The sequence below is a fragment of the Jaculus jaculus genome, chromosome 16 (assembly GCF_020740685.1).
Source record: "Jaculus jaculus isolate mJacJac1 chromosome 16, mJacJac1.mat.Y.cur, whole genome shotgun sequence".
NCBI lineage: Eukaryota > Metazoa > Chordata > Mammalia > Rodentia > Dipodidae > Jaculus > Jaculus jaculus.
In genome coordinates, this window is record NC_059117.1 from 39,104,601 (window position 1) to 39,243,494 (window position 138,894).

Below are 138,894 nucleotides of genomic sequence, written 5' to 3' on the forward strand. Positions count from 1 at the left end.
AGCACTTTAACTGCTAAGCCATCTTTCCAGCCTATGGGGCTGCTCTTTTTTTTTTTTTTTTTTTTTTTTTTTTACAAGTGTTCTGAAGATGGAACTCGGGTCCTCACGCTTGCAAGGCAAGCACTTTATGCTGAGCCCCTGCTGTTATTTATTCTTTTTGTCTGATGTACAGTCCGGGGCAAGTTGTTAGATCTCTCTGACCCTGTTTCCTCATCTGCGAAATGAAAGTGCACCGAGATGGCCAATAGAAGGTGGGGCGCACAGTGAGTGCGATGGTGAAGGTGCCTGTCATGCCCCCCACTCCGCACCCTCTTCAGAAGTCTGTACGGTAGAAACGGTTTGATTCCCTAAGTGATGCCGGCGGGCTGGCGTGCAGAGGGGCTGCCGGGCCATTGGCTTTGACATAGACGCACCGGATTTCCTCCCCAGCTCTTCTGGCTGGAGGCCGCGTTGGATGGTCCTTCCACTCTCCATCTAAGCTCATGGCCAAAACTCAGTACCTTAAATGGCACACATTGATTCAAAGAAGGTTGCAGGAAGTCAACATGGACCTCACTGGGCTGAACAAGGGTCAGAGTTGGGTTTCTTCTGGAAGCTCTCCGGAGAATCTGCCTCCTGCTTCCCAGCTTCTCCAGACCATCGCAGCTGGATCTCTGTTTTGATGAGGTTTGAGGGACCACACTACCGTCATTTCCTTAGAACTGTTTTACAGGCTAGGTGTAAGAGAGCAGTATTTGTGTCACTACTTCTTCTGTAATGACATTATGCCTGGGTAGGTGAAGTGGAGGCGACCCATCTCATGGTAGACAGTTGGTTCTCTCCCTCCCTCCCTCTCTCTGTCTCTCTCTCTCTGTCTCTCACATACACACCCTTTTTGTTTTTGTTTTTTGAGGTAGGGATTTACTGACCTGAAATTCACTACGCAGTCTCAGAGTGGACTCGAACCCATGGCAGTCCTCCTACCTCTGCTTCCCAAGTATTAGGATTAAAGGCGTGCCCCACCACATTTGTCTTGGCTCTCTTTTCTTGATGTACTTATGTATCCTTGTTCTCCTCAGTATTCTCCTCCATCTGTAAAATAGAACAGATTCTCCAACCAAAAGTGAGAACAGAGGATGAACAGGTGGCTTAGCAGTTAAGGTGCGTGCTTGCAAAGCCTAACAAAAAGATTCTTTAGAGCTGGGGAGATTGTTCAGTGGTTCAAGGCACTTATTATCAGAACATACCATCCTAGATTTGATTCCCTAGAGCTTACATAAAGTCAGATGCACAAAGTGGTACATGCATATAGAGTTCATTTGTAGCAGCAGTTAAGGTGCTTGCCTGTGAAGTCTAAGGATCCAGGTTCAATTCTCCAGGACCCATGTAAGCCAGTTGCACAAGGTGGCACATGTGTCTGGAGTTTGAAGTAGCTAGAGGCTCTGGCATTTAGCTATGTAGCTATGTAGTCTCTGGCTATCCTGAGACTACATAGTGAATTCTAGATCAGCCTGGGCTAGAGAAAGACCCTGCCTCAAAAAACAAAACAACATTCTCTCCCTGCTTTCTGTCTCTCAAATAAATAAATAAATAAATAAAAATATTAAAAACCTGTAAAACCCATGGAAAAATACCAGGAGCCCAAAACAGCCCCAGATGCAGACAGCCTTGTGACCCCCAGATGCAGACAGGCATGACCATAAACTCCGCCTAATGTACTATAGATAACCCTGTCAGGATGCTTCCGAGAAGAGAAAAAAAAAAAAAAAGAGGATCCCCACCGACTCCAAGTCTATTAATAAGTAACCAGTAACCAGTGCTGGGACTGAAATCATGCTTCTGCTTCTGTAAACCTGCTTCTGCTCTCCCTAACTCTATAAAAAGAGACCCTTCCCCTTGCCCAGCGCACTCAGCCTCTCGAAGGACTGGAGTGCCCGCAGGCGCCTGTGTAAACACTTACAAACCTTTTTTTTTTTCTTCAGTTTTTTGAGGTAGGGTCTTTTTTGTTGTTGTTGTTGTTTTTGTTTTTGTTTTACGAGATAGGGTCTCACTCTGGCTCAAGCTGACCTGGAATTCACTATGTAGTCTCAGAGTGGCCTCGAACTCACGGTGATCCTCCTACCTCTGCCTCCCGAGTGCTGGGATTAAAGGCATGCGCCACCACGCCCGGCTTTGAGGTAGGGTCTTACTCTATCTAGCCCAGGCTGACCAGGAATTCACTAAGCAGTCTCAGAGTGGCCTTGACCTCACGGTGCTGGGATTAAAGGTGTGTGCCAACATGCCTGGCCTGAGTTTTAGATTTTTAAAAAATATTTTTAATTTTAATTCTATTTCATTTACTAGAGAGAGAGAGAGAAAGAATGGGCATGCCAGGGCCTCTAGTCACTGCAAATGATCTCCAGACACATGCGCTACCTTGTGCATCTGGCTTATGTGGCTATTAAGAAATTGAACCTGGGTCCCTGATCTTTGCAGGCAAGCATCTTAACCACTGAGCCATTTCTCCAGCCTGATTTTTAGATATTTTTACTGAGGTAAAATGGTTACATGGTAAACTAAAATGTTTAAGTTTACTATAGAAGGTCTGAATAAATTACACAACATTTTGTAAATCTTAGAGACATAACATAGGCATAAAACATGATAAGAAAAAAAGCATTTAAACAATGACCAGACTTAAAAAATATAATAAATATAGAGCAGCTGTGGTGGTCATCCCAGCACACGGGAGGCAGAGGTAGGAGGATCTTTGTGAGTTTGAGGCCAGCCAGAGACTACATAGTGAATTCCAGGACAGCCTAGGCTAGCATGAGACTCTACCTTGAAAAACCAAAAACAAAAATATAGTAAATATAAATACAATGTAAAGGCCAAAATGGTCAGAATTCAGTTTTGTTCCGGAGAAATATAAAAGAAAGCTGTTTCAGCCCCTTACTCTTCAGTCATCCCTACACCCCAATTGTCTTTTGCAAGAGTAAGCAAGCCCCCTTTACAAAAGCGGAACTTGGGCAGAGGGAACGGCAGATAAGGGTAAAAGCAAACACCAGAGGAAGCTTGCCTCTGGGCAAGACTAGCCTCAGATATCTTTACTGGAATCATGCCCTCAGGCTTGTAGTTACTGCTCTGTTAATCTTTACTCTCTTATGGCTCCTTGAGAATGTCAAGATGGCTGAGCTGCCTAAGATGGCTTCCCTTAGGTCTGTTCACCAGAGGTTGTTTCAATGGCACATGTGTCTGGAGTTTCTTTGCAGTGGCTGGAGGTCCTGGCGTGCCCATTGTCTCTATCTGCCTCTTCCTCTCTCTCTCTCTTTTTCTCTCTCCCTGTAATTCTCTCTCTCAAATAAATACATAAATAATTTCTAAAAAAAAAATTACAAGTGGTCTGGGCATGGTGACACAAGCTTTCATTCCTGAACTTGGGAGGGAGAGAGCCTATCTCTAAACAACAAAAACCTGGCTTTATAATGTTCAACCAAGTTAACTATGCTTCTAAACCTCTCAAACTTAACTACTAGAAAAGCTGAGTTTTAACAAGATCAATATTTATTTGTTACTTACTCTTTTTTTTTTTTAATTTTTAATTTTATTTATTTATTTGAGAGCGACAGACACAGAGAGAAAGGCAGATAGAGGAAGAGAGAGAATGGGCGCGCCAGGGCTTCCAGCCTCTGCAAACGAACTCCAGACGCGTGCACCCCCTTGTGCATCTGGCTAACGTGGGACCTGGGGAACCGAGCCTGGAACCGGGGTCCTTAGGTTCACAGGCAAGTGCTTAACTGCTAAGCCATCTCTCCAGCCCTATTTTTATTTTTTATAAACAACTTCCATGATTGTAAAAAATATCCCACGGTAATGCCCCCCCCCACCAGTTTCCCCTTTGAAACTCCATTCTCCATCATATTCCCTCCCCCTCTCAATCAGTCTCTCTTTTATTTTGATGTCATCATCTTTTCCTCCTATTATGATGGTCTTGTGTAGGTAGTGTCAGGCACTGTGAAGTCATGGATATCCAGGCCACTTTGTATCTGGGGGGAGCATGTTGTAAGGAATCCTACTCTTCCTTTGGCTCTTACATTCTTTCCACCACCTCTTCTGCAATAGACCCTGAGCCTTGGAAGGTATGATAGAGATATTGCAGTGCTGAGCACTCCAGTCACTTCTTTCCATCACCATGATGCCTTCTGAATCATCCCAAGGTCACTGCCATCTGAAAAGAGAAGATTCTCTACCAAAAGGGAGAGTAGCATTAATACCTGGGTATGAACATTAAGAGAAGAGCTTACTGGGTAGCTTGATAAGCATAGTATATACATTTAGCCAGACAGCAGCAAATGGTACACCCCTAGGGCTCATGATTACCCCAGTTTTAAGTTTTCAGTATCAGGCATGTATTCTCTCCCATAGAGTGGGCCTCCAGTCCAATTAGAGAGTGGCTGGTTTGCACCATGACAGATGTGCCACTATTACACTCGTTGGCTCATTTGGCCTGGCTGGCAAAATTTAAGACTTACAGTGTCCACTCTTGAGTATCTTCACTGCTGATTTCTCTCTCTCCCATTGATCTGTATGCAGAATGGCTTCTTCCAGCTTTCTGTCAGCTGGTCTGCATGGAGGAGGTTATCAGCTTAGCTCAGCAGGATTTCTTTTTTTTTCTCTCTCAATTTTTATTAACATTTTCCATGATTATAAAAAGTATCCCATGGTAGTACCCTCCCTCACCCCCCACTTTCCCCTTTGAAATTCCATTCTCCATCATATCCCCTCCCCATCTCAATCAGTCTCTCTTTTATTTTGATGTCATGATCTTTTCCTCCTTTTATGATGGTCTTGTGTAGGTAGTGTCAGGCACTATGAGGTCATGGATATCGAGGCCATTTTATGTCTCGAGGGAGCATGTTGTAAGGAGTCCTACCCTTCCTTTGGCTCTTACATTCTTTCTGCCACCTCTTCCTCATTAGACCCTGAGCCTTGGAAGGTGTGATCGAGATGTTACTCAGTACTCCAGTCACTTCTTTCCAGCACTATGATACCATCTGAGTCATCCCAAAGTCACTGCCATCTAAAAAGAGTAGATTCTGTACCCAAAGTGAGAGTAGCGTTAATATAAGGGTATAAATATTAAGAGAAGTGCTTACTGGGCAGTTTGATAAGCATAGTATATACATTTTTCCAGACATCAGCAGATGTTACACCCCTAGGGCTCATGACTACCCCTGTTTTAAGTTTTCAGTATCAGGGATGTTTCCCCCCATGGAGCGGGCCTCCAGTCCAATTGGAGGGCAGTTGGTTTCCACCATGACAGATGTACCACTATTTCACCCGTTGGCTCATTTGGACTGGCTGGCCAATTATAAGGCTTTCAGTGTCCACTGTTGAGCCAGCAGGATTTCTCAGTGGCCTTGCAGCCCAAGTATGTGGAGTCTTCAGCAATAGGGTCTTACCATCTATTCCTGGTGGGAAACCAAGGGCCTCAGCAATGGCCTATAATATTTGGGGGCATCAGGGGCCTCCCTGCCAACAACTCACTGTAAAGTATCCCATCCCTGGCACTGAAAATTTTCTAGCAACAATCTATGGCTCCCAAGTGTACCATTGTACAAAAAAGTAGGTTTCCATATGATTTATTTATAGCTGCTTGGATTCTGATTTGCCTTCCCTCCACCTTTTCTTTACTCAATCTCTTCCCTTGACCTCAGTTGGGCTTTTTCACCCCCATTAATCTATTCTTCTACTTACATATATATAATACCACCCTATTAAGTACCCCCTCCCTTCCTTTCTCTACCCTTTATATGTCTTTTCTAGCTTACTGGCCTTTGCTCCTGAGTTTTCTTCCTACTCATACAGAAGTCTAATCTAGTCTATAGCTAGGATCCACATATGAGAGAGAACATGAAACATTTGGCTTTCCGGGCCTGAGTTACCTCACTTAGTATAATCCTTTCCAGATCCACCCATTTTCCTGCAAATTTCATAACCTTTTTCTTTACCACTGAGGAGAACTCCATTGTATAAATGTGCCATGTCTTCATTATCCACTCATCAGTTGAGGGACATCTAGGCTGGTTCTATTTCTCAGCTATTGTGAACTGAGCAGCAATAAACATGGTTGAGCAAGTATCTCTAAGGTAATGAGATAAATCCTTAGGATATATGCTTAAGAGTGCTATAGTTGGGTCATATGGTGGGTCTATTTTTAGTTGTCTTGGGAACCTCCACCCTGTTTTCCACAATGGCGGGACCAGATTGCATTCCCACCAACAGTGTAGAAGGGTTCCTCTTTTTCCACATCCCCGCCAACATTTATGGTCATCTGTTTTCATGATGGTGGCCAATCTGACAGAAGTGAGATGGAATCTCAATGTAGTTTTCATCTGCATTTCCTGATGACTAGGGATGTAGAATATTTTTTTTAGATGCATATATACCATCCGTATTTCTTCTTTGAGAATTCTCTATTTGTTTCATAGCCCATTTTTTTATTGGGTTGTTTGATTTCTTTTCTTTTTTTTAAAGTATTTTTTTAATTATTTATTTATTTGAGAGCGACAGACACAGAGAGAAAGACAGATATAGGGAGAGAGAGAGAATGGGCGCGCCAGGGCTTCCAGCCTCTGCAAACGAACTCCAGATGCGTGCGCCCCCTTGTGCATCTGGCTAACGTGGGACCTGGGGAACCGAGCCTCGAACCAGGGTCCTTAAGCTTCACAGGCAAGCGCTTAACCGCTAAGCCATCTCTCCAGCCCAAATGTTTGATTTCTTATTATCTAATTTTTTGAGTTATTTGTGTATCCTAGATATTAATCCTCTATCAGATGTATAGCTGGCAATGATTTTTTCCCCATTCTGTAGGTTGCCTCTTTGCTTTATTAAGTGTCCTTTGCCATACAAAATCTTTGTATTTTCATGAGGTCCTAGATGTCAGCTGGTCTACATGGAGGAGGTTATCAGCTCAGTTCCAGCAGGATTTCTCAGTGGCCTTACAGCCCAAGTATGTGTAGTCTTCAGCAATAGGGTCTTACCATCTATTCCTGGTGGGAAACCAAGGGTAAGAAGGCCCATTTTTATACCCAGGCATGGTGGTGCATCCCTTTAATCTCAGTGCTAGGGAAGGATAGCTATGAGTTCTAGGCCAGCCTGAGACTACATAGTGAATTTCAGGTCATCCTGGGCTAGAACAAGACCCTACCTAAATAAATAAATAAAATATTATCACTTAGTCCTCTGGAGATCTTTAATTATCCTGCTTTAGTGTTTCTTTGTGGCCAGTGCTGAGAGTGTAGAAAATGTTCTTTGCATTTAAATTAACCCAAATTAACTGCAGTCCCACTTGCTGTCTGCCTCCCAGGTTAAGTGCGAACTGGTTCCCAGAAAAAAAATGTCACATCCATGTTAAAGACTCTTTAAGGCTGATTGACTGACTAGAACTCCATGATTGTGGAGTATTGTGGGTCCAGAGCCAAATTATCTCTAACCCCCTTATAGCCATTAATTGCCCATTTCTGTTTCTGACCCAACATCCTTTTGATATCTCTCAAAACCTTTTGGGATGTGTTTTCAGATCACTAGTGTCCACCAACCCAAAAGCCAAGAATGTTGTCAGATTGCATCTGAATCCCTGGAGGAGAGATTTTTCGGCTTTGCTGTAACCTGACTACTTCACCAGTGTATGTGAAAGCTGCCTTGACTTGTGACTTTGTTCTGTAATTCTTCCTGGGCCATGGGCACTCAAATTTGAGTCTAGCATAAACTATTTTTAATGCTCATTGTGGTGAGAGCTTGTATTTATTTATTTATTTTTAGTTAAAAAATATTATTGGGCTGGAGACATCGCTTAGCAGTTAAGACACTTGCCTGCAAAGCCAAGGACCCAGGTTTGATTCCCCAGGGCCCATGTAAGCCAGATGCACAAGGTGGCACATGTGTCTGGAGTTTGCACTGGCTGACCCTGGCACACCCATTCTCTCTCTGCCCACCTCTCTCTCTCTCTCAAATAAATAAATAAGAAAATAATTATTTAAAATTTTTTTTGGTTTATTTTTATTTATTTATTTGGGAGTGATAGAGAGAGAAAGAGGCAGAGAGAGAGAGAGAGGGAGAGGGAGAGAATGGGTGCACCAGGGCCTCCAGCCACTGTAAACAAACTCCAGATGCGAGTGCTCTCTTGTACATCTGGCTAACGTGGGTCCTGGGGAATCGAGCCTTGAACTGGGATCCTTAGGCATTACAGGGAAGCGCTTAACCACTAAACCATCTCTCCAGCCCAAAATAATTATTATTTATTCGATAGGTAGAGGGAGAGGGAGGGAGAAAGAAAATTCATGCCAGGGCCTTCAACAGCTGCAAATAAACTTCAGATGACTGTGCTACTTTGTGCATCTGGCATATGTAAGTACTGGGGACTTGAACCTGGGTCTTTAGGCTTTGCAGGCAAGCACTTTAGCTGCTAAGCCACTTCTCCAGCCCTAATTTTTTTTTAATTGAGGAATTGGATATCATTGTGAAGTATTGCACACCTTTATTTCCAGCACTTGAGAGGCTGAGGTAGGAGGATATCTGCAAGTTTGAGGCCTTCCTGAGACTATATAGTGAATTCCAGGTCAGTCTGAGCTACAGCAAGACCATATATGTATACACACACACACACACACACACACACACACACACACACACACACACATATATTTGCAAGGAGAGAAAGAGAGAGAGAATGAATATGGCTCTTATAGTCTGAATAGATGCCCCCCAATAGATTCAGGAGTTCAGTAAAACTTTTCAGATCTCCAGCTACCTGGCTGGAGGAGGTGTCACTGGGGGTGGGTCTGAATTCCAGTCTAAAATATGCAAAGTGCATGTCTTTGTGCTGCTGGTGGTGGTTTTGATTCTCTCTCTCTGCTTGGTTCTGTAAAAGGGGCCCAGCTTCTTTTGCCATTATGGAACTTCCCCTGGATCTGTAAGCTTCAAATAAATTTCTTTCCTGCCATAACTGTGCCTGGTGTGTAAGTTCATCCCAGCAACCTGAGGCTATCTACTACAATGGGTGCCCCAGGGTCTCTAGCTGCTGCAAACTCCAAATGCATACTGGCATTTTGCACATCTGGCTTTACATGGATATTGGGAAATCAAACATAGGTCATTAGACTCTGCAGGCAAGCGCCTTAACCACTGAGCCATCTCTCTAGCCCCTTTCCATATTTTTTTCTTTTTTAAGTTTTATTTATTAGAGAGAGAGAGAGAGAGAGAGACAGACAGAGAGAGAATGAGAATGGACCCACCAGGGCCTCCAGCTACTGTAAACAAACTCCAGACGCATGAGCCCCCTTGTGCATCTGGCTTACGTGGGTCCTGGAAAATCAAACCAGGGTCCTTTGTCTTAACAACTAAGCCATCTCTCCAGCCCCCTTCCCATATATATATATATATTTAAATTCCAATTTAGGTAATTTGTTCTAGCTTCACACTGTCCCACTTTCTCAGCCTTGCCTGAAAGAACTAGGTTGGGACATTTCATTTTCTGGCCTTTGGACTCTGTGGCCCTGGAGGCCCTTTGGATGGTCAAAGATTCTTCCTCCCCAGCAAGGCAGAAAAGTGGCAGAATCCTCATCCTTAAAGGATTCTGCAAACTGAAACAATAGGTGACTTGGTGATATTTAGGAGAGATTGTTGTCGGGATAAAAGATTTTGGGGCTCAAGGGGTCCTGTGAGCCCTGTGAACTCCAACATTTGGGCCCTTGTCAATTTAACAAAGAATTGAAAAAACAAATTGAGAAGGATAAATTATGAATTATTGAATTTATCTAGAGAGAAATCATGAATGATGCAGTTGATTTAGAGGAAACTGGTATCTAGGAAAAGGCTAGAATTATATACACACATGGAAGACAGGATCTAGAAGCCCATGCAAAAGATATGGAAGAAGCACACCCTCTCGTGGGAGCAAAGCATCAAAGGAGCAGGCCTGAGCCTCCACAGAGGAGAGCATTCAGAGGTCTATAAGTCAGGGACTCAGAGCTCAAGGAGGGATAGCAGAGGGAAAGCACCAAAACAGAGATCAGGAAAATCAGGTGCCAGAAAAATGAGTAGTAAAGAAAGTCAAGAGAGTTATTACACACGTGTAGACCCAGAGTTTAGAGGAATATCGTAACAAAGTGAAAAAGGCATCTGAAAAGAGAATACATGTATGGAATGAACTAAAAGTACCCAGACATGTAATGGGGGCCCTCCCCTGCAGGCTGGGAGAAAGGAGAGCCTAACTCACTATTTAGATGGAAGAAACAGTTTAATCAGGTCACTAAGGTGTAAGAGAAGGAAGAGAGGCCATAATTACCCGTTTCCCCATATGTATATGCATATGCCTTTATCTAGGTACTGGGGAATCAAACCTAGGCCATCAGACTTTGCAAGCAAGTATCTTTAACTACTGAGCAATCTCTCCAGTCATTTTAAAAAACTTTTTTAAAAAATATTTTTTTATATGATGGAGAATGGAATTTCAAAGGAGAAAGTGTGGGGGGGAGGGAATTAACATGGAATTTTTTTTTATAATCATGGAAAATGCTAATAAAAATTTTTTTAATTAAAAAATGAAAAAAAATATTTTTTTGAGGTAGGGTGTCCCTCTAACCCAGGCTGACCTGAAATTCACTATGTAGTCTCAGGCTGGCCTCAAATTCACAGTGATCTTTCTATATCAGCCTCCAGAGTGCTGGGATTAAAGGTGTGCACCATTACACCTTTATTATTAATTTGCAAGCCAAGAGGGAAAGAGAGAGAGGGGGTGGGGGAAAGGGAGATTAGGATAAACAGAGCTTCTTTGACAGTACAAGCAAATTCCAGATGCATGCACCACTTTGTGCACTTGGCTTTGCATGGGCACTGGGGAACTCAGACCATAAGCCTTTAACTGCTGAGTTATCTCTCCAGCTCTTTTTAAAACTTTTTGACAATTTATATACATATAGATGTATCATAATCATAATCCCCTCCTCCTACCATCCCTGTTCTCCCTCCCAAATCCCACTTCACTAAATCTCTTCTTCTTTCCAACTAGTCTTTCTCCTTTTTTTTTTGGTGGGGGGAGGGGTGGTGGGCCTCACCCTAGTCCAGGCTGACTAGAACTCACCCTGTAGTCTTAGGCTGGCTTCAAACTCACAGAGATCCTCCTGACTTGGACTCCCTAGTGCTGGGATTAAATGTAAATTAAATTAAAAATAATTCAAAGATGATTTAAAGAAATAATCAGGAGGATACATACAGGTTGTGTGCAACTATTAAACCTTTTCCTTTCTTTCATTTTGGTTTCTTTTTACTCCAGGTAGGGTCTTACTCTAGCTCAGACTGACCTGAAAGTCACTCTGTATGTAGCCCCAGACTGGCCTCAAACTCATAATCCTCCAACCTCAGCCTCCTGAGTGCTGGGATTAAAGGCATGAACCACCATGCCTGGCTCTTATTACACCTTTTCCTATAAAGACTTGAACATCCTTGAACAGTAGTATCCTTAGGAATCCTGGAACCAACCCCCATGGATACAAAGGAATGACTGGAGACACTTTGGGATGATGGGAGCTTTGGGCACTGAATCTGAGCCTTAACCACTGCACTCTGCTGCCTCCACATGGCTACTGACTGAAGTTCATCATGATCTAAGGAGAGCTGGAGGACCTAAGGCTTCAGTACTGGAGCACAGAAGCTGTTTAGGAGGATTGCTAAGATTTCATTCAAGACCAGCTGGAACACATAGTGAGTTCAAGGTTAACCTTGAGTTACATATTGAGGCCCTGTCATAAAAACAAAACAAAACAAACAAACAAACAAAAACCAGGTTGGAGAGATGGCTCAGCAGTTAATGTTATTTGCTTGCATAGCCTAATGGCATGGGCTGGATTCCCCAGTACCAACATAAAGCCAGACAGATGCCAGATATACAAAGTGGCACATTCATCGGGAGGTTGCAGTGGCAGGAGGCCATGGCATCTGCTCCTCTTCCTCCTCCTCCTTCTTTTGCTCTCCCTCTCTATCAAATACCAAAACAAACAAACAGCTCAAATGTATTGAGCACTTACTATGTACACATATAGTTTTAAGAGATTTATCTGGCTGGCTTTTCTTCCCTCCCTTTCTTTTATTCTTTTTGGTTTTTTTTTTTTTTTTTTTTTTTTTGGAGGCAGGGGTCAGAGTCCAGGCCTTCCCTGTAACTCACTCCTTAGCCCAGGCTTGCATCAAACTCACAGTGATCCTTCTACCTCAGTCTCCTGAATGCTGGCGTGCTAGGATTAAAGGTGTATGCCACCATGCCCAGCTCCATCTGGGTTCTTTCGCCTAACTCCCACAACCATGCTATGGAACTGGACCCTTCCCACATACAAACACACCCTTTTCAGATTGAGAAATAAGGCCTGGACATTTTAAGTTATTTTTCCATGATCCTAAAGCTAGCAACAACAAAATCAGTATTTTAATCCAGTTACTCTGACCCACCCTAAAAGTCACCTTCTAGTCAGGATTTGAGCAGGTAAAAAGCATTGTGAAGGCTTGTCAGTGGTGTAACCACCACAAATAGAACAAGGAAACAAGCAAAGAACTGAAGGGGGGGGGTCTTTCATTAACATAGCTATAAACTTCCACCTGCCCCAGCATAAGGCAATTGTGCCAGAGAGAAAGAAATGGCAATAATGGTTAATGTGCTTTTTATTTTCATTTATTTTTAAATTTTAAAATTTTTTTTATTTATTTGACAAAGAGAAAGAGGGAGGGAGGGACAGAGAGAGAGAGAGAGAGACAGAGACGGAGACAGAGACACAATATGGGCCCACCAGAGCCTCCAGCCATTGCAAACAAACTCCAGATGTAGGAACCACCTTGTGCATCTGGCTTACATGGGTCCTGGGGAATCGAACCTTGGTCCTTTGGCTTTGCAGGCAAGTATCATAACCATTAAGCTATTCCCGACAGCCTTTTAAAACTTTTTATTCATTTATTTTATTTTTCTTAGAGAGGCAGAGAGAGAGAGAGAATTGGCACTCTGGGGCCTAAGTCACTGAAATTGAACTCCAGATGCTTCCACCACCTAGTGGGCATGTGCAACCTTGCTCTTGCCTCACCTTTGTGGATCTGGCTAATGTGGGATCTGGAGAGTCAAACATGGGTCCTTAGGCTTTGCAGGCAAGTGCCTTAACCGCTAAGCCATCTCTCCAGCCCAAATGTGCTTTTTAAAATATCTAAGCTGGGTGTGGTGGTGCGCGCCTTTAATCCCAGCACTCGGGAGGCAGAGGTAGGAGGATCACCATGAGTTCGAGGCCACCCTGAGACTACAGAGTTAATTCCAGGTCAGCCTGGATCAGAGTGAGACCCTACCTCAAAAAACAACAACAACAACAACAACAACAACAATAAAATACCTATTTATTTATTTCAGGCAGAGAGAGAGGAAGAGGCAGAGAGAGAGCATGAGTGAGCATTTCAGGCTTTATGGGAGTGTTGGAGAATCAAACCTGGGCCATCAAGCTTTACAAATAAGTGCCTTTAAATGAGCTATCTCTGTAGCCCCCAAGTTATAATTTTTAAAAATATTTATATTTATTTATTTATTTGAGAGAGAGAAAGAATGGGCACACCAGGGCCTCCAGTTGCTGCAAATGAACTCCAGACATATGTGCCACCTTGTGCATCTGGCTTATATGGGTTCTGGGGAATCAAACCAAGGTCCTTTGGCTTTGCAGGCATAGGCCTCAATCGCTAAGCCATCTCTCCTACAAATCTTTATTTTTTTGTTTTTGAGGTAGGGTCTCACTGTAGCCTAGATTAATCTGGAATTCACTATGTAGTCTCAAGGTGGCTTCAAAATCATGGCAATCCTCCTACCTCTGCCTCCTGAGTGCTGGGTTTAAAGGTGTGTGTCACTATGCTTGGCTTTTTTCAGGTTTTCAAGATAGTGATGAGACCCCACCAGGATGGTCTGGAATTCACTATGTAATTTCAGGCTGGCCTTGAACTCACAGCAATCCTCCTACCTTAGCCTCCTAAGTGCTGGGATTGAAGGTGTGTGCCAACATGCCCAGCTCCAAATTACAAATCTTAAACCAGAAAAACAACCTGATTGCTGTATTGCTGAATTTGGTGGAGACAAAGCATCATTAGTCAAATGTGTTGGGGTACACCTGTAATTACAACATTCAGCAAGGGAGGCAGGAGAGGGATGCATTCTGAGATACTATCTCAAGAAAAAAAAAAAAAGAAAAAAAAGCCTACTGTAGACCAGGAATGGGCATGATGGTGAAAGCCTGAAATCCCAGTCATCATTGGATACATGTTGACTTCCAGGACAGCCTGAATTTTCTTTAAAATAAAAACAAGGGGCTGGAGAGATGGCTTGACAGTTGAGGCACTTACCTATGAAGCCTAAGGACCCATGTTTGCGAGATGCACAAAGGTGAGGCAAGTGCAAATTCACACATGCCCATTAGGTGGTGGAAGCGTCTGGAGTTCGATTTCAGTGGCCGAGGCCCTGGTGCACCATTTTCTCTCCTGTCTTGCTCTCTTTCTTGTTCTCACTAAGATAAATAAATAAATAAAATGATTAAACAAAACAAGGGGCTGGGGAGATTTCTCAGCAGTTAAGGAGCTTGCCTGAGAAGCCTAAGGACCCAGGTTTGATTCCCAAGTTCCCCTGTAAATCAGATGCAGAAAGTGACACATGCATCTGCAGTTCATTTGCAGTGACTAGAGGCCCTGGTACACCCATTCTCTCTATCTCTCTCTTTGCCTCCCTCTGTCAAATAAATAAATAAATAAACAACAACAACAAAAACAGCCCCACCAAAACAAAAACAGTAATCAAGTGTATCTGCCTTATATTCTTCCATTCCCTGAGGGCCATAATCTTAACAGATATGTAGACTCTAGTTCCTCCAAGGGCTGGTAGTGACTCTGCCCATAGCTGTAAGGTCATGCTCTTGATCAGGGTGCCTTGCATACCTGGAATTCCAGCACTGCCCTCTGGAGGCTGAGGCAGGAAGGTTGTCTTGAGTTCTAGGCCATCTTGGTCTATGTCTTGAGTTCCAGAGAGCAAATAAAAGTCAGGTTCTTTTCTTTTGTTCATTTTTATTTATTTGAGAGTGACAGTCAGAGAGAGAAAGGCAGAGAAAGAGAGATAATGGGCGTGCCAGGGCCTCCAGCCACTGCAAATGAACTCCAGATGCGTGCGCCCCCTTGTGCATCTGGCTAACGTGGATCCTGGGGAATACAGCCTCGAACTGGGGTCCTTAGGTTTCACAGGCAAGTGCTTAACCGCTAAGCCATCTCTCCAGCCCCCCCCTTTTTTTGAAGTAGTATCTCTCTGTAGCCCAGGCTGACCTGAATTCACTATGGAGGCTCAGGCTGGCCTTAAACTCACAGAGACACTCCTACCTTAGCCTCCTGAGCACTGGGATTAAAGGCATGTGCCTAAGGATCTTGGACACACACATTTTGCCTTCCAAGTGAAGTGTCTCTTGTCAGAATATGGACACAAGAATTTGGTGTCAAAGTGATAACAGGGCTGGGGAGATGGCTCAGTGGTTAAAAGCATATGCTTGCAAAACTTGTCAGCCTAGGTTCTATTCTCCAGCAAGGCCAGATGCACAAAGTAGCACATGCATCTGGAGTTCATGTGTAGCTGCAGGATGCCATTGTGCGCCCCCTATTCTCTACTCAAAAACAAATAAAAATCAAAAAAGTGGGCTGGAGAGATGGCTTAGCAGTTAAGCACTTGCCTGTGAAGCCTAAGGACCCCAGTTCGAGGCTCGATTCCCCAGGACCCATGTTAGCCAGATGCACAAGGGGGCGCACACATCTGGAGTTCGTTTGCAGTGGCTGGAGCCCTGGTGCGCCCATTCTCTCTCTCTCCCTCTCTCTTTCTGTGTGTCTGTGACTCTCAAATAAATAAATAAAAATAAACCAAAAAAATGTTTAAAAAATAAAAAAAGTGATAATGCGTCCATCATGAGTTGGGTACAATGTTAGGTAATTAGATATTAGTGATTCAGGATTTAGAGATACAAGTTAGAGTTCAAGATAAGACATTGTCTTTTGCAAGTTTTGTTAAGAAAGTCAACGTAGGTGTGTAATGTGTCTACACTTTCAGGTGAACCTAGAATGTTTCCCAGATGAAAATCAGCAAGTACCCAAAGACAGTTTAAACGTTGCTGATTCAAGCTAGAGAGAGAGCTATTAGGCTATGTTTATTCTGGTCAGAAGTCATCTCTTCGCACTTTGAATGATGCTGGCGGGTTTTCCATGCAAATAAGCCGGTGACACCCAGCCCACAGTGGTATTTGGAAACCATGCGGATCTCAAGTGTTTCCCCCCACCAAAAAAAAAATATATATATTTATGCAAATACATATTAGTTCGTTTTTTACAGCACGCATACGCCTCCATCCCCATCAAGATTCCACTATTAACATGGAGTCATTTTTTTTCTAAAATTTTAATTTAGCCATTTATTTGAGGGAGGGAGGGAGAAGGAGACACAGAGAGAAAATATGAACGAGAACCGGCACACCAGGGTCTCCAGCCACTGCCAACTCCAGATGCATGAGCCACCTTGTGTGTCTGGCTCACTTGGGAACGGTCTGGGGAGTTGAACCCGGGTCCTTATGATTTGTATGATTTGTCCAAGCCTCTGGTGGCACCTTTTCCGCGTGCCCACCCACCGCGATCTCAGGGGCGGTAGCATTCCAGACTCGGGGGTGTGCGGAGGGGGGAGGGGAGGGGAAGGGAATGGAGAGGAGGGGAGGGGTAAAAAAGAGAGGGGAAGGGAGGAGAGGGGGAGGGGAGGGGCGGGGCCGCGCCTCTGCCGGGCGCGGGGAGCCGGTGACCGAGGCCCGACGGGCACACAGTCGCGGGCGGCGGGCGCGGGGCCGCTACGTGCGCGGGGCGCGCGGGGCTGTGCTCGCTCGTGTGCGCTCGCCGCCGCCGCCGCCGCGCCTTTGAGTCAGCAAACTCCGCCGGCCGCGGGCCCTGCCCGGCCTTACCCTGCCCAGCCTTGCCTTGCCCGAGGAGCAGCCCGTAAGTGTGAGCCCCGTGGGCACACCGCGGCCGGGGTCGGGGCAGGGGGCTGGGGGCCCCGTCCCCGCCGGAGGGCTCGCGACCCTTCCCCGGCGCGCAGGTGCCGGCTCCCCGCGGGCTGCGGACCCCCGGCCTGAGCGCCGGGCCGGGCGGGGAGGAGGGCGCCCCGGGAGCGAGGGGGACCCACGCGAGCGAGAGCCCCGAGATAGCGAGGGGCGCAGGTGGAGCCGGGCTTACTAGCAGAAGTATTGGGCCCCTTCCTCAAGGCCGGGTTTGCATGGGATTTTTTTTTTTTTTTTAAATGCAAGCAAAGGTAGCTGTGAGTTTAGAAACCGGGTGGGGTAGCTAAGCCCCCCGCCCCCCCGAGATTGCTGGGAAAGGCTGAGCAGAAAATCCACACCGATGATCAGGTAAAGCCAGCAACTTGTTTCTCAGCTCCGGGTGCATCATACTTTTCTAAAATTACACCGATTATGGAGGGGGATGGTCACAGAATGAGAGCAGCGCGTCTTGCGTGAAAGGCAGGGCTTCTGTTGAGGCACATTCTGTGCCGTGTAATGGATTAGAAATTGAAAGCAGGAGGGAGGGTTCACACGCTCTCCTTCCGCCCTTTCATTTTACTGGAAACTAAGGAACGGGAGTCAAGTGCCACAGTCAGCCAGGTGGTATGACAGAGAGAGAGACGGACAGACAGACAGACAGACAAACAGAGGAAGGCGGGTGTGCTTCTGATCACACCCCGGGGCTCTGTCCACCCAGGGGAATGTAGGGCCAGGCTTTGGACTACACTAATGTCATCCCCTTCCTGGGAGTGGGCTCATGGTCTGAGGGGCTGACACGGACCCGAAGGCATTGGGGGAGGAGGGGCTCCAGCCTACCTCTGAAGGAGCTTCTCAGGAGGCTGGAGATGAGGTTGAGGGGTTTGCCTTGATTTCGTGACACGTATTACTGATGCAGAAATACAACTGGCCCATCACTCCAGGCACATGCCCTACTTGTGGGGAATTGAACCTGGGTCCTTTGGCTTTGCCTGCAAGCACCTTAATCGCTAAGCCATCTCTCAGCCCTCCCCCTCCCCATTTATTTTAAGGAAGTGGTAGAGTTGAGATTGACAGGGCTGACTTGAACAATGATACAAAACTAGATTTATTTGGAAATGAATATGTGAACACTGTGATTATCAAGGACTTCTGTTTAACTCATCATGGTGTTTCTTCTATCTGTGGTCCTTCTCATCTTGTGAGCCCAGGAGTCAGCTCAGGCTGGCACCTCAAGGAGGTGTGCCCATGGTGGTGGTTGGGGGGGGTGGGGTTGGTGCTTTTGACCAGCATAAAGTTTCTTTCACCTTTGCTCTCGGTTATGCTACCCACTTCCTCTTATTTTAGCTATGTGAAGGCTGGAGATTGGTATCCTAAAGTAGGAATTAGCAATTTTGCTCCCTTTCAAAGGATGCCTGTTGATTTTTTTTTTTGTTTTGTTTTGTTTTCGGTTCTTTCGAGGATGCGTGTTGATTACACTGTAGCCTTTGTTTTCCACTGCAGTTCTTGACTTTTCAGCAGCTTTCATGTTAAGGCTTCTCTTAGTTAAATTTGGTGGAAATGGTTTCTCGTTCCTCTTTTGGTAGCAGGGCTGTGGTGTAACAACTACTTGTGAAAGGCAAAGGACAGAGTCCAGCCTACTTTCATTTTGAAGGATGGCAAAGAAGGGCTTTGGCAAAGATCATGGTTGACTCCTGGGGAATCTCCCAACTTTTATTTATTTGGGGATAGAGAGAGAGGGGGAGGGGAAGAAAAAAGAGAAAGAGAAAGTAAGAATGAACACTTCAGGTCCTTTTGCCACTGCAAATGATCTCCAGATACACACACCACTCTGCACCTAGCTTTACGTGGGTCTGGGGAATCAAACCCAGGTCATTAAGCTTTACAAGCAAGTACCTTTACCGACTGGCTGAGCCATTTCTCCAGTCTGAATCACCCAACTTTTTTTTTTTCTTCCAAGGTAGTCCAGGCTGACCTGGAATTCACTATGGAGTCTCAGGGTGGCCTTGAACTCATGGCAATCCTCCCACCTCTGCCTCCCAAGTTCTGGGATTAAAGATGTGCAACTCTACTCCTGGCTTGAATTAGCATTTTTGTTCAAGCAAGAGGTTATATAAGATTATATAGAAGTTGTAGTTTCTGGGTTCAGACTCATCTGAGCTGAAATCTTGGCCCAATTTGTAAGTTTCATTTTGATGAAAGTGATAAATACAGCTGGCAATTGACCAATAATTACAATGCATATATTTAAAAAGCTTCAGTTTCCCAATTCCTTTTTAAAAAATGTTTTTATTTATTTAAGAATGAGAGGAAGGGGATGGAGATGTATAGGTACACCAGGGCCTCTGTAACTGAAAATGAACTCCAGATGCATGTGTCTCTCTGTATCTGGCTTGAAGTGGATACTGGGGAATTGATCTGGGGCCATCAGGCTTTGTAAGCAAGTGTCTTTCACTGCTGAGCCATCTCTCCCACCCTTCACCCGATTATTTTTTAAAGTTTTATTTATTTATTTGGGAGAGAGAAAAGGTAGATAGAGAAAATGGTTCATGCTAGGGCCTTCAGCTGCTGCAAACAAACTCCAGACACATGTGCAACTTTGTGCATGTGGCTTACATGGGTTATGGGGAATTGAACCTGGGTCCTTTGTCTATGCACAAATTATAACTGAAAGGAAGCCTATTGCCCTTTTAGATTCAGGTTGGATATATATGTGTGTGTGTGTGTGTGTACATATATATGTATACATACATACATACATATACATATATATATGTATACATATGTATATATATATGTATATATATGTTTTTTGGGGGGGTTCAAGGTAGGGTCTCACTCTAGCCCGGGCTGACCTGGAATTCACTATGTAGTCTCAGGGTGGCCTTGAACTCACAACGATCCTCCTACCTCTGCCTCCTGAGTGCTGGGATTAAAGACATGCGCCACCATGCCCGGCTAGGTTGGATAGTTCTTACAAATTCCCAGTAGTCTACTGGGTATGGAAAGATTCAAAAAAAAAAAAAAAAAAAAAAAAGGGGGTGAGTCCAGGCATGGTGGCTCAAACCTTTAATCCTAGCACTCAGGAAGCTGAGGTAGAAGGATTGCCATAAGTCTGAGGCCAGCCTGGGCTACAGAGTGAGTTGCAGGTCAGCCTAGAATAGCGTGAGACCCTGCCTCAAAAAAGAAAAAAAGGAAGAAAGAAAGGGAGGAAGGAAAGAAATGGGGAAGGTAGGCAGGTAGGTAGGTTTGGGCTGGGGACATGGCTCAGTGTTTAATGACACTTGCTTGTAATGCTTGCTGACCCACATAAAGCCAGATGTACAAAGTGGCAAGAGGTCCTGGCACACCCATTCTTTCTCTCTCCCTGCAAATAAATAACTTAAAAATATTAGAAAGGAAAGTTGGGGGGTTGAGGGGAGTCAAAGAGGACACTAAGAGGTAGAGGCAGACTTTGCTGAGGACCAGAGCTAGTGTGATGGAGTTTTCTGGTCTGCTTCCTGGAACACGGTGTTTGTTTGGTATGACGGCATATTGTAGGGTAGAGATAAGAATACCTATTCAGTGCCCACGTGTCACAGGTGGCTCTGGACACTTTGATTTATGCCATCTCATTCAACCCAGTAAAACAGGAATTGTTATACAGGAATTTTCTGTGGTTCAGAGTGATGTCATGACTTGAACAAGTGTAGGAGATGGGATTTGAATCCCAGCTATTCTCATGCCCATAGTTTTCTTTTCTTCTAGCTGCCTTCCTAAAGATTTCTGCCATTTTAGAGACAAGATGCTGTTCTCGGTGCTAAAACTGTTAAGGGAAAACGTTGAAAGCCATGCTGGCTATACCTCCTCCCCACATCTGTCTTTTAAACACTTTTTATTTTTTTTTAAATATTTTATTTATTTAATTGAGAGAGAGAGAGAGAATGGGTGCACAAACCATGTCTTACACATGAGCCACCATGTGCATTCAGCTTATGTGGGTCCTGGGAAATTGAACCTGGGTCTTTTGGCTTTGCAGGCAAGTGCCTTAACCACTAAGCCATCTCTCCAGCCCTTTTAAACACTTTTTAAAAATATATTTTATTTAGGGCTGGAAAGATGGCTTAGTGGTTAAGCACCTGCCTATGAAGTTTAAGGACCCTGGTTCGAGGCTTGATTCCCCATACACACGTAAGCCAGATGCACAAGGTGGCGCATACATCTGGAGTTCGTTTGCAGTGGCTAGAGGCCCTGGTACACCCATTCTATCTCTCTCTCAAATTAATAAAACTGAACAAAATTAAAATATATACAGATTATTTATTTATTTATTTATTTATTTATTTTTGAGAGAGAAAGAGGTGGGGGGCAGGGAGAGAAAGGGTGCTCCCTGGTCTCCATCCACTGCAAATGAACTCCAGATGTATGTGCCCCCTTATGTATCTGGCTAACGTGGGTCCTGGAGAACTGAACTGGGATCCTTTGTCTTTTTTTTTTTTTTTTTTTCTCGAGGTAGGAACTTACTCTAGCTCAGGCTATCCTGGAATGCACAATGTAGTCTCAGGGTGGCCTTGAACTCATGGCGATCCTCCTACCTCTGCCTCCGGAGAGCTGGGATTAAAGGCGTGTTCCACCATGTCTGGCTTTGGGATCCTTTGGCTTTGCAGGCAAATGCCTTAACTGCTAAGCCATCTCTCCAGCTCTAACATAGTTTAAAAAATATTTTATTTATTTATTTATTTGAGAGAGAGAGAGGAAGAGGCAGAGAGAAGTAGAGAATGGGTGCTCTGCGGCCTCCAGCCACTGCAAATGAACTTCAAACTTAATGCACCTCCTTGTGCAGCTGGCTTATGTGGGTCCTGGGGAATCGAACTGGGGTCCTTAGGTTTCCCAGGCAAATTCTTTAAACGCTAAGCCATTTCCCCAGCCCCCCTTTAAAGCACTTTTATGCATAAGAATCATCTGGGAAATGTTCAAGCAGATTTCTGGGCTTCAGCATACAACTCAGCATGTTCCTGGTAAAACCTGGGAATTTATTTCTCATTCCCTGGTGATTCAGAGGCTGTGCCAGCCATTCCCAAGACTTTGGTGAACCAGGGACTCTCCCTAGAGACCTCCAGGCTTAGACATTTACAGTTCATTTGGTGATAGCTCCTCTCATGTGTCAGACAGCTCAGCTCAGCTCAGCCTGCCCAACACTGTGACCCTCCGCCCCCCAGAGCAGGGACCTCTAGTAAAAAACAGATCTGAGAGTACAAAATGAGGGAGGGAATGTGGAGGGGATGGAGCAAGCTTTGAGGAGTCATGTCTCATGCGTACCCATATCCAAGCCTCTTAAAGTCTTGATTATCTAGCTTGTACCACCTGGTGTCTCCAGTCTCAGACTTCCATCATGTTACCTTCTGATGACTCTCTTGTTCCCTGGGCTCCTTTCCTGTGCAGTTTCTCAAAGACAACCAGTGTCTTTTCCTCCCTTTCTTCCTCCCAAGGCTTTACCGTATGCATCCTAGGCTGGCCTTGAACTTGCAGTCCTCTTGCCTAGTGCTGGAATCACAGGCCTTCACCACCACTCTTGGCTGCCATGTCACATTCTGAGAACATAGATTGGAGCGTGCTGCTCTGCTGATTTTCTCCTGTCCTTGCTGATGGCTGAGCCCGGTGGCAGGGCCAAGGGTGTGTGTAGGTCAGGGAAAGCCAGAGTGGAATTACACTGCCCAAGTTCTGTGGTCCGAGGAACCGGTCAGTCTCAGGTGGGTGGGGGAGGCGTACCACAAGGTACCGGGGATGCCACCACATCCATTCAGGCCCAGCGTATCCCCTTCCCCTGGAGGATCTGGGATGAGGTGACAAAAATGAGGGTGGCTTTTCAGTGCATTTCTGTAGTTTTTAGGTGTTAAATAGTAAAATCAAATCAAGTTTAATTACTTTTGGAGGAAGACATACTCTTTTTTTTTTTCTTTTTTATCAAGGTAGGGTTTTGCTCTAGTCCAGCTGGAATTCACTATGTAGTCTCAGGCAGGCCTTGAACTCACAGCAATCCTACCTCTGCCTTGCAAGTGCTGGGAATAAAGGCGTGTGCCACCACACCTGGCTAAAGAAACTTTCTTTAAAAAGTAAATTTTAATTTATTTATTTGCAAGCAGAGAGATAGCAAGAAGAGAGACAGACAGAATGGGCATGTCAGGGCCTCCTGCCACTGCAAATGAACTCCAGACACATGTGCCACTCTGTGCATCTGGCTTTATGTGGGCACTGGGGTATCAAGTTGTTAGGTTTTGTAGGCAAGCATTTTAACAATTAAGCCATCTCTTCAGCCCCAGGAACCCTTTTAAATTATTTATTTATTTATTTATTTGAGAGTGAGAGAGAATGAATGGGCACACCAGGGCCACCAGCCACTGCAAACAAACTCAGATGCGTGCGCCACCTTGTGTATCTGGCTTACCTGGGTCCTGGAGATTTGAACCTGGGTTACTTGGCTTTTTAGTCAAGGAACCCAGCCCAAGACATATTCTTTTAATTCAGGTATCATATCAGCTGGGCTCCTATTCCTTAGAGGGTTAATCAACCTTGAATCTCAGAGCCAATGGCCCAGTGAGATCCATGGCCTTCCCTGGGCATGTCGCTATGGGTGCAGGATGGGAGGTTTTGTTTTTTGCCATGCTAGGAATGGAACCCAGGGTCTTGAGTATGCTGGGCAAGCAGTACTGAACTACATGCTTGCCCTTACTCATGAGCACGTCTGTGTTCCTTGTCTTGATCGGTAGGAACTCAGCCCTGCTTATGGAGAAATCTACCCCTACCCTCACCATACCTTGGGGCTTATTAACGAGTATACTTTACTAAGTTAGTGGCGAAGCCATTTGTGGCATTTCCTGGGTCCCCCTTCTCCTTCTCTTTCCCCTGAGCTCCAGGTCTTTTCCCTGTGTCGTAGGTCCTTCTCTTATGCCCCATCCTCTCTGATGGTACAAACCCAGTCAGTGAAAGTACAGGGCAGAGCAAAGGGAGCCAGCACTCCTTAAAGCTACCGATGCAGACGCAGCAGGGGTTCTCTGTGCTGCTGTAATTATTCTGATTTCGTACTGACAGCAGATAGTAGGATGGCTTTTGGAAGAGGTAGTTGGAGGCGGATTGTTCTGCTGCATGTGAAGGTTGCGGAGTCTGCCTGGGTTGCGGGGAGCTGTTGTCATAGGTCTGGGTTCTGGGGTCTCAGAAGGAGTGACTTAAGAGTCTCTTCATTTTCTTGCCTAAAGGCGATCAGACCAGGATGCCTAGCTCTTTCTGCCCCAGCACACCGCCAGGATCCTCTGCTGGGAAACCGTCGTCACGACTTGCAGAGAGCCGCTGACTGACACTGACTTTGTGGTCAGCTCATTTCCCTCACGGTTGAGAAACCATAGAAAACTGTGACCTCTTTTGAGAACTTGGCCAAGCTGAATCTGTAGACAGACACATAGAAAATACCCTTGGATTATAGTCAGTACTTCTGGTTAAGAATACTACCTTGGACATTTTACCTTTATTTATTTATTTATTTATTTATTTATTTATTTATTTATTTTATTTTTCAAGGTAAGGTCTCGCTGTAGTCCAGGCGGACCTGGAATTCGCTATGTAGGCTTAGGGTGATCCTTCTTTCTCTGCCTTTCTGCTGCACCACCACATCTGGCCATTGTACCTTTCTCTCGAGGGACTTGCCCTGTGTCTTATCTGGGCCTTAATGATCCAGAGCATATAGACTGAAAACACCCTGTTCACTATGCATTGTAATCCTATCTGACACAGCAGAGACTTGATGAGAATATATATATATTTTCTATTTGGTTTTGTGAGGTAAGGTCTCACTCTATCCCAGGCTTACCTGGAATTCGCTCTGTAGTCTCAGGCTGGCCTTGAACTCACAGCAGATCCTCCTACCTCTGCCTCCCGGGTGCTGGAATTAAAGGCCCAAGGCACCACACCTGGAGAGAATTTTTTGTTAAAGGAACGAGTGCTGGGTTGGGGTAATGGCTCGGCAGGTAAGAGCACTTGCTGTGTAAGCATGAGAACCGGAGTTCAATCTTCAACACCCACATAAAATGAATGAGGGGATACATAGATAATTAAATGCAAAAGGAATAAGCACTTAGTGTTTATGAGGAAGGTATAACAGGGGCATGGAACAGTGTAAGATGATGAACAGTGATGGTAGCCGTCTTAGTGAGTGCCAGACATCTGCCTCTGTCCTTGCTTGTTTGATCTTTATAGCAGATCCATGGACTATGTAGTTGATCCCCCTTTATAGGTAAGGGGACTGAGGCACAGATGTTAGCCTCTTCCTTGGCACAGGGCAGAATGCAAAGGCATGGCTGGGTGGGTTAGTGTTGAACAACTATCTACAACTGTCTCTTGCATTCATTGTGTCCTTACAGCTCAGTGTAGGGCACACCTTGCTTAGTAGGAAATATTCCTTCTTGCTTGTCCCTCCAACCGTTTGCCTATCTATCTTCAGATTTGGATCAGTGGCCCTTGAGTAGATTTGAATTTGAATGGTAGATCAATATAATTCCTCATTAGTCCTGTGCCCCTGATAACTGAAACTTCTTCCTGGCACCAGTTCACAGCAGAGGTGGTTAGTGTGATAGAAAAGTGGTTATTGCTGGACATGGTGGTACACACCTTTGATCCTAGCACTGGGGGACATAGGAGGATCGCCAAGAGTTCTCAGCCACCCTGAGATGACAGAGTGAATTCCAGGTCAGCTTGAGCAAACACTACCTTGAAAAACCAAAAAAAAAAACCTCCCACCCCCCCCCAAAAAAACCCCAAAATGTGGTTATTTCCCACATGGTGCAATACCTTCAGTTGTTTTTTTTTTTTTTCAGTTGTTAGCTCAGGCTGGCTTTAACTCACTGTGTAGCCCAAGCTGGCCTCATCTCGCAGGCTTCCTGAGAGCTGACACTCTAGGTGTGAGCCATCACTTCCAACTCCATGCCTTTCCTTCTTAAAAAATGTTTTCAGCTGTTTTTCTGTAATCTTTGCAGCTCTGCCTTCCTAATCTTAGCCTCACTCAGATTCTCTAGGTGGACTCATTGTCTTCCCTGACCTATGAGGACAGCCTCTTCTTTCCAACTTCCTTGTCCTGCCAGTGACCCCACTCTTTCCAGTCACCCAGTCTGTGAGTCAGCCTGGTTTCTTTTTCTTCGTCTTGCCCTCCATCAGAGTTCTTCCTGTTGCTTAATAGTCTTTCTTTCTTAGAACAATCCCAGGTTCCCAGAAAAACTGAGTAGAAGAGATTATGCATGCACCCTGCTCTCCCAATGTGCATAACCTGCACCAGCAAAAAACAAAACCCCCTGTAAGTTCTATGTTTTTTTTTTTTTTTTTTCTACGTAAGGTCTCACTCTAGCTCAGACTGACCTGGAATTCACCACATAGTCTCAGGGTGGCCTCGAATTCACAGTGATCCTCCTACCTCTGCCTCCCGAGTGCTGGAATTAAAGGTGTGTGCCACCACGCCTGGCTACTATGGGTTTTGATAAATGTACAATTAAAACTATCCACCAGTGATTGTTTCACACTATTAGGAAATCAATATAGGATCTTCTATAAGCACCAACTTGTCAGGCTTATCCATCTGCCATGTTGGGAGCTCTGACCTCAGTCAGGCTTTCAAGGTCACTGCAGACCCCAAATGTGTACTGCCTGGCTGCAACCTTCTTAAATTCCTTGCTCACAGAAACTGTTTATTTCCTAGCCCTCATTATGAATACCCAATGAAGTTTCAGGACTCTTAAGTTCTCATTTAGTAGAATTGGGGAGAAGAAACAAAAAGGGCAGAAGAGATGGCTTGGCAGTTAAGGTGCTTGCTTGTGAAGCCCAAAGACCCAGGTTCAATTCCCTATCACCCACATAAGCCATATGCACGAGGTGGCACATGCATCTGGAGTTTGCTGGCAGTGGCTAGAGGCCCTGGTGTGCCCATTCTCTCTCTCTATATTTATACCTCTCTCTGTGTGTCTTAAAAATAAATAAATACAAATATAAAAATAAAATAATAAAAATAAATAAATATAAAATATTAAAAAAAAACCTATCCACCAGTATAGTATCATACAAAAAACAAAATGTCTCTGCTCTGCTGCTTCTTGCTTTCAGGTGTGCCCTGCCCCTCAAGGCCACGAGCTCCTCCTCTAGCTGGCACATTCCACCAGCTCCAGTGCAGTGCATGGCCTATGATTTCTCCGTCCTCCATACCCCTCTCCATCCTGAGAAGCATCACTACTGCTATTGTGCTAGATTTCCATCTGCCAGATGGTTCTCTATGTACATGGGTCTAGCATCTGGATTCAACTGTGATTTGAAAAAACAAAAAAAATTATTCCAAGAAGTTTGGAAAAGCAAAATTTAAATTTTCCATGCAGTGGGTTGAATTCATGTGAATTTGGGCAATGTGTGGATATTGTATTAAGTATTAGACGTAATCTGGCTGAGAGCTGGAGAGATGGGTTAGCGGTTAAGTTCTTGCCTGTGAAGCCTGAGGACCTCTGTTCAAGGCTCAAGTCCCCAGGACCCACGTACTGCATTCCCACCAACAGTGTAGAAAGGTTCCCTTTATTCTGCATCCTCATCAACATTTATTGTCATTTGTTTTCTTATTTTTTTTTAATTTAATTTATTAGTTTTCTTTTCAGCAAATACAGGCAGTTTGGTACCATTCTTTAGATTCATCCATGATCTACCCCCTCCCAATGGACCCTCCTTGTTGATGTAAATGGGTCATGCATTGTGGAGTTAGTCCACAGTTATTGGTATGATAAATGTCTCTGCATATCATGACCCAACATGTGACTGTGACATTCTTTCCGCCCCCTCTTCCGCAAAATTTCCCTGAGCCATGTTGGGTTCATTTTTGGTCTGCTTCAGTGCTGAGGTGTTGGGGGCCTCTGAGGCTGTGGCTCTCTGATTTGGTAGGAGTTGATTTTTCTCTGTGTTGGTCTCCTTCCCCTTTGTGCTGGTATTTTCTTTAGTTTCAGTCGGGCCCCTTTTGAGGTATGTTGGGGCAGCTCTCTCCTTAGGATCTGCATCTATCTGAAAAAGAGAAGCAGATTCTCCAACGGAGAGTAAGTTAGCACCTGTAAAATTGAGATAACACTTACTTTTTTGATAGAGAGTTTAATAGGTGTAGGCCCTCTTATACCCCATGATTAATGGTAGCTTGATTTGTTTTCTTTTTAAAAATATTTATTTATTTATTTGAGAGAAAGAGAGAAACAGGAAGAGAATAGGTGGACCAGGGCCTCTAGCCACTGCAAACGAACTCCAGATGCATGCACCCCCGTGTGCACCTGGCTAATGTGGGTCCTGGGGAATCGAAGTAGAAGGCAACTTCCTTGTCTCAGAAACAGGAGCCAACTTTGGCTGACTTAGACACCACAAACACTGTTCCCAGCATTCTGGGATCATGTGCAGGTATCCTTCTCAAAACACAGTGTCAGCAGAATTACAGAGTGTTCTGCAAGCAGAATGCAACAGGCTAAAAGACACATCTAGCCACTGAAAACAAACTCAAGATGCATGAGTCATTTTGTGCATCTGGCTTTACAAGGGTATTGGGGAATGAAACCCAACGTGTTAGGCTTTGCAGGCAAACCCCTGCACCATCTTTCCAGCCCCCAGACTTTAAAAAATTATTTATTTTTATTGACAACTTCCATAATTGTAGAAAATATCCCATGGTAATTCCCTCCATCACCCCACTCTCCCCTTTGAGACTCCACTCCATCATATTCCCTCCCCTCTCAGTTTTGCTTTTATTTATTTATTTTTGTTTGCTTTTATTTATTTATTTGAGAGTGACAGAGAAAGAGGCAAAAAGAGAGAGAATGGGTGTACCAGGGTCTCCAGCCACTGCAAACAAACTCCAGATGCATATGCCACCTCATGCATCTGGCTTACATGGGTCCTGGGGAATTGAGCCTCGAACTGGGGTCCTTAGGCTTCACAGGCAAGTGCTTAACCCCAAAGCCATCTCTCCAGTCCAATCTCTCCTTTATTTTGATGTCATGATCTTTTCTTCCTGTTATCATGGTCTTGTATAGGTAGTGTCAGGTACTGTGAGGTCATGGATATCCAGGTCATTTTGTGTCTGGAGGAGCACGTTGTAAGGCGTCCTACCCTTCCGTTGGCTCTTACATTCTTTCTGCCACCTCTTCTGCAATGGACCCTGAGCCTTGGAAAATGTGATAAAGACATTTCAGTGCTTAGCAGTCTTCTGTCACTTTTTCTCAGCACCATGGTGCCTTCTGAGTCATCCCAAGGTCAGTGCCATCAGAAAAGAGAAGCTTCTCTAATTAAAAGTGAGAGGAGCATTAATATATGGGTATGAACATTAAGAGAAGTGCTTACTGGGCAGTTTGGTGAGCATAGTATATACATTTAGCCAGACACCAGCAGACGTTATACCCCTAGGACTCATGACTATCCCTGTTGTAGGTTTTTAGTATCAGGGATGTATTCCTTCCCATGGAGTGGGCCTCCAGTCCAATTAGAGAGTGGTTGACCTCCCCTATAACAGACATTCCACTATTGTACCTGTTGGCTCATTTAGTCTGGCTGGCCCAATTTAAGGCTTGCAGTGTCCACTGTTATCTTCACTGGTGATTTCTCTCTCTCCCATTGAGCTGCATGCAGCATAGCTTTTTCCAGCTGTCAGCTGCTCTACATGAAGGAGGTTTTCAGCTAAGCTCCAGCAGGATTTCTTAGTGACCTTGCAGCCCAAGTATGTGAAGTCTTCAGCAATAGGGTCTTACCATCTACTCCTGGTGGGAAATCAAGAGCCTCAGAAATGGCCTGTTACGTTTTGGGGGCATCAGTGACCTCCCTGACCAAAAACTAAATGGAAGGTATTCCATCTGTGGCACTGAAAACTTTCTAGTAACAATTTATGGTTTCGGGATGTGCCATTGTCCAAAAAAGTAGGTTTCCATATGACTTATTTATATCCTCTTAGATTTTGATTAGCCCTCCCTCCACATTTTCTTTACTCAATCTCTTCCCCTGACATCACTTAGGCCTTTTTACCTCCATTAATCTTCTTCTACTTACATATATACAATATTAAGTCCCCCATCCCTCCCTTTCTATTCTCTTTATATCCCATTTCTAGTTTACTGGCCTCTGCTACTGAGTTTTATTCTTACTCACATAGAAGTCTAATCATTTGTAGCTAGGATCCACATATGAGAAAGAACATGTGACGTTTGGCTTTCTGGGCCTGGGTTACCTCACTAAGTATAATCTTTTCCGGATCCATCCATTTTCCTGCAGAATTTCATTTTTCTTTACGTGTACATCTTCATTATCCACTCATCACTTGAGGGACATCTAGGCTGGTTCCATTTCCTAGCTATTGTGAATAGAGTGGCAGAAAACATGGTTAAGCAAGTATCTGTAAGGTAGTGAGATGAGGCCTTAGGATATATGCCTAGGACTGCTGTCGTTGGGTCATATGGGAAATCTATTTTTAGCTGTCTCAAGATCCTCTGCACTGATTGCAACAATGGCTAGACCAGATTGCATCCCCACCAACAGTTTAGAAGAGTTCCTCTTTTACCACATCCTTGTCAGCATTTATGGTCATTTGTTTTCATGATGGTGGCCATTCTGACAGGAGTGAGATGGAATCTCAACATAGTTTTAATGTGCATTTCCCTGATGACTAGTGATGTAGAACTTTTTTTTAGATGTTTATATGCCATCTGTATTTTTTCTTTTGAGAACTCTCTATTTAGTTCCTTAGCCCATTTTTAAACTGGGTTGTTTGATTTCTTATTATTTAGGTTTTTGAGTTCTTTGTATATCCTAGGTATTAATCTTCTGCCAGATGTATAGCTGGCAGGGATTTTCTCCCATTCTGCAGGTTGCCTCTTTGCTCTATTCACAGTGTCCTTTGCTGTACAAAAGCTTTATATCTCCATGAGGTCCCAGTGATTGATCTGAGGTTTTATTTCTTGAGCAACTGTGGTTATATTCAGAAAGTCTTTGTCAATACCATTTTTCCTTTAGCAATTTCAGAGTTTCAGGTCTGATGTTAAGGTCTTTGATCCATTTGGACTTAAGTCTTCTGCATTGTCAGAGATAAGGATATATTTTCATCCTTCTACAGATACATATCCAGTTTTCCTACAACTATTTGCTGAAGAGGTTGTCTTTTCTCCAGTGAGTATTTTTGTCGAAGATCAGGTGCCTATAGTTACCTGGATTTACATCTGGGTCCTCTATTCTGTTCCATTGGTCTACATGTCTATTTTTGTGCCAGTACCATGCTGTTTTTGTTACTATGGGTCTGTAATATAGGGTAAAATCAGGTATGGTGATAGCACCAGCCTTATTTTTGTTGCTCAAAATTATTTTAGATATTCGGGGTTTTATCTGTGCTTCCAAATGAATTTTCAGATCATTGTTTCTATTTCTGTGAAGAATGCTATTGGAGTTTTGATGGGGATTGCATTAAATATGTAGATTGCTTTTGGTAAGATTGCCATTTTCACAATATTGATTCTTCCAATCCAAGAACAAAGGTTGTCTTCCATTTCCTAGTATGTTTTGCAATTTCTCATTTGAGTGTTTCAAAGTTTTTACAATAGAGATTCTTCACTTCCTTGTTTAGGTTTATTCCAAGATACTTGGTTTTTTAGATGCAGTTGTGAATGGGGATGATTCTCTTGAGTTCATCCTCTGTGTGTTTGTTGTTAGCATATAGGAAGGCTACTGATTTCTGTGTATTTATTTTGTATCCTGCTACATGGCTGTAGGTTTTGATCAACTCTAACAGTTTGCTGGTAGACTCTTTATGGTCTACCATATATTATTATTATCATTATTTGTCATATACAAATAATGATAACTTGATCTCTTCCTTTCCAATTTGCATCCCTTTTATGTGTGTCTCTTGCCTTATTGCTACGGTTACGACTTCCATTACTATATTAAATAAAAGTGGGGAAAGTGGACACCCTTGTCTTGTTCCTGATTTTAGTGGGAAAGCTTCAAGTTTTTCTCTATTTAGTAATATTTTGGCTGTAGGCTTGTCATAAATAGCCTTTATTATGTTGAAATATGTTCCTTCTATTCCTAGTCTGTATATGACCTTTTTTTTTTGGTTTTCCTAAGGTAGGGTCTCACTGTAGCTCAGACTAACCTGGAATTCACTATATAGTCTCATAGTCTCAGGGTGGCCTCGAACTCGTGGCAACACTCCTACCCCTGCCTCCCTAGTGCTGGGATTAAAGGCGTGCACCACAATGCCCAGTTTATATATGACTTATATCATGAATGGGTATTGGATTTTGTCAGAAGCTTTTTCTGCATCTAATGAGATGATCATGTGATTTTTGTCCTTCACTTCATTTATAAAATGTGTTACATTTATTATTTTGTGCATGTTAAACCATCCCTGCATCTCTGGGATAAAGCCTACTTGGTCAGGGTGAATGATCTTTCTGATATGTTCATGTATTCCATTTGCCAATATTTTGTTGAGAATTTTTGCATCTGTGTTCATGAGGGAGACTGGTCTGCAATATTATTTTTATGTTCTATCTTTGCTTCCTTCTTTTTCTATTTTATGGAAAAGTTTCAGAAGCATCGGTGTTAGTTCTTCCATGAAGGTCTGGTAAAATTCACCAGTGAATCCATCTGAGCCTGCACTTTTTTTTTCATATAAGATTCTTTTTATTTTGAATTGAAACAACAGAATGAATTGGTTTGTGGCTGAAACAACCTTCCCAGGGAAGAAACCTGGAGTACTCAATTCATCAAAAAAAACCACAGAGTCTGAGTGAGGCAGCTGCCCACCTTCCCTAGAGGGGAAAACAGATGGCAGGGGAGGAGGACTGGCACAATCGAATGCAGGGTGGTGATGGCTGGCAGAACTCCAGCCAAGTACAATTTCCAAAGTTGTTGCAATTACAGAATAAGGTATTTCACATGTTCTTTTTTTCTTTTAAAATCATAAGTAGCAGTTCTCTGGCCCCTCCCCAATTTGCATTCAGAAAAAGTAACTCCTGATTTGAAGGGATATTTCAGGACTGTACCAACCCACTCTGCCTTAAGAAAACAGGAGCTCTTTTGATTTATTCTAATTTTGGGGACAGAATCAAGGTTGTGAAGGAAAAGGAGATATCAAAGGATGTTTATTTGTTATGGTAATACACAATCTGCTCAAATTCATCCTGAATACCTTTAGTAGCAGTAGCTCACATGAATTTGCACCTAAATGTCACAAATGGTAACTCCCCCCCCCCCCCCCCCCCGCACCAAAAGGAAAAGGTAAGTCAGGACCTAACTATTCCCAAGACATTGTTCCTGGGGGAGGGAGGCTGAAATTACCTGGCTGGGAGGGTTAAGGTGAGAAGCACCCGAGGTCTCACTGGCAAGTCTGGGGTGGGGATGCAGCAAGCCCAGATGGCACACAGGGGCATAACTGTTCATAGCTAGCACATTATCAAGTGAAGAAAATCCCCAAAGAGTAAAACTTATTTATGGGACATGGGGAGAACAGTTTAAGAAATTAAAATCCAGCGGTCACTGGAAAATATCTCCCTCCTTTAATTTTTTTTCTATTAATTTTTTTGGAAATTATTTTTAAGGTAATGTTTATTTTCCTTTGGAAAAAGAAGTCTTCCCCCCAACCTAAGCAAGCGGAGTTGCCACTACCTAATTTATCTATCATTTTGCTAAAAGGTAGATAAAACAAAAGTGAAATGGGGTTTCTATGAGGAGGTACATTAGAGGGCGGGGAGGGGCTGGGTTGCCCAAAGGAGCTTGCCAACTACAAAGATGGCCCGAGTGAGCCTGACCCAGCTCGCTGTCAGATTCTCCAAGGGCAAAGGATACTGCTCCACCTCTTCTCGTAGAGCCAACTGTCTTGGCAGAGAAGGGGTACAGTGGAGTGGAGGATCTCTAAGACTCCCCGTTGAAGAGGCCTTTGCCCTGGCTTCCCAGGGCTTCTGGGCTTGGGAGAACAAACCCAAGTTGAGCCTGCATTTTTTAGCTGGGAGATTTTTGATAACTGCTTGGATCTCCATACTAGTTTTAGGTCTATTTAAGTGGTTGATCTCATCTTGATTTTATTTAGATAGGTCATATAAATCAAGGAAATCATCCATTTCTTTCAGATTTTCAAATTTAGAGGAGTATCTGTTGTGATGCTGTCTTTTTCATCTCTAATTTTATTAATTTGTGTCTCTTCTCTCTTTATTTTGGTCACATTTGCTAAGGGTTTATCAATCTTGTTTATCTCTTCAAAGAACCAACTCTTTGTTTCATTGATTCTTTGGATTTTTTTTTTTTGTTTCTATTTCATTGATTTCTGCCCTAATCTTTATTATTTCTTCCCATCTGCTGATTTTCAGTTTGCCTTGTTCTTCTTTTTCTAAGGCTTTAAGGTGAAGCATTAATTTGTTTACTTGTGACCTTTCTACTTTCTTTCTTTCTTTTTTAATTTTTTTTTTTTTTTAATTTTTGAGGTAGGGTCTCACTCTGGCCCAGGCTGACCTGGAATTCACTATGGAGTCTCAGGTGGACTCGAACTCATGGCAAATCTACCTCTGCCTCCTGAGTGCTGGGATTAAAGGCATGCACCACCACGCCCAGCTTTCTTACTTTCTTAATATAGGCACTTAAAGCTATAAATCTTCCTCTTATTTTCCTTCATTTATTTATTTTTTTAATTTTCCTTCATTGTGTCCCAAATTTTTTTTTCTTTTTGGTTTTTCAAGGTAGGGTCCTACTCTAGCCCAGGCTGACCTGGAACTCACTATGGAGTCTCAGGGTGGCCTTGAACTCACAGCCACCTACCTCTGCCTCCCAAGTGCTGGGATTAAAGGTGTGTACCACCACGCCTGGCTGTGTCCCAAAACTTGGTATGTTGTGTTCTCATTATCATTTGCTTCTATGAATTTTTTGATTTCATTCTTGATTTCTTCACTGACCCATTCATCATTTAGTAGTGTATTGTTCAGTTTCCACTATTTTGTGTTATTTAGCTTTTTTGTTATTGATTTGTAGTTTGATCCCATTGTGATCACATAGAGTGCAAGGAATTATTTCAGTTTTCCTGTATTTGTTAAGATTTGGTTTGTGTCCTAATATAGGATCTATTTTAGAGAATGTTCATTGCTGCTGAAAACGATGTGTATTCTGCAGCACTTGGATGAAATGTCCTGTATATATCTGTTAGGTCAGTTTGTTCTATGACCTCATTTAATTCAGTTGCATCTCTGTTTATTTTTTGCTGGAATGACCTGCAATTGATGAGAGTGGGGTGTTGAAGTCACCCACTAAACTGTGTTTGGTGTTATCTGTGACCTTAGTTCTAATAGCATTTGTTTGATCAAATTGGGAGTCCCCATGGTAGTGCATATATGTTTAAGACTGTAGTGTCCTCCTGTTGGAGTGTGCCTTTAATCAATAAAGTGACCTTCCTTATCTTTCCTAACTAATGTTGGACTGAAGTCTACCTTTTCAGACTATCAGGAAGGAGAGCAAGCACTGCTTGTTTTCTAGGCCTGTTTGCTTGAAACACCATTTTCCAACCTTCTAAGGTAGTGTCCATCCTTTATAGAAAGGTGAGTTTCTTGGAGGAAACAAATTGAAGGATCCTGTTTTTTTTTTTTAATTTTTTGTTCATTTTTATTTATTTATTTGAGAGTGACAAAGAGAGAGGGAGAGAGAGACAGATAGAGAATGGGCATGCCAGGGCTTCCAGCCACTGCAAACAAACTCCAGACACGTGTGTCCCCTTGCATATCTGGCTAACGTGGATCCTGGGGAATCGAGCCTCGAACCGGGGTCCTTAGGTTTCACAGGCAAGCACTTAACCACTAAGCCATCTCTCCAGCCCGGATCCTGCTTTTTAACCCAGTCTGCAAACCTATGTCTTTTGGTTGGGGCATTGAGGCCATTGATATTAAGGGTTATTATTGAAAGATGTGTATTTATTTTTGCCTCTTTTTTTTTTTTTTGTTTTTTTTTGAGGTTAAGTCTCTCTCTAGTCCAGGCTGACCTAGAATTCACTATGTAGTCTCAGGGTGGCCTTGAACTCATGGCTCTCCTCCTACCTCTGCCTCCTGAGCCACCATGGTGCACCACCAGGCCCGGCTTATTTTTGCCATTTTTCTTGTTTAGTAGTTCATCTGGTTTTACCTTTGCTCTCTTGTATTAACTAGTATGTGAGTATGGTTTGTTTTTTCCAGGTTCCTTGTATGTGTGCTTTTCTTTCTCTTCAGCATGGAGGATTATATCCAGTATTTTCTGTCAAACTGGTTTTGTCTTCAGATATTCCTTTAGCCTGTTTTTGTTGTGGAATGTCCTTATTTCTCCATCTATTTGAATGGATAGGTTTGCAGAATAAAGTAACCTTGGACAGTTGTTATCTTTCAGAACTTGGAATACATCATTCTGAGCCCTTCTGGCTTTTAAAGTTTGTGTTGAATAATCTGCTGTGATCCTGATGGACTTGCCTTTGTATGTGACTTGATTTTTCTGTCTAACTGCTTTCAATATATTTTCTTTGGTTTTTATGTTTGGTAGTTATAACATGGTGAGGAGAAGTTCTTTCCAGGTTTTGTCTGGTTGGTGTTCTAAAGGCTTCCTGTATCTGTATTGACATTTCCCAAATTAGGATAATTTGGGAGAAGTTTTCTTCTATGATTGTGTTGAAAACACCTATTATGTCTTTGGAGTAAAATTCTTCTCCTTCTATTATACTATGAATTCTTTCTTTATTTATTTATTTGAGAGAGAGAGAGAGAGAAAGAGAATGGGCATGCCAGGGCCTTCAGCCACTGCAACTGAACTCCAGATGTGTGCACCCCCTTGTGCATCTGGCTAACATGGGTCCTGGGGAATTGAGCCTCGAATGGGGTCCTTAGGCTTTACAGGCAAGTGCTTAGTCACTAAGCCATCTCTCCAGCCCTATACTATGAATTCTTATGTTGGATCTTTTCATCATGTCCCAAATATCTTGAAATTCCCATTCATACCTTCCTGTTAGTTTGTCTTTCTCTTTGTTGGACTGTATTAGATCTGCCACCTGGTCTTTTAGTGTAAATATTCTGTTCTCTCCTTCATCCATTCTACTGGTGAGATTTTTGTACAGAGTTTTTTATTTGAGTGACTGTATTTTAGTTGCTAGTAATTCTGACTGGTTTTCCTTTATTATTTCTAATTCCATATTCATATCTTATATTGACTTCCTTATTTCATTAAATTCATTTCCCATGTCTTCTTTGATTCCTTCTTTGATTTCTTTGAGCATATTTATAATTGTTCCTTTGAAATCTTTCTCAGGCATTTCCTCTAAATCAGTCTCATTGGAGGTCATTTCTGATGAACTAATACTTTTTGGTAGATTTGTATTGTCTTGAGTTTTTGTGTTTCTTTTTTTTAATTTTTATTTTATTTTTTAAATTTTTATTTTATTTTTTTTCTTTTCATATTTTTTTTCTTTTCACAATTTTTATTAACATTTTCCATGATTATAAAAAATATCCCATGGTAATACTCTCCCTCGCCCCCACACTTTCCCCTTTGAATTCCATTTCCATGAGTTTTTGTGTTTCTTGTAATATGATGTAGAGAGTTTTGCATCTTGGATTAAGTTATTGCTTGGGTTTTCTACATATCTGTAGTATTATTAGATGTATCAATCAATCTGCTGTTATATATCTTCATGGTAGGAGCTTAAAATGCTAGGTATGGCTCTTAAGACTCCCATAGTAACTGCAAAAGTGACCCTAGGTGTTGGGTTTGCCTGCTATGAGAGTATTCACGTAGGCTTGGTGGAACAAAATAACAGGCAAATTCTCAAATTTAACTAAACAACATACACATTCAATGAAAAACAGCACAGAGTATTTATGCAAGAGTAGGTATTACGACAACCAGATCCTCTAACAAAGTCACAGTCTCTAAGGGTGTGTGGTGCCCCACACCCTTAATCCTGTCAACTGAGAGGCTAAGATTTCTAGTTTGTGGAGGGTTCCAATTCAGCTTGTGACTGAGTGAGACCCTTGCCCAAGAATGAGAGGAGACAAAGGCACTATAAATCAGGAAGCAACAAATGACAAGCCCAAAACACAGCTTATTTAAGAATGGTAAATCCAACCATCCATCAGATTTAACACATAATTTACCCTGACATGGAATGTGCAATTAGCACTTCTGATGCAAGCCTAAATACCAGGCTTATTTGGTGTGTACTGACTTGGTGTAACCCCAGTTACCTTTTGGGATAGCTTTGGTCGCAGTTATGCTGTGTGCCCACTTGGGACCCTCTTTGTTGCACTTTGGGCGCATGTAGGCTGGCTGGCCAGTGGGCCACTGCTCCGGTCGCCTGTGCTGTTTGCTGTGCAGTGAGCTCCCTTCCCCAGGTCTCCTGTGCTTGCTGGTGGTTGAGCTGGCGGTGGGGTGGGGAGACTGTGGATGGTGGCTGATGTTCTCCCATTGGTCCTCGAGACCCTCTTCCTCATGAGCTGCTCTGCTGCTCCCTGCTGTGCTCCCTTTCATATTTTTTGAGTTTGCGAGGAGGCTGGTGTGAGTGGAGAATCCCTAACCTGGCTCTTTCTGTAGCTCAGACCCGAGCCTGGCTGCTGGGGCCACGTGGACCTGCTTCTGCCTCCTTCTGTGGTCTCTAGATGCTCTGGATCTCTTGTACTTCTCTGCTGTGGTTGACAATTTCTTTTCCTTTTCCTTTTTCTTTTCTTTTCTTTTCTTTTTTTTTTTTTCAAGGTAGGGTCTCACTCTAGCCCAGGCTGACCTGGAATTCACTATGTAGTGTCAGGGTGGCATCGAACTCACGGCGACCCTCCTACCTCTGCCTCCTGAGTGCAGGGATTAAAGGCGTGCACCACGACACCCAGCTTTGATAATTTCTCATACACCTTCACTTTTTAGTAGAAGAGTGTATTTTGCTATGTTTTTTGCTTTTTCTCCCCTAGGCTGCTTTGTCATTGTTCCTATGCCACTGTCTTAACTAGAAGTCCAATTTTTTAAAAAATTTATTTTGTTTATTTTATTTATTTGAGAGCTACAGGCAGAGAGAGAAAGAGGGAAGGAGAAAGAGAGGGAGGGAGGGAGGGAGAGAGAGAGAGAGAGAGAGAGAGAGAGAGAGAGAGAGAGAGGGAGGGAGATAATGGGCACACCAGGGCTTCCAGCCACTACAAACGAACTCCAGATGTGTGCATCCCTTTGTGCATCTGGCTAACCGGGGTCCTTAGGTTTCACAGGTGAGCACTTAACTGCTAAGCCATCTCTCCAGCCCCCCAATTTTTTTTATTATTGACAACTTCCATAATTATAGACAATAAACCAGGATAATTCCCTCCATTTTACTTTCCCTTTCTCCTTTCAATGTCTCTTTTTTTTCTTTTGATATCATCATCGTTTTCTCCTATTATGGTGGTCTTGTGTGTGTTGTGCCATGCACTGCAAGGTCATGCATATCCAGGCCATTTTGTATCTGGAAGAGTGCATTGTAAGGAGTCCTATCCTTCCTTTGGCTCTTACATTTTCCCTAACATCTCTTCTACAATGGACCCTGAGCCTTGGAAAGTGTAATAGAGATGTTTCAGTGCTGAACACTCCTCTGTCACTTCTTCTTAGCACTATAGTGCCTTTTGAGTAATCCTAGAGGTCACCACCATCTGAAAAGAGAAGCTTTTTAACCATAAGTGAAAGTAGCATTAATATATGGATATAAACATTTAAAAAAGTGCTTACCAGGCAGTTTGGTTAGCATAATATATGCATTTAGCCAGGTAACAGCAGACATTAACATCACTAGGGCTTGTAACTTCCCCTTGTCATTGTTTCTTCAGTATTAGGCGTGTATTCCCTCCCATGGAGCTGTCCTCTAGATTAGAACAATTAGAGAGTGATTGGTTTCCCCTGTAACAGACATGCTACAATTGCACCTGTTGGCTCACCTGTGTACCCATTCTTCCCCTCTGTCTCTGTCTCTGTCTCTTCTTATGTTTTTTTTTCTCTCTGCATGCCAATAAATAAATAAAATATTTTTTAAAAATGATACTGCCAGGTATGGTGGTATACAACTTTATTCCCAGCAGTTGGGAGGCAGAATATCACCATGAGTTCAAGGTCATCCTGAGAATATATTGTGAATTCCAGGTCAGCCTGGGCTAGAGTGAGACCCTACCTCAAAAAATTTGAAAAATCAAAAAACAAAACAAGCAAGCAAAAAAACAAAACAAAAAGTTACGAACTACATGAAGTGCAAGGCAGAAATAAGAGAATGGAGCATTCTTAGGGGAGTTCTTTCTCAAGGATGAGAAGGAGCCACCTTGGTAAATGGGGCAGGAGAGGTAGGGTGGCAGAAATGCTGAGGGCACAGGAAGAAGCAAGGGCCTGGGGAAGGAAACGTAGGGATTGATGTTGTTAGTGTGTGTGTGTGTGTGTGTGTGTCTCGAAGAGTTAAGATGCACCCTGCTGGGCATGTGGCTTAGAAGGAGTGGTCTGGAATGAGACTTTTGTAGTTTATTTCAGAATAGATGCCCTTGAGGGGCACAGGTGCATGGGTGGGACTATTGTAGGGTGGCAGTGTTGTGTATGTGGGAATTGGAAAAGAGCCTCTTGTCGTCCTTGGGTGCCCTCACCTTCGACACCGCTCATAGTGCACCCAGTGTCCTTGGGGACCTGGGGACAGTTCCATTGCTTGCTTCCCACTTGAATATTACAGGACTACATAGGCCCAGTATTGGAACATGGAATTCTGTCTCTTGAGAACATTGGCTGGGACACTGAGGATGAGTCATGGTTCAATTGGACACCCATGTGATCCACTTTAGTTCTTTAGAAGTGATCTGGAAGTGACCTCAGAGATATTTGTAGGAGTTTAATGCTTGGGTGCTGGGGAGATGACTAATCAGTTAAAGACTCACCAAGTCTGCCAGCCCCGGGTTCAATTCCCCAGTACCCACAAGCACCTTAACCACTGAGCCACCTCTGCAGTCTCCTGTAAAGCCTTATGTACAAAGTGGCACATTCTCCTGGAGTTTGTTTGCAGTGGCAAGAAGCTTTTGCATTTTCATTTTTTTCTTTGAATGAAATGAAATATTTAAAAAAATGAAATATTAAAAAAAACTAAATTAAAATATTTTAGTGCTTGGGAGAGTTGTCTCTATTAAGAGAGACAACACAGCACTAGGAGAAAACTTCATCAGGCACTCAGGAAGGCAGGCGTTGGCCTATGCTCCACCTCTCTGCTATAGTCAGACAAACTAGGCTTCTGCTGCCTGCCTCACCAACTGTCATAGGATGGTGCTTTAGGAGCTGTGATGTTTTGACACATAAAGGATGTGAGTGATAAATGTAGTTTCCATACATTATGGCACATTATGGCTGGGAAATAATTTCATGGCCATAGAGTAGACCTTTTCACCATTCATGAATTACTTGTCTTTAGAAAAACAAAAAGGAAATATTTTTTATATATTTGGAGTAAGAATTGTCTTTCTATATGTAATGCAAGTCATAGACACTATAAGGAAAAAAGTGATAACATTCATTATTTAAAAACAATTCAAGCTAGGCCTGGTGGCGCACATCTTTAATCCCAGCTCTTGGGAGGCAGAGGTAGGAGGAGCACTGTGAGTTCGAGACTATCCTAGAACCTAGGACTACAGAGTGAGTTCCCAGACAGTCTGGGAGAGAGTGAGATCATCCCTCGACATGAAATGAAACAAAAGAAAACACCACCAGTCCAGCTGGGTGTGGTAGTTTATACCTTTAATTCCAGCACTTGGAAGGCTGAAATAGGTGGACTGCTGTGAGTTTGAGGCCAGCTTGAGCTATAGAGTAAGTTCCAGGGTTAGCCTGGGCTAGAATAAGATTCTGCCTCAAAAACAAAAATAAGGGTTGGAGAGAGGGCTCAGTGGGTAAGATGATTGCTTGCAAAGCCTAAGAACCTGGGTTTGATTCCGCACTTCCTGTGTAAAGCCGGATGCACAAGGTGGCACATGCATCTGGAGTTCATTTGCATTGGCTAGAGGCCCTGGTATGCTCATTCTCTCTCTCTCTCTTTGCCTTTCTCAAATAAATAAGTAAATAAATAAATAAAAACAAGATGTTAAAAACAAAACAAAAATAAAAACAGAAAAATCAGCATAGCAAATTACCAGTACAGAACAAAAACATTGCAAAGTAGAAGAATGTGTCTGAAATTCATGGATTAAGGATAATTTCCCTAGTACAGAAAGCTTGCAAGTCAATGAAGAAAAGAACAAAAACTATAAAAAGATAGTAAGGGGCTGGAGAGATGGCTTAGTAGTTAAGGCACTTGTCTGCAAAACCAAAGGACCCAGGTTCAATTCTCCAGGACCCACATAAACCATGTGCACATGGTGGTGCATGCATCTGGAGTTTGTGTACTCATTCTTTCTTTCTGTCTCTCGGCCTTTTCCTCTCTTTCTCTGTGTCTCAAATAAATAAATAAAAACAAATATTAAAGAAAAGATAAGCCAGGCATAGTGGTGCATGCCTTTAATCACAGCCCTTGGGAGGCAGAGGTAGGAGGATCGCTATGAGTTCGAGGCCACCCTGAGACTATGTAGTGAATTCTAGGTCAGCCTGAGTTAGAGTGAGACCCTACCCTGAAAAACAAAAACAAAAACAAACAAAAAAACCCAACCAACCAACAAACAAAAAGATAGGGGTCTGGAGAGATGGCTTATGGCTTAGTGGTTAAGGCACTTTCCTGTAAAGCCAAAGGACCCAGGTTCAACTCCCCAGGACCCACATAAGCCAGGTGTACATGGTAACACGTGTACTTCTCAGACTTGTACTACACCTGACTTCTGATTATTGTTTCCTAAAAAAATATTTTTATTTATTTATTTGAGAGAGAAAGAGGTAGAGAGTGAGAGCAAGAAAAAGTGTGTGTGTGAGAGAGAGAATGGGCACTCTGGAGCCTCCAGTTTCTGCAAACGAACTCCAGATGCATGTGCCACCTTTTGCATCTGGCTTACATGGGTCCTGAGGAATCGAACCTGGGTCCTATGGCTTTGCAGCAAGCGCCTTAACCACTAAGCCATTTCTCCAGCCCTGATTATTGGTTTTTTAGTTGTGGTAAGAAACTTAACCTGAGCTCTTCCCTTTAAACTTTTCAGGGCATAGCACAGAGTTGTGGCTTGTAGAGAAAATGTTATGGTTGACCTTATTAGAACCTTGCCTCACTTGCCTGCAGCACTTCTGGTTAGGCATTTGCTTACCTGGGAGTGTTTCCTGATTATTTTGCAGGGTGGGAAAACCTGCTATGATCTTCACTGCTCAGAGAATAATATTCAGAGGAGTTGGGTGTCTGTAAAGATTGCATGCATGTAGGGGCTCAGTAGTTAAAGGCTTTCTTGCAAACACTGCCACCCTGGGTTCAGTTCCCCAGCTACACATGTAGAGTGGGATTGACTTTCATTTGCAGCAGCAAGAGGCCCGAGTGTACACACACATGCATGCACACCCCTCCGCACACATACCCACAAGCAGATAAATAATTTAATAAAACAGACTGCATGCTAAGGGTTAAATCATATAGGCCTTAGATAAATGGTGTGTGTGGCCAGTTTTGGTTCTTACGTGATCATCTATGGACCAAGCCAGGCCTCTTGCTTTTTTCTCCCTTCCTTTTCCTCTCACAGCTCACGTGTATTTGTGGCATAATCATAAAAGCACAGAAATCTAGCTCTGAGCCCTGAGCTCTTAAAACTTGATGAGCCACGTGTGGTGGTGCATACCTTTAATCCCAGCACTTGAGAGACAGAGGTGGAGGATTACTATGAGTTCGAGGTCACACTGAGACTACAGAGTAAATTCCAGGTCAGCATGAACTAGAGTGAGACCCTACCTTGAAAAACGCCCCCCCCCAAAAAAAACCAACAAACAAAACAATAAAACAAACAGAAAAACACAAATGATTCCAAGAGGTAGCATATATAATTGTTTCAAAACTGTTCTTCCTTTTTGGTTGAGGGAAACGGATATGTATGCAGGGGTGTTTTCAAAGTTCTTTCTGGTCTACGAATTAGTGTTTGTGCTTGCTCAGTGCTTTTATATGGCGGTCGAGTATCCTAGGTGCTGTTCCTATGTAGCTTGTTTAAAGCATAGAAGCTGCTCAGAAACCCTTGGGCCCTTCCTCGTGACCTTGCCTTGAGAGGAAGTGCAGTTTCCTTTAGTTCCAGTGGCTTTCACTCTCTCCTTGAGTGTCCGAAGCAAAGCCAGAGAATTACATGTGATTCTGCTGGAAATATATTTAGAAAAAAGGTACTAGGGGAAGTACAAGTGGCAAGAAAGAGTCGAATCTTTTTTTTTTTTTTTTTGATGTTTCATACCTGAAAAGTTGGATTTATCTTTCACAGGAGTTCATACTATTGTTCCATTACTGCATACATAGTGAATTTGAAGGGTGTGATTTCTAAGTGGAAAAAGAACAAATGTTACAGATGCTTATACTCAACATGAGCTTCTCAGTCTGGCATCTTAGTCCTGCATGTTCTCCGCAGAAAGCAGTCTTATCAGGCTTTCTAGAGCAGCTTCAATTCCAAGGACTCCTGGCAGGGTTCGGAAGCTCAGAGGAGCAGTTTCTGTGGCTGTGTTCTGGTCTAGCTTCAGGGCTCGCGTGGGACCTTGGTGAGAAGGTCCAGCACTGGTGAAACCTTTCCTTCTTCATCAGTTTGTATCCTCCAAACCACCACCAATTCAAACCCTGGCCTGCTGGTGCTGCGGATCTCCATGCAGTGGGAGTAGGGCCCCTTGGAGAGGTGCACAGTCTCTGGGTACTTTTCCTTAAAATGCTTAAATGTGCGCCAACGATAATCACTCCACTCCACAAAAAAAAAAATGCAGGCTTCGGAAAAACATGAACAAGTCTCTTCTTTCTTCAGCTCTAGATGCAAATTCACTTAATTCTAAACAGCCAGTGGGTTCCAGTATTATGTTGAGGTCAGTAATTACAGAAGATAATTTTTCCTTAGTCTGAATTTCCAGAATTTGAAATTCGAGTTGAACTGTAATCATACTGCAATTTTCTGATAATCTGTGTCTCTGCAGAACTTTCTTTGTAGCCTCGCTGTCATCTCAGTGTTATGTCTTCTATCTTCTTGGAATAATTTCTTATATTGATACCAGTAAGTTTACTTAGAAATGAAAGCTCTGATTTTAAATGTTCAAGCTGACCTCTGAGATCTTTTGAAGATTCCAGACCTTCAGAATCTGATTGATATATTTCTTGAAATGATTTTGGTCTGCGGACGTCTTTTTCGAGGACTCCGGCAGCACCTGTGGTCTCCGCCTCCAAGGCGCGCACTTCGGTCCACCAGGGATCCATCGCCCTGGGTACCCGAAACCCCAGCCCGAGCCGCAGACGCCGACTGTTCTAGAGAATCGAATCTTAAGAAGACACATATGGTAGAAAGATTTAACTAGAATGGATTAAGAAAGTGAGTCAGGGCTGGAGAGGTGGATTAGTGGTTAAGGCACTTGCCTGCAAAGCCTAAGGACCCAGGTTCAACTCTCCAGGTCCCACAAAAGCCAGACGCACATGGTGGCACATGCATTAGGAGTTTGTTTGCAGTGGCCCTGGTGGACACCTTCTCTCACTTGCTCACTCTTTCTCTCTCCCTCTCTAATAAATAAATAATATATATTAAAAAAAAAAAAAGAAAGTAAATCAGGCCTTCACTGGAGGGACAGTTTAATGGTTAAGGCACTTGCCTGCAAAGCCAAAGGACCCAGGTTTGATTTCCCGGGACCCACATAAACCAGATGTACAAGGTGGCCTGTGTGTCTGGAGTTCGTTTGCAGCGGCTGGAGGCCCTGGCGTGCACATTCTCTCTGTCTGCTTCTCTCTCTCAAATAAATAAAAATAAGGTAGGGAAAAAAAGTGAATCATATGAAATTGTGTTAATTTTGTAGTAAGGCATTGTGGCACGTGCCTTTAATTCCAGCACTTGGGAGGCAGAGGTAGGAGGATTGTCATGAGTTTGAGGTCACCTTAGACTACATAGTGAATTCCATCCAGGTCAGCCTGGGCTAGAGTAGGAATCTACCTCGAAAACAAATTATTTATTTACTTATTTATTTGTTTGAGAGACAGAGAGAAAGAGGCAGATATAGGGAAAATGGATATGCCAGTGCCTCTAGCTAACTGAAAACTCCAGAAGCACGTGCCACCTTGTGCATCTGACTTATGTGGGTCCTGGGGAATCGAATCTGGGTCCTTAGGCTTTGTAGGCAAGTGTCTTAACCACTGGGCTATATCTCCAGCCCCAGCATGTTTTCATAAAAATATTTAAAAAGTATTTAATTTTATTTGTTTGACAGAGAAAGAGGGAGAGAGAGAGAGTGAGAGAGAGAATTAATGGGTGTGCCAGGGCCTCCAGCCACACTGCAAATGAACTCTAGATACATGCACCACCTTGTGCGTCTGGCAAACGTGGGTCCTGGGGAATTGAACCTGGGTCCTTTGGCTTTGCAGGCAAACACCTTAACCAATAAGCCATCCCTCCAGCCCATAAAAAGTATTTTTTTTTTTTTTTTTTTGAGGTAGGGTCACACTCTGGTTCAGGCTGACCTGGAATTAACTCTGTCATCTCAGGGTGGCCTTGAACTCACAGCGATCCTCCTACCTCTGCCTCCCGAGTGCTGGGATTAAAGGCGTGCGCCACCAGGCCCGGCTTCATAAAAAGTATTTTTATTTATTTATTTATTTATTTTTTATTTATTTATTGGAGAGAGAAATTATGGGTCTGCCAGGGCCTCCTGCTACTGCACATGAACTGGGTACATGTACCACTTTGTGCATCTGGATTTAGGTGGTTATTGGGGAGTTGATCCCAAGCTTTGCAAGCAAGTGCCTTTAACCGTTGAGCTATCTCTCCAGCACTGTTTGTTTTTCTTTTTTCTTTTTTTTTAAATTATTTATTTATTTATTTGAGAGCGACAGACACAGAGAGAAAGACAGGTAGAGGGAGAGAGAGAGAATGGGCGCGCCAGGGCTTCCAGCCACTGCAAACGAACTCCAGACGCGTGCGCCCCCTTGTGCATCTGGCTAACGTGGGACCTGGGGAACTGAGCCTAGAACCGGGGTCCTTAGGCTTCACAGGCAAGCGCTTAACCGCTAAGCCATCTCTCCAGCCCTGTTTTACTTTTTTGTTTCACATGTGCATGTGTATAGAGTATGTGTGTTGTGCTGCATTATTTGTGGGATGTATGCCTGCATGTGTGCAGATGCGTATGCTCTGTGAGTGAATGTTCTTGCAGCAGTCAGAGGAGAACAGAACTTGGGCCCTTCTCTTTTGCTCATCTGCCTACTTCCTTGAGCCAGGATCTCTACCTCAAACAAGAGCTGTTACTCTTCGGTTAGTGAGCCCCACAGTTCTCCAGTCCCCACTTTACAGAGTTGGGTTGCAGACATGCCTGGCCACACCCAGCTTTTTACATGGGTGCTGGGGAGTCTTAACTCTGGCAGATTTAGCCCTTGTGCTTAAGCCGCAGGTGCTGTTAACCACTAGGCCGTCTCTGCAGCCTCACTGTGGGGGTCTTATGCTCACTTTATTGAAACTTCAAAAAGACACGTGAGGCAGTCAGTCACAGTGCTTTTATAGTCAGGAAGCAAAGAGAGAGGAACGCTGGTGCCCAACTTCCTTTCTTCTCTTTTCAAAAAAATATTTGCAAATAGAGAGAGAGAGAGAGAGAATGGGCACACCAGGGCCTCTAACAACTGCAAATGAACTCCAGATGCTGTACCACTTTTAGTCCATCTGGCTTTATATGGGTGCTGGGGAATCGAACCCAGGTCGTTAGGTTTTGCAGGCAAGTGCCTTAGTCATTGAGCCATCTCTCCCGCCCCTTGCTTTCTTCTTCTTTTAATGTGTTGTAATTATTTTTTATTGCATTAGGTCTCTCTCTTTTTATTTATTTATTTTTTTCCTTGTTTTTTTTCTTATTCTGCCAGGACCACAGTCTCTTTCCTCTACAGTTCAACTTTTCTGGAAAAACCCTTATAGACATAGCCATAGTTGTGTTTCCATGGTGATTCTTTTTTATCTATCTATCTATCTATCTATCTATCTATTTATTTATTTAGTCTTTTGAGGTAGGGTCTCACTGTAGCCCAGGCTGACCTGGAATTCATTATGTAGTCTCAGGTTAACCTCGAACTCACCATGATTCTCCTACTCTGCCTCCCAAGTGTTAGTATTTATTTTTTGTTCATTTTTTTTTAAATTTTTATTTATTTATTTATTTGAGAGAGACAGACACAGAGAGGAAGACAGATAGAGGGAGAGAGAGAGAATAGGCGCGCCAGGGCCTCCAGCCTCTGCAAACGAACTCCAGACGCGTGCGCCCCCTTGTGCATCTGGCTAACGTGGGACCTGGGGAACCGAGCCTCGAACTGGGGTCCTTAGACTTCACAGGCAAGTGCTTAACCCCTAAGCCATCTCTCCAGCCCAATTTTTTGTTCATTTTTATTTATTTATTTGAGAGCAACAGACAGAGACAGAAAGAGGCAGGTAGAGAGAGAGAGAGAGAGAGAAAGAGAATGGGCACATTAGGGCCTCCAGCCACTGCAAACAAACTCCAGATGCATGCGCCGCCTTGTGCATCTGGCTAATATGGGCTGGAGAGATGGCTTAGTGATTAAGGTGCTTGCCTGTGAAGCCTAAGGACCCAGGTTCAATTCCCTAGATCCCACACAAGCCAGATGCACATGTTGGTGCATGCTTCCGGAGTTATTTTTTGCAGTGGCTAGAGGCCCTGGCATGCCCATTATCTCCCTCCCAGGTGTGGTGATGTACATCTTTAATCCTAGCACTCAGGGGCATGAGGTAGGAGGATTGCTGTGAGTTCAAGGCCAGCCTGAGACTACAGAGTGAATTCATGGTCCGCCTGGGCTAGAGCAAGACCCTACTTGAAAAACCAACAAAAAATCTTATTTATATGTTTGCGAGGAGAGAGAGAGAGACAGACAGAGAGACACATACACACAGAGAGACTGAAAGAGAGAGAGAGAAAATGGGTGCGCCAGGCCCTTTTGCCACTGCAAATGAACTCTAGGGCCATGTGCCACTTTATGCATCTGACTTTACCCTGGTACTGGGGAATCGAACCTGGGCTGTCAGGCTTTTCAAGTAAGCACCTTTAACCACTGAACCACCTATCTCTCCAACCTACTTCTGGCCTTTAAAAAACAGTTTATTTATTTATTTGTAAGCAAAGATAGAAGAGAGAGAGAGACAGACAATGGGCCCACCAGGGCTTCCAGCCACTGCCAATGCACTCCAGATGCATCTGCCACTTAGTGCACCATCTAGCTTTACATGGGTACTGGAGAAATGCACCTGGATTAGGCTTTGTAAGCAATTGCCTTAACTGCTGAGCCATGTCTTCACCCCCACTCCTAGTTTTTTATTTTATTTTTAAAAATTTTTTAAATTTAATTTATTATTATTATTATTATTATTATTATTATTATTATTATATTTGTTTGAGGTAGGGTCTCACTCTAGCCCAGGCTGACCTGGAATTCATTATGTAGTGTCAGGGTAGCCTTGAACTCACAGTGATCCTTTTACCTCTGCTTCTTAAATGCTGGAATCAAAGGCATGCGCCACTATACCCGGATTCCTGGCTTTTTAATTTTTTTTTTTTGAGGTAGGATCTCACTCTAGCCCAGGCTGACCTAGAATTCATTCTGTATTCTCAGGGTGGCCTCTAACTCTCAGCGATCCTCCTACCTCTGCCTCCCGAGTGCTGGGATTAAAGGCGTGTGCCACCACACCCTGCGTAAATGTTGATTTTGACTAATCAGAACTAAACAAAAATGAAATTGGATGTACCAGCTGAGATGGGAAAATGCCAAAAGTAGTTTGAGAGGAAGCCACGTGCTGGCGTCCATGGGTTGCTTCCTGTCCTTGTAGATTCAACAGCAAAGGAATAAGGATGACTTTTTTTCTTCTCCCCCCCCCCCCCATTTTGAAACTGTGAAACCTATAATGTCACTTGAGCAGTGAAGGAGATTTTTATTCTTGGCCAAGAATAGGAGAAGTGAGATATAAATTTGGAGATCAACTTCACTTTGCAGGTTTCAGGTTATTGTAGGGTCTCAGTTTAGCCCAGGCTGACGTGGAACTCACTTTGTAGTTCCAACCTGGACTCAAACTCTCAACAATCCCCCTACCTCTGCCCCCACCCCAGATTAAAGGCTTGCGCCACTATGCCTGGCTCCCTTTCTTTTGAAGGACAAGGCTTCCTACAGATGTGCGTTACTTTATGAAAGGGTCCTGTGAGTGAGGGAGCCTCAACTCAGGGGCTGGGGTGCCTGACTCTCAGGCCACTCAAGCTCTGCTGAGTCAGAGGCTCTGGGTTCTTTGCCTGGAGGGATTTAAGAATGAACCTCGTGGATGAGAATGATGATACTTATTTTCTTTCTTTTCTTTTTGATATTGCGAGGTAGGGTTTTGCTCTAGCCCAGGCTAACCTGGAATTTATTATTTAGTCTCAGGGTGGCCTCGAACTCTGGGTGATCCTCCTACCTCTGCTTCCCGAGTGCTGGGATTAAAGACATGCGCCACCACACACTCAGCTTTATTTTCTTTCTTTCTTCTTTCCTTTAATTTTTTTTTTAAACTTACTTATTTGAGAGAGAAAGAGAGAATATGGGTGTCCCAGAGCCTATTACCTCTGCATACGAACTCCAAGTGCATATACCACTTTTTGCATATGGCTTTACATGGGTACTGGAGCATTGAGCCTGGGGCTGGCAGGCGTAGCAAGCAAGCACATTTACTGAGCTACGTCCCCAGCCCACCTTAAGTTTTTTTTTTTGGTTGCTTTTTAAAAATTTTTATATTTTTTTTAATTTTTGTTTTTTAAGGTAGGGTCTCACTCTGGGTCAGGCTGACCTGGAATTCACTATGTATTCTCAGGGTGGCCGCAAACTCACGGCGATCCTCCTACCTCTGCCTCCCAAATGCTGGGATTAAAGGCGTGTGCCACCATGCCCGGCAAGTTTTTTTTTTTTTTTTTTTTTTTTTTAAGATAAGGTCTTTCTCTAATCCAGGCTGACCTGGAATTCACTATATAGTCTCAAGGTGACCTTGAACTCACTGTGATCCTCCTACCTCTGCCTCCTAAATGGTGGGATTAAAGGAGTGCACCATCATGCCTGGCCAAGAATTTTATTTTTTATTTATTTATTTGCAAGCAGAGAAAGAATGACCATGTTAGGGCCTCTAGCCTCTGTATACAAACTCCAGATACATGCACCAATTTGTGTATCCTGCTTTATGTGGGTATTGAGGTCTTGAACCCGAGTTATTAAGCTTTATAGGCAAGTGCCTTAACTGCTGAACCATCTCTCCAGCCCTGTTTTCAAAATTTATTTATTTGCTTGTGTATCTGTATGCCAGGGTCTCTGGCCACTGCAAACAAATGCCAGATGCATGTGCCATTTGTGTGTGTGTGTGTGTCCATGCGTGCGTGCGAGCATGTGTGTGCGTGTCTGGCTGCACATGAGTTAGGAATTGAGCCCAGGCCTCAGGCTTTGCAAACAAACACCTTTAACCATTGAGCAATCTATCCAGCCCAGGATAAGTTTAAAAGAGAAACTTTATTACGGGGAGAAAGCAAGTTTAGAGGAAAAAGTTTATTACAGAGAGAAAGCAAACTTTATTGTACAGAAAAGTGAAAGAAGGCTCCAGCTCACCAGTAGAGCAGCAACCTGAACAGGGCTCCAGAAAAGCGCAAAAGTCAAGAATTCTGTGCAACAGACATGTTTGAATCTCCCGATCTCACATAAAGCCAGATGCACAGTGACGCAAGTGCACAATGTCACACGTGCGTACAAGGGGCCCACGCAAATGGAGTTCGTTCTCAGCAGCTGAAGGCCCTGGCATGTCTGTGCTGTTTCTCCCTCTCTGCCTCTTTCTTTCTCTCAAAGTAAATTTAAGAGAGAGAGAGAGAGAGAGAGAGAGTATTTTTGCATCTCCAAGTTAGGAAAAATATAACCTTAGGGCTGGAGAGATTGCTTAGTGGTTAAGGCATTTGCCTGTGAAGCCAAAGGACCCCTATTGAATTCCCCAGGACCCACGTAAGCCAGATGCACAAGGAGGCGCATGCATCTGGAGTTTGTTTGCAGTGGCTGGAGGCCCTGACATACTCATTCTCTCTGTCTCTTTTCTCTCTCTGCATATAAGTAAATAAAAATATTTAAAGAAAAAGACCATTATTTTGGTGACACATGTTTGTGCTTCTACCATTCAGGAAGTAGAGGTAGGAGGATCAGTTCTAGGTCATTTTCAGCTACATAGAGTTAAGACTGGTCTGTACATGAAACCTTGTCTCAAAAAGTACCTTAGGGGCTGGAGAGATGACTCAGCTGTTAAGGCACTTGTCTGCAAAGCCTAAGGATCCAAGTTCAATTCTCCAGAACCCATGTATAGCCAGATGCCCAAGGTGGAATATGTGTCTGTAGTTCGTTTGCAGTGGCTAGAGGCTCTGGCAGGTCATTCACTATCTGCCTCTCTCTCTCAAGTAAATAAATAAATTATATATACACACACACACACACACATATATATATATATATTAAGCACCTCAACCCAACCCCCCAAATATAACTGCCCCCCCCCAAGAAAAACCAAAAAAAACCCAAAATGCTAGTTTTTTTTTTTCCTTTGTTTTGGGGTCCTGCAACACAATGCAGACAGTGATTTTAGAGGATTGCTAGAGGCAGGCTGGGCAGGTTTGAAGCAGTGGACCTCTCCCCCATTATCCTGAAGAGAGAAACACTGGCAGATTCCTTGGTGGCCTTATCCAGGGCCTGATAAGATTAAGAGTCCTTGCAGGTTTTCAATGCCTTCAGGGAGCTCAGATATTTCACAGGCCTGTTCCTGCCTTTCCTGAGGCAGTATTAAGTGCATTTCTGGGTTTAGCTTTTGATTTTTTTTTGACTAAAATTTTCCAAATACAAATTTACCTTTTACTTGTACATGGCTGATTTTTTCTTTCTTTCTTTTTTTTTTTTTGCTTTTCGAGGTAGGGTCTCACTCTAGCCCAGGCTGATCTGGAAGTCACTCTGTAGTCTCAGGTGGCCTCGAACTCATGGTGATCCTCCTACCTCTGCCTCCCAAGTGCTGGGATTAAAGGTGTGAGCCACGACGCCTGGTTTACATGGCTGATTTTTAAGGTCTTGTATTTACTTTTGGTGTGGGTTCTGTTTGCAGTATTTCATAAATGAGGGAGACAGCCCTTATAGGTGACCCCACTCTTTCCTACAAGCTCAGGGCTCATTACAGAAGTGGTGGGTGCAAGAGGGTAAAGGACAGAGGGTCCTGGCTCCCCTGTTCCCTTCAGTGTCCTGACTGCAAATCTCAGAGTAGAACCATGAGCACTGTGCAGCCAGCCCCAAGGTTTTCCTGGCTGGCTTCAGTCTGGTACCTTAAACATTCTAGAAACTGCTGAGGGTGTCAAGACACTAGCTGTGCTGGACCAAATTCCTTATACCCACATGTATTCCACATCCGGCCTTTGGCTCTGGACACACCTGGGGAGGGCAGGACACTGGCCAGTGTCGTGTCACAGTAGCACTGAACTGGGCATCACACCCTGGAAATGCTTTGGATTGCTCATTGGCATTCTGTGCTGCTCGCTTTGGAATCCCAACAGGTCTCATCTTGGGAAGCCTGGGGCACCCCCTTTAGGAAAAGTTCTTTGCAGCCACTTCTGGGACACCTGTAGCCATGGGTTTGAAAGGACAAAACAGAGACAGGGTCACCAGGGCAGGAGAGGGTAGGGAAGCCACAGCCTGGCTAGGGCACAGCTAGCAAGAGTGCGGGCAGCGGGCAGCGTGGGTCTTGCTGGTGCGATTTCGGGAGGCCCAGTGGAAGAAGTGTTAGGAGAAGCGATAGCAGAGGAAGGGTAGGGTCTGGTCCAGGTAGGCTTGGAGAGAACGCCAGAGGCTAGGCCGTATCCAGAGAACAGCCTGGCCCGCCTGTGAGTCTACAGCTCTGCTTTATTGGAGAAATGCAGTCAATTGGGGGAGACAGAATATACAAATATGATGCAGGTGAGGTTAACGTTGCTAGGAACGGCGCAACACAGTTGGGGCAGGAGAGGAAAAAAGAGGAATGGAGTTTGTAGGCGACCAGAAAGAGGGGAGATAGGAATAAGGGCAGAGCTGTTTTGGAGCTGAGATCCACTTTGATCTGATTCAGGAATCCCTTGCTAAGTGGGACACTTCCTTGTAGTCGTGACCTCTTTGCTCTGTCTCTAGGCTAAATCTTCATTCAGTCTTATATGACTTCGCTTGCTGGACTAAATTACCTTGTCAAGTAGGTCTTCCTTTAGTGTTACTTTCTCAGTAGAGCCTCCCCACTCCTGGCCTCCTTAGTCTCTATTTAAAATGTGCAGAAGGCGGGGTCTGGTGTTTGCATGTCTATAGCCCAATACTTGGGAGCAGATGCAGGAGTTCAAGGTCATCTGCAATTACATTGTCAGTTCGAGGTTAGCCTGGACTATCTGAGGCCCTGTCTCACACACACACACACACACACACACACACACACACACACACACACGCGCGTGCGCGAAAGAAAAAGAAAAAGATGCACATTAGGTTTACGGTCTTTACCATTTCTGGGTATGTAGTTCAGCAGTGTTGAGTACCCGTTCAGCATTGCACAGCGATCTCCAGAACTCATTTCATCTTGTGAAACTGTCACATTGAGCAACTTCCCACCCTTTCTTTTATTTATTTATTTGAGAGCACGAAAGAGGCAGGCAGAGAGAGAGGGAGAAAGGGAGACAATGGGTGTGCCAGGGCCTCCAGCTACTGCAAACGAACTCCAGACGCTCCAGATGCGTGCGCCACCTTGTGCATCTGGCTTACGTGGGACCTGGAGAATCGAACCGTGATCCTTTGGCTTTTCAGGCGAATACCTTAACTGCTAAGCCATCTCCCCAGCCCCCATCCTTTCCACCGCATTCAACTAGTATCTTCAAATTTGACTACTGTAGGTATTTCCTGCAGAGTAGGTGCCTGCTATTTGAATAATCTCCAGGTCTGTGCAGTGCGTCCTTCCATTCTTGTCACAATGTCCCCTGCCCTGTCCATTCACTTCTTTCCCACACTGTGAGTGGGGCCCCCTCAAAAGCTCTGGAGCCGGCTCTGCAGTCCACTGTCCTCTAGCGTAGCCGTGGTGTGCTGGGGGAGCTCAGGATTAGGAAACCAATGCATGACCAGGAGCGCAACGAAGGCCCCGCACCCCAGTTACACCCCAGCCTGTCTCTTCAGGTCACTGCCCACACAGTTCCTCTGCACTTGTTTCTTGAGTCACCACACACTCGGTCCCTCAAACAATAGAAATTTATTCTAACCATTCTAGAGGCCAAAAGTCGAGGTCTGTGGGGAGCAGCACCTTGCTCCTTCAGAAGTGCTAGGCGAGGAGCCTTCCTTGCCCCGTTAGGCTGGGCCTCACTCTCCAGCCAGGTCTACAGAGTAGAATGCACTATGTAGCCCAGGCTGGCCTTGAACTCCTGGTGATCCTTCTGCTTCAGCCTCTTTTTTTTCATATTATATAATTCTGCTTTATTCTTTCAAAAATGTATACATCCATTGGGCAAGGAATGCTTTTCATTAAATTATCAATATTAAATGCACTTAATCATTGTGTATAGATTAAATCAAAGTAGCTAAGAACTAACTTTCAGGCAAAATGTTTTACAAAAGAAAATAAAAAAAGAATTTCAAGCCTGAATACCTCAGCAAGTAATGAAATGCACTGGGAGTTCCTATCCTGCAGGAGACAAAAATTCAAGAGCAGGCAGGGGGACACAGGCTACACTGGTGAACAGATGCCACGTGACAAGGAGAACCCACCAACTGAGGATATAGCTTACACCAGAGATATTCACTGAATGGGCCTGTGTGTTCCCCTGCCTCAGCCTCTTGAGTGCTGGAGTTACACATATGAGCCACCATGCCTGGCTCCATTTATCTGCCTGTCTGTCTTATCTTTGTCTCACTGTGTACCTAAGCTGGCCTCAAACTCATGATCTTCCTGCCTCAGCCTCCCAAGTATAGGAGTTACAGGTGTGTGTCACAAGACTCTAATGTAAGGACACTTGTCATGGGGCATGGTGGTCCACACCTGTAATTCTAGCACTTGGGAGGTAGAGGCAGGAGACCCAGGAGTGTAAGATTATCCTTGGCTACATAATGAATTTGAGACCAGCTTTGTCTACATGAACCCTGTCTTAAAAATTAAAACCAGGCCGGGTGTGGTGGCACATGTCTTTAATCCCAGCACTTGGGAGGCAGAGGTAGGAGGATCATCGTGAGTTCGAGGCCACCCTGAAACTACATCGTGAGTTCCAGGTCAGCCAGAGCTACAGTGAAACCCTACCTCAAAAAAAAAAAAAAAAAAAAAAAAAAAAAAAAAAGGCTGGGCGTGGTGGCACACACCTTTAATCTCAGCACTTGGGAGGCAGAGGTAGGAGGATTGCTGTGAGTTCGAGGTTGCCTTCAGACTCCATAGTGAATTCCAGGTCAGCTTGGGCTACAGTGAGACCCTACCTCGAAAAACCAAAAAAAAAAAAAAAAAAAACAACAAAATGCCGGGTGTGGTGGCGCACACCTTTAATCCCAGCCCTGGGGAGGCAGAGGTAGGAGAATCTCCATGAGTTCGAGGCCACCCTGAGACTACATAGTGAATTCCAGCTCAGCCTGGGCTATAGTGAGACCCTACCTCAAAAAAAAAAAAAGTTGAAAACAGGCCCGGGTGTGGTGGCACATGCTTTTAATCCAGGCACTCTGGAGGCAGAAGTAGGAGGATCGCAGTGAGTTTTGAGGTCAGCCTGGGGCTACAGAATGAGTTCCATGGTCAACCTGGGCTACAGTGAGACCCTTCCTCAAAAAAATTAAAAACAAGACACTTGTCATAGGTTTTTTGGGCCCATTTCTGTAAGCTAGTAATATTGTATTTATAGATAATTGTTCCGGGCTGGAGAGATGGCTTAGCGGTTAAGCGCTTGCCTGTGAAGTCTAAGGACCCCGGTTCGAGGCTCGATTCCCCAGGACCCACGTTAGCCAGATGCACAAGGGGGCGCACGCGTCTGGAGTTCGTTTGCAGAGGCTGGAGGCCCTGGCGCGCCCATTCTCTCTTCCTCTCTCTATCTATCTGCCTCTTTCTCTCTCTGTCGCTCTCAAATAAATAAAAATAACAAAAATAAGATAGATAATTTTTCCAACTAAGGTCACATCCACAGGTCCTGGAGTTGTCCCCTTTCAAATGAAAGGACCTTCCTCCTCCTCGGATGACGCCTGCTCACGGTTCAGTTTGCTCACCGTCTAAGGAGGCCTTTTACTGGATGGCTGGGGGTTATCTAGTTAGCCACTCCATATGGGATGGGAGGCCTGGGCATAGTCCTGCTTCCTTGTGCTCCCTAAGTGCCAAGAAAATGATTGGACAGAAAAGAAACACAAATGGCCTATTATCATAGCTCCAGTGAAAGAGTGCAGATATATAGATACAGGGATTTTAATTTTTTTAAGCATGGATCAGGTGTGAATGCCAATGAGCTTATGTAATAAATGTGATAAGGAACAATGTCCCCTTCAGGGACCTAACAGGGCTGGAATCAAATGATTGGCTGCGTTGACTGGAAGGTCACGATCTCTTCGACCCTCCCTCCTCTTGGGGCCCCACCACCTCTGTGTGACCTTTGGATAGCTAAATGTCATAGAAATGAAATGGTCCTTGAAGCTTTGGGTTTCAGGAACCCTGTGGGGATTTCTGGCTAGCATTTCCATTCCTATCTATCAATCTGGATGCTGCTCTCTCTCTCTCTCTCTCTCCCTCCCTCCCTCCGCTGTGGCCCTCCGCTCTGCCACATCTCCACCTGCTAAGTGCCTTCAGCCTGAGACCCTGGCCTTAGAGTATGAGGCCTGTCATCACCTCGGCCTTGTCTGGCTGTGGTCCAAACTCCCAGTGCCCAGTGTGGGCAAGAGTGAAGGGGGCCCAGTGGTTCACTGTGAGAGACTGGGGAAGTCTGTGAGACTCTAGTGTGGAGGTTTGATGTCACTGATTTTAGTCTTATCTTTCAGATTCATCCTCTTCTGAAGATGTTTCCAGAACAACAGAAAGAGGTAAGTCAGTACAAAGTTGAAACTAACTAGCCTATGCTTTTTGCTGCCCTGCAGGTTAGCCCATGCTTTAACCAGAAACAGCGGCACCTCAGAAGGGGGCTAAGGGAAGAAGCGAGCTCCTGCTCTCCTGCCTACTTCCTGCCCACCATAGGTCTTCTGGTTTTGGTTCCAGTGAATGCGCTGTAGAGTACTCTGCCACCCACTGCTTCTTACAGGCACCTCCTATGGTGACTTGGGAGAATTCTCCCAAGCTCTGCCTCCCACCCTCAGCCTAACTAATTCTTTTCTGGTCTGCTTGCTTGGTTTTCCAGTCCATTGATTCATCCCTGGACACTTCTAGCTTTAGGTAACAACCCAGGAAATCCACTAATTTTCATTTGGCCTTGCTTGTTGCCTCTCAGAGCTTTGGGGTACTCCCCCAAGTCAGACAAGGCTAGTCTTTCCTGACTGTAGTCTGGACTCATAGGCCACCAAACCCCAGCTTCCATATGTGAAATATACCCTTAAATGTATTATTCCCTTATATAAAATATAACCTACCCATCTTCCCATGTATCATTCACTTACTTAGAGTCTCATATAGCCGACACTGGCCTTGAACTCACTATGCAGTGTAGACTGTATAGTAATCCTTATGCTTCCACTTGCCAAATGCTGTGATTATACCATGCCCAGCCCATCATATACTTTAAATTTTTTCTAGACTACTCATAAAGCCAAGTGTAATGTAAATGCAGTGTTATATTGTTTGAGGAAAATGACTAGAAAAAAGTCTGTCACTTTTATTATAGACGCAAATTTTTAAAATATATTTTATTTATTTATTTGATAGAGAAAAAGAGGCAGAGAGAGAGAGAGAAAGAGGGGGAGAATGAGCATGCCAGGGCCTCCAGCCATTGCAAACGAACTCCAGATCCATGCGACCCCTTGTGCATCTGGCTTACGTGGGTACTGGAGCATCGAACCAGGATCCTTTGGCTTTGTAGGCAAACACCTTAACTGCTAAGCCATCTCTCCAGCCCCTACATGCAACTTTTTCTTTTGCAAAAATAATTTAATTGGCTGGGTGTGGTGGTGCATGCCTTTAATCCAAGCACTCTGGAGGCTGAGTGTGGTGGTTTGAATAGAATAGATGGCCCCCAATATATTCAGTTGTTTGTTTGTAGTTTGCATCTGCTGGCTACCTGGCTGGAGGCAATGTCACTGGGTGATCTTAAGGTGTGGTAATGGGTTTCGGATTTCAATCTAAAGATATGCAAAGTGTGCCTAGCTGGAATTCCTGAAGTGTACTGTGGCTTTTGACTTTTAGGCATGTGCTTCTGTCTCTCTGCTTGGGCCTATGAAGGCAGGTCAGCTTCTTCTGACATTATGGAACTTCTCCTGGATTTGTAAGCTTCAATAAATATCCCTTCCTCCATAACTGTGTCTGGTCTGGAAGTTCATCTCAGCGAACCTGAGTCTGTCTGCTACACAGAGGTAGGAGGATTGCCATGAATTCAAGGCCACCCTGAGACTCCATAGTGAATTCCAGGTCAGCATGAGCTAGAACGAGACCCTACCTCGAAAAACCAAATAAATAAATAAATTAATTAATTAATTAAAATAAAATGCGAGAGAGCAAGAGTGAAAGAGAGAGAGTGAGAGAGAATTGGCCTGCCGGGGTCTCAACCACTGCAATCAAACTCCAGATGCGTGTGCCCCCTGGTGTGCAGGTGCGACCTTGCATGCTTACATCACTGTGAGTCTGGCTTACATGGGACCTGGAGAGGCGAACGTGGGTCCTTAGGCTTCGCAGGCAAAAGCCTTAACTGCTGTAGCAGACAGCTTCAGGTTCACTGAGATGAACTTTCAGACCAGACCCAGTTATGGAGGAAGGGATATTTACTGAAGCTTACAGATCCAGGGGAAGTTCCATAATGGCAGAAGAAACTGGCCTGCCTTCACAGGACCAAGCAGAGACAGAGAAGCATAAGCCTAAAACCAAAAGCCACAGCACACTTCAGGAACTCCAGCTGGGCACACTTTGCATATTTTTAGATTGAAACCTGAAACCCATCACCACACCTTAAGATCCACCCAGTGACACTGCCTCCAGCCAGGTGGCTAAAGATGCAAACTACAAACAAATAAACAACTGAATATATTGGGGGTCATCCATTCTATTCAAACCGCCACAACTGCTAAGCCATCTCTCCAGCCCTTTTATTTATTTATTTGAGAGAGAGAGAGAGAGAGAGAGAGAGATGGACAGACAGAATGGGCATGCCAGGGCCCCTAACCACTGCAAACAAACTCCAGATGCATGCGCCACCTTGTGCATCTGGCTTAAGTGGATCCTAGGGAATCTAACCTGGGTCCTTTGCCTTTGCTGGCAAGTGCCTTAGCTGCTAAGCCATATCTCTGGTACCCCCAAAATAACACTTTTTAAGGTAGTGTCTCCCTTTGTACCCCAGGCTGGCCTTGAACACCTCCTACCTCAGCGTACCATGTTTTGGGATTACAGGCATGAGGCTTTTTTCAAAGATGTTGGACATGTTGTTTATGGAATCCATGGGTACAGAACCAATAGATATGGGGGATCAACTGCATGTGTAGCCTCCATTTCTGGAAGTCACAACTGATGTAGCATAATCCAAAGTGTCCATGACAGTCATGTTATTAGATTTTCCAGCAGCCAAAGCGTCAAGCAAATGGCCATATTCAGATCAGACATTCCAGGTCCAGAGATAACTTTCCAGTCTCCAAGAACAATACCCAGGCTTTCCTTTGTGTGGGATGAATTCTTCACTCTGTACCTGTGCTGGTCTGGCATTACTGGCCGGGCTATGCCCATCATGGCATTACTTCAAAGTCACATTGAAAGTTTTAATTTTATGGCAATATTGTCACATTAAGGAGTTTTAAAAAACTTTTTAAAAAAATATTTTTTGTTTATTTTTATTTATTTGAGAGTGACAGACAGAAAGAGGCAGAGAGAGAGAGGAGAATATGGGCGTGCCAGGGCTTCCAGCCACTGTAAATGAGCTCCAGATGCATGCGCCCCCTTGTACATCTAGCTAACGTGGGTCCTGGGGAATCGAGCCTCGAACCGGGGTCCTTAGGCTTCATAGGCAAGCGCTTAACCGCTAAGCCATCTCTCCAGCCCAGGATTTTTTTTTTTTTTTTTTTTTGAGGTAGGGTCTCATTTTAGCCCAGACTGATCTGGATCTCACTCTGTAGTCCCAGGCTGGTCTTGAATTCATAATGATCCTTTTACCTCTGCCTCCTGAGTGCTAGGATTAAAGGCATGTGCCAACACACCTAGCTTGGCCTCACTTTTAAAAGCATTTTCATTTCCTCGCCTACCCTAACAGCACCTATAGTCAGTACCTTCTAGAAGTAGCAAAATCCATTGAGTCTAGTGACTGGTTGTTGTTAGTTTAAGATAAGTTAGGAGCTGGAGAAATGGTGCAGCAGTTAAGGTACTTGCTTGCAAAGCCTGACTGCCTGGGTTCGACTCCCTGGTATTCATGTAAAGCCAGATGCACAAAATGGCACATGCGTCTGTAGTTCATTTGCAGTGGCAAGAGGTGTGCTCATTCTCTCTTCTCCCCCCCTTGCAAATAAATAAATAAAAATTTTAAAAAAGGTGGATCCACCTAATCCTGCATGTAAGGTCAAATATGTGTCATGAATTGTTCTAGAAGCTAGACCACAAGTGCAGTGTTTGTGTGAGCACTTGGTGCCCACAGTCAGCAGGCATTACTAGCTGATCATGAGTTTGGCATGTGGATTCAGGCCTATTTGCCATCTTTGTTCAGGATGCAGGTATCCAAGAGTGGCATTTCAGTTCTACAGGACTGGTTAGTGACAGTCTAGAAGTTTAATAATTTTTTTTTTTCAAATTCAGAAAATGGAGTTTCTCTTGTCAAAACAACTTTATTGCTTGTAATAAATCTAGCAAGAGGAGAAAAGGGAGCCAGAGTCTCCCTCATTAGTTAAACACGTTCCGTTTGCACATTGGTTGAAGCTCCCAGAAGACCCATATCTGGGCTGATGGAGCTTCTCCATTAATGTGCCTTGGCATTGGGCCATTGTAAAATGAAAACGAATTCAGATTCATTCATGCATGCAACTTTAATTTACAATTAAAACATTATGGTTACGTATTTTAATAAGAATAATTACACGGACCCAACTGAATCAACTCCTGTTTAATGAGACAGAACTCAGAATCCAAGTGGAAAGGCAGGTGGCTGTGGCTGGAGGAGACATGTTTTAGATAGTGTCTTCTGTGGGGTCAGGCATTTTTGGCTGTTTCTATTCGGATGTCCAGAATGAGCACTTTGAGCTCTCTGACCACTAAGGACCCTTGTCTTCTGTGATGTGTGAGTAATAGCTTTCTTCTGGAGTCATCTGCTTATGCTGCTGCTCTCGTGAAGGCACTGGGCTTCTTCCTTAGCTGCTGGTGTGACTGGGACACTCCTTTTCATGTATGTGGCCTGAAGGGTGTGCTGAATGTATGTATGTATGTATGTATGTATGTATGTATGTATGTATGTATATATGTATGTATGTATGTATTTCTCTACTGTCCTGGATCATGAGGTGATGAGTCTCCTTTCAGAGACTCCTATCTTTAGGAATTCTCAGACAAGTACTCATGATTGGTACTTGAGTGACAGTGAATCCATGAGTTTTGACAATAAATACCCAGAGTAGGGCAGGTCCAAATGTCCAAGGAGAGTTCCACACACTACCAGAACTCTACCTGTGGTACTTTGAATGTGATAGTTTAAATGTATGGCCCCATAGACCCAGCTGTTTTATTAAAATTGAGTTTGCCAACTTCAGCCTCTTGTGACCCCCTTCTAGAATGGGTATGTCACTGAGAGTGGCTCTTGGAGTCCAGCCCCAGAGTATGTTTGGGGGTGGCTCTGAGTCCAGCCCTACTAGGTGTGCTCAGAGCAGTTTGAGCTCTTGCTGGTGCTTTGTGGTGCTGGCTGTTGGTGGTGCCTCTCTGCTTCAATCAATGAAAGGGAGCCAGCTTCTTCCACCATTGATGGAGGGTCCCATCAATTTGTAAGCCTGAAATAAACCCCTTTCCTCTCATAAGCTGTGTGTGGTTGGATGTTTGCCCCAGCAACGAGGAGCTGGCTACAACACTACCGCTGAAGGAGGAGATGTGAGGGACCTGTTTGATGCCATTTTGGATGATCAGCCTTTAGGTAGTATTTATATGTTCCACGATATGCTTATTCTGACTGTAGTGGTTTGAATGTAAATGCATGTCCCCCAAAGCTGGAGGTATTTTTTAAAATATTTTATTTGTTTATTCATTTGCAAGGAGAAAGGAGGGCATGGGCGCGTGTGCACACGTGAGAGAAAGAAAGAATGTGTATGTATGGGCATGCCAGGGCCTCTTGCCACTGCAAACAAATTCCAGACACATGTACCACTCTATATATCTGGCTCTGGATACTGGGGAATCAAACCCAGGCCATCAGGCTTTGCATGCAAGTGCCTTTGGCCACAGAGCCATTTATTCAGCTCTGTCTGAGGTATTTTTTTTTTAAAGGCATTTTTTAAAAATTTATTTATTTATTTGAGAGCGACAGACACAGAGAGAAAGACAGATAGAGTATGTAGTGTCAGGGTGGCCTTGAACTCATGGCGATTCTCCTACCTCTGCCTCCCAAGTGCTGGGATTAAAGGCGTGCGCCACGCCAGGCTTCCCTCTTTCTTTCATATTCTCCTCCCTTTTTATTCTGAGTCACTGACTTTATCTCAAGTTCTTGAGTTTTCCATGTTCTATAAAGAGGGAGTTCACATTCTCCTGTAAGAACAGCATCTTGGGGTGTCACTCCTCCTAAGGTCACACCAGGTTTCAGAGGCTGTTGCTGTTCTGTGTGGCCATCACTTAAGGGCTTGTTTTCTTCTGACCTCCTCCCAGTGAAAGCTCTTTCTTCCTTCTCCTAGGTTTCAAAAGACTTGTTCATAGCAGGATATTTTTTGGAAAGTTTTAAGGAAGAAAATGAAAGGTTGGACTTTCTCTCTCTAGCCTTTTTATATACATATGTGTATACCATTTTTAGAAAATTGAAATTATATAGAGTTTGTTGTTTAATAGCTTTTGCAGTTTAGTACTCTAATACATTTTAAGACTTATTTTGGAGCTGGGCATGGTGGCTCATACCTTTAATCTGAGAACTTGGGAGACAGAGGTAAGAGGTCACTTTGAGAATTCCAAGACAGCCTGGGCTACAGCAAAACTCTTCCTCCAAAAACCAAAATAAATAAATAAAATAAAATTCAAAAAGTGGCATTATGGTTTTAAATTAGAAGTGACTGAAGAAAAGTAGCATGAATTCATTTTCATGTTTATTAACAAACGAAAACAACTTAATGATCGAAAGATCAGGCAAAATCTGCCTCAGCCAAGTGGACAAGGTTAATATCAACAGTGGAAGTCATGACATCTGGGACCGTTGATGTGATGTGATGTAATATGATAATAATAATGACCCTTTATCACTGTTGTCTTTCTTTTTTTATTTTATAAAACTTTTACTTATTTATTTATTTATTTTTATTTTTATTTTATTTATTTATTTTTTTGAAAATATTTTTTTATTTTTAATTTAATTTATTTATTTATTTGAGAGCGACAGACACACAGAGAGAAAGACAGATAGAGGGAGAGAGAGAGAATGGGCGCTCCAGGGCTTCCAGCCTCTGCAAACGAACTCCAGACGCATGCGCCCCCTTGTGCATCTGGCTAACGTGGGACCTGGGGAACCGAGCCTCGAACCGGGGTCCTTAGGCTTCACAGGCAAGCGCTTAACCGTTAAGCCATCTCTCCAGCCCTACTTATTTATTTATTTGAAAGAGAGACACAGAGAGGAAGATGCAGATAGAGAGAGAGAATGGGCACAAACAAACTCCATACTGATGCGCCGCCTTATGCATCTATTTGGCTTTTGTGCATCCTGGGGAATTGAACCTGGGTCCTTTGTCTTTGCAGACAAGTGCCTTAACTGCTAAGTGGTTAAGCCCATTGTTGTTGTCTCTCTTCCAAATACCCAGAGCCTCAGTCTAATCCTGAGACAGCCTCATACACGAACAGCTATGTAAAGCTTTGGCAAGCTCTCCTCAAAGTCAAGATCATCAAAAACAAGGGAAGTCTGAGAAAGTGACATAGGTGGCATTCTGGATGGGAGGGACAGTTTGAGAAGAGCATGTTACTTAAAGTGGCATTTTTATTTAATAGTAAACTAGATAATCTTTCCCCTCCAAAAGAACTCAGTGACACTGAAACTAGAGCCCACACATTATTTACTGCTGCTAAAGGAACCCGTGGAGCCCAGGCTTGTGTGAGAGACAGACCTGAGTCTGAGAGCCCACTTCGTCCTGCTGTTCATCTGACTCTTTGACCAGCTTTTCTCATTTGTAAAATTGGGATGACAATATCACTAACTCTTAGGGCTACTATGACCAGGAAAGGAAAATGTGACGGCACAGAGCCCAGTGCCCTTTACTATGTGACTATTTTTATTATTTTCCTCTTAATATTATGGATAAGGGGAAAAAAGACAAGCCACATATAAGTAAAAATGAACCTGAAGTGGGGATTAGGGAGAAATGAGCTGTGGAAATCAGAGTGCTTATTTCAGGAAAACACAGCAGTTAGATTTTCACTAAGCTTAGAGGTCTCTCTTAGAAACACGTTTTTTGCATGGGGAACAGTAAGGATCAGTTAGTTTAAATTTTTAATTCTACTCTGCCTGACATTTCCTTTCACACTAGATATAGTCATTAGGCTCAAGAAGCCATTAACGTGTTTAATAAGGTTATTAAATTGACTAACAGCGGCTGTGGAAGCCATTTCCACAGGACACCCATATGTTTGCAGGTACGAAACGCCAGGGCCATCCTCTGTGGCGGACAGGCTGTCTACATGCCCTTGAAGGATGGTGGGCAGCTCGTGAGCGATGTGTCTCATTAAGAGACCATAGGTGAACTTGGGCTGCCTGGGCGTGCTATTCGTAGCTGGAAGTATGGTGAAACTTCACTAATTCCTACTAATTGCAGGGTTGGGAGGAAAGGTCCATCTGAATTATAGAATATTTTAAAATAAATGCACTTTTATTACATTCAAGTACATCTTTTAACTCCAACTAAGCTAACAAATTGTTGCCTGCTCCAAGTCTTAGGGGACTAAGTTATTGAAGCAATCAGAATGATTTTCAATTATTTCTATGTAAATAGGAACTACTGGAGTTCTTTAGGGTGCTTGAAAACAGTTTGTTCTCATAGATCTTAAAGAGTGTTCCGGCAGCTTTCTGCTGCTAATTGGCACCCCTTAGAGGTGGGGGCTGGAGCGTTGAGGTAAATGTCAGGCCAGCTGTGAAGTCACTTACCATGAATGTGTAGAGTCCAAGAACCCCGCTGAATAAGGTTTTTGTTATTGTTTTTTCAGCAAAGTTTTAGACTTTTTTTTTTTTTTTCCCTGGAGGCATTTTGTTCATCCCCGTGGGCATTCTCTGACTAGTTGACTGGCACCAGTGGAGTGGTCTTAGGTAGCAGGCACTCACCAGCCAGCCTGGGACCGGGTAGAGGAGCCTACTGCTGATGGCAGTGTGGCACAGTGGACTCTGTGGGTAGGACTGGCCCAGGACGTGGCCGGGAGCAGGGGTGGCTCAGAGGAGAGTCAAGTAAGCCAGAGCAGGAGAACGTGAGAAGGGTTTCCAGAAGTTGCACTTGAAATTGAATCGGAGTTAGCACAAAATCAAAGGGAAGGAAAACAATAAAAAAGCAAACACAGCCGGGCGTGGGGGCGCACGCCTTTAATCCCAGCACTCGGGAGGCAGAGGCAGGAGGATCACTGAGAGTTCGAGGCCACCCTGAGACTACATAGTGAATTCCAGGTCAGCCTGAGCCAAAGTGAGACCCTACCTCGAAAAACCAAAAAAAAAAAAAAAAAAAAAAAAGCAAACACAACAAAACAAGAAAGTGGTCTGGCAGTGGCAGCTGAGGTATGGAGCGTCAGGAGCGTGTTCAAAGTCGTGGAGGTGTGAATGGGAGTGTATGGGGACTTAGGCTTAACCTTTGGAACCGAGCAGAGTGACATGTGGAAGGCTGTGTCGTGCTGGCTTGAAGGTTAATGGGCACCCTTCAGTGGATTTTATTCAGGGAGCAGCATAGGCCCTGTGCTTTGGAACCATTCTTGTAGTGTGGGCGAACACTGTGGATGCCCAGGGGGAACTTAGCAGCTCACCCCGTAAGCGCTCCTGGTCTTGTAGCAGGGCAGGCACAGAAGGAATGGATTTTAGGTCTGTTGTGTGGTTTTTCCTGGGGAGACATGAGTAAATATTTATTCACCCACATACGGCACAATAATAGACCTAAGAAGAGTCCAGATAAGTGGGGTTTGGTGAGCCAGCTCCTGGGCAGCTATGTCACTGGAAAGCCCACCCTAGCATGGGTGGAGACTCAAGAAAGCTGTGACTCTGGCCCTCCCTGCACAGCTTCTAGGTAGCCCCCCCAGTCTCTTGTCCCACCCCCGGCAGTTGTGCCCCTTGCCTGGGAGGAGGCCTTGTGAATCTTGTCACCTTCTGAGCTTGCTGAGCCTTGGGGGCTTTGTTTTCTGTCCCGTGAGCTTCCCTCCTCCCTTCAGGAGGGCCTGCTTCAGTTCAGGGGGGACAGAGCACACCGAAAGGTGGGTAGAGGGTGAACCGAACTGATCGTGTGAGTAATGGGCTTGAGGGGTCTGTCAGAGAGAAGTCCCAGGGAACTGAGGCTGCCAGTGGGACTGTTGGGATTGTTGCCCACCGAGAGGATGGGCAGAATGATGTGGGAACGGCGTAGGCACCGAGTGCTCGTGGGGCTTCTCGGTGGATCAATCTGGATACTATGGGAATCACTGACCCACGTGAGGCAGGTATGTGTGTGTGGATGAAGTCTCCCTAGAGTCTCAGCAGGGAGTGAAGGACGGCAGCCTGGAGTGTTTGCAGGGACACAACCAACACTTCAGGGAGCAGGGAAGGAAAGAAAGCTCGCCAACCCCCCCCCCAAGACTTAATGATGCTTCACACTCCAACCACATTAAAGATTTAGGATTGAAAAAGTAGTGATGGAGACTTAGTGCCTCAGTTTTTTATTTTATTTTAGTTTAGTTCAGTTTAGTTTCTTTGAGGTACAGTCTTGTTTTACCCCAGGATGACCTAGAATTCACTATGTAGTCTCAGGGTGGCCTTGAACTCTCAGCAATCCTCCTACCTCTGCCTCCTGAGTGCTGGGATTAAAGGCGTGCACCACCATGCCCTGCAAGTCGTTCATTTTGTGTTAACAGTTTTTGTTGTCGTTGTTGTTTTTCAAGTTAGGTTCTTGCTGTAGGCCAGGCTTATCTGGAATTCACTATGTAGTCTCATGCTGGACTTGAACTCGTAGCAGTCCTCCTACCTCTGCCTCCTGAGTGCTGGGATTAAAGGCATGAGCCACCATGGCTGATGTGCCTCAGTAATTTTTTAAACAAGTTTTATTTATTTAAAAGCAGGGAGAGAGACACACAGAATGGGTATGTCATGGCCTCTAGCCACTACACATAAACTCCAGATGCATGTACCTTTATGCGTCAGGCTTTATATAGGTACTGTAGATTTGAACCTGGGTTGTTAGACTTTGCAGGCAAGCGCCTTAACCACTGGGCAAACTCTCTAGCCCCTCAGTAAATTTTGAGTGCATTTAAAAACGCACTGTCTGGCTGAAGATGTGGCTCAGTGTGTAGAGTGCCTCCTTAGCATGCACAAAGCCCTGAGTTCAGCCACCAGCAGTACATAAATCAGGGGAGTGTGGTGGTACATGCCCTGCAATCCCAGCACTCAGGAGTTGGAGGTGGGAAGGCCAGAAGTTCAAGGTCATCTTTAGCTACATAATGAATTCCAGGCCAACCTGAACTACACAGACCTTGTGTCTGTCTGTCTGTCTGTCTCTCTCTCTCTCTCCAAGCTGGGAGTGGTAAAGGTCATCCTTAGCTACATAATGAATTCCAGGCCAACCTGAACTACAGGAGCCCTTGTATCAAAAAACAACAACAACAACAACAACAAAACCAAAAACCAAAAAACAACCACGGGGCTGGAGAGATGGCTTACAGTTAAGGTCTTGCCTGCAAAGCCAAAGAACCTAGGTTTGATTCCCCAGAATCCACTTAAGCCAGATGCACAAGGTGGCACATGCATCTGGAGTTCGTTTGCAGTGGCTGGAGGCCCTGGCATGCCCATTCTCTCTCTGTCTGCCTCTCTCTCTCTCTGCTTCTTTCTCTCCCTCTCAACTTAATAAAAAAAAAAAGTACATATATATATATATATATATATATATATATATATATATATATATATATATATATATATGGAGAGAGAGTATTCAACACATCCTTCTGTAAAGAATAGACTTCATGAGTAATAATAATGGAGGTTGCTATATAGATCAGACTGGCCTTGAACTTGTGGTGATCCTTCTGCCTGTGCCTCCTGAGTGCTAGGTCTATAGGCATGTGTTACCAAGCCCTGCTTAAATTTTATTAATCTCTTAATGCCAGTGTCTGTAAGAAGACCTCAATGCTTTGGGCTAATGAGCCTTTCCTGTGCCATTACTCTTTCCATTCATGGAACATTTGCTGTCACTCATTTTATAATTTGATCTACCTAATGAACAGCTGAAATAGACTTGATAGGTATTCTTCTCATATTCCAGGGGCATAAACTGTGACTTCATGAATAAGTTTTATAATTCATTATTTTAAATTTTATCGTTTTAGGAAGTGGGTGAGCCAGAAATCATTTCCTGTCTTGTGACTAAAAATTTGGGGCAGTTTCTGTGTAAAGGGTCATGCTATTCAAAGTGTGTATGTTAACAACTCGGTGATAGTAAGTGAGTAGGGGACGACCCCCCTCTCCCTGCTTTTAGAATTATTTGTTACTCTTACCATCATTGAGTAATAATGTGCTGTGTAGTAGGGTCTGAGACATTGTAGTAACAGTGGAATTTAAAGTTTTAATTTAGACCTTTCCCCCTTTTTTCATATCACAAATGTCCCCCAAAATCAACAGATGTGTTTCTCTACCTTTCCACTGTTTGTGTCTGGCTTACGTGGGTGGCTTGGGAATTGAACCTAGCTGGCAGACTTTACAAGCAAATGTCTTTAACCACTGAGCAATCTCTGTAGCCCATGTTTCTCTCCCTTTCCATGTTTTGGTCATGGGTTTCATTTTTTGAAATATATTTTATTTATTTATTTCAGAGAGGGGGGGCCAGACAGACAGAGAGGGAGACAGACAGACAGGGAGAGAGAAAGAGAGAGGAAGAGAGAGAGGGAGAGAGAGGGAGAGAATGGGCGAGCCACAGCCTCCAGCCATTGCAGACAAACTCCAGGTGCATGCGCCACCTTGTGCATCTGACTTATGTGGGTCTTGGGGAATCAAACTGGAGTCCTTTGGCTTTTGCAGGCAAAGGCCTTAATTGCTAAGCCATCTGTCCCGCCCTGGTCATGGGTTTTTGAGACAGGGTCTCACTCTGTAGGTCTGGCTGGCCTGGAACTCACTGTGTGGCCCAGATGGGCTTCATTCTCATGGCAATTCTCCTGCCTCAGACTCCCAAGTGTTGGGGTTCCAGGTGTGAGCCCCCTGCCCAGCTTTCATTTTTTGTTTATTGTGAGTGGAGGCCCACCATTTCAGTAATAGGTACATGGTTTCCATGTCTTGTTAGTGTATGACACTGAGAAGTTGGAAATAGTTAATTTCCATGTTTGATACATCCAGGAATGTCTGGCTCTTCAGTGGAGAAATGTGCTGAGGGACACTCTCATGGACTATGACTTCCATGTGACCTGGTGACTGGGAGTCAGCCCGCAGTTCTCCATTAGGCACAGTGCCCAGAGCCACACTACTTTTTGGGGCCAGTGAAAAATGTTTAAATTCCTTTTAAAATCAGAAGAATGAACTTTTAGGTCAAAGAGAGGCTTTGTTATATTAATATAGTCATCTTTAAAAAGTTTATTTATTTTTATTTGAGAGAAATAGGAAGACATAGAGAGTTAGAGAATGGGTATGGGTGTGCCAGGGCCTGCAACTACAAACAAACTCCAGATGCATGCTCTTTGCACATCCACCTTTATGTGGGTAACTGAGGAATCAAACCTGAGCCATGAGGCTTTGCAAGCAAGTGCCTTTAACCTGTGAGCCATTTATCCAGCCCAATATGTCATCTTTATACCAGTGTACTCATAAACTATGGTTACTTGTTTGTTTATCTATTTATTGGAAGAAAAGGCTCACAAAGGCAAAAACACCTGAGAACACACGAAAGCTGGATCACATCCCTGAGTATAGGCGTGTGTTTGAAGGCTTGGCTGTGTGATGAGGTTTTCCTAATCCTGCTTACCTAATGAGGTCAGGGATGGTCAAGGCAGTATGGCCTAGACCAACCTATTTATCTCTCTGTTTATTGATTCATTGGTGATTGACTGAGTCCTTCTAGGAACTGTGTGTGAAAAGTACTATAGGAAAATGAGTTTGTTTATTTATTTATTTGAGGGAGGGAGGGAGAGAGAATGTGCCAGGGCCTGTAACCACTGCAAACCAACTCCAGATTCATGTGTCACCTTGTGAATCTGGTTTTACGTGGGTACTGGGGAATCGAGCCCAGGTCCGTTGGATTTGCAGACAAGCGCCTTAAGCACTAAGCCATTGCTCCAGTCCATAAAATGAGGTTAACACACACACAGACACACATGCACACACACAGTTGGGGAGACAGCTCAGAGGTAAAGTGCTTATCTTGAAAACATGAGGACTGGCATTTGATCTCAGTGCTTATATAATGTACTGGACATAGGCCTGTGGCAGAGGCAGGAGGATCCCTAGGGCTTGCTGGCTGGTCAGTCTAGCCTAACTGGTAAGCTCCAGGCACCTGAGAGACCTGTGTCTCAAACACAGGTAGATGTTCCTGGGGATGCTACCTGAGATTGTCCATGTGCACATATGTGCATGCACACCCGCATGCAGACTTACACACACAACACACACACACACACACACACACACACACACACACACACACATGAGGGTTTTCTTTGGTTAAAATGTCTAGTCAGGATCTACTTTACTCTGATCCAATCAAGTACACTTCACTAGAGGACATTTAATTTGATTTTAGTTGTTTTCATCGTCTCCTTTGTCTTGTCACTGAGCCATCTCTCCAGCCCTCACTTGTCATTTGGATGTGCTTTTAAAAAATTATGGCCCAAAACTGGGCGTGGTGGCGCACGCCTTTGATCCCAGCACTCGGGAGGCAGAGGTAGGAGGATCGCTGTGAGTTTGAGGCCACCCTGAGACTACATAGTTAATTCCAGGTCAGCCTGGGCTAGAGTGAGACCCTACCTTGAAAAACCAAAAAGAAAAAACAACAAAAAAACCCAAACAAACATACAAAAATATATATATAGCCAAAATGTTCAGAGCTTTGTTTTGCTATTACTCATTTTTCTCCTGTCTCTGACATGATTTTAACAGTGTAAAATGAGGTTGGGTATGGTGGCTCATGCCTGTAATCCTAGCACTTGGGAGCTGATGCAGGAGAATTGTTATGAGTTTGAGGTTAGCTTGGACATAATGAGCTCTAGGCTAGTGTGGTTTGCAAAGTGAGACCTTGTCAGAACAAAACAAAACACCAAGTGAGGGGAAAAGTACAATGGAAAGATTTTCAAATAAGCCTTTGTTTTGTTGTTTTAGTGTCTTGCTCTAGTCCAGGCTGACCTGGAATTCATAGTCTCAGGGTGGCCTCAAATTTGCCAGTCCTCTTCCCTTGCTTCCTGGGTGCTGGGATTAAAGGTGTACACCACCACACCTGGCCAGATAAACCTTTTTTGGGGACGTGAGCTCATCATTCCTAGAATGGAGGCCAGAGGGATAGTCTCAAATGTTAGGCCAAAGGGAACGTTCCCTTTGAGGATAAGCCTTGCCCAGTGGCAGAAGTTATTTTCAGGGAGTGTGGACTGGTCGGCCTGCCTCGCTTCTCTCTGCTGGAGGGTTTCAGCTTCCTCTATGCGGGCTGCATGAAAGCAGCAAGAGATGCTCACCATTCAGCCGGAAACCTGAACCAACGAAGTTAAAACGTTTAAAATTAAGTGAGAAAAATGTATGATTGCTGAGAAAACAAGCCATACATTTCAATTTGTGCCAAACAATACTTTTTGCTGTATGTTTCATTCCTTAATATGTATTTATTAGAATCAGAGAATATGGGTGCTCCAGGGTCTTCTGCTGCTGCTTTAAACATTGATGGGCAAGTGTCTCTGCGACATGTTAATTTTGATTCTCTGGGTAAATACCCAGGCTTCCTATAGCTGAGTCACATTGGTAGAGCTGCTTTTATTTTTGGGGAAGCTTCCGTACTGATTTTCATAGAGGCTGACTAGCATACAAGGGTCCCCACCAGCCTATGTTATTAGTTTTCTAAATATTGCCATTCTGACTGAGGTGAGATGGGATCTCAGTGTAGTTTTGATTTCTCTGATGACTAGTGAGGAAGAACATCTTTCCATCCATTTGTTGCCACATATATTTCATCTTTTAAAAAGAATTTTAAATTAAAGGTGTGGTAGGCACATACCTTTAATCATAGCACGGGGGAGGCAGAGGTAGGAGGATCACTGAGTTCAAGGCCAGCCTGAGACATTTTGAATTTCCGGTCAGCCTGGGCCAGAATGAGACCTTACCACAAAACAAAATTTGCTTTGATTGGGTTGGAGAAATGGCTCCAGTTAAAGGTGCTTGCTTGGTTCCTTCCTTCCGTCTTTCCTTTCCTTCCATCTTTCCTTTCCTTCCGTCTTTCCTTTCCTTCCGTCTTTCCTTTCCTTCCGTCTTTCCTTTCCTTCCGTCTTCCCTTTCCTTCCGTCTTCCCTTTCCTTCCGTCTTCCCTTTCCTTCCGTCTTCCCTTTCCTTCCGTCTTCCCTTTCCTTCCGTCTTCCCTTTCCTTCCGTCTTCCCTTTCCTTCCCTTCCCTTCCCTTCCCTTCCCTTCCCTTCCCTTCCCTTCCCTTCCCTTCCCTTCCCTTCCCTTCCCTTCCCTTCCCTTCCCTTCCCTTCCCTTCCCTTCCCTTCCCTTCCGTCTTCCCTTCCCTTCCGTCTTCCCTTCCCTTCCCTTCCCTTCCCTTCCCTTCCCTTCCCTTCCCTTCCCTTCCCTTCCCTTCCGTCTTCCCTTCCCTTCCCTTCCCTTCCCTTCCCTTCCCTTCCCTTCCCTTCCCTTCCCTTCCCTTCCCTTCCCTTCCCTTCCCTTCCCTTCCCTTCCGTCTTCCCTTCCCTTCCCTTCCCTTCCCTTCCCTTCCCTTCCCTTCCCTTCCCTTCCCTTCCCTTCCCTTCCCTTCCCTTCCCTTCCCTTCCCTTCCCTTCCCTTCCGTCTTCCCTTCCCTTCCCTTCCCTTCCCTTCCGTCTTCCCTTCCCTTCCCTTCCCTTCCGTCTTCCCTTCCCTTCCCTTCCCTTCCCTTCCCTTCCCTTCCCTTCCCTTCCCTTCCCTTCCCTTCCCTTCCCTTCCCTTCCCTTCCCTTCCCTTCCCTTCCCTTCCCTTCCCTTCCCTTCCCTTCCCTTCCCTTCCCTTCCCTTCCCTTCCCTTCCCTTCCCTTCCCTTCCCTTCCCTTCCCTTCCCTTCCCTTCCCTTCCCTTCCCTTCCCTTCCCTTCCCTTCCCTTCCCTTCCCTTCCCTTCCCTTCCTTCCCTTCCCTTCCCTTCCCTTCCCTTCCCTTCCCTTCCCTTCCCTTCCCTTCCCTTCCCTTCCCTTCCCTTCCCTTCCCTTCCCTTCCCTTCCCTTCCCTTCCCTTCCCTTCCCTTCCCTTCCCTTCCCTTCCCTTCCCTTCCCTTCCCTTCCCTTCCCTTCCCTTCCCTTCCCTTCCCTTCCCTTCCCTTCCCTTCCCTTCCCTTCCCTTCCCTTCCCTTCCCTTCCCTTCCCTTCCCTTCCCTTCCCTTCCCTTCCCTTCCCTTCCCTTCCCTTCCCTTCCCTTCCCTTCCCTTCCCTTCCCTTCCCTTCCCTTCCCTTCCCTTCCCTTCCCTTCCCTTCCCTTCCCTTCCCTTCCCTTCCCTTCCCTTCCCTTCCCTTCCCTTCCCTTCCCTTCCCTTCCCTTCCCTTCCCTTCCCTTCCCTTCCCTTCCCTTCCCTTCCCTTCCCTTCCCTTCCCTTCCCTTCCCTTCCCTTCCCTTCCCTTCCCTTCCCTTCCCTTCCCTTCCCTTCCCTTCCCTCTTTCTTTCAGAAAACATTTTATTTATTTATTTGATGGCGAGAAAGAAAGAGAGAGAGAGAACGGATGTGCCAGAGCCTCTAGTCACTACAAATGAACTCCAGATGCATGTGCCACCTTGTGAATCTGGCTTATGTGGGTACTGAGGAGTTGAACCTGTGTCCTTAGGCTTCACAGGCAAGTGCCTTAACTGCCAAGCCATCTCTCCAGTCCAAAGGTGCTTTCTTGTAAAGCCTAACAACTTGGATTCGATTTCCTTGTATCCACGTAAAGCAGATGTACAAAGTGTCGCATGTCTGGAGTTCATTTGCAGTGGCAAAAGGCCCTGGCTTGCCTATAGTTCCTCTTTGTCTCTCTCTTTCAAATAAATAAATGGAAATATATTTTTTAAAGTATTATTTTAAGCCAGGCGTGGTGGCAGAGATAGGAGGATCGCTGTGAGTTTGAGGCCACCCTGAGATGACATAGTGAATTCCAGGTCTAAGTAGGAGGATTGCTGTGAGGTGGAGGCATGCTTGAGACTGAATTCCAGATCTGCCTGAGCTAGAGTGAGACCTTAGCTTGAAAAACCAAAAGAGAGAGAAAGAGAAAATAGGATTATTAAATGATTTAGTATATAGTATATGGAAAATATATGTTAAAACTAGAAAGGTGTAATGTTAAAGAAGACATTCCTGTTGGGCGTGGTGGTGCATACCTTTAATACCAGCACTTGGGAGGCAGAGAGGTATGAGGATCGCCATGAGTTTGAAGCCACCCTGAGACTAGATAGTGAATTTCAGGTCAGCCTGAGCTACAACAAACAAACAAGCAAAAAAGACATTCCTCTTTCTGCTGTAGGTTACTAGGGACACATTCTCCTGAGACTGATCATACACTGTGGTCAGTTCTGTTTCAACTCTCATTGTTTACTTTTCACATGACCTTTGTCATCCTTCCTTATTTGTGTCCTAGAAAGCAATTTGCTAGGCAGGGCCTATAGAGTTATAATTTAAGAGTCTCTTGCTTTACCCACTGAACTAGCTGGTATTTCTATAGTTATAATTTAGAGAAAATTAAAGTAAGAAACTACTATATGTTAAAAATTTAAGAAAATGTAAACTTTTTATTTTTTTTGGTTTTTCGAGGTAGGGTCTCATTCTAGTCCAGGCTGACCTGGACTTCACTATGGAGTCTCAGGGTGGTCTTGAACTCATGGCAATCCTCCTACCTCTGCCTCCCGAGTGCTGGGATTAAAGGCATGCGCCACCACGCCCGGCTAATGTGAACTTTTTTTATGATTAAAAAATTAAAAAGCCGGGCGTGGTGGCGCACGCCAGCACTTTGGGAGGCAGAGGTAGGAGGATTGCCATGAGTTCAAGGCCACCCTGAGATGACAGAGCTCATTCCAGGTCATTCTGGACCAGAGTGAGACCATACCTCTACAAACAACAACAACAAAAAATTAAAACTCCTGGGGCTGTCATGCTTTGTAAACAAGTGTCTTAAATAGCCCCAGTCACTTAAGTTTTTGTACTCTTGCCCAGGAAGTCCTGGAATTCACTAGATAGTAGTACCTTGTTATTTGCTGTGTTATTGTTTAAACTGATCCATAGATTATCTTTGTGTGCGTTCAATCCTTAATAAAATTTAATAAATGAAACAAAAAAAAAAATCAAGCCTGGCCTTGTGGCCCATACCTTTAATCCCAGCACTTGGGGGGCAGAGGTAGGAGGATCACAGTGAATTCAAGGCCAGCCTGGGACTACAGAGTGAGTTCCAGGTCAGCTGGGCTAGAGTGAGACCTACGTCAAAAAAATCCAAAAAACAAAAATCACTTAATTAAAGTAATAAAACGTGTTCCATTAAGTTTTTGAAATAATGTCTATACAGTCAGTCCATGATAAGACTTATTACATATCATAAATACATACTGTCACATTTTGTCAGCCTATGACCACTATTATCACCAGTTTGCTAATAAAACAAATGAGGTATGCTAAAAAAAAAAAAAAACATTAAAAATCAGCTTAAGGGGCTGCAGAGATGGCTTAGTGGTTAAGGTGCATGCCTGTGAAGCTTAAGGACCCAGGTTCGATTCTCTAGGTCCCATGTAAACCAGATGCATATAGTGGTGCATACATCTGGAGTTCATTTGCAGTGGCTAGAGGCCCTGGAACATCCATTCTCCCTCTCTCTCCCCGTCTCTAATAAATAAATAAAAATTTAAAAAGTCAGCTTAAGAATGTACCTTTTTATTTGTCCTTAGGTAACTTGTAACACTATCCTAAACACGTTCAGGTCAGTTTTTTGTTTTAAAAAAATTCCACTTGTGGCAAAAATGTTTTCTGAACTCCCTCGTGGTGGTTGATTCATGACCCTTCTTCTCCTTTTTGAAAGGGCGATGACCACACTGGCTGACGCTCTGTTCAGTCTGGTTCCAGTACAGTTCTTTCAGCTCTTTCCAGCCTTTCTTTTCATTCTGACACTTTTTCTTTGTTTATTATGCCCTTGCAGGAGTTTGTAAGTGTCTGGGTCCGAGATCCTAGGATTCAGAAGGAGGACTTTTGGCATTCCTATATTGACTATGAGATATGTATTCATGTAAGTATACAGTCAGTAGTATATAGAAACAATAGAAAATTTTGGGTAGCATTAATTTTATGTAATATAATGATAAAGCTGAAAAGATTTCCTAGTTCAAATAACTGAATCTGAATGATTATAACTGATGCTTGTATCAGATGAATTAGTCTGATAATTCTGAAGTTGAAAAAAATGGCTTATGTGGAACAATTACTGTACCTTTAAAAATATTTATATTTTAATATATTTAGATTTTAATGTTTATTGCCTTCATTTGTAAAGATGTGAATGTATCTAAAATTCATGTCAAAGAATATAATTTATAAATACTATTTTTGTGATCTGGGCTGGAGAGATGGCTTAGCGGTTAAGCGCTTGCCTATGAAGCCTAAGGACCCCGGTTCGAGGCTCGGTTCCCCAGGTCCCACGTTAGCCAGATGCACAAGGGGGCGCACACGTCTGGAGTTCGTTTGCAGAGGCTGGAAGCCCTGGCGTGCCCATTCTCTCTCTCTCCCTCTATCTGTCTTTCTCTCTGTGTCTGTCGCTCTCAAATAAATAAATTAAAAAAAATACTATTTTTGTGATCTGCTAAATATCTAAACAATATTATTTAATAAGTCTTTTTGGTCTTTCGAGGTAGGGTCTCACTGTAGCTCAGGCTGACCTGGAATTCACTATGTAGTCTCAGGCTAGCCTCAAACTCATGGTGATCCTCCTACCTCTGCCTCCCAAGTGCTGGGATTAAAGGTGTGTGCTACACTGCACAGCTAAATCATAAGTTTTGAGAGGACATAGTTTTTGGAAGAAGGAATATATGATATTTTAAAAAATGTAAATTAGGGCTGGAGAGATGGCTTAGCAGTTAAGGTGTTTGCCTGCAAAGCCAAAGGACCCAGGTTCAATTTCCCCAGGACCTAAGGAGGTAAATGTGTCTGGAGTTTGCAACAACGAAAAGCCCTGCCATGCCTATTTTTTCTCTTCCTTTCTCTCTGTCTCTTCAAATAATAAATAAATAAATAATTAAAAAAATATAAATAGTTTAATTTATATATATATATATATATATATATATATATATGGGTTTCATTATGGATTTTAAAATTTTTGTTTTATTTATTTATTTATTTATTGGTTTTTCAAGGTAGGGTCTCACTCTAGCCCAAGCTGACCTGGAATTCACTCTGTATTCTCAGGGTGGCCTCAAATTCACGGCAATCCTCCTTCCTCTTCCTCCCAAGTGCTGGGATTAAAGGCGTGCACCACCATGATCAGCTAGTATTTTATTTTTTTATTTATTGGAAAGAGAGAAAGAAAGAAGAAAATAGAGAGAATGGGTATACCAGGGCCTCTAGCCACTGCAAATGAACTCTAGACTCATGTGCCACATTGTACATCTGGTTTAGGTGGGTCTTGGGGAATCAAACCTGGGTCCTTAACTGCTAAGCCATCTCTCCAGCCTTCCTTATGCTCTTTTATACATATTTGTCATTATGCTTTGTTCTAATCATCTCTCATATATAGAATTTGAAGGTAGGAAATTATTATGTACAATTATTTTACTTTAGTCTAGGTTTTGTTAATTAACAGGAGAGTAAGCAACTCAAAATATTTTACCTTAGTTGGAGAAAACAGTGTCTCATAATCTCAAAAATTTGTATGATGTGTGGCGTGCTGTGATCATCGTGAGCAGGGGTCAGTGTACTTTTCCTGGGAAGGGCCACTGAAGTTTTGTGGGCCAAGTATATCATCTGTGTCGCATTTCTGCTGTGGTGGGTGAGAGCAGCTGCAGGCAGTCCTTGAGTGGGCAAGCAGAATTGTGTTCTCTAAGATTGCTGGCGAGGATGGTGGCAGACCTGGTCTTGAAGACAGTCACCTTTCCTGTCCAGATCTTGCTCATCTCAGAAGTTACTTGTGAATACACAGCCATCATCTAATGCCAGTGTTGCAGACAGCTAAAGTGGTGTATCAGGTACTGAAACACTACCCATAAAACTTATCTTTTTCTTTTCTTTCTTTTAAAATTTAATTCATTTATTTGAAAGAAAAAGAGGCAAATAGAGAATGGGCACACCAGGACCTCCAGCCACTGCAAACAAACTCCAGACACATGTGCCACCTTGTGCATCTGGCTTATGTGGGTCCTGGGGATTCAAGCCTGGGTCCTTAGGTTTCACAGGCAAATGCCTTAATGACTCAGCCATGTCTGCAGCCCCCATTTTAACTTTTTAGTGACAACTTCCATGCATAGACAATGTGCCACGCTCATCCTCCCTTCCTGCTACCTTTCCCTTTCCACTTCCAGACCTGCCCTGCACTGAATCCCTTCTCCTTTCCAACAAATCTCTTTTTTTTTCTCAATTTTTATTAACATTTTCCATGATTATAAAAAGTATCCCATGGTAATACCCTCCCTCCCCCCCCCCACAAATCTCTCTTCTATTTTGCTTTTACTCTTATTTTTTAATTTTTTAATTTTTTTTTATTTATGTGAGAGAGAGAGGAAGAAAGAGGGAGGGAGAGAGAGAGAGAGAGAGAGAGAGAGAGAGAGAATGGGTGCACCAGGGCCTCTAGCCACTGCAAAGGAACTCCATATGTATGTGCCACATTGTGCATCTGGCTTATGAGGGTCCTGGGGAATTGAACCTGTGTCCTTTGGCTTTGCAGTTAAGCACCTCAACCATTAAGCCATTTCTACATCCCTCTTTTCTTCTATTTTGATGTCATCACTTGATTTTCCTTCTATTATGCAGGGCTGTGTAGGTAGCGTCAGCCACTGTGAGGCCATGAATATCATGGCCACTTTGTGGTCTAAACTGGTTTTTGGTTGACTATGTTGTAAGCCATCACCACAATAGAGTATAAATGGTTATTTTGCTTTGGTTTTACTCATAAGCTCACATCAGAGATGCAGTCTGTGTGGGAAATTAAAAACATAGAAGAATATGTATTTGAGCCAGGTGTGGTGGTGCACACTTATAATCCCAGAACTTGACAGGCAAGGCAGGAAGGCCAGGAGTTTAAGATATCTTTATCTACATAGGGAGCTGGAGTCTAGCCTGGTCTACATGAGAACTCAGGAAAAAAAGGTAGAAGAGGAAGAGGGGAGGGGAAGGAGGAACAGGAAGGAGGCAGAGAAGGAGAACTACAAACATTTGAAATGAAGTTTTTTAGTTGCATTTTAACTCTCTACAATAGTTTACGGATGGGGAACTGTTCAATGGTACAGTGCTTGCCTACAAGTACAAGGCCCTGAGTTTGATCCCTAGCACTGGAAGAAAAAAAAATTGCAAGTCTTTATCACACACTTTAGGGGGTGCATGAGATTTAATTTCCCTCAAGAGGTTATGAAAGTATAGATTATTCTCTTCATAAACTACATGATGTGAGTCTAGAAATCTTTATGTGGAGTCATAAATGATGGGGCTCCACAAACATTATTTGGTGGAGTCCGGTGCTTCTCTGAAGTGCTGATACATTGATGGTGAGCAAGTCTTCTTGGCTGGGTGGATGCAGAGAATAGCTAGCAGATTTAGAGGAACATAATGGTTAGTGACCTCAGTGTAGTCTGACCCCTAAGAGGCTTTGCCTATCATACAGTTAAAAGCATGTGGCCGGGTGAGAATTCTAGACAGCTCTGTCAGAAGCTATACCCACGGGGCTTTACAGACAGAGGAGCTGGGAATCAGCTTGCCTAAATGAACCCCGGGAGGAAATAATACCAGTTGGCTGTGAAATAATGATATTTACTTGGAATTTTAAATTAGTAGATGGTACAGCAGGGTAGTCTATGCATCTGTTCTCCCAAGCCTTCCCTGTAAAATGAAGGACTCACAGAGGGACCTTATTCTGTGTAGGTAAGAGGTGGAGTTTTGTTACTGACATCCACAGTGACTGTGGAGTCTGGAAATTGAGGGAATTCATTTGTCCCAGGCTGTACCCCTGTCCCTGCAGCGGCTGGCTCGGTGCTCTCTGGGGAGAGGCGCTGGAGAGCATGCCTGCTGAGCCTTGTTAGGGCTTTCCTTCCACGGCCGCTCTCCAGGGAGCACATTAGAGTGAGGCTGTGGTGTGCTCTGAAACCCTCCCCCAGAAGGTCACAGTGACACACACACCCTTCCTTGTCGTCTGAGGTGGCTGGATGTAGACCCCTGGCTGCCTTGCAGGTGAGTCACTTAACCTGTCTGCATCCAGTAGTTCTGTATTTACCAGTGAGTATAGCAATCAGCTTAGATTTTCCAGTGAAAACAACTGCTGAGCTTACTATTTTCTTTTAAATAATACACGTCTTCATTGCAAAAAAAGGTAGTTTCTCACTTGGCAAACATTATAAAGTAGATTTCATAAAAACAAACATGTAGGATAGATGGACTCTTGCTTTTTTATTTTTATTTTTTTGGTTTTTTGAGGTAGGGTTGCACTCTAGACCAGGCTGACCTGGAATTCACTCTGTATTCTCAGGGTGGCCTTGAATTGACGGCGATCCTCCTACCTCTGCCTCCTGAGTGCTGAGATTAAAGGCTTGTGCACCACCGTGCCCGGCTCTATTCTTGACTTTTCTTGAGGATGGGTTATTAGATTTTGAGACGAGGTCTCACTCTATAGCCTATTTTTCCTGGAACTCACTATATAGCCCAGGCTGGCCTCAAGCTCATGGCCAAAACCCTCGTTCCTCAGCCTTCTTGGATTGTAGGCATGAGCCACCATGCCCAGTTGAGACGGCGGTGGTGTGGTAAGCCCAGCAGACAGATGTTTCCAGCTTCACGTTCACCCAGAGGAGAAGCATTACGCCTTGCTTAGGTTGGAGACTCTGGCCAATTTTTTCTACAAGTCTGTCTCAGGGTTGCTGCTGGGAAAGAGAACAGCTTCTAACTAACAATAGTATTAAGAGATCATGTTCACCAAGTGCTTCTTGTCCCTCTGGTGAGCACCCTTTGTTCTCACTCAGGAAACCGACGTTGAGTTCCTTTCCTAGAGCAGAGTCAGGGCTGACGTTTGGATCTACCAGTCACGTATGCTGATGCTTAGCCGCATGCATCACCTACTGCTGCCCGCACTCAGACCACCGCCCCCCCCCCCCCGCCATGTCTAATAGGGCAGGAAAAGTACTGTTCTCTGGTGGTGTGGTGATTTCAGGCATCCTAGTAATTGGCCAGACTTTAGAGACAGCCACAGTTGAGGACATATAGGCCCCTGTGATGGCTTATGACATTCCAGGAGACACTGTATGATCCTGAAAGACGATTCCAGCTACATGGCTGGTGTTTAAACACAGTGCATGCCTCTAAGCTCTTTGTATTTTAGTGTTTCTTTTTTTTTAATGTCAGATCTTTAAAAACATACTTATTTATTTATGAACAGAGAAAGCTAGAGAGAAGAGAGACAGACAGAGAGAATGGGTATACCAGGGCTTCTAGCCACTGCAAACGAACTCCAGACGCATGTGCCACCTTGTGCATCTGGCTTTACATGGGTACTGGGGAATAGAACCAGGGTCACTAGGCTTTGCAGGCAAGTGCCTTTACTGATGAGCCATCTCTCCAGCCCTGTATTTTAGTATTTCTTGTTTGTTGTTTTGGGCTTTGTTTTTTGAGGTAGGGACTCACTATGTAACCCAGGAAGGCTTGAACTTCTAGTCCTCCTGCCTCAGCTTCCTGAGCGCAAACATTATAGGTGTGGGCCACTATGATTTATTTATTTTTGTTTGTCTTTCGAGGTAGGATCTCACCCTAGCCCAGGCTGACCTGGAATTCACTATGTAGTCTCAGTGTGGTCTTGAACTCATGGCGATCCTCCTGCTTCTGTCTCCCAAATGCTGAGATTAAAGGTGTGCGGCACCACACCCGACTTCATGATTTATTTTTTTATGATTCATCCTCAAAAGCTGTGTTCAGAGTGAAGAGAGAGGGCTCAGGTGTAGTTTGGCCATGCCCACCCCAGGATAATACAGCTCACATATGCCATTCTGGCTGTCTTCAGGGCTCGGAAGTTGTGAGTTACACTGAAGGTTTCACAGGGCTGGTATAAATGAAAAAATATTTTTGGTGGCTTACATCTTACTTAGGATGAATATGAGGCTCATGTTACGAGTTATACTGTAAGGGAAACATTTGTTTCGCAGGTGAGGCTCATACTTTTCTGTTTTTCTGTAGACTAATAGCATGTGTTTTACAATGAAGACATCTTGTGTGAGAAGAAGATACAGAGAATTTGTGTGGCTGAGACAAAGACTGCAAAGTAATGCATTGCTGGTGTAAGTGATTTAAAGTTCATGGGGGAAAATTTATTATTACAGTTTAGAACTAGAACTAAAAATTGATAGTATTAAGATGTTCAAGATAGGAAAATTTTCTGGAGATTTTATTTCAGTATATTGTTTCTAGTTAGTTTTGTGGCCAGCATGGTAAAAATTAAAAACATTTTTACCAACTTTTATGGATTTTGACTGTGAAAGACCCCAGAAGTGTTTAAAAGTGCATTTTCTTTTGATTTCCACATACCTTTATTGTATAATGTAATAATTCTGTAGTAGCTGTGTGGTAGTAATTACCATGCATAATTGTCATCAGAGGGATTTCTAAAAAAAAAGTCAACTTGATTAGGTCATTATTATTATTTTTCTTTCTCATAAGACAACTACCAGAACTTCCATCTAAAAACCTGTTTTTCAACATGAACAATCGTCAGCATGTTGATCAGCGTCGCCAGGGTTTGGAAGATTTCCTCAGAAAGTAAGTGTGCACAAATTACGTAGTAAAGGAACGCAGTGTTACTGTGTGTGTGTGTCGGGGGGGGGGGGGGGTTGTTGTTGGTGGTGAGGTATTTGAGGTATTACTAATTTTGAGATGCTGGTCTGCCAGCCAGTGAATCACACAAGTTCATATCCTGTATTAGAGCACCATCTTGTGGCTCACATCATAAGGTACATATTAGAGGCCACGCTTTCTGGAAGGGAAACAATGGATAATTGAATCAGGATAAATATATGTTCTCTTAAATGGAAGCAGAATGGCTTATGCCACAATCACAGCACTGGGGAGGATGAAGCAGAAGGATTTCTGTGAGTTTGAGGCCAGCTTGGGCTACAGAATGAGATTTTTTTCCAAAAAAATATAAAACAACAACAATAAAAATACCAAATCTGGGTGTGGTGGGACACGCCTTTGATCCCAGCACTCAAGAGGAAGAGGTAGGAGGATCGCCCTGACTTGAAGGACACTCTGAAAATACATAGTGAATTCCAGGTCAGTCTGGGCTAGAATGAGACCCAACCTTGGGGGGGGGGGGACAACAACAAAAAACCACCCACCCCCAACCAACCAAAAAATATAAGGGTCAGGGAAATGGCTTATTAAGTAACTGAGTTCAGCTCTCAGCATCCACATAAAAGCCAGGCACACTAGAGAGGCAGAGACGGGAACCCTGGGGCTGGCTGGCTAGTGTAACTGAATTGCTGAGTTCCAGGTTAAGGGACAGGCCCTGTCTTAAGAAACAAGGTGGAGGGCTGGGAGATGGCTCGGGGAGTAAGAGTGCTTGCTGCGCAAACGCGAGGGTCTGAGGTGGCCTGAGTCCATCCTCAGCACCCATGCCTGTGCCCGCAGTCTTGTGGGAGCAGAGAGAGAACTGCTGAGGCTTGCTGGTCAGCCAGTCTGACTGAACACAGCAGCTTCAAGTCCAGTGAGCTATTCCGCCTCAAGGCAGAACAGGGATAGTGGAGGATACTAGCTTTCTCTTTTGACCTCTGCACATCTGTGCACAGGGCACATGAAACTGTTCACACATGTGCATACACCACACCTACACACATATGCCATACCACACACACACACACACACACACACACACACATATGCTAAAAACAACCAAAGTGAGTAAATATAATTTTTTTTAAAAGGCTGGAGAGATGGCTTAGTGGTTAAGGCTCTTGCTGCAAAGCCTAAGGACCCAGGTTTGATTCCCCAGTACACACGTACGCCAGATGCACAAGGTGGCACATGTGTCTGAAGTTCATTTGTAGTGGCTAGAGGCCCTGGCATGCCTATTCTCTCTCTCTCTCTTTCTCTATCATAAATAAGTAAATAAAAATAAAATATTTAAAAAACAAAACAAGGTGGAGAGCACTTGAAGACACCCAATATTGATCTCTGGCCTCCTCATGCACATGAATATACATACATGTGTACCTGTATACACATGTGCCCACACATACAAATATACTACACACATGCATGCACACATGCACACACACAATCAATTTTAAAATCAATTAAAAAAGAAATTTTAAAAATGAGTAAAGCATAAACAAACTACTTGGGAGTTTGGCTGATAGAGTAAAAATTTTTGGAAAGTAAAATGCCTTATAAAAGGGAACTTCGTTAATAAAACTGTCTTCATTTACAGCATTTAGATTGACAGACCAAAATCATGTTTGTTTGGTTTTTTTTTTGCTTCTAGGAGGGTGTATTACACAGGTCTCAGTGCAAAAAGGCAAACAATTGCTAGGTTTGCTTAAAAAGCTCATCTGATACTAATGCCAATTCAAAAACCATCTTAAAAAAACAATTTTTATTTATTTATTTATTTGTGAGAGAAATACAGAGGATTTGTATGGCTATGCCAGGACCTCCTGCCAATGCAAATGAACTCCAAACACATGCACCACTTTTGCCCTGGCTTTACATGGGTATTGGGGAATTGAACTTGGACCATCAAGCTTTGCAAACAAACACCCTTTTTAAAAAAAATATTTTATTTTTAGTTATTTACTTATTTGTGTGTGTGGGAGAGAGAGAGAGGGAGAGAAAGGGTGGGGGGAGAGAATGGGCACACTAGGGCCTCCAGCTGCTGCAAAAGAACTCTCCAGATGCATGTGCCACCTTGTACATCTGTCCTGGGGAGTTGAACCTGGGTCTTTAGGCTTTGTAGGCAAGTACCTTAACTGCTAAGCCATCTCTCCAGCCAAGCAAACACTTTAGACACTGAGCCATCTCTCCAGCCCCCAAATCATTTTACAAGGTCCTCAATGACCCTTCTGGGCTCCTGTAAGTGAATGGCTTAAATGTCCCCCCAGAGAGGACATTTGAAAGGGCAAGTGTGGTGGTGGTTGAATTGTCTCATTGGATTGATTTTGGATTATGTGGTGATGGTGCTTGAACCATGCTTGTCTTGATTGCTCTTTGGTGTGCTTGTACGCCCATCCCACAGGAGGCTTGTCCCGCATTGTTTTGCAGATTCACAGACCAGAGTGCTAAGGTTCATATCCTGGCTCTGCCACTTATTACCTGGGGGTTAGATAAGTCTGCCCTCTACTGTGCTGGTGTTTTCCCATCCGTAAATGGGGGTGATCATAGTACCTCCCAGGTCTTTGTTCTTCAGGGTTGAGAGGATTAAGTGGGTTCATGAACTTAAAGTGCTTATAGCAGGGTCTCGCATATAATGTATCTAAGACCTAATATGTGAGTGTTGGCCATTGTTATTTTAGTACATTAGATATGAAGTAGCTGTGAGCTTGTTTTTCCATCTGATAGAGTCATGTGAGTACTAGTTGGAGGCAGGGTCCAGTCTTTGTCTAGTGGCTTTGAGATCTGATATTTCCTTTGAGTACACTAAGTGGTACCCCAGAGCTGAAATAATATACTGGCCTGAAATAATATACTGCTTCTCCCCATATGGCTTGCATATTAAGTACGCACATGAATATTAATATTTATCTCTGTTAGAATGACATAGTGCCTTTCCTTTGAAGGGGTCATCAAGACATGCAGAAAGCCTGAAGCTCTTAAATTGAGGGCAGGGGAAGGAAGAGAAGACAGGGGAATCAATATGACGAGAGCTCCTAACTGATGAATGGAGCCAAGTCCTCTGAAAACATTGCAGGGTTGTTCTTCGGGGGAGTTGCATGCATGACAGAACAAAGAGCTGGTCAGCACTTTTTGCCCTTCCCTTTGGGAACTGCTGTGATTTAATTGTCTCCATGAGGCCCAGGTGGCTGATGGCCGCTCCCTTAAGATGTAGCTCAAGTTTGCAGAGGTGTCCCCAGTCCAGATCTGTCCTGGCCACTACCAGGGAGGCCTGGGCAGGGGCAGGGGAATCCTACCACCCTGGCCAGCACAGTGCAGTGTTACATACTGCAGAGAAGTCTCCTCATCTGAGGTTAAAGGATAGCAGGTGTCTCTGTGTTCATGTCACTAGGTAAGCATAGATCAGGAATCATTCTTTTTTATGAAGTCTCATGTAGCTTAGACTGGCCTTGAAATCCATGTGTACCTCCATACCCAGCTTCTTTTCTCCTTCTTTCTTTTTTATATTTTATTTATTTATTGGGGGGGGGGAGAGAGAGAGGGAAAGAATGAGCACACCAGGGCCTCCAGCCACTGCAAACAAACTCCAGACACATGCGCCATCTTGTGCATCTGGCTTAGGTGGGTATGGGGGAATCGAACCTGGGTCCTTGGGCTTGGCAGGCAAGTACCTTAACCACTAGCCCATCTTTCCAGCTCCCTCCCTCCCTTTCTTCCTTCCTGTGTGTACATGTATGTGTGTTTGTATGTGCATGTGCATGTGAGAGTGTGGGTGCCTATGTGTGTGGAGGTCTGAGGACAACTTTCAGGTCAGTCCTCAGATTTCGACTTTATTTGTGGCAGATCTCTGGATTTCACTGTGCTGCTGACATTTTGTGCTGCTGTGATTTTCTATGTCACTACTGGGAGCTTCTGGTAAAGCTCCCTGTCTCGGATTACAAAGGACTCAGGCTTCTGGCTTATTATTTATTTATTTATTTATTTATTTATTTATTTATTTATCTATTTGACAGAGAGAAAGAGGGCAGGGGAGAGAAAATGGGTGCACTAGGGTCTCCAGCCACTGCAAACCAACTCCAGATGCATGTACCACCTTGTGCATCTGGCTAACATAGGTCTTAAGGAATCGAATCTGGGCCCTTTGGCTTTGCAGACAAATGCCTTCACTGCTAAGCCATCCCTCCAGCCTGCTTCTGGCTTTTTACATGGACTCTGGGGATGACTGAACTTCAGTACTCAGGTTTCAGTGAGGACGGCTTTACTGAGATATCTGCCAGCCCCTTTTCATTGTTTTGAACACAAGCTTCTTTGGTGGAGTTAAGGAACAGGGTCAGGGTCTCATGTAGCTGAGGATGACCTCAAACTCCTGCTTCTTCTGCCTCTACTCCCAAGTGTTGGAAATTAAAGATGTGTGCCGCCATGCCTGTTTTGTGCTGTGCTGGGGATCAAACCCAGGGTCCTGGGTATGCTATGCAAGTACTTTACCAACTGAGCTATATTCCCATCCCTTAAACACAATCTTATTTTGGTTATTTGAAGCAGGTTCTTGCACTAGCCCAGGCTGACCTGGAATTCACTATGTAGTCTCAGGCTGGCCTCAAACTCACAATCCTCCTACCTCTCTGCCTCCCTTTCCTGTTGGAAAGTCTTTATATATATATAATTTTTATTTGAGAGAGAGAATGGCCACCAGCCATAGCAAATGACCTCCAGACACATGTGCCACCTTATGCATCTGGCTTATGTGGGTCCTGAGGAATCAAACCGAGGTCCTTTGGCTTTGCAGGCAAGTGCCTTAATTGCTAAGCCATCTCTCCAGCCCCCTTTTATATATTTATTTCAGTACTTAACAGTCTGAGGAGTTGGTTATCATCACACGCTGCATAATAAGGAAGTTTTAGAAAAAGTAGTGGTCCTGTATTCCAGGAACTTGGCAATTTATAACCAGCAGAACTTGTGTTGCTAAATTTGGTCAGTATGATTGTGAGATTTTTTTGTTTTTGTTTTTGTTTTTTCAAGGTAGGGTCTCAGGGCCCAGACTGACCTGGAATTAATTATGTAGTCTCAGGGTGGCCTGGGATTCACAGAGATCCTCCTACTTCTCCCTCCCAAGTGCTGGGATTAAAGGCATGCACCACCATGCCTGGTTTGAGATTTTGAATATATATTTAACTTAACTTTGATTATAATATTCCTTTTGTATTCTTTCCTCTAATAACAAATTATAAGTCTTTAAAATCCTTTATATTGAAAAAGAAAGTTACAGACTAACACTGTAAACTCTGTTGGAAAGTCTCCAACTATGAATGGAATTCCTACTCATTTTGTAGGTTTTTTTTTTTCTTTTTTTTTTGAGGTACAGTCTTACTCTAGCTCAGGCTGACCTGGAACTCACTCTATAGTCTCAGGCTGGCCTTGAATTCACAACAATCCTCCTACCTCTGCTCCCTAGTGCTGGGATTAAAGGTGTGTGCCACCACATCCAGCTTTTTTTTTTTTTTAAAGGTTTAATTGATATGAATGGAAGCCAATTTTCCTTTTTTTTTTTGTTTTTAAATATCTATCTATCTATTATTTATTTATATGTGTATAGGTGTGTAGAGTCTCCTGCTATTGGAAACTCACTTTCTGTGTCTGGCTTTTCATAGGTGGCTGAAGAATTGAACTGAGGCTTGCAAAGCAAGTGCCTTTAACTGCTGAGCCATTTCTTACTGCCCCATCTTTCCTTCTTTACTGAATGCATCCCATTAATATAAGTATATTCACCTTGGGCTGGAAAGATGGCTTAGTGGTTAAGGCGCATGCCTGCGAATCCTAAGGACCCAGGTTTGATTCTCCAGGTCCCACATAAACCAGATGCACATGGTGGTGCATGTGTCTGGAGTTCGTTTGCAGTGGCTAGAGACCCTGGCGCACCCATTCTTGTTCTCTCTCTTCCCTCTTTCTCTAATAAGTAAATACATAAAAATAAATCTTAAGTATATTCACTTTACAATTTAGACTGTATATTGTTGCTTTATATTGGTTTTGCTAGTTTGTTTGTTTTGTTGTTTTGAGACAGGATCTTATGTAGCCCAGGCTAACCTTGTGTCATGGAAGATGACGCTGAACTTCTCCCTCCCAAGTGCTAGGTTTACAGGCATGTGTGCTGTCATACCAGGCAATGATTTTATATTTCTTAAAGTTTTTTTTAAAGGCTACCATTGAAGCACTACAGCCTATTTTATACAGACATGCACACACACGCGTGCACACGCACACACAATATTTTTTGTAAGTCCTTGTGTTCAGTAGAGGGCACTACAGCATAGATCATGAATAGCCTTCACTGGAAATTTGTAAGCTTAAACTAAAATTTTTTTTTCCTCATTGTAAGAGGTATTGTTTTTTTCCTACATCAAACTGCTAATGTACACAATTGTATACATGTGTGCAGAAAACATTATATTGGGTTCAGTAGACCCAGAACATCCTTAGTTAGCATTAAATGATTTTGTGAAGTCATATAATGCTCTCAGTTGAGCACCATATAATACACCTAATAAAATCATAAGGAAAACCAGACTTGCGACTGTATCCAATCCAGAGGAAAAGCAGGTCTTGCCTTGTCTACTTTAAAGTTGTTATGGGGAGAGGGATAACTTGGACTCACATTGTAAATATCTTTTCAGAGAATCCTGTAAAAATTCTATGGGCTGTTTTTTAAATTTCTTTTGTAAAGGATTGAAAATCATCTACATTGACTTTCATGGAGGCTCTAACAATGACATTTTATTGACTGTTTTACAGAGTTCTCTTTATATTGTCTGAAGTTGATTTTTCACTATTAGATTTGTTTGTGGAAAATGTGGCACAAATATAAGGAAGAAATAGGATTTACTGTTACAGTGGTGGTGGCCACAACACTTTGATGGATGATAAAGCTGGTATTACTCAGAATGAACTAATCATACTTTCTGAACCAGAAGGGAAAAATACTTCCAAAATTTATACTTTGTTTTTGTTCAATAATTTATATATTTGAGAGAGAGAGAAAAGGGGAGAGAGAGAGAGAGAGAGAGAGAGAGAGAGAAATGGGCACACCAGGGCCTCCAGCCACTGCAGATGAACCAGACACATGGACCATCCTGTGCATCTTATTTATGTGGGTACTGGGGAACTGAACCTAGGTCCTTAGGCTTCACAGCCAAACACCTTAGCTGCTGAGCCATCTCTCCAGCCCTATACTTTTTTTTTTTTTTTACAAAAATATTTTTATTTATTTGAGGGCTGGAGAGATGGCTCAGTGGCTAAGGTGCAGCCTGCTAAGCCTAAGGAGCCAGGTTTGATTCTCCAGGTCCCATGTAAGCCAGATGCACATGTTGGCACATGTATCTAGAGTTTGTTTGTAGTGGCTAGAGGCCCTGGCATGCCCATTCTCACTCACTCTTTCTTTCTCCCTCCCTCTCTCTTGTCTCAAATAAATAAATAAAAATAAATCTTAAAAAATATTTTATTTGAGAGAGAAAGAGGGGGAGAGAGAGAGAGAGAGAGAGAGAAAGAGAGAGAGAGAGCGAGAAAGGGCGCACCAGAGCCTCCAACCACTGCAAACAACTCCAGATGCATGTACCACCTTGTGCATCTGGCTTGCATGAGTCCTGGGGAACCAAACCTGGATCCTTAGACTTTGAAGGCAAATGCCTTCACCGCTAAGCCTTCTCCCCAATCCCACTTTGGTTTTTATTAAACATTTTAATTAGTTGCTTATTATTATTTTCTTTGAGAGAGAAAGGCAGATAGAGAGAGAATGGGCCCAACAGGGCCTCTAGGCACTGTAAATTAACACCAGATGACTGGGCCACCTTATGCATCTGGGTTTAGGTGGGTATTGGAGAGTTGAACCTGGATCCTTTGGCTTTGTAGGCAAGCACCTTAACCACTAAGCTATCTCTCCAGCCCTATTATTATTATTTTGAGGTAGGGTCTCACTATGCTTCACTTTATCTGGAACTCATTATGTACCCCAGGTGGCCTTGATTCCTTCTGCCTCAGCCTCCAACTGCTGGAATTATATACCATCATGTACTATCAGTCCTGGCTTCAAAATTTACATTTTATTTACTTACTTACTTACTTTTTAAGGTAGGGCCTCACTCTAGCCCAGGCTCACCAGGACTCCCTCTGTAGTCCCAGACTGGCTTCAAGCTCAGTGATCCTCCTACCTCTGCCTCCCGAATGCAGGGATTAAAGGTGTGCACCTCCATGCCAGGCAAAATTTACATTTTAGAATGAAAACTATTTGAGGACACCTGATGTCCTCCTCCAGCTTCTGTATGTGTGCACATGGGGTGTGTGCATTTGAATACATGCACAAACACCCCCAAATGAAAGAAAACTGTGACTCAAAGTAAAAGCATACATTTACAAATAGTTTTGTTCATTTGAAACATGGACTCATGCAGTATGGTGGTACAAACAGCAGTCAAAACAGAAGAGATTCCAATAACCAAAACCATGCCAGGCAGCACACTTTTAGAACTCTGGGCCAGTGTGATGTTCTCACCTCAGCCTCATCTTTTTCTCTCCTGTGATATAAGCTGTGTGGTGGGTATCCTGTTTTTTCACCCATCTGTCCTCCAGGTGGCAGTATTAGTAGACAAAAGAAAAAAAAAACACTGGGAAATAAGAAGTCTAATGTGCAGTCAAATTGGAAATTGAATTATAGCTCAAGAAAATGGACAGTAGCCTTGAGGTCCCGATCAGCCCAGACTCTGATCACTGTTGTTTGCTATACCCATGTGTTAGGTTACTAGCAAGTTAATAACAGCACGTGAGCAGTTCAAGGCTCAGTAGAATTGCTTTAGACATGAAATGAAGCTAAAATGAATTTGTGTCCAATATCATTGGCATTAGTGCTCATTACTTTTGTAGTGTAATGCCTCAAACCATCTAAAATCAATTTTAAAGATTACCCATTATTTTATAAAGAAAATAAAACACATTTCCAACAGAAACAAAGCAGTGAGTATAATCCTATGAACAGTCACTTGTCCTGTGGCTGGCAGGAAACGACCCAACAGGAGGCCACAGGAAATGCTCAGCTTAAACTCCACAGTGAATCCAAGTTCATATTAGTGGGTTGTTGCTGTATAACTCTTTCCTAATTTGAAGTATTTAGGACAAGGATAACAAACATTTGTAATTGTCGGGGATAAATCTTTGAGTAGTAAAAGGGATTTACTACTTGGCTACTTCTGCTTGGTAAATGAATCTTTACCATGTGACATGGTCATGTTTCGGGAGAACTGAGGGCAGGGGACAAGGGGAGAGGAAGTATTGTGTTGCTTTGCTTGAGATTTTCCCTCTGGAAAGTCCAAGGGACGTGTGTTTACTTCTGGTTAAGAGTATTTCCTCCAACTGCATTTGAGAGTCTTCTCAAGCAAAGGACTTCTTGAAGAGATAACCATGCTACTTTGAAGAAAAGGACTTGGTATTGTAATGACTTGGGAATTAAACAAAACTGATATTCGTGAACAGAAGAGAATTACTTTTCTAATTGCTTAAACATGTAAAATATCAGGTGAGGTTCATTTGGTCTGAAATATATCTCATAGATCTCCATATGCAAAAAAATCCCACATTGGGCAAAATTACACCTGAGTTATAGTGCTCTAGAGTTATTTTCTACATGTATTAAACTGTTAAGAGATACTAAGTTATCATCTGTCAAAACTTTTGTTAAAAAGACAAAACACTTTTTCTTTAAGCATAGGGTTTGACTTGATTTCCTATTCCAAGATATGGACTTTATGGATAATATGAATTTGACTAGTCACAAATTTTTACTGGGTAGTTTTAATTCTCCGTGTAGTACTGATGTGGTAGTTGAAGTTTGTGCTGTTGTCATAAACCTTAACTGCTCATGTGTAAGGACTACCGTGTACTTAGCACTAAATTATTGTACTTTTATTACATATGGGAAAATTGCCTGGGATCAACTTTTATTTGGTTGCTCATTTTGACAAAATAGATACAGAACTCTTGAAAAATTTGGAGAAATTTCTGGCCAGCCTTATATATTAAAAATAAATAATTAAAAAGAACCACCTCTCAAACAAACCCTTGTAAACATGTACTGATGTATGTCAGTGCACTTGGGAAGTTTAAAATGCGGAACATGCTGAGAAATATATTGGCTTTTTCATATAATTGTTAATAGTAGTTGAAAGTTTTGACATTTCATGACAGCCTATCCAATAAAGACTGCTGAACTGACGTGCTGTTGGCAGTAAATTTTTTTAAGTAGAATAAAATTTCTATGACTATAGAAGCAAAATATTTCCATAATTAATCCACATGGTCATAGCAGATGGTTAAACTGAAGAAATGTCCTTGAAGTTATTCTTTAACAGATGTTCTTAACTATTAGCTTCATGTTTTTACTCACCTAAATTTCCAAATAATTGAATAAAAGTTAACATATGCTTCCATCCTTTTAATGGGCCAAGCCCATAATCAATGCAAAGTTTATCACAGTGGAGAAATGGCTTCCGTGGTGTGTTGCTGCGGGTTTTCTCTGCTCTACCCACTCTGGGTCCACTCGTGCTCACCAGTGACTTTCCTTCCTCGTGCAGAGTCCTGCAGAACGCACTCTTGCTTTCAGACAGCAGCCTTCACCTGTTCCTGCAGAGCCACCTGACCGCCGAGGACATTGAGGCATGTGTTTCTGGGCAGACCAAGTACTCGGTGGAAGAGGCGATTCACAAGTTTGCCTTGATGAACAGACGTTTCCCCGAAGAAGATGAAGAAGGGAAAAAGGAGAATGATGTAGATTATGATTCAGAAAGGTATTTCCTTGCATTTTAATTTAATACATATGTATTTATATAACACACCAAGCCCATATACATGCACGTAGATATACACACACTGCTTTTTTTGTTGATGTAATACTAAGATAATGAAAAAATTAATTGACTGAGATTTTATTGAGCTGTGACAGCTCATCATAGTGGTCTTCACACACACCTCCACACTGAATTAATGAATGCAGTAGAAATTCAATTATCTGCATTCTGATTATGTGACTTTCATTTAGTCAGACTTGAATTATTCGCGTTTAAATTATCTAGCTAAAAAAATATCCAACTGCACTCCAAATGGCTAATTAAAAGTCCAAATTTCCTGTCTCTCTTTGTGACTGGAGATAATTAAAGTTCTCCTCTGTTACTCAGGCTTTGAGTGTGTTGTGAAAACCAATTTCCTCTTTTTATTATTTTCCCCCTCTCTTCTTTTCCAGTTCATCCTCTGGGCTTGGACACAGCAGTGATGACAGCAGTTCGCAGGGATGTAAAGCAAGTGCTGCTCCACAGGAGTCCTGAGGCGCACTCCACTATCACTACCTTAGGACGGTGCACTGCGGCCATTCACAGAGCAGCAAGCTTGCTCACAGTGTATTCTTACCTAATGCTCACTTTTATGATACTAGGTGTTTAAATTCTTAAAGATGGTGGGCTATTTATTAGTGCTATGTATTTGTATGCTCTCTTAAATTTTGCCAAGCATCTGTAATAAAGCTAAAAGGTCTGTGAATGCCATACTGTCCTTTATTGCCAGGTGTTAATAGTAAACAAAAACCTACCGTCAAACAAAATGACTTCTATGTTAAACTAAACCTAGTTGGTGTTACTGAATTTTAAAGAGCTATCTGAATAAGTAGCATTTAAAACCCAAGTCGAGCATTCCTGCCACATCGATGGGGCAGTTACTGTCAACAGGGCCTATGTGATGCTAGCCACTGCCACCATGGAGAGTGATGTGTGGCTTCTCTTTTGTGGATACCTCCCCTACACTGGCAAAACACTTTGCTTTTGTGTATGTGATTGAAATAGTTCAGATATTTAACCTTTCCAATATCCTACTTCACATTTAGATCAAAGATGTATCTTATGAATGAAGACATAGTAAAATAATGTTTATACCTTAGACAAAACATAATAAATAGTGCTAATAATAATTTTGCTTATATGTGAAATATGTAAATTTAGAAATCCATTTTCATTATCCAGAATCGGCTTAGATATGGTTTCTAGCAATATATCTCTGGTTTCATCATTCAGTAATTAGAATTACAGGTTAATGATTTATTTTCTGACCAATGTACAATTTTTTTTCACTAAATAACCTTCATTATTAGTGGTGGCTGCTCAGTAATTATCTTAAGACTTAAGTCTTCTTTAATTACATAAAATAAATTTAATTTTAGCTATTAATATTCCCATAATTTGGAAAGGATGTCAACTTGCTAATTTCAAAATTCACTATTTGTTTTTTTTTAAAGTCCTTTCTTTTTAGGCATCTCTCTGAAGATTGCTCTAATTTTAATAAAATATCTTTTTTGTAAGTGACCCCAAAATAAGATGTCTTAGATAAACTACTCTGAACTTCCAGTTTCAGATAAGGCAACATTTTCTTGAAATAATTATCTAGGCTTCTTCCTGGTGGAATGGTATGCAAATTCACTGTGAAACTACCAGGAAGATGTTTTCACATAATGGGGGTAACTTGTTGCTTTCATCGAATGGCACCCACTCTAGTGGCAGCAAAGGCTTCAGCAAAAAGCAGCCACTTCATTTTAACTGGAATTTTAAAAGTTACTGTATTAGTAAAAAGTCTCTGAGTTGCTTATTTCAAAGAACTGTAAAAAAGAAACAAAAGTTAAATTTGAAGTAAGACTAATTTCTTTTAACTTTTTTTTTTAAAAACTAAAACTTTTGTAAATATTTAGATTGTATGTGTCTTCGATATTAGTGTTTTATCCTTTAAGACTTATTATTTTAGAGGAAATAAAGATTTAGTATTTATTATCCTGCTGACATGTCAACTTTGCCATGAGGCATTTGGGAGAGGTCCCCAGCCCCTCAGAAATGTGTACTTGAATTCACAGTATTCCTTTTCGTAGCACTTTTGAAAAGTGTATATTGTGCCACCAATTATATTTTAAATGATGTAACGTAGCCATTGAAAGTAATATTAGGTAATGTTTAACATTTGCTGTGTAAACTTCATGAGATCATTTTCACATTAAACAAGAAAAAAAAAAGCTTTGTTGGATCTCTTATTTTCCGTAAGAGAATATATTTCTTTGGACTCAGACCTAAATCCAGTATTTTTAAATTATTGGTCCTTTTTAAATGAAGAACCTTGATAAAACTCAGTTTAGTATTTGTTTCAGTTGTGCATATTTGCCTTAGTTTGGTGGTTTTGATATCTAAGCATTTGCTTTCTAAAAGTGATTTCTTGGAGTTGAGGTGTTTAGATGAACTCCAGTTCCCAATGGGTGGTTTGTTTTATCATTCCTGTCATATTTAAAAATTTTTTTCTTTAGGAAAAAATTAATTTATTCTGTAACTAAATATTATGAGTTATTTATTATTTTTTTAAATGTGAATTAAGTAAGCTTAAGGAATTCTAATTCTGGATGTTTTATTATTCACATTTAGAAGAACTGTTTCGTTGGGTAATTCTGAAAGGGCAGACTATGTACCTCTAAAGCCAGTGTATAGGTTTTGTTTTACAGCTGACTTCATATACAAAGGTGTCCACAATGAAAGCCAACAACCTGTTACTTATACTTAAGTCTTATTTTAAAGTCTCATTTGGAAAAAGTGATTTTGACTAAAATTTTCAGTTTAAAAAAATCTGTAGGAAAACACAGTGTTTCTCTTTGGTCCCTTGTCATTCCTTATGACACTATTTATATGTACAGTGCCTGAACTCTTTGAGTATAGGTCACATATTAATAAACACAAACAAGTGGTATGCAACATAGAAAAGCAAAAGAAAATTTCTTTTATGTGATCATGAAGAATTTAATACATTTATTTAGCTTTGCCACATTATATCCAACACTGACAAATTGGATATTTTGAATTCAGTTTCTATTTTTTGATGCCTCAAGGGTTTGTCATTATTGAGCTAATGTGTACAATAAGGTTTTCAGTAGCATTTGATTGAGCCTTTTACATGAAAGGCCTCCAGAATCTTAAAAATAACAAAGGCTTATTCAGTAGTATTTAAATTACTTAGTTGGTATCTGATGAATATATGCAGCATCTTTTTAACAGAGGAAACAATTCACTTCAAAACAATTTTGAGTTTTTATTTTGGAATAGACCTTTCTATAATTTGCTATATATATAAGCACATTTTCAAATATAAAATGCTCTCTGAAATTAGTTACTGCAATTTGACATTCAGCATAGATACAATTCCCCTTGCAAGAAAATGTCGTAATAAATTGATAAATAAATTGACAAATACTTTTTAATAGTGGAATTCAAAAAATTTAGGAGGACGTAAACAATTAATTTCATTAAATCTTGACATATTTACAAAGGATTTTGGCTCTGTTCTTTTCCATATGCATCTTCCAATCGAGTCACCATTGTCTCTTTTTGTCAGACACGCTTGCTCTTCCAACTCTTTCTGGAAACTTCCAGATTCTTATGAACAGTGCCTTAGAAACTAATTTATTTTAGCAAACTCTTTAGTAGTGAATGATCCTTTCTTTTCAAAATTTCATACTTCTTGTGAAAATATGTAGAAGGAAAAGAAAATTAAGCTACACAATCTTCTGCTGGATTCAAAATCTTTTCTAAAGATACTTGATGCTAAAGAGGAAAATACCCTTTCTCCCCCGACGAGAAGTGCAGATTCATCCCAAAACCCCGCATCACCTGCCCTCGCTGCGGCCCGCACAGCCGGGGCGGAACCTGCGGCGGGGATTTTGCTAGTTTCTTACCTCGGGGCCTTCTTTATAGTCTGTCCCCCACCCGCCGGCGAGCCGCCCGCCCCGCGCGCGCTCCCGCCTTCCCCTGCCCCGCCGGGCCGCCGCGGAGACTGGCAGGTAGCGAGCGAGCCGCCCTCGGCCCGGTAACCCATGGCAACCGCCCCGGTAACCCATAGCAACTGCGCTGCGGCGCAAGAAGGAAGGAGGGGGGGGCGACGGGTGGTGAGTGGGGACAACAGCCACAAAAAAAGATCGCGATTTACAGCACAGACCTGAGCTCGGGCCATGGGCTTCGGCGTGGGCACCGCCAGGCTCCCGTCCAGCGACAAAATGACTAGGGTGGCTGCTGGGGCGGAGTGGGGGTGGGGGAGAGGGGCAGATATTAATAATAATAATTAAAAAAGTAGAGCCATTCTCCCGCAGAAGGACCTTGGTGGCGGGTTTGGGGTGCGGGACAGCGCTGAGGACCAGCGATTGCGGGCGTAGGCGCGCGCGCGGGCCGGCTCAGGGCGGCCCCTCGCGAGCCTTTGTTGTGCAGATGCCGAGGCCTCGAGCCACGGACGCCCCGGGGCTCCCCGCGAGCGGCGGGGCGCGGCGGGGCTGCCGCGGAGCCTCGCGCCCCGAGGGCGCCGCATCCGTCCAGTCCCCCGGCGCCGGCAGCCTTGCGGCGGACGGCCGCGCGGTCCGGGACAGTCGCCCCTGGTGGCGGCGCTGGGCCGCAGCTTCGGGTCCCAGCCGCGGTCCTGGGTGAGGGTGGGTGTGTCGCTGTGTGCGGGGGGGGGACCACCGGGCGCTGGGACGAGTTCCCCGGCCCCGGGCCGCCGAGCTGTCATTTGCGGGTGCCGGTGCGAGGCGGCCGGCGGACAGACGGGGGCGCTGTCGGGCCGGCGCGGTGGCCCAGCCGTCTGCACCAGAAGGGAGCCCCCGCCCGGGCCCACATAGTCTTTGCCCAGAGCGTCATCTGCTCGTCAAATCCCCCCACTTCGCAATAATATGGTTCAGAAAACATGCAGAACAGGTTCCGTTTGGTACAGGACATCTGTGTGCATCAAAGCCGCAGAAAAATACAACGGGGCGAGGAGAGACCGTGCTATCCAGAAATTATGGTTCTAGGATGCAATCCCCAGCGCCATTTGATGTTGTTAAAACAACGCCACCACCACAAAAAGATTGGCTTGTGTAGTTTTTGAGGCCTTGTGAATCCTCAAGTACATCCTCTGTAAATGATTATCAGTTACAAATCCAAAAAGCAAAGCCATCCTTTTCAAAAGCAGCACCACAGTGGATGATTTGGTAATACTTTCACTGATGACTCGAGAAACCGCTTATGGAGAATTCTATCTTAACCCTTCCTTTCCTTGGAAGAAAAGCATCTTCCAAGAGTCTATTTTTGCTGCTGTGTCTTATGGAAACTCAGCTTATTTTCACAATTACACTTTCTGGCTCAAGCTAGAGCACGGGTACAGAGAAGTCTGTGCGAACTGTTAAGAGGCGATCACAGGCCGGGTGTGGTGGCGCATCCCGTTAAGCCCATCACTCCGGAGGCAGAGGTAGGAGGATCACCATGAGTTCGAGGCCACCCTGACACTACAAAGTGAATTCCAGGTCAGCCTGGACTAGAGTGAAACCTTACCGTGAAAAACCAAAAAAAAAAAAAAAAAGCCCATCATAGGTAGCTGCCCACCGTAGGTTCAGTACAGTCCCAGCTTCAGCACAGTGGTATACTGGAGCTCTGTGCTTTCATTTGATTTTTTTTTTTTTCAACAAAAGCAATTACAGAAAAGTGCAAATTTAACGTGTGACATTTAACATTTTGCCGCGGCAGGCAGCCTCCACTTAAATGGGGCCTTTCTGTGGAACAACAGGAGCCAAAAGGCCTTGTGTCATGGAGTAATGTAAGACACAATCTGGGCTGCAAACGCACAATGAATCGGGAAGGATTTATGTAATTAATTGACCAGTCTTAACCTGTTATCGTGATGTAAGGAATTTGGAACTCATTAATTTGGGCTCTGACAGATTTCATATTAGAGCTGGCAAATATGGATTGAGCCTCTTATTCTTGTAGCAGCTGGAATTTCCATGACAGTGAGGATTAGTGAAGAAGACCTATTGCTGGAGTCAAACTGCCTCTTTGTAATCAGGAGCCCTGCTCTGCATTAAAGGGATAATGAAAAAAAAAAAAAAAAGCATATTACCTGGTATAGGAAGTGGAAGGGGCTGAGTTGAGCCTAGTTGAATGAAAATATTAATTTCACTCATAATATCAGTTGGCTTCTGGGGGTCAGGGTTCCTATTGTCAAAGTTAAGAAGGAATTAAAAGATGGAGTCTGAAAATCCTCCATGTTCACAGAGACCATAGGAAGTAGGAAATAGAAGTCTTGTCAGGAGCTAGCAGGAATCTTGCAGTCCCATATCCTGAGCACTTCAGAGCTCTGAAGGACACTGGCTTTCTCAGGAGCCACTTCCTGTCTTGTGGTCAGAGCTTCTGAGTAGGCCCCACAAAGCCCAGGCCTCATGTAGAGGGCGTTTAGTCCATAATCTAATCTGTGCCCTCTTCACTTTGTATGATGCTTAATGAATCGCCCATTTGGAAATGTCTAGTTTTTTCTTTGCGATTTTACAAAGTCCAAGCAAAAGCTTAACTTTCATTTTATACCTGCACCCCCTTTTTTTCTTTCTATTTTTGCCCCTCTTGACAATCAGAAAATTGCTAGGTTAAAAACAAGTCCTTGAGATTAAAGGAAATGTTTTTCCCCCCCTTTCACATTAGGCCTCCCTCATTGCTATGCTCTCTGATAAGGTTAATACAACAGCTGCCATCAGGAACATTAATACAGGAAGATAAGCAAAGTTGCACATTTAAAACATTCGTAGGAGATCATTTGCTTCCTTCTACCGATAAGAAAGACTGGTAACAAATACAGAGCATGGGCACTGAGTACTTAACTCTTTAGACAGAAAGCCCAGCTGGCCTTTCCTAATGTGTTATTATTCATAAATGCTCTCCAAAGTTGGGTGCAGACTGCTCTTGAAATATGCTTATTTCATTTAAAAATTCTAGTTAAACATAACTTACATTTTAATAAAATATACATTATTGGAGATCTCTGCAAAAACAAATAGATTTCTGTTCCTCTTTCCTTTTTTTTTTTTTTTTTGTCGGCTTGATTCTTACCAAATTCCAAAGCCAAGAATTTAGTTAGTAATAATGGGATTTGATCTATCAATGAGGTACTTGGTGAGAGATTTGTTTGCGATTATCTTGTTAAAGAGTGATTTCTTTTAGCTCTGGTTCCATTTAAATGAATGTATAACGATAAACACTGGAAATTTGCATCGATATATTAATGTTATCCTTCACATTGAAAGCAAAAAGAGTAGTTGTTATTGGGCATCATTATTTCAGTAGGACAGCAATGAAGATAAACGGCTGATAGCAAGGCTTGGGCGCCCAATGTAAACCATGACAAGAGCTATTAAGTGTGCACAGACAAACTTGGAGTTTGTGTGCTTGACCTCAGCTCTCATGGGGGATCCCTTTGTACTTTTTTTTAAAGGTGCTATCACCTCCTGTGCTGTGTGTACTGTTTAGGTAAGAATATGGAATAGACAGACTGACCCAGGGAGAATGTTGATTGGGTAGGAAGTCTGGTGAGTCAGATTCTGGCTCTGCTGCTGGCTTGTACTCAAGCCAGTTCCCAACCTCTTTGGATGGCCATTTCCTCATCAGACCAATGAGAAGGCTGGATACACAATGTTCTATGCACCCCAGTTCTGAGGGACGTAAATAAGTTACCACACAAAAAAAGAAAAAGGTAGGATGGAGTTTTCCACAGCCAGTTATGTTTCAGACATACTAAATAGTAAATTTTTGTAGAACATTTTACTCCCTTTTTTGCGTATTATTTCCTGTAAATCTGTGTTGGAAGCGGGGTATAAGGGGTGGGGTTACATGCAGCTTTTCCTAAACTGATCTGAAGACAGGTGAATGTTTTCTCCAAATGTGTGCTCTTCTGTCATAGAGACCCACAGAAGACTAGAGCCAGGCTGATTTTTAAAAAGTCATTAAGAGTAATTTAAAGCTTTATCAAGGTCTATGGACATTAGGCATTGGCATCTTAACTCTCTAAGCTTCTTTAGAGCACCCCCTCCTCTCTCTCCTCGCACATACATGCCATTCTTCAGATTCGTTTTAATTTCCTGATACCTTTAGTGTCTTGCCACACTCCCAGCCTCCAACTCTGTCTCTTACTCCTCTTTCAATAAATCTCTAACCTCTCACTCTGAACTCAGACTAATTCTGACCTGCAACTGCAGCCTAGGGACTGATCTGGTAAAGAAGGGCTCTTGCTGAAGAGCCCAAGACTGGGAGGGAAGGTAGAGATGCGGGAGGGGGAGGGAGCAGAGGGAGGCTGGCTGAGGTAGTGGCTGTCTGCAGCCACTCATTTACTTTAGGCTCATCTAGTAATGAACACGACTTGCTGCTGGCTTGCTCTCTCTCTCTTTCTCCTCTTCTTCTTCGTTTTGTTTTGTTTTGTTATTTTGTTTTCTGAGGTAGGGTTTCACTGTAGCCCTAGGCTGACCTGGAATTCGCCATGTGGTTCCAGGCTGGCCTCAAACTCACAACGATCGATCCTCCTACCTCTGCTTCTTGAGTGCTGGAGTTAAAGGTGTGCACCGCTGTCCGACTTCCTTTCTGCTTCCTATTACCAAATTCATCCCCTAACCTTCAGAAGACTTCCCCTTAAAGTCATGCTGAGGGCCATCCTTGTTTCTGAGGACACTCACCTGTTCGCATATTTAAAGGTGACAGCTGCTCAAGCAAATGATCTGCAAATTGTATACTTCACTATGTCATTTGATTTCTGTCACATGGTTATATGTAGCCACAAGCAAGGCTGGACAGCCTTGTGCCTAGGAAGGGGAGAATGCCATGCTTAGGATCTTGGTTGGAGGGTGTTTGAAAAAGGCTTTAGAGATTGACATGAAATTGTTAAAGGGGGGGAAAAAAAAAAAAAGGTCATTTCTACTCTGTAGTAAAAATCCAAATGATGACATTGCATACTGAGACCTCATGAGAGGCGGCTATGATGAGGTGTGTGTGTGTGTGTGTGTGTGTGTGTGTGTGTGTGTGTGCCCTCTTTCTGCACATCTTTTTTTTTTTTTCTGCACATTTTTTTGAAATTCCTCAGGGACTACCTTTCAGTCCCTATGGTTTGCACCAGGCTGATTCAGTGTTCTTCACAGGGTTTCAACCCAAGCCTAGCCAATCAGAGCAGTGATATTTTCCTAGTCTGTGATTGGTTCTGAAGGAGGCACATGACTCTAACAACCTCAGTGAACTTTTTACCCTGGTAGAGAAAAGAGGCCATGGCATAGGATGCAACCTGGAAACTCTGAGGAGCCATCTTGATGCTGCCTTAAAACGGAGCCAACACAAAGATGATGGCACTGAGTAGTGACAAGACCCCAATGAAGCCTGTGGGTGCTTCTCTTGGCAGCACTGCAGAAAGCACAGTGTTCACTCACCTGTGCCCTTACCTAGGGGGTTGCATCTAATCTTTATGACATCAAGCGGAGTAGCATTATCCCCACTGTATAGATGGATCTGCTGCTAAATAATGGAAGAGCTGGGATATAACCCAGTTCCGTTGCTATCACTTCCCCAGCTGTTTTCCCTAGACACAGCTTCTTGAGGAGAAAATAGTTCTTTAATAAGTTCAATTTGTTCTCTTAGCATCTCACCAGTGCATTTTCTTGGAAGGTGTATCTTGCATCTTTCTTGGTTACAAACATGGTTGTAGTATAAAGATAGCGGTGTCAGTGATCAGAGTGGGGAGGGTAGGAACAGACACAGGAGGAAGTGAAGGGGATGGGCTCAGGCGTGAACATAAGACATAGTATGTATGCCCAGAAGGGCAAATGGGAGGTTAGGTCAGGAAAGAGGTCAGAAATGCAAAGATGACAATTCTCTGCAAGGAAAATTGGACAAAGATCACTTCAGCGAGGCCTTCCTTGGCTCCTCATAGCAGTCTCCTTCACTCCCCGGTCCTGGCCCGCCCCGTTCCCTTTCCTGCTCTCTGTGCTGCACAGTGAGTATCACCCAGATCTTAATGATTGTCTGTTTGCTGTTGCTATATTCCCTGCACCCATGACAACCGAAGCTCTGCTGTTACAGGGAGTGGCTGCTGTCCATTAGGGTGATCCCAGTGCCTAGACTACTGCTACCATACAGAAGATATTGAAAGATATTTGTTGGAGCTGGAGAGATGGTTCAGAGGTGAAGATGCTCGCCTGTGAAAACTAAGGACCCAGGTTCAATTGCCCAATACCCACACATAAGCCAGCTGCACAAGGTAGTTTGTGAAAGAAACAAAAAAAAAGGATGTTTCTTGGATCCCTGTATAAAGAAATGGACATGAGTGATATTGCTCACTGATGGGTGGACATTCAGGGGAGGCTGGACCAGAGGTCAAGGAAAAGGAGATCTTGAAGAAGGGAGAAAAACAGGAGGCAAATCAATGAAGAGAGCTTCATGACAATATGGAGAGCAGGTTTCAGAAAGACAGCATATGGAAGGGAGGGTGGCATGTTGCAGAGGTAAGAAGGAGCAGAACCAGGCTGGGGAGAGGGCTCAGTCAGCAAAGTGCTGCTGCGTGAGCATGAGGATGCCAGTTCGGATCCCGGCACTTACGTGAGTGCCGGGCAAGGCAGTACACGCTTATGTTCCTTGAGCTTAGGATGCAGAGATAGATCCTGGGCAAGCTGACTCGTTAAGCGAGTGGAAATGGTGAGTTCTGGGTTCAGTGAGGGGACCTATCTCAACAAACAAGATGGAGAACAATTGAAGAAGACACTTGATATTCACCTCTGGCTAATACACCCACACGTACACAGACTGAGTTCTCTTTGGTCATGTTGTCTATTATCATGGTGTGTCTTCGACTGTGCTCTGCTGCTGAGCTAATATCATAGACTAGGTAAATTATAAACAATAAAAATTTTGGCTGGGTGTGGTGGCACACGCCCTTAATCCCAGCCTTCGGAAGCAGATGTAGGAGGATTGTTGTGAGTTTGAGGCCATCCTGTGACTACATAGTAAATCCCAGGTCAGCCTGGGCTAGAGTGAGATCCTACCTCAGAAAACAAAACAAAACAAAACAAAACAAAACAAAACAAAACAAAACAAAACAGAAGTTTTCCTATAGTACTAGAAGTTGGGAAGTTCACCACTGAAGCATTGCATGTGCATGGGGAGAGGGAGCTTCTTGCTGTGTGAAACCATCGCAGAAGGGCAAGCAGGCACTTGTGAGCCAGAAAAGCCAGACTAAATTCATTCTTTTTTTTTTTTTTTCAAAGATATTTATTTATTTATTTATTAGAGACAGGGAGGGAGGAATGGGGAGAGAGAGACTGAGAATGGGCATGCCAGAACCTCTAGCCACTGCAAACGAACTCCAGAAGCATGGGCCACCATGTGCATCTGGCTTACGTGGGACCTGGAGAAGTAAACATGGGTCCTTAGGTTTTGCAGGCATTTGTCTTAACCGCTAAGCCATCTCTCTAGCCCCCAAATTCATTCTTTTGTCTACTTCTCACTCAAGGCTTCTTAAGCTTATTCCAAAGTCTAAAATCCCAAGAAATTCTAATGTGATTCTTGGTGTTTAGGTATATAAAATAGATGTAGTAGAGGCGTGGTGGCGTACGCCTTTAATTCCAGCACTTGGGAGGCAGAGGTAGGAGGATCACCATTAATTCGAAGCCATCCTGAGAATACACACTGAATTCCAGGTCAGCCTGAGCTAGAGTGAGATTCTGGCTCAAAAAAGCAAAGCAAAACAAAACAAATAGATGTAGCATACAGCCTCAGTTCACTGAGATGAACTTCCAATCTAGCACAGTTATGGAGGAAGGGATACTGATTGAAGCTCACTTATCCAGGGGAAGTTCCATAGTGGCAGAAGAAGCTGGCCTGCCTTCACAGGTCCAAGGAGAGAGAGAAAAGCCACCGCAGTGCCATAAGCAAGCACACTCCTCAGACTCCAGGCAAAGCTCAGGCACTTTGCATATCTTTAGAGTGGAATTCCAAATCCACCCCTACATCTTAGGGCTGGAGCCTGGAATCTGCCCACAGTGACACCTCCTCTAGCCAGGTGGCTGCAGATCTAAATTGCAAACTTAAAAAAAAAATCCTGAATATATTGGGGGCCATCAATTCAAACTACCACATACTGCCCCTGGCCCTCAGTAGATTCATAACCATCTCATATTGTATATTGTCAAATTCAAAGGTCCCCACAGTCTTTACCAACTTAAGGTAGTTCTAAAGTCCCAAGTCTCATCTGAGATTTAAGATTGGCTCTTAGTTGTGAGTCTTGTAAAATCAAACAAGTTATATACTTTCAACATATAAAGGCCCAGAGTAAACATTTTCAACTGCTATAAAGCATAGCAAAGAGAGACTGGAACAATGCCAACTCAACCACCATCAAGCAAACTTCTGCAGTCTAAGTCTAATGTCATAACCACTCACTGACAGTCTCCAGATTTTCCAATTCGGACCCTCCAGCTGGGCTGAGTAGCCAGGGAAAACTTCCACCTCAAGCCAATAGCCTCCATGGTAGCCCATAAACAGTCCTGGTATATCCAAACATCCTTGGGTCTCCACTGCAAATCATGGCCCATCTTTCAATGGCTTTGCCAGCCTCTTCCTCAGGGTCATCATGCCCTGTCTATATGCCACGTCTCAGCAGCAGCTCCTGGAACATTGAGCACTTCATGACCACTCCACGCATTTTTCATGCTTCCAAAACCAATAGCAGATGTGCAGGACACAGCCATATCTTAGTTCAGGGAGGAATAGCCTTGAAAAGCAGGTTCCTTCTCCAGTCAACTCTTCTCAAAGGAATTTGCATTTCAATCATAGACTTTCTTCAGGCATCCACTTCATTGTTTTAATGAAAACTGGTAGGGCCATCTTCCTTAAAATTGCCAAGGTGTTTGACCATAGCAGCTTCAATAACCTAAAGCCAGTCTCTGTGCCAGTAAAATTTAAATTTGCTTGAATTTTTCCAACTTAAAATCTAAGTTTCTTAGTCCCTTATCTTTAGCCAAGCACATCAGTCTATTACAAATTTAACCTGCTGAGACTCTCTGGGCATGGGCAGCAGAATGTAGCCAGCCCTTATGTCTGTAGCCCAATTCCAACAAAATCCTCTGCAGTCTTTTCTTCCCTTTAGAGAGTTCATAAGCCAAGCCTCCAAATGCAATTAACTCTCATCAGAATAGTCCATAAAACTTGGTTCCAGGTGTCTTCAGTTGCAAGTACCAAGTTCATGCCCATTCCTCCAAAACAAAAGTTCCAAGAGACCAAAATTCATATGGACAGATTCATCTCAGCCACACCACACATTCTGGTACCAGTTCTGTAGTAGACAGCCTCAGGTCACTGAGATGAACTTCCAAACCAGGCATAGTTATTGAGGAAGGGATATGTATTGAAGGTTTCTGATCCAGGGGAAGTTACACAGTGGCAAAAGAAGCTGACCCACTTTCAAAGGTCCAAGCAAAGAGAGGAAAAGCCACTAGCCACCAGCAGCACCAAAAGCAAGCACCCTCCTTAAACTCCAGGCAAAGCTCAGGCACTTTGCATATCTTTAGAGTGGAATTCCAAATCCACCCCCACACATTATGGCTGGATCCTAGAACCTGCCTATAGTGACACCTCCTCCAGCCAGGTGGCTGCAGATCTAAATAGCAAACTTTAATTAAATCCTGAATATGTTGGGGGTCATCCATGCAAATCACCACAGTAAGTAAATAAATATTTACTATATAATCATGAAGAAATTTATCTTAAAAAATACTTTGGCTGGGCGTGATGGTGCACACCTTTAATTGCAGCACTCAGGAGGCAGAGGTAGGAGGATTGCCATGAGTTTGAGGACAGCCTGAGACTACTTGGTGAAGTCCAGATCAGCCTGGGCTTGAGTGAGATCCTACCTCTAAAACCAAAAAAAAAAAAAAAAAAAAAACAAAAAAAACAAAACCACAAAACACAAAAAAACCCAAAACCAAACAAACAAAAAACCCCACCTTTGGTATATGTATAACTTTACCATTTAGTTATTTTAATTGTTACTTTGGGCATGTGTATTTGTGTATAATATGCGTGTTCATATGTGTGAGTGTGGATTTTTGTGTTTCATGACACACTTGGAGGTCAGAGTGTCAGTCCTTGCCCTCTTCCTTGATGGAGACATTGTCTTTCATTTTACACTGCTGTCTCTTCTAGACTAGCTGACCTGCAAGCTTCAGGTGATTCTCCTGCCTCTTCTCCCATTTGGGATTACAAGTGACTAGGCTACCTCACTGAGCTTTTTAGGTGGGTTTTGGGGAGCCAAACTCAGGTCCTCACACTTGCATGGCATGTCTTTAACTCACTGAACCATCTCCCAACTCCAGTGTTACCACTTAAGGTGAAAGCAAATTTGCATACTAGTGAGGTAGATATATTTGTTAATTTTATTTATTTATTTGGTTTTTTGAGGTAGGGTCTCACTCTAGCCCAGGCTGACCTGTGATTCACTATGTAAGTGGCCTCAAACTCACAGCGATCCTCCTACCTCTGCCTACTGTGTGCAGGGATTAAAGGCGTACCCCACCATGCCCAGCTTACTTGTTTATTTTTAAATAAAGAATTTAACCTTGGCTAAATATTTGATACTTGAAGACACAGAGCACCTTCAACAGTTTTCTGACTTCAATGGTATTTTGATTTTATAATTGTCAATGCTGAGAACATCAGTTTTCATAAATACATAGTACAAAATAGCATATGTATAGTTAGAGCTATTTCAGAAATTTTGGGAAATTCTGGCCTAATGCCATTTCAAAATTCACTGAATGTTTTTTTTTCTTGCTTTTCTTTAAATAGTTTTTATTTTTATTTATTTATTTGAGAGCTACAGACAGAGAGACAGAGAGAATGGGTGTGCCAGGGCTTCCAGTCACTGCAAACGAACTCCAGATGCGTGCGCCCCCTTGTGCATCTGGTTAACGTGGGTCCTGGGGAATTGAGCCTCGAACCAGGGTCCTTAGGCTTCACAGGCAAGCGCTTAACTGCTAAGCCATCTCTCTAGCCCAATGTTTTTTTTTAATTTTGATTTTATTTATTTGGGGAGAGAGAGAGAATGAGAATGGATGTACCAGGGCTTAGTGCCACTGCAAATGAACTCTAGACATGTGTACCCCTTTGTGCATCTGGTGTTGTGTGGGCACTGGGAAATCAAGCCCAGGCCTTTAGGCTTTGCAAGCAAGCACATTCAACTGCTGAGCCATCTCTGCAGCCCTGAATTTTGTTGTTGCTTTTTTTTTAGACTCAAGCCCGTGACTCAAAAGCAATTAAAAAAATATTTATTATTTGCAAGGAGAGAGAGAGACAGAAAGAGAGAAAGAATAGGCATGCCAGGGCCTCCAGCCATATTGGGACCTATGAACCAAACCTTGGCCATGTTAACAGAAACTGCCATATAGCAAGTTAAGTTTTTACTTCCTCACCTAATACTCAACTACCAGAAACAAAGACTGCCATATAACAAGTTAAGTTTCTACTTCCTCACCTAATATTCAACTACCAGAAACAGTGGGATCGTACACCTGGCCAAACACTCCCCCATCCTGCCTGTAGCTAATGAAGAAACAAAGGCATTGTGGTTTAACCAGTAACTCTGTGATCTTTGCCCTAACTATGTCCCCTTCCCCCTACAACTCCTTGCCCTGACCATGTCCCCTTCCCCCTAAACCCTACATAAACCTGCATGTAAGAATAAACTCTCGAGGCCGTGACAAACACCTAGCATGGTCTCCTTCTTGTGTCTGTTTGCCTTCTTTCACCCAGGTTAGCTTCTCCTTGAGTCCTTGTTCAACTCCCTGCTGGCTGGGGCACAGCCACTGCAAATGAAACAAATTCCATCACTTTGTGCATCAGGCTTTATGCAGGTACTGGGGAAATCCAACCTGGGTCTTTAGGCTATGCAGGCCTTAACCTCTGAGCCCTCAAATGGCAACGCGGGTCCTGGGGGATTGAGCCTGGACAGCAAGCGCTTAACTGCTAAGCCATCTCTCCAGCCCTTAATATATTTTTTTTATTTATTTGACAGAGAAAGAGGGAGACAAAGAAAAAATGGGTGCTCCAGGGCCTCCAGCCACTGCAAAGGAACTCCAGACATGTGTGCCCCCTTGTGCATCTGGCTAGCGTGGGTCCTGGGGAATCGAACCTGTGTTCTTTGGCTCTGCAGGCAAATGTCTTAAACTACTAAGCCATTCCTCCAGCCCTCCAAGCACAGTTTCAAGGATGAACTGAACTAGTGTATATGAAAGACGTACTTATGGGTGAATTATTGCCATTATTATTGATTTTCAGTGAATAGAATATATTGATATAAGATCCAAAGGAAGTTCTGAAAAATGTCTAAAGACATTATTATTTGGGAATAATTGATTTTAAGTCAAATCCAAATACATAATGATTCTTGCTGTCATTTATGAGCACTTATATTTATGAATTTGAGACCTTTCTTTTTTTTTGTGGTGCAAGATTTTTTTTTTTTAATTTTTATTAACATTTTCCATGATTATAAAATATATCCCATGGTAATTCCCTCCCTCCTCACCCCCACACTTTCCCGTTTGAAATTCCATTTTCCATCATATTACCTCCCCATTACAATCATTGTAATTACATATATACAATATTAACCTATTAAGTATCCTCCTCCCTTCCTTTCTCCACCCTTTATGTCTCCTTTTCAACTTACTGGCCTCTGCTACTAAGTATTTTCTTTTTTTTTCTTTTTTTTAAATTTTTATTAACATTTTCCATGATTATAAAATATATCCCATGGTAATTCCCTCCCTCCCCACCCCCACACTTTCCCGTTTGAAATTCCATTCTCCATCATATTACCTCCCCATTACAATCATTGTAATTACATATATACAATATTAACCTATTAAGTATCCTCCTCCCTTCCTTTCTCCACCCTTTATGTCTCCTTTTCAACTTACTGGCCTCTGCTACTAAGTATTTTCATTCTGACGCAGAAGCCCAGTCATCTGTAGCTAGGATCCACATATGAGAGAGAACATGTGGTGCTTGGCTTTCTGGGCCTGGGTTACCTGACTTAGTATAATACTTTCCAGGTCCATCCATTTTTCTGCAAATTTCATAACTTCATTTTTCTTTACCGCTGAGTAGAACTCCATTGTATAAATGTACCACATCTTCATTATCCACTCATCTGTTGAGGGACATCTAGGCTGGTTCCATTTCCCAGCTATTATAAATTGAGCAGCAATAAACATGGTTGAGCATGTACTTCTAAGGAAATGAGATGAGTCCTTTGGATATATGCCTAGGAGCGCTATAGCTGGGTCATATGGTAGATCAATCTCTAGCTGTTTTAGGAACCTCCACACTGTTTTCCACAATGGCTGGACCAGATTGCATTCCCACCAGCACTGCAGAAGGGTTCCTTTTTTTCCACATCCCCGCCAACATTTATGATCATTTGTTTTCATGATGGTGGCCAATCTGACAGGAGTGAGATGGAATCTCAATGTAGTTTTAATCTGCATTTCCCTGATGACTAGTGACGTAGAACATTTTTTTAGATGCTTATATGCCATTCGTATTTCTTCCTTTGAGAACTCTCTATTTAGCTCCATAGCCCATTTTTTGATTGGCTTGTTTGATTCCTTATTATTTAACTTTTTGAGTTCTTTGTATATCCTAGATATTAATCCTCTATCAGATATATAGCTGGCGAAGATTTTTTCCCATTCTGTAGGTTGCCTCTTTGCTTTTTTCACTGTGTCCTTTGCGGTGCAAAATCTTTGTAATTTCATTAGGTCCCAGTGGTTAATCTGTGGTTTTATTGCCTGAGCAATTGGGGTTGTATTCAGAAAGTCTTTGCCAAGACCAATATGTTGAAGGGTTTCCCCTACTTTTTCCTCTAGCACTTTCAGAGTTTCAGGTCTGATGTTAAGGTCTTTAATCCATTTGGACTTAATTCTTGTGCATGGCGAGAGAGAAGAATCTATTTTCATCCTTCTGCAGATATTTATCCAGTTTTCAAAACACCATTTGCTGAAGAGGCTGTCTCTTCTCCAATGAGTATTTTTGGCATTTTTATCGAATATCAGGTGGCTATAGCTACTTGGGCTTACATCTGGGTCCTCTATTCTGTTCCACTGATCTACATGTCTGTTTTTGTGCCAGTACCATGCTGTTTTTGTTACTATGGCTCTGTAGTATAGGTTAAAATCAGGTATGGTGATACCACCAGCCTCTTTTTTGTTGCTCAGTATTATTTTAGATATTTGAGGATTTTTGTGATTCCAGATGAATTTTTGGATTGTTTTTTCTATTTCCATGAAGAGTGCCTTTGGAATTTTGATAGGGATTGCATTAAATGTGTAGATTGCTTTCGGTAAGATTGCCATTTTCACAACATTGATTCTTCCAATCCAGGAACAAGGGATGTTTCTCCACTTTCTAGTGTCTTCTGCAATTTCTCGCTTGAGTGTTTTAAAGTTCTCATTGTATAGATTCTTTACTTCCTTGGTTAGGTTTATTCCAAGGTATTTTATTTTTTTTGCTGCAATTGTGAATGGAAGTGATTCTCTGATTTCATCCTCTGTGTGTTTGTTGTTAGCATATATGAAGGCTACTGATTTCTGTGTATTTATTTTGTATCCTGCTACATTGCTGTAGGTTTTGATCAGCTCTAACAGCTTGCTAGTAGAGTCTTTAGGGTCCTTTATGTGTAGAATCATGTCATCTGCAAATAATGATAACTTGATTTCTTCCTTTCCAATTTGTATCCCTTTTATGTGTGTCTCTTGCCTTATTGCTATGGCTAAGACTTCCAAAACTATATTAAATAGAAGTGGGGACAGTGGACACCCTTGTCTTGTTCCTGATTTTAGTGGAAAAGCTTCCAGTTTTTCCCCATTTAGTAATATGTTGGCTGTAGGCTTGTCATAAATAGCCTTTATTATATTGAGATATGTTCCTTCTATTCCCAGTCTCTGTAGGACTTTTATCATGAAGGGATGTTGGATTTTGTCAAATGCTTTCTCTGCATCTAATGAGATGATCATGTGATTTTTGTCCTTCAACCCGTTTATGTAATGTATTACATTTATAGATTTGCGTATGTTGAACCATCCCTGCATCTCTGGGATAAAGCCTACTTGGTCAGGGTGAATGATCTTTTTGATATACTCTTGTATTCTGTTTGCCAATATTTTGTTGAGAATTTTTGCATCTATGTTCATGAGGGAGATTGGTCTGTAATTTCCTTTTTTTGTTCTATCTTTGCCTGGTTTTGGTATCAGGGTGATGCTGACCTCGTAGAAGGAGTTTGGTAGAATTCCTTCTTTTTCTATTTCCTGGAAAAGCTTAAGAAGCAATGGTGTTAGCTCTTCCTTAAAAGTCTGGTAAAATTCAGCAGTGAATCCACCCGGGCCTGGGCTTTTTTTAGTTGGGAGATTATTGATAACTGTTCGGATCTCCATGTTTGTTATAGGTCTATTTAAGTGGTTAATCTCATTTTGATTTAATTTAGGTAGGTCATATAGATCAAGGAAATCATCCATTTCTTTGAGATTTTCATACTTTGTGGAGTATATGCTTTTATAGTATGTCCCTATGATTTTTTGAATTTCTCTGGAATCTGTTGTGATGTTACCTTGTTCATCTCTGATTTTATTAATTTGTGTCTCTTCTCTCTTTCTTTTGGTCAGATTTGCTAAGGGTTTATCAATCTTGTTTATCCTTTCAAAGAACCAACTCTTTGTTTCATTAATTCTTTGGATTGTTCTTTTTGTTTTTGAGACCTTTCTTAATCATGCCTGTTTCAAGTATGTATGTATGTATATATGTATGCATGTATGTATGCATGCATATTTGGTGACCCGGTTGAGTTTATTGGGGTTATTTACAGGGCACAGAGCAGGGGTTATTTACAGGGTGTGGTTGACTAATGTAGCTGCATCACCCCAAAGTCCCTCCTCATCCCAGATGGCAACCTCAGGGAAGCTGTGTCGTGGAGTTCTTGTTTCTGGATTTTTAGATGCCTTTTTGTCTAGGCTTCTTATGCAAATGCACAACCCCAAAGACAGGAGATAACATTTCAGTCCTCTGCCGATCTGCAAGAGAGCTCTGGAGGCTATCCCCTCCCCCACCCATCGCCGGGCATCCTGTTTTCCACCCTCTGTATCCAGGAACTTGCATTATCTCCTGCCTCTTTGTAAAAATCCTGATTTTATTTCTGCTCGAGCCTTTGACGTTGTCGATTCTGAGTTAGATACAGTCCTAGTGGCTCAAAGTTCAACGTTTTCTGAGTGTCTTCTTCCAAAACCCCTGCCACGTTTGACAGAGAAGAAGCCGAAAGGAGGATTGCGCTTCGCGTTGCCTGGTTCTAGATAGGGAGATGCCGGCAGAAATTTGCAAGCATTTGCATACATACAATTGTCTGTCTGATGTTTGCTTCCCCGCTTGCTCTCCTCCTCTGGCCCCTGCTCTCTTTGTGCAGTGAATTACCAATACAAATCCAGATAATGAAATTTCCGATCCCAGCCTGCAAAGCAGACACGCATTTTGGAAGATAGGGGGAAAATGGATAGGTTCTCTTGCTCTTGTTGCCCTATTCCGACAGGGCAAGGAGGAGGAGAAAGTAATTAGGAGGACTTGTCTTTGAAGGCAGCCTGAGTGGCACTGACAGGGATTCTTTTCAGGGAATCTTGTAGAGATGCTATTTTCTTGTTAATAGCAATAGGTATTATTCCTGGAAATGGAGTTCACAGATTAAATGTGTGTTCAGCAGATGGGACGCTGACCACAAGAAGTAGAACAATTTCAGTCTTGGTGGCTTCAAAACAGATTGGGTCTGGGCCAGTGAAAGCTGTCCCAGCCAGAGGCATTCATTCCCCCAGGGCAGCATCGAGCAAGCAGGCCCTAGAGAGAAGAGGAATATAAATTGGGAAAACATCTTTGGGTATATCATTGTTGCCACACATTCAGGAAGGACTGGTTGCTAAGCAGAAGCATGACTTGTTTGGGCAACTAGATGTGGTGGCTCTGTCCATGATGTCAGTGCCTGTCATTTAAGAGCATGTTTCTATTAGCTCTGAGAAGGTTCCCTAGAGAACAGAGCTGAAAAACAACTTTAATTAGAAATTTATTTTTTAGGGTAATAAAACATCTTCTTGTACCTGTATTCTTGTGGTAGACCCAAAGTTAAAGCACTTGCCAGTTAGCAACTAAAATTAAGTCCATGCTTCCATTTTTGTGGTGGAGAGGGTTTTTGCTTTGTAGTCCAGGTCGGATTTGAACTTGTTATCCTCTTGCCTAGGTATTCTCAGTTCTGAGACGACAGGTCTGCATCACCATGCCTCACTTTAAACTCATGTTTGCTTAAACAAGCAAACAAAGGAGGTTTTAATTGTCAAACTACTGCATAATTTATAATAACAATATGGTTGTTTTGGTTCCAAAAATTCATATCAATTCTTTTTTTTTTTTTTCCATTTTAAATGATCTTTGGGGCTGGAAAGATAGCTCAGTGGTTAAAAGGGCATGCTTGCAAACCCTTATGGCTTAGGTTCAATTCCGTAGTACCCATGTAAAGCCAGATGCACAAAATGGCACATTGCATTTGGAGTTTCTTTGAAGTGGCAGGAGGCCCTGGCATGCCCATTCTTTCTCTGCCTGTCTCTTTCTGCTTCTCTTTCATAAATAAATAAGTAAATAAATAATTTTTTTTTCAGGGTCTCATTCTAGCCCAGGCTGATCTGCTTACTCACTCTGTAGTGTCAGGTTGGCCTCGAACTGGACCCTGGTTCAATTTCCCAGGACCCATGTAAGCCACATGCACAAGGTGGCATGTGTCTGGAGATTGCTTGCAGTGGCTGGAGGCCCTGACACACCCATCTGACTTTTTCTCAAATAAATAAGTAAAAATAAAACATTAAATTTTTTTTTTGATGTTACCTGTTGTTGACCTTTTCTCATATATCCTGTAGTAAACACCAATTCTGTTTGGTTGCACAGGTTTCTAAACAACTCCAGTCTGTGCTGACAGCTTGTATGAAAAGAACAAATATTTGCTTTTTATTTCATGTAAATATTGCATGCTGTCAAACAAGACAGACTTAAAGAGGCTGAGATTTTATCTTTCATAGCTCACTAAGGGACAGCTAATCTATAGCAGAAATAATTTTAAATGCAGAACTGCCGTGTGGAAAATACAGACCTCCCACTGGTTGAAATGACATTAGTAGAAAAAAAATTTAGCTGAAAAAAAAAAAGAGTTAAAATATGCTGGGAATAAAATGAAAAGAGAGAGATGGGCTAGAAGACTGTTCTATCAGCTATTACTCTATTGGACACTAGTTTATTGGTAGTATAATGTTTTTTTTTTTTTTTTTCGAGGTATGGTCTCACTCTGGCCCAGGCTGACCTGGAATTCACTATGGACTCTCAGGGTGGCCTTGAACTCACAGCAATCCTCCTACCTCTGCCTCCCAAGTGCTGGGATTAAAGGCATGCGCCACCATGCCCGGCAGTATAATGTTTTTAATAGACATATATGAAACATAGCTTAGCACTGGAACCTTATTGAATTGAAGAAAAAGGAAAGAGAAAAAAAAAAAAAAAAGAAAACCAGCATAGCATTATTCTGGATAACATAGAGATTTGGTTCTTGAGAAGAATGACATGAAGGGACTCGTTGGGTAATGGTTCTCTCCTGCTTTTCACTTCTTTTGTGTCCTTTATAGTCCATCATGAGGCAGGAAGTGGTTCAAAGGTCAGTTGCAGTTTAGTGGCAGAGAGTGAAAGAAAGATTGATTCTCTTTTTTTTTTTTGTTTTTTTTTAGAGAGAGAATTGGTGTGGCAGGGCCTCAGCCACTGCAATCGAACTCCAGATTCTTGTGCTGCCTAAAGGGCATGTGCGACCTTGTGCTTATCTCACCTTTGTGTGTCTGGATTATGTGGGATCTGGAGAGTTGAACATGGCCCCTTGGGTTTCACAGGCAAGTGCCTTAACCACTAAGCCATCTCTCCACCCCTGATTCTCTCTCTCTCTCTCTCTTTTTTTTTTTTGCTTTTTGAAGTAGGGCACATTGACATCACAGATGCTGGGGCTTTATGTGGATGCTGAGGAGTTAAACTTGGGCAGGCTGAGCCAGATATCTCCCCAGCCCCAAAAGACCACTCCTCATTAAAGTGAAAACAGTGTTCATCTCAATGACGCTGTTGGACTACACAGGGCAGAGGTTTAAACTAGTATCTAAAACTCCACTGAAATGCCTCACAGTGCAGTCTGATCAGGAAATATTCAGTAAGTTTCCAACTGCTTCTGTTTGGACTCATGTTGTCCACCACCTTAGGGGTTGTGCCCTGCCTTCCCCCCGGGCTCATTTTCTGTTTCACAATGTCTACTGTGCAAACCTACTGGGGATGTCAGCTGCCGAGCTCCCTGACTGGTGTGACTGGCGTTCCCATTTTCTATTGTACAATGAAGAATTAACTGTTGGGTACTGTCAACAGCCTTATATGGCACACTTTATAACATGGAAGGAGAATTTTAATAAGGCCTCCAAGGGGTCTGCTGCCATCTTTACAGGGAGGGTTTCCTACGGAGGAAGTGCATGGAAACTCCCAGGAGAAAGCTGTTGAAACTGCCCCCACTGAGAGGAACTGGTGTCATCCCATTTTATTGTCTACCTGTCACCACAGCCCTCGCCTGATTCTGACAGGCTGTTCTTTCCTCTTGTAGCCAGTGCTGCTTAATGTCGTTTTCTTGGTTGAACATCTTTATTTCTGACTTGTTACAAACCATTAACTAGTTTCCAGGTTTCAATGTCCTGCCTACTTTTGACTAGTAAGTCACTTAGCATAACAAGGCTCCCTTTATCTTCTTGCTAAAGCAAATCTCTACAAGAAATGATCAATGTTCCAATTTTTATGAATCCTAGCAGATAGGAAGTGCCTGTCATCAGATGCAAGGCATCTTTTCTGAAAGCACGCTCTGGTTCAGATAATAGAAGCTGACAGACACTCTAGGTACTGTTGCATTGTTGGTAGAAGGCTTCAAACAATTTAGATGAAAAGCAGGGAATTTCATAAATATACTTGCTTGTTATGGTTTCGAATAAACATAACAGCATTGTTTTTAATTCAGTTTCCTAGATGAAATGTTTCCATATATAAAATTCCTCAAGTATATTTAGAAAAGCCTTCAGTAAACAGTTGTCAATCATTATAAACACACTTGTAAGTCACTTGTGTATAGCACTGCTAAAATGAAGATTGGCTGCTTTGGACATTGATGTTAAAAATAATATATAAGGACATGGAGCTTGATGACATATTGCCAAAGCATTAAAAACAAAGCTTCCGTTTGCTTTTGCACAAAGCTATTCATACGTGAAGCTAATAGAACTGAAATACATCATTTTCTAAATTATTTGATATTATTAAAGTTTTAAAAGTATACTCCTCTAAGAATGTGCTTAAATGTTATAGGCATATGTATTAATGAACGGTCACATTATTTAAGTCCTAAATAGGAATATTTATTTGTTCTTGCCTAATTAATGGGGTAAAGAGCTTCAGAAACCAGTTATTTTCCTAGTGCTCCCATTCCTAGGAATCAATCTCAGTGAAACAGACCAACAAATTCATAGATGCATATCCAGTGCATATGGCATTTTACGTAGCTCCAGACTTGCCTCAAACTTCCAGTCCTCCTGTCTTGGCTTCCCAAATTCTGGGATTATAGGATGGCATTTCTTTCCCCCACTTTTTTTTTTTTTTTTTTGGTTTTTCAAGGAAGGGTTGCTCTAGCCCTGGCTGACTTGGAATTCACTGTGTAATCTAAAGCTGGCCTCAGACTCACAGTGGTCCTCCTACCTCTGTCTCCCAAGTGCTGGGATTAAAGGTGTGCTCCACCATGCCCAGCAAGCATTGTTTTTTACTTGTGAAAAGTCTGTTAGAGCTTAAAAATATGTTAGAAAGGATGTAGGTAAAGGACCCACTATCCATCTATAAAACAGAACACTACATCGTTTTTATTGATTTTATTTATTTATTTATTTATTTATTTATTTATTTATTTTTTGAGGTAGAATCTTATTCTGGCCCAGGCTGACTTTAAACTCATAGTAATCTGCCTACCTCTGCCTTGAGTTCTGGAATTTAAGATGTGCACCAACATGCATGGCTTTAAAAATTTGTTTATTTATTTAAATTTATTTATTTGTTAGAGAGAGAGAGAAAGAATGGGTGTGCCAGGGCCTCTAGCCACTGCAAACAAACTCCAGATGCATGTGCTGCTTTATGCACATCTGGCTTATGTGGGTTCTGGGTAATTGAACCTGGGTCCTTAGGCTTTGTTGGAAAACACCTTAATCACTAAACCATCTCTCCAGTCCTTTATTTATATTTTTCAAATATATATATATATTTTGTTTTTTTTGAGGTAGGGTCTCACTCTGGCTCGGGCTAACCTGGAATTCACTATGTTGTCTCAGGGTGGCCTTGAACTCTTGGTGATCCTCCTACCTCTGCCTCCCAAGTGCTGGGATTAAAGGTGTGTGCCACCACGCCCGGCTCAAATATTTTTTATTTAGTTGCAAGCAGAGAGTATTGAGAGAGGTGGGGGATGGGAAATGGGCACATCTGGGCCTTTTGCCAGTGCAAATGGTCTCCAGATACTGCACCACTTTATGCATATGACTTTACGTGGGTGCTGGGGAATCGAACCCAGTTCATTAGGCTTTGCAATCAAGCACCTTTAACCATCTTTAAGCCATCTCCCCAGCTCTGAATTGTTTTTAAAAAATGAGCTCCAGAAGCCTGTGCCGGTCAGTGAGGATGTCCTCGGTAGTCTGTTAAGTGGAAAAACGAGGTGCAACACAGTATGTTGAGAGGTATACCCCATGTGATAGCAGAGGGAAGCCCCTCCCTCCTCCTTTCCCTGCATGAACACATAGAAGGAGCCATTGAGAGATCCTTCCCCACCCCAGAAAACCATTGGGTGGGAAGGCCCAAAGCAAGTAAGTAGAAAGAGCAGGTTTTGAGTCAGGTGTGGTGGTGCACACTGTTAATCCCAGCACTTGGGAGGCAGAGGTAGGAGGATCATCGTGAGTTCAAGGCCACCCTGAGACTACATAGTGAGTTCCAGGTCAGCCTGAGCTACAGTGAGACCCTACCTCAAAAAAACAAAACAAAAAGTAGGTTTTGCTTTGTGTACCTCCATATTATTTGAATTTAGATTCTCTAGTGTTTATAGACACTATGGTTTAGCAACCTGATTAAATAATTCAAAACATCTCATGTCCTAGAAAGGACCTGATGAAAAGAGACAAATGTATTTTCAATTTCCAACAAAGAAACATGGCTTCCTTCCACTCAGTTAACTCTGACACTCTGAGCATTTCTATCTCTCTAGGTATTTTAACAAACAGCCTCAAAGTGTGGGTGCACATGCTGTCAACCCCTAGTGTATGTCACCTTAGGCAACAGCCGTGGTCTTCCTATTGGCTTCCTTGTGATGTATTTCAAATCAGCTCATAAATTATTAATAGTACATGTGTAGGTCAGAGGCGCACTGACCCTGACAATCATTCTATCATATTCTCTTCTTAACACTGAAAGAAAAGAGAAGGAGTAATCAATATGCAACATCAGAGGTAGATTTCACATAGCTACGGTGCAGACACTTAGAAAAAAAGAGTCCGATCTTTACAAAAACCTGTCAGCCTGGCATTAATCTTGTATTATGAATAATGTGGCTATCTATGAATCTTTAATATTTCTTAAATGATGAAATTGTATGGGATGCTCTACCAAAGCAAATCTGATAAAATGTGAGAATAGTTTGATCAATGAAGATGTTGATATGCATGAATAAAAACCTTGAACCTCGCTCATGAAAGTAGAAAAAGCAACAGCTATACTGTGACCTTAGAGTAAACTCTGAGATAAAAAGAAACTAAGTTCTACCATTATGGATCATGCATAAAAATTACTCTTTAAGCAAATTATAAAATAATTGTTTGGTTAAAGCCATCACTCTACAAAAGAAAACATCTCTGGTAAAAAACATACTACTAGCAACTAGTAAGGTACTAGCTTATAAAGTCCATAATAAAAATCATATTCAAAAACCAACAAACATACAGATTAATGTTTCATATATAAGATACGCCAGGATTCATGAAGGATTATGAATCAAATGGTTTGTTAGAAATGCTGTTACATTCATTTTTTTCCATGAAGTAATTCTGGAATAATTTGTTCTAAGTTTAATTTTTGATGAAAGTAAAAGTAGATCAAGAACTTTGCTTATGAAATCTGCCTAATGAAGAAATTTTAATCAGTGCTTGTTGAACTGAAGATAAAAATATAGTTTGTTTCTACAGATTTGAGGGGAATTAACATGTATCTGATTGTTAATATTTGATTCTTGTTTAATTATTTATGATATCAAGGAATGAATCTGTCAAGTAAATAATGAAATGCGTACACGCGGCATATGTAATTAGGTTAGGTGCATAAATCCAAAGTGTTCGCTTTAGAGTTGTCAGTGCAAAATTTATTAATAATGAGAAATGTTAAGTGAAGAAAGTTCCTAACATATTCTACCTCATTAGTGTGGATTGTAGCGATTGTTGGTCAGAGAAGAAAGATGGGGAGGAGGAGAGGAAGGAGAAAAGTAGCGGCTGGGCTTCATTTCCTTAGCTGGGCTTTAATGGCTTAAAAATGTTAGTGAATTGGAACACATTTTAGTTCCTCCTATTTAGAGATACAAACTTTAACAAATGTCTTGTGGGTTTGAATAAATGCTGCACCTGGAAAATTTTCATACTGAATGAAATAGAGATTCCAGCACTTGTAAATCCAAATGATTATTTCAGGGGGTGGGGGAGTTCCAAGTGACATTTGAGGAAAAAAAACCTGCTCTTGTTCTGGGCTGGAGATACAGCTGAGATGAGCACTTGCTTGGTATATGCAAGAAATAAAACAAAAATAAGCAAAACCCCCGCTCTTATGGCTGAACTGTCAAATTCTCACCCAAGATTTTGCATGAAACCCACTATAAGTGTGAAAAGAGAGCCAGCAATGATGTCTTAGCTGCACACTTCCATTTCCCCATTCTTTTAGTTTATTAATTTTATTAATTAATTAATTAATTAATTTATTTGAGAGTGACAGACAGACACAGAGAGAGAAAGAGGCAGATAGACAGAGAGAGAGTGGGCACACCAGGGCCTCCAGCCACTGCAAACAAACTCCAGATGCATGTGATACCTTGTGCATCTGACTTATGTGGGTCCTGGGGACTTGAGCCTTAACCTGAGGTCCTTAGGCTTCACAGGCAAGTGCTTAACCGCTAAGCCATCTCTCCAGCCCTTTTTTTTTTTTAATATTTTTTGTTCATTTTTATTTATTTATTTGAGAGTGACAGAGAGAGAAAGAGGCAGATAGAGAGATAGAGAGAATGGTCACGCCAGGGCCTCCAGCCACTGCAAATGAACTCCAGATGCATGTGCCCCCTTGTGCATCTGGATAACGTGGGTCCTGAGCAATTGAGCCTTGAACCGGGGTCCTTAGGCTTCACAGGTAAGCGCTTAACCGCTAAGCCATCTCTCCAGCCCCTCTTTTTTTTTTTATTCCTTTAAAAATGGAGGTGGAAGCCAGGCGTGGTAGCGCACACCTTTAATCCCAGCACTTGGGAGGCAAAGGTAGGTGGATCACCATGAGTTCAAGGCCACCCTGAGACTCCATAGTGAATTCCAGGTCAGCCTGGGCTAGAGTGAGACCCTAACTCAAAAAAACAAACAAAAAAAAAAAAAAGGAGGTGGAGGAATATATGTATATATATATATATATATATATATATATATATATATATATATATATACACACACACACACACACACACACACACATACACATACATGGCATGTGGAGACCAGATGATAACCTTAAGTGCCATTCTCAGAATGCTGTCCACAGTTTTCACAGTTTTTTTTTTTTTTTTTTTTTTAAAGACAGGGTCTCTCATTGACTTGGAGCTCACCAATTAGGCTAGGCTAGCCGGCCAGCAAGCTTCAGGTATCCTCTTGTCAACACCTCTTCAGTGCTGGGATTATAAGGGAGCATCAACATGCCTGGATTTTTATGTTGCTCCTGGGAACATGCTTGGGAGGTAAGCACTTCAACAATGGAGTCATCCTGCCCATTCTTCATAGGTGGAAACAGACTGGGAGAAAAAGTCAAGTTTGCCCTTGAATTTCAGGCTCACAGTGATGCTGCAATGTGTGGAACACAGGAAGCAGAGGAGGCCTGGGGGATCTGTGAGAGGGTAGCATATGGGATTCCTAGATGTGATGGCTGGGAAGTTAGAAGATATGCTCTGTGTCCCCAAGATGCAGGTCATGTCCTACCCCTGCACAGAACTAGCAGGATGGGTGACAGACACCACTTTGGTGTTGAAGGACATGACTTTAATTACTTGGTGTGAGTATGACATAAAGACCAAGCGGAAAAGATGTGATTCCACCCTGTCAATAACTAGCATAGCTTCCACAAAGTTCTGTAAACTCTAGGACATCATTTTCTTCATCAAATCGCAAAGCTGTAATTGGGATGAAATGGTCTTTGATCCACAGAGATGGTGTTGGCATACATGGTACTGTGCAGAGCTTACGCAGAGCAGGGGGTCTTGAGAACAAGGGGCGAGGGAAGAAGCTCTACAGATGAACTTTGTCCTCTGACTATTGGTGCAGAGGCAGCTATGTAGTGGGCAAGTACTGCTGAGAACAAGCACCGAGTAACACATTTAATGGCATGCCATATGTGACCACTGAGAAAGGCTTGATGGAAGAGGTGCTATTTAATCTGGGCCTGGAAATGTGACAGTATTTACACAGTTGGAGGACATGCTAGAGCATGTGTGTGTCCAACATACTGCAGTGGAAGGTCTTGGGAGGGTGACAAAGAAGCAATATGATTGGGGTGTAGATAGTATGGCTTGGATGGCGATAGACCAATGAGGCTGATATGTGGTGGGGTGAAGGCCCTGGAGGGTCCTGAAGGTCTCATTCAGGAATCTGGGCTTTCTTTTCCTGGTAATGGGAAACAGAACAATTTCAGAACTGGTTGCGGCAGTCAACATTTACTCCAAATGGATTATTAATAAAACATGTAAAACCAATTTTGTATAGCTTTTGCTTTTAAAAAAATTGTTTTACTTATGAGAGAGAGAATAGGCTTGCCAGGGCCTCTAGCCACTGCACATGAACTCCAGATGCATGCTCCACCTTGTGCATCTGGCTTACATGGGTACTGGGTTCTTAGCCTGCTAAGCCGTCTCTCCAGCCGAGTTTTTGCATATGTTAGTGAAAACTGTGTATGATTTTAATGAAAGAATAACAATTTTCTTTCCTTTTTTCCTTGTCCCCCCCCCCCTTTTTTTTTTGCTTGTGGGAGGTTGAAGTAGGGTCTCACTCTGACCTTGGCTGCCAAGGCAGGTAGTGTTGCTGCCTGACTCCTCTCTGGTTACCAGTGGGCATCACATATCGTCCAAGCCAGGAAGGGGAGTCCACCTTCACAGGTTTCTTTTGTCCAGGTAAGCAAGCATATCCCAGAACCCTCTGGCTGAGGTCCACACAAGCGGTATTGGCTGTGACTGGTCACATGTTCTTTTCCAGACTAATCCCTGGGTATGTTTGTCCTCACAGCTTACACTGACCGCTGGCCATCAGGGAGAGGCAGGAATGGCCTGGGTGGAAGTGAAGGATGCAAGAAAGAGTGCAGATGGAGGTGGGGTGCTCTTGGTTTCTTGCAAGGCTTAGCTAACCTTCAGTTTTCAGGCTAGTAAGAGGTTTAAGCACCAAGCGTCATATAGGCAAGGGAGTTGGCATTTAGTATATCCAATGATGTGTCCTGTTATTGTCGTACTGAGTTAAAATAACCAAAGTTCTGCCGCCCATAGGTGTTGTCACGAGGCGGTCACTTCTTTCTTACACTTCCCCTTTCTTCATGCCAAAGAAGAAAGGCTTTTGTAAAAAAAAAAAAAAAAAAATACTGATTTTCCTTCCACACAGGACTTGCCTGGCGTTTGGGCAGGGGTCCTGTAAGTGCCACAGGGTCGTCCTGGTGGCAGCAAGACCCTGGGGGATCGTGGGGCTGGAGCAGCGCGTATCCCAGAGCAGGGGCGTCCCTGGGGACGATGGCCCTGGGCACCAGCCGTGGACCCGCGTGAGCCATCCCCGGGGGTCAAGGTTAGGCACAGTACCACCCACAGCTCGGCGGCTCCGGACTCGCGCCTGTCGGTGGCCTGGAGCGGGTGCCCGGGGGGCGGCCGGGGGAGGGAGGAGGCGCGGAGGGCGGCGCGGGCGCGGGGCGGCGGCTCCCGGGTCCCCCGCGGCACCGCGGCGCAGCGCACGGCACGGCAGGCGCGGCACGGGGCAGGCGGCCGAGACGCGCGGGCCATTTGCATTCGCGGCAGTCATTTTTATACGCGGAGGTAATGAAGTTGTCAGCGGAGCCCCGAGTGTGGCAGAGCCTGATATTCAAATCGACCTGCAGTTCCGCCCGGCCCCGCCCGCCCGCCCGCCGTCCCGCGAGCCCCGGGCCCTTCCCGCGCCTTTGTCTCGGTGCGTCTCCTCCTCCCTCCCAGGTCTAGTGACCGCCCGGGACCCCGAGGCCGTTCAGGCGCCCGGCTGCCCCCACCCTTCCTCTCCCCGCCCCCTCCAAGAAAGAGGACCCAGTCGCTGGTAGGGAAATGAGGTGGAAAGAAGGGCATCTCAGTGGTCCAGAGACAGGCGAGAGCGAACAATGGGCACCCACGGAGTCACCCCGTGGCATTCACTTCCGTGGGCCCCCCGGGAACAGCCTGGCCGCCTGGGATTCGGAATGTGGCCAGTGCAAGCGAAGGCCGGACCTCGCTGTATTTGACAGAGGAAGGCAGAGTGAAAGAAAGAACGCACAGCCGTCTCCTTAAGCTTCTTTAAATATTGATTGGATACTGAAAGACCATGTTTGAATATAGTGAGTGAAATCAAATATAGTATTATGGTCGTTTAAAAATGCATGCAATGGGCTGGAGAGATGGCTTAGCGGTTAAGCGCTTGCCTGTGAAGCCTAAGGACCCCGGTTCGAGGCTCGGTTCCCCAGGTCCCACGTTAGCCAGATGCACAAGGGGGCGCACGCGTCTGGAGTTCGTTTGCAGCGGCTGGAAGCCCTGGCGCGCCCATTCTCTCTCTCTCCCTTTATCTGTCTTTCTCTCTATGTCTGTCACTCTCAAATGAATAAATTAATAAATAAAACAAATAAAATATTTAAAAAAAATGCATGCACTACCTTGTGCATCTGGCTTTACATGGGTACTGGGAAAATTGAACCTAGGTCCTTAGGCTTTTCAGGTGAGAGCCTTAACTGCTGAGCCATCTCTCCAGACCATCATCATCATTATTATTATTATTATTATTATTATTATTATTTTTCAAAGAAAATCACTTCCTAACTCCTAAGGACCTAGGTTCAACTTCCCAGAACCCACAGTAGCCAGATGCCCATGGTGGCACATACGTGGAGTTTGTTTGCAGTGGCTGGAGGCCCTCGTGCGTCCATTCTCCTCTCTCTGTCTCTTCCTCCCCCCTCCCTGTCTCTAATAAATAAACAAAAAGTACTAAAAAAAAAGATATGGCGGTGAGGGCCTGAGAAGATGGCTCACTGCTTAGAGGTTCTTACCTGCAAAAAGCCTGCAGGCCTGGGTTTGATTTCCCGGTACTCACATAAAGCCGGATGCAGAAGGTGGCACATGCCTCTGCAATTTATTTGCAGCAGCAAGCGGTCCTGGTATACCCATACCCTTTCTCTCTCTCAAATACAGAAAAAGTAAAATATTTAAAGAGAGAAATGTGGCTGTGGAGAGCATCTGGAATTACACACGTGACTCACCTTCTGTCTCGGTTGGTGAAGGCTGGTCTGGAAGTGGAGCACCCAGGGGGCTTCCTGTCTCGAATTGCACCCTCTCACTTTACACATGGTTTGAGCAAGGTAGGGACAGAGGGGAGGTCTTTAGGCATCCAAAAGAACTGGAAGCATAATTAGCAAATGGAGCCGAGGATATGACTCAGTGGTTAAAGGCACTTGCTTGTAAATCCTGCTAGCCTGGGTTCGATTCCTCAACACCCACATAAGGCCAGATGCACAAAGTGGTGGGCACATATGTCTTGAATTCCTTTGCAGTGGTAAGAGGCCCTGCTGTGCCCATTCATGCTCTCTCTCTTTCAAATAAATAAAAATACTTTTAAAAAATATTTTTATTTATTTATTTATTTATTTGAGAGAGAGAGGGGAGGGAGGGAGGAAGAGAGAATGAGAGAGAATGGGCATGCTAGGGCCTCCAGGCACTGCAAATGAACTCCAGACTCATGCACCACCTTGTGCATTGGGCTAACATGGGTTCTGAGCAATTGAACCTGGGTCCTCTGGCTTTGTAGGCAACTTCCTTAACCACTAAGCCATTGCTCTAGCCCAAATATTTTTTTTTTATTCAGAAGAGAGAGAATGGGCACACCAGGGCCTCTAGCCACTGCAAACCTTGTGCATCTGGCTTACGTGGGACATGGAGAATAGAATCTGAATCCTTAGGCTTCACAGGCAAGCACCTTAATGCTAAGCCATCTCTCCAGCCCAATGAAATATTTTTTTTAGAGCTCAGATTTTATTTGTATACACATATATACATAAATACATATACACTTTATCTATATTAATATTTAGATAGTACATATTACACATAATAGATATAAATTATGAATACATATAACTGTTTTGCAATGCAAAGTAAATAGTCCCTAGTTCCTCAATAAAGATGTCTTACAGTTTTAGATAAAGGAAATCAATAGATTTAGTATTTATATGTCAGTATCAAGAATTCTTTTGGGGCTGGAGAGATGGTTTAGCGGTTAAGCGCTTGCCTGTGAAGCCTAAGGACCCCGGTTCGTGGCTCGGTTCCCCAGGTCCCACGTTAGCCAGATGCACAAGGGGGCGCAGGTGTCTGGAGTTCGTTTGCAGTGGCTAGAAGCCCTGACGCGCCCATTCTCTCTCTCTCCCTCTATCTGTCTTTCTCTCTATGTCTGTCACTCTCAAATAAATAAATAAAAAATGAACAAAAAAAAAATTAAAAAAAAAGAATTCTTTTGTTTTGTTTTGGTGCTGGCATTGGACCCAGAGTTTTGAACATGCTAGGCAATAGAAATTCATGTATAACATATAATGACTGTTTTTTCTTAATTTGTAATTTTTTTTCTTTTCACAATTTTTATTAACATTTTCCATGATTATAAAAAATATCCCATGGTAATACCGTCCCCCCCCCCACTTTCTCCTTTGAAATTCCATTCTCCATCATATCACCTCCCCATCCAATAAAATACTTTTTTAAAAAGACTTAGGAAGTGTTTTGCTTTGTATGGAAATCCCTGACAATGCTGAGCAGAGGCTGTGGCTTGTGTGGTAAGCAGTCTGTGCCCCTTTCCTTTGTGCAACACACAGGAGTTCACATTCCCCCTCAGCTCCATAGACCAACCATCTGAGTGTGAAGAAGGGCCTTTAGGAGTGTTTTGTGCCTTTTAGGAGTTATTTGCCGCACACTAAACTTGCTGACATGCCATTTAGAAAAGTGAATACTGGGTATGCACTGTGACAACTATTTCATAAGTATTTTTGGTGTACATTGCTCCTCAGCATGCGCAGGCTGTGGAGTGAGGGCTCCCGGAGCATGCATTGACACGACGCGCTACAAATGATCCGGCATCGGGGCGTCCCCAAGTGTGCACTGATTCCACACACAGCCATGGCTCCTACTGGGCTGTTATGGTGCTGCTTGCCAATGATCCGTGCACTAAAAACTCCCGGAACGCACATTGACACGATAGGCTGGAGTTGTTTGGGTCTACCGCGGCAATGATCCGGGGAGAATGGCCATATCTCGAGACTGGAGGGCTCATGGTCCTAATGGCAGCAGAACTGCTCCAGTTAAGCCCCCATGGCTCTCAGCGCAGGGTGCACAGGCCCTTGACCTGCTGCATCATGACACTGTGGCATCACCAACTTTTAAAAAATGGTATTTTTTAATATAGTTTTTTAAAGAAGCAGATAGAGAGAATGGGCATGCCTGGGCCCCCAGCCCTGAAAATGAACTCTAGACTCTAGAGTTCTCTAGATGCTTGTGTCACCTTGTGCTTACATGGGGAATCAAACCTGGGTCCTTTGGCTTTGCAGGCAAGCGCCTTAACTGCTAAGCCATCTCTTCACCCCTTTAACGTAGTTTTTTATTTTAATTTTTATTTGAGAGAGTAAGAGTGAGACAGAGAGAGAATGGGCCAAGACGTCCAGCCCCACGGCAAATGAACTCCAGATACGCGCACTACCTTGTGTATCCGGCTTACATGGTTACTGGGAAATTGAACCTGGGTCCTTTGGCTTTTTAGGCTAGTGTTTTAACCACTAAGCCATTTCTGTAGCCTCAAAATGTTATTTATTTTAAAAACTTTTTTGTTTGTTTATTTATTTGAGAGCGACAGACAGAAAAAGGAAGAGGCAGAGAGAGAATGGGAGCGCCAAGGCCTCCAGCCACTGCAAAGGATCTCCAGAAGTGTGCACCCCCTTGTGCATCTGGCTAACCTGGGTCCTGGGGAATCAAGCTTTTTTTTTTTAATATTTTTTTTTTGTTCATTTTTTAGTTATTTATTTGAGAGTGACAGACACAGAGAGAAAGACAGATAGAGGGAGAGAGAGAGAATGGGCAAGCCAGGGCTTCCAGCCTCTGCAAATGAACTCCAGACGCGTGCGCCCCCTTGTGCATCTGGCTAACGTGGGACCTGGGGAACCGAGCCTCGAACCGGGGTCCTTAGGCTTCACAGGCAAGCGCTTAACCGCTAAGCCATCTCTCCAGCCCGGGAATCAAGCTTTGAACCAGGGTCCTTAGGCTTCACAGGCAAGCGCTTAACTGCTAAGCCATCTCTCCAGCTCTGAAAATGTTATTTTTTTTAATATATTTTTTACATGTGTATCTGGTATATGTACCTGTGTGTGCAGGTCCACCACACCTGGCATTTTCCATGGGTACTGGAGACCCCAACTCAGATCCTCATGCTTGCGTGGCAAAGTACTTTACTCACTGAGCCATCCCCTCCCCCCACCAATATTTGCCATTGTTGTGATTTTGATACAATCGAGCTCGTATTTTTCTCTTCACATGTACTTTTGTAACTCAGAACCTGTGTGTGGGTCCTTGTACAGGGGTTTCCGGTTAATCATAAGTTGAAGAACTAGGAAAGGTCATATTGAAATGGAAAATGTGGTTTGGGGGAGAATATACTTGGGAGATAGATATGAGTCTGAGAGAGAATTAATATAAAATAAATAAGCTCAGTCCTGAGAGAACCTGGTGACTAAGCTAAAGTAGGTAAAAGAAGAAAAAGTAGGTCAGAAGATGGAAGACACACTAGAAGTCATTATAATAATATATTTAATAGTGAAATAATTCAACTGCATGAAATAAAGGATAAAACTTTCCCTCCATTTTATTTTTTCTATACTATCCATTGTTTCACCACTATTAATATTATTGTATATTCTTCCAATAATTTTTATATGTATACCAACACATCTCTGTTCTTTGTTTACACAAATGAGTTAATGGCAAACATTACTCTTGAATGTCTTGTACTTTCAATTAATAATATATTGAACATCTCTCCTCAGCACATTTAAATCTGTTGCATCCTTTGTAATGAGTGCATGGCAAACCATGATATGAATTTAAGAGGTTTTAAATGCATGCTATTTCAAACATTGATGCAATGAATATCCTCATACATTTGCATTTTAACATTTGGACAAATGTATTCAGAGGATAAATTTTCAGCTGTGAAAATTCTGGGACAAAGAAATGGACATTTAAGTGTTGATACATATTGCCAAGTTAATCATCCTACACTCCAACAAACAATTGTGGGCCTATTTTCCCATTCTGGACCAAGTTTATGTTTGATCACACAGCACCCTTCTAATACATATATGGCCATGAATCTCCCCGTCAAGTTCTCTGTTCAGTGTTAGGGTGCTGGCACTGGTGCTGTGAGATGTGCAGGCAAGTATGGAAGTCAGAGCACGCAGCAGGAAGTTCTGCTAGGCAAGATGACACATGATTGGACCACCGATCGATCACACTTTGAAGTCGGGAGCTTTGAAGTAGCTGCTGCAGATGAACTCCAGATGTGTGCGCCACTTTGTGCAGCTGGCTTTACGTGGGCACTGGGGAATCGAACTCAGGTCATTGCTTTATGAGCAAACACTTTAACCACTGAACCATCTCTCCAGCCCTGCTTTTCTTTTGACTTTTTTTTTGTTGTTGTTGCTTTTGTTTTTTGTTTTTTCAAGGTAGTATCTCACTCTAGCCCAGGCTGACCTGGAATTTACCATGTAGTCTGGGTAGCTTCGAGTTCATGACGATCCTCCTACCTCTGCTTCTCAAGTGCTGGGATTAAAGGTGTGAGCCACCATTCCTGACCCTTGATTTTTTTTTTTTTTTAGATGAGCTTTATTTCTTGTTATTTTTATTTTTTTTGTTAATTAATTTTTTTGTTTATTAATTTTTATAGTGCTAAGTACTTATGCTGCTAGGTAAACCCTCTGCTACTGAAGTACACTCTCAGTTTTGTTTTTATTTTTAAAAAGAAGCATTTACCCATGCTTCTTCCTCCAGCAAATCATTTCCAATATTTAAAGGGACCAGCCAATAATTTTATACCATACCACCACAACCCTTAAACAAGGACTTCTCAAAAATCAAATGTACTTGGAAATTACCTAAGGATTTTTTTTTTTTTTTTTTTTTAGTAAAAGGCGAAAGATTTATTCGATTTGAAGAGAAACCAGAGTATACCTAAGGATTTTTTAAAAAAATATTTTTATTTACTTATTTACTTGATAAAGGGAGAGAGAGAGAGAGAGAGAGAGAGAGAGAGAGAGAGAGAAGAGAGAAGAGAGAAGAGAGGAGAGAATGGGCATGCCAGGGCCTCCAGCCACTGCAAACAAACTCCAGAGGTGCACGCGCCCCCTTGTGCATCTGGTTAACGTGGGTCCTGGGGCATGGAACCTGGATCCTTTGGCTTTGCAGGCAAATGCCTTAACTGCTAAGCCATCCCTCCAGCCCCCAAGGGTGTTTTCCTTTAATTTCCCTTTAAAATTTAACAAGCAACCTGATATCAATTCTCTTAACCTCACTTTAAGAGCTTTTCTAGTAGCATATCCAGTCATAACACATTTTAACTTCCAAAGAAGTCCAGTAGGAGATCCCTTGGAATTCCCAGGTTACTACAGTGTCCCAGGGCTTCTTTAAATAGCTACACTGACCAAGGAAGAGCGAAGTCTCCTTGTTACAATGCAGCCTCTGACTTCTCTTCAGCCTCATGGTTTGACCCAATCTTCCTCACTAAGCTTGATAGGAAGTCAACCTTCTGGTGAGTTTGAATCTCACTTGCCAAAGATGTCCGTGTATCTTTCAAAATGGAAAAACAAAACATTTCAGATTCTTGGAATTTTCCTGCTTTGTGATGACCTGATTTTGACCTATGTCTGGAATGACTGTCACAGATTTCTTTGGCTTCTCTTCCTCAGTTTCCACACAGGCGATGGAGGGCCACAGCCTGGAGTGTTGAGACACTCGTGCAGATTAGCAGGTGTCTATCACTTAGGAAGTTAAGGTTTAAGGTCATCAGACCTACCTAGATTTAAGAGGAGTTTGCTTTGAATAATCTTGCAGTATTTGGGGGTTCAAAAGATTATGTATTGTGCGTATGTGTGCTCATGTGTGTTGACGTGTTTGTGTGTATGCAGGCACACTGTTGCCATGGCACACATGTGGAGGTCAGCAGACAATCTTCAGGTCGGTCCTCACCATTCTGCATCATTTGAGTCAGAGTTTCTCTCGATCTCACTCCGCTGCTATTGTTCTTCTTGCAGAGTTTGCCAAGAGCTCCTACGACATTCTCCTTTGTCACTGGCTCCCTCACCCGATCTCACTATCAGGGCACTGGAATTGCTGCAGCCCACCATGAGTTTCAGCTTTTACATGGGGTCTGAGGATGGAATTTAGGCTTGATTTATGAACTCTTAATCCACTGAGGCATCTCCCTAGGCCCCAATACTTGAGATTTTTTTAAAAATTATTTATTTATTTGAGAGCAACAGACACAGAGAGAAAGACAGATAGAGGGAGAGAGAGAGAATGGGCGCGCCAGGGCTTCCAGCCTCTGCAAACGAACTCCAGACGCGTGCGCCCCCTTGTGCATCTGGCTAACGTGGGACCTGGGGAACCGAGCCTCGAACCGGGGTCCTTAGGCTTCACAGGCAAGCGCTTAACCACTAAGCCATCTCTCCAGCCCTACTTGAGATTTTTAAGGACTCAAAAGCCTTAATAATTATTCTTCTAATTATTCTTCTAACTATTATTATCATTAGTTTTCTGAGGTAGGGTCTCATGCTAGATCAGGCTGACCTGGAATTCACTATGCAGTCTCAGGGTGGCTTTGAACTCTCAGCGATCCTCCTACCTCTGCCTCCCAAGTGCTGGGATTAAAGGTGTGTGCCAACATGCCTGGCATTTCTTACCTTTTTTTTTTTTTAAATTTTAGTTGTAGTTAGGTCTTATCACATACATGTTTAAGCTTTCAATCTTTTCTCTTCATACATAAGTATAAACGTACTAGATAAAAATAATTCTGGGGCTGGAGAGATGGTTCAGTGGTTAAACGCACCTACTTGCAAAGCCGGACTGCCTGGCTTCAATCCTTCAGTACTACATAGATCCAGATGCATAGAGTGGGACATGCATCTGGAGTTTGTTTGCAGTGACAGGATATCCTGGTGTGCCCATTCCGCCACCCTCTCCTTGCAAATAAATAAAATTGCTTTATAAAAATTTACCTCAAGGGCTGGAGAAATGGCTTAGCGGTTAAGTGCTTGCCTGTGAAGCCTAAGGACCCCGGTTGGAGGCTCGGTTCCCCAGGTCCCATGTTAGCCAGATGCACAAGGGGGCGCACGCGTCTGGAGTTCGTTTGCAGAGGCTGGAAGCCCTGGCGCGCCCATTCTCTCTCCCTCTATCTGTCTTTCTCTCTGTGTCTGTCACTCTCAAATAAATAAATAAATAAATAATATTTAAAAAAAAAATTTACCTCAAGGGCTGGAGAGATGACTTAGCAGTTAAGATGCTTGCCTGTGAAACCTAAAGACCCATGTTCTACTCTCCAGATTCCATGTTAGCCAGATGCATAAAGGTGAGGCAAGAGCAAGGTTGCGCATGCCCACTAAGTGGTGCCATTGTCTGGAATTTGATTGCAGTGGCTGAGGCCCTGGTGTGCCACTTCTCTCTCTCCCTCCGTCTCTCTCTCTCTCCCTCCGTCTCTCTCTCTCAAAATAAAATTTAAAAAATTACCCCCAAAACAAAAAACAAAATAATTCTGCAAATTTTTTATTGTTTATTTAACATTAGAACGCCCCTTTTTCCCTCACTTATGCATTCAATCAACCTTACTGAGCAGGAAGTGGAGACACAAACCCGTAATCCCGGCATTTGGGAAATAGAAGCAAATAGGATCAGGAATTCAGGGTCAGTTTGGGATCCACAAATAAAACAAAACAAAATAAAACAAAACAGTTCTGAAGGGATGGCTTGGTGGTTCAGGAGTTTGCCTGTAAAGCAATGATTGGAGTTCCATTCCCCAGTACCCACGAAAGCCAGATGCACAAGGTGGTACATGCATCTGGAGTTCATTTACAGCAGCTAGAGCCCCTGGCACACCTATTCACTCTCTCTGTTGGGCATAATCCGGCACTTAGGAGGCAGAGGTAGAAGGATTGTTTTTTTGAGGCAGGGTCTCACTCAAACCTAGGCTGACCCAGAACTTACTCTATAGTCTACACTGGCCTCAAACTAAGAGTGATCCTTCTACCTCAGCCTCCAGAGTGCTAGGATTATAGGAATGCACCACCATGCCTGGCGTGATATTAATCTTTTAAAAGTATTTGTTATAAGTATTTTCCCAAGGTTATTTGTCTTTTTTTTTTAAATTATAAGAGCTTTACATTTATTATGAAATAAAATTTATCAAGTTTTTCTCTTCATTTCTGGCATTGACTCATGATAAGAAAGACTGTGATTTTTCCCTGGGTAATGCAAGTTCACCTGTTTTTCCCTATTACTTTTACTTTCCAATTTTCACATTGAAATTATTGATCTCACTGGAATCGAACTCAATACAAAGAATAAGGCTAGGATCAGCTCAGCTCTATTTATTCCTTCCAAATGGCTAGCTAGCATTTCCCAGACCATTTCTTGAACAATATATCTTAAGCCCATTGCCAATTTTCCTTTGACTATGTACCAAATGTCCACACATACTTTTGGGTCCATGATGGTTATTTGATCAGTTTGCTTACTTTTAAGTCAGTACCACACATTATAATACTTTATTTCTATTCACTTCTACAATTGTTCTGGCTATTTTTTGTTTGTTTGTTAGTGTTTCAAGGCAGGGTTTCATTCAGTCCAGGCTGACCTGGAACTCATTATGTAGGCTCAGGGTGGCCTTGAACTCATAGTGATCCTCTTACCTCAGACTCCCAAGTGCTGGGATTAATGGTGTGTGCCACCATGCCGGGCTCTTAGCAATTTTTTTATTAGGTTGGAGAGATGGCTTAGTGGATAAGATACTTGCCTGTGAAGCTTGAGGACGCAGATTTGATTCCCCAGTACTCATGTAGACCGAATGCACAAGGTGGTGCATGCCTCTGGAGTTCATTTACAGTGGTTGAAGGCCCTGGTACACCCATGCTTTCTTTCTCTCTATCTACCTCTCTCTCAAGTAAATAAATAAGTAAATAAATAATTAAGTAAGCAATAAGTTTTAAAAAAGCCAAGTTTTTTTTTTTTTTTTTGAGGTAGGGTCTCACTGTAGCCCAGGCTGATCTGGAATTCACTATGTTGTCTCAGGGTGGCCTCCAACTCACGGAGATCAACCTACCTCTGCCTCCTGAGTGCTGGGATTAAGCCCCCCCCCCCAAAGAATTGTTTTGACAACCTCCCTAACTGTATACAATATACCTTAATCATAGTTCCCTCCCTTCATTTTCCTTTGTCTCCTCATACCCCTTGTACTGGACCCCTTCTTTTTATTTTTTAAATATATTTTTATTTATTTATTTGAGAGAGAGACAGACAGAGACAGAGAAAGAGTGATAGAGAGACAGAGAGAATGGGCACATCAGGGCCTCCAGCCACTGCAAACAAACTCCAGATGTTTGCACCATCTTGTACATCTGGCTTATGTGGGTCCTGGAGAATCGAACCTGGGTCCTTCAGCTTTGCAGGTAAATGCCTTAACTGCTAAGCCATCCTTCCAGCCTGTCTTAAATTTTTTCTACCATCTCTCCCACAATGGTCCCTGAGCCTTGAAGAGTGTGATAGAGAGGCAGAGGTAGGAGGAGTCCAAGGCCATGCTGAGATTACATAGTGAATTCCAGGTCAGCCTGCGCTAGAGCGAAACCCTACCTCGAAAATCCAAAGCTAAAAACAAAACAAAACAAAACAAAATGTGAGAGTAGCCTTAATATATGGGCATAAGCATAAGTATTTAGAGGGCAGTTTGGTGGGCATAATATATCTATTTAGCCAGACTACAGTAGTGGTTTCCCTAGTAGGGATTATGATCTCCCAAGTTATAGGCTTTAAAAAAATTTTTATTTATTAATTTATTTGAAAGAGAGACAGAGAGAAAGAGGAAGAGAGAGAGAGAGGGAGGGAGGGAGGGAGGGAGAGAATGGGTGTGCCATGGCCTTTAGCCACTGCAGATGAATTCCAGACACATGCACCACCTTGTGCATCTAGCTTAGGTGGGTCCTGAGGAATTGAATCTGGGTCCTTTGGCTTTGCAGGCAAGTGCCTTAACCACTAAGCCATTTCTCTAGTCCCCAAGTCATAAGCTTTTGATTATGTTTTCAGTGCCAGTCATGAATTCCTTCCCATGGACCAGGCCTCAAATTCACAGAGCAGTTGGTTTCCTCCATACCAGACATGGCACTGTAGCACCAATTGGCAC

The 138,894-nt window shown here is 43.2% G+C and overlaps 1 protein-coding gene and 1 pseudogene across 1 annotated transcript; one reads left to right on the top strand and one right to left on the bottom strand.

Moving 5' to 3' along the window:
• Positions 1 to 16,925: 16,925 nt before the first annotated feature.
• On the top strand, positions 16,926 to 96,442 carry Snx10 (sorting nexin 10). Its single transcript, XM_045136171.1, has 7 exons — positions 16,926 to 17,028; positions 58,204 to 58,245; positions 78,004 to 78,090; positions 84,219 to 84,319; positions 84,699 to 84,797; positions 95,480 to 95,692; positions 96,145 to 96,442. The coding sequence occupies exons 2-7, from the start codon at positions 58,222 to 58,224 to the stop codon at positions 96,224 to 96,226; spliced, it is 606 nt and encodes a 201-aa protein (XP_044992106.1). The 5' UTR covers positions 16,926 to 17,028; positions 58,204 to 58,221; the 3' UTR covers positions 96,227 to 96,442.
• LOC101601687 lies at positions 44,575 to 45,423 on the bottom strand (annotated as a pseudogene).
• Positions 96,443 to 138,894: the final 42,452 nt, after the last annotated feature.

What these genes read in the sequence shown, in the direction of transcription:
- Snx10 (XM_045136171.1), top strand. Translation starts at nt 58,222, where the DNA reads ATGTTTCCAGAACAACAGAAAGAG. An exon ending in ACTATGAGATATGTATTCAT is followed by an intron (nt 78,091 to 84,218) that starts GTAAGTATACAG and finishes GTTTTTCTGTAG; the next exon opens with ACTAATAGCATGTGTTTTAC. An exon ending in GTAGATTATGATTCAGAAAG is followed by an intron (nt 95,693 to 96,144) that starts GTATTTCCTTGC and finishes CTTCTTTTCCAG; the next exon opens with TTCATCCTCTGGGCTTGGAC.